The sequence below is a fragment of the Canis lupus genome, chromosome 12, assembly GCF_048164855.1.
Source record: "Canis lupus baileyi chromosome 12, mCanLup2.hap1, whole genome shotgun sequence".
NCBI lineage: Eukaryota > Metazoa > Chordata > Mammalia > Carnivora > Canidae > Canis > Canis lupus.
The window spans coordinates 22,471,181-22,615,359 of record NC_132849.1 but is presented as its reverse complement, the minus strand read 5'-3'; the positions used below and the strand labels follow the sequence as shown (position 1 = coordinate 22,615,359).

Below are 144,179 nucleotides of genomic sequence, written 5' to 3'. Positions count from 1 at the left end.
CTTCCTCTCCCTTTACCCATCCCCCAGGCTTGCTCTCTTTCTCTGTCTCTCAAATAAGTAAATGAAATCTTTAAAAAAATTTTAAAAGGTCAAAATTAATACAAAACTTCCATGATAACAATATCAATTTTTAAATAGAGCCAAAATCAGTCTTACAGACTTTACCTTTTTCCTCAGGCTCTAATATGGCTCAGCACAGCACAGTGACTGATTTTAAGTATTTTTTAAAGTTTCTTTAGAATATTATTTATCATAGTTACTGATTAAGAAGTGCCCTTCAATTTTGCCTCCGTGGCAAATGTTTCTGCCTTTTCACAATCTGAGCCCTGCCCGGAATCTTCCTTAGCTCCTTATAATTTGTCCTCACCACAGGCCCTGGTTTAGGTGGGGAATAATGTGGGTAATTACCAGATGGTCAGAAAGCTTATACTGAAAGGATTCATAAATATTAGCTGATCTGATTGTTACATTTGACAAAGAAGAAACTGAGGTCCCAAGAGGCAATTTGATTTGAATTGTAGTCACAAGGGAAATTTGAAAATAGGAAACAACTCTCCCAATAACCCAATACTACAGAGCTATTCATACACATACACACACACAATATTAATCTATAAAATGAGGTCACACACAATCAACCTCTTCAGTTCCACCTAAAATCACAGCTATGGATACTGAGAGCAAAATAATTGTATCCTTTATGTATTCCTCTAATATGTATTGAGCTCCTTCACATACTAGGTATTATTCTTAGTAGAAGCATATAGCAATGAATATGAAAGACAAGGCCCCTTTTCTCTTCAACTCTCCATCACAGTTGGGCAAGGCTGGTAATAAATAGAACAAATAAACAAACAATATAATGCAGATATTACAGAGAGCTAGTAACAAAGTAAAGCAGGATCATAATAAATATGTTCCTCATTGTGAAGGGCTATATTAGACAGTATGGACAGAATATATTTCTTTGAGAAAATGACAATTGAGGAGAGAGATGAATTTTGAGAGAGGCAATCAAGATCTGGATGAAGGACGTTCCAGGCAAAGGAAAGAGCAAATAAAAAACTTGGAGAAAAATGGTGTTTGGCTTCAATAAGGAGAAGCATTAGTACATAAATTCTGGCATTGTGTACTTCCCTTCTGCTTTTAGTTAACAATATATTGTAATAAGAAGCTGCAAACACTTTTTCAGGGTTATTTAAATAATTTATGCTAATGTTTTTAGAACCATATATTTACTCTCAGTTTAGAAATTGCAAGTAACAAAAAAAGTGATAATTAGTCACATATGGCTATTAAAATTTAAATCAATAAAGTAAAATAAAGTAAGAAATCCAGTCTCTCAGTGGCACTAACTCCATTCAAATGCTCAATTAGCCATATATACCATATATATATATATATATATATATACATATATATATATATAAACAATCGTATGAATCTCATTTATTTTAAACAGTATTTCTCACCTTTCTCAAATTGAAGACTGCAAAAAACTAAAAGCAGTGCTTTATTGAGCTGTCATTTACCCGGAGCAGTGCTGCTGCGTCCCCACACTGTGACCCTTGCACCCATGAAACCATGAAACCGCAGCTCACACCGTCTATCCCACCTCGTTTGACAAAACAGTCCTGAAAGCTTAATCAAATAAAGCTACTGTACACAGCATTTACATTAGAAAAAAAACAGCTGGATGTAGGAAAGCCAGGTGTGTTGTTCCCTTTAAGTGAAGTTGGCTCCACAGTTGGGGCATCTTCACTTCCTCAAGGCAAAACAGCACATGAACCCAAATGGGAACAAGATGATGGCCAAGAAGATGCCCAGGAAGGTGAAGGAGTCCTCCAGAACCCCGACTTTGCAGACTGGTCAGCCTCCAAAGACATATATAAATGACATATGAATGTGTGTGTGTGTGTGTATATATATATATATACACACACATATGAAACATACTATTATTACAGATGCATTGTAAAATTTGTTTGAAATGCTCTATTCATTATAGCATAATGGTAAAAGATGAGTTTCTGTAATCAGCTTTGAATTATAGCTTAAAATCTTTGCCAGTAACCATACAGAAGTCGTCTAAAAATATATATATTTTAGAAGGAATCCAATCCTATGTATGCATTCATGTATTAACAATATTGACTGACTACCTATTATATGACAGAAGACAGGAACTATTATAAGCAATAAACTTTAATAATGAACCCCAGAGGAGGCAAAAATCCTTCCACTCACAGAGCTTATATTTTAGTGATGGATAAATAGTGAGTTCATTATTGATAAATGGTGGAGAGGAAAAATAATGTAGAAAAGGGGAATTGTCATTTTTGGGGATGTTGTGAGGAGTTGAAATAATAATAATAATAATAATAATAATAATTGTGAGAAGTTGAAATAATAAAGGAAGTCTGATAACATGGGATTGGGGGAAAGATGTGAAAGAAGTAAAAGGAAGGTGATATCTCTCATCAAGAGTAGGAATGGAGCCCCCAAAATAAGAGCTGGCCAAGCTTGGCTGAGAAATAGGAGATCAGCACAACCACAGCAGAGTTAAGAGGAGAATTAGTGGAGTAGATGCTAAAGGTCAGGAATTTAACAGGCCAGACAATTTAAGAATTTGTAGACCAAAAAAAAAAAAATTGTAGACCAGGGTAAGAAATTTGTATTCTGCATATGAAAAAAAGTTTAACTTTTTTCTTTTGCAAGATACCAAAAAAGAAGGAACAAACTGTTATTACAAATGCATTATAAAAATTGTTTGAAATGCTCTATTCACTATAGCATAAAGGTAAAAGATGAGTTTCTGAAATTGGTAGCTTTAAATTGTAGCTTAAAATCTCTGCCAATAACCATACAGAATTGGTCAGGTGACTTCCCCTCTTTAAGACAGGAAGCAGCTGACATGTTGGAATTCAGTCAGTGTACTGGATATGGTACTTAGGACTTAGAATCATGTCATTTAATCATGACAATAGTCCCATCAGGTAGTACTTTGCTTATTCTAATCTCACAGATAGAAAAAAGGAATCAGAGTGTGGTAAGTGATTTACCAGTCCATATAGTTAATATTGCCAACCTCATATATTTGATGTGAGACTTAGAGTAATTCATGTAAAGCACTTAGCAATAATATGTTGCATAATAATAATTATTATTCCATTATAACTATCTATGCAGCAGACCTGTCTCTGAAGCAGAAACTGAAATATAAATACTCTCAAAGAAAAATCATAGCAGATGGAAGCCTGACATTTACTTCAGGTGAGATTTTTTTTTAAATGGGCAAATAAAAGCACTGTTCGAACAGTCATTTCATAGAAAGATGTTTTGCTAGGTTTCTCATTAACTAATACAACATTCTATATTGTCAGAACTATAGAAATACCAGTCAAGTGTCAGCTCAAGAGTTGCATTAACCATCCCCTCCTCCAGACTAAGGAAGAGTAAAACCAATGGGAAAATAAAATGATATCTATACCTTCTTATCTACACCTAATGCCACAAGCATTTGACTTTGTTTGAATTTTGAAAAAAAAAAAATGGATTCACTACCTTAGGGCTAATGAGAGGAGCCTTTCTCATAGAGGACCATGATACAGCACCACATTTAATTTCCATTAGTGTAAAAGAAATACATTCTTATTTTTTGTAGCTCTATACTCAGCATAAGGTGTGAGATGTAAAAAGTGATTAATAGTTGCTCTCTCCTCTCAATTCAATTCATCGGCACTCTGTACCACATGAAACAATAGGGAAACATGTGTACCAGAGTAAGACATCTTGATGTGTTAAATAAGACTTGTCCCATTTCTTTTGCAGAGGTGTAGATAAAATCACAGTGACAGGATAAGTGAATGAAACAACACATAACAGTATAAGATGGAATATGTCAAATGGAAGCTGAGAGAAACTAACAATAGCTGCTCAAGGACAGTAAGTGACTCTCACACCTCATCACTGTGACATTCACACATATGGCACAGCAGGAACAGCAACACCAGACCCAATACTCTATAGCAGCCTAGGCTGAACGGGATTTTTGATGCCTCTGCTGTAACCTCAATTATTCTCCTTCTTGTGCTATTAAAGAATGAGTTTTGGAATGAAAGTGACTGGGACTGACATGATTACAGGTAGCATGAGTGTGGATTAAGGTGAGAAAGTGAGGTACCCAGGCTATGGAATTTAGGGAAGCACTCATTCCCTAAATGTGCATGACCCTGAGAGTGAGCATCTCCTGCAATTTTGCACCCTAGAAGCGCAGCTTGCCTCTCATGGTCCAGAACATGTGTTCTGGCTTGCTCGGGACAGTCTGGGTAATTTACGGTGTATTTTTCAGGCTTAGTTAGTGTTAGTGCTTCTTTTCACTTAGGAGGCTTGAATGATTTGGATTGATAAACTGTACGTTCATCACCGTTATCAGGATACTTTTAAATCTGGATTAAAGTAAATAACTGGAAAACGTTAAATCATGCATTTTCCTTTTATAAACTTCTGTACAAATTCAGAACTGATTGAAATACATCCTCCATGCCTTGAAATATCAGAGCTGAAAACTGCTCTAGGCATGTAACAGAAGTGAAAGCCTCTCTCTAGGTTAATATAGACCTGAAAACCTTTACGGAAAATATGAGCCCTAAAATTATATATGATATAAAATTATATATGATAAAAATGTGTATATGCTTTCAGGTTGGAAAAATAACTTATAAATAAAGGGTGCCTGGATGGCTCAGTTGGTAAGTGTCCAATTCTTGATATAATTTCAGGTCATGATCTCAGGGCCCTGATCTAGAACCCCCACATGAAGCTCTATGCTCAGCGGGGACTCTACTCCCAATTCTCTCTCTCCTTCTCCCTCTGCCCATCCCCACCTCCACTAGTGCATGTCTGTGCACACTCTTTCTAAAATAAAAGAATACTTTCTTGCATAGGAATCCACTTATGCATGGGGTTTTGTAGGACAAACATTTTATATTCCTATCCTTTCTTTATCCATTTCATAGGATATGTCCATGGGATAATAATCATTTAAGAAATTTGTTACTCAGATTTGGCCTATGGTTTTGCATATACCTGACAATAAACTAAATAAGGACATATTTATGTCAAAATTTTAACAAGGACCCTGCGTGACAGGAAATTTTATAATTGGCATCTAACTCACCCATTTGGTCACAGGATCTTCTTTTGGGAAAGCCTTTAAGTGATTTATGCATAAACAATTAAATCAATAAGTGTTAGTGTCAATGGTAGTAAAACAAAACAAAACAAAACAAAACAAAACTTACTTCTGAGATTTCCCGTGCATGGATCAATTATTCAGACACATGGAAAGACGAGTTTGTTCTGGTAACCTTATACTTCTGAAATTAAGGTGAAGAATGGCAGTGCAAACTGATCTTCCATAGCCCCAGGGGCCCTTGTTTTCTTCCATAAATTATAGAGCCTTGATTAATGATTTTATCAATCTCCTGGGTGTGGTCCATTGGCTAGCACTGTTATTAGTTGGTACAAGCAGCCAATACTAGTAGTTTTCCTCAGATTAGATGAAACAAAGCCAAGTACAGTCCCCATAGCTGGTGCCTGGCAGCAGATTGAGGGCAAGTGTTGGTTGATCTCTATGACATGTTAGGCCCTATGCACTGACTCGACATCCAATTCTGGCTTCATGGACCCTCATGGCAATATCTAAACAGGGTCCTTGGGATCCCTGGGTGGCGCAGCGGTTTAGCGCCTGCCTTTGGCCCAGGGCGCAATCCTGGAGACCCGGGATCGAATCCCACATCGGGCTCCCGGTGCATGGAGCCTGCTTCTCCCTCTGCCTGTGTCTCTGCCTCTCTCTCTCTCTCTCTCTCTCTCTCTGTGACTATCATAAATAAATAAAAATTAAAAAAATAATAATAATAAACAGTGTCCTTGCTATATACCTCTATCCCCTACACACACTTATCACTAGAGATCTATCAGCTTTGCCTTTTCTTATCTTAGCACCTAAAAGGAAGCATCTAGATTGGTTGGCAAAATAACAGGTGTGACTGTGTGAAGAGGAAAGAGAGAGGAGGAATTTGTTATATAAATTCACATGTATGTTGTCATTGCAGCTATCTGGGGACAATGAAAAGAAGGCATACACGAAGATGTTATTGTTTTTGAAGACAATAATTGGAGATTATACAGAGGAATGTGTTTCTCTTATGCATATGATTTATATGGGATTTGAGATATACTGTATTTGACATGCAACTGAGACATCTATTTTACCTAATGAGTACTGCTCACTGCCAGCCACAGTGCCAGAAATAATCCAATTAACATCTCTAACAGGGAATTTTAAACAAGACAGGAAGCTAAAGCAGCAAGGAGGAACAGAGGAATGTATAGTACAGAGGTTTGGGTTTGTGGAGTCGGTTCAGAATTATGACTTTGGCATTTATTTCCTGTATGACTATGTTCAGGTCATTTAATCCCTTTGAACATTTATTCTACCATCTGTAAAAGAAGGAGAAAAGTATCTCAATGAAGTTCTTGATTAAATGGGATCCTGTCTATACAGGGCTTAGCATAGTGTGTTGAATATATTTCAATTAACTTTAGCTATTATTATTATCGAGAAATGAAGAGGGAGAGATGTAAGACCCAGATGAAGAGTGCCATACTTCTGCAGATCACTGTGTGTGATTAGTCATCTTGTCTATCTCAGAGTAGTGCCAGTTTTGGATAAGAAGTGGACAGGGTTCCACATTACTTGGGAATACTATATTATCCTGCCACTTGCTTTGCAGTGAATAAACCTACTAAAATCATTCTGAAATGATTTCTGACTGTCAAGCCACTAGGGAATGGACTATATCCAGAATCAGGCCCAGAAATCAAATTACTGTCTCTGCACTATTTTTACCACTCCACATTTAAAATATTTATCTAAAGGGGCAATTTGCAGCAATTATCGGTAAGCAACTTATAGTTACAAGGCACCAGGTCCCTGGCCATCTCTAAGGAATATAAATAAAAGATTTACCTAATTCCACTTGTGCCTGTATCTTAGATATGTGGGATATTTTACTGAAGAAAGTGAAGTAAGATCCACATGCACAATCCTTAGGCTTAAATCTTGGAGGAAATTCTGGATATTGTACATCTTCCCCATACATTGCATGTTTCCCTAGACTCCAAGAGTAAAGAGATATTTTTTAGTCTGAAGGATATGTGCACTAGGAAAATATTTGCTGTATGTGAATTTCAGACACTTGAACAACCCCATCTTTCCCAGTTGCCCCCAGTGCTACAACTATTATGAAGTGAGACACAATTCTTTGAAGGCTAAAATCTTTAATCAACATTTAAGCATTCCTTTATATGCTGCATTTTATGTGTAGTTATCATAAAACTTTGTACTTTTTACTCCTCCTTCATCCAACTTTAAAAAAGAAGGAGTGTTGATTGGTTTGCTTGGTTATTTATTATCATACTGTATCACTGTCAGTGAAATTGACCATGAAAGTGTGCATTAAATGGTTGATTATAAAATAAAGCATTCTTGGCATGTAGAACAATGACAAAATAACACTGAGTTGAGCTTATTTTAATTAAAATCGCCCCTCTCTGGCTGATGAACTGTTCTGAACACTAGTGAGAAAGTAATAAAAACTATCAAAAGTCTGAGTAACGCGCCAAAGGTGTCCAATTTAATTATTTCCACTCATTTGGCCACCTATATACAAGATCTTGAAGTTTAAGTGTTGCCTTCGCAGGCATAGAGTAGATTTTGTAACTATTTTGGAAAAATTTCTAAATATGGGAAACCTCAGTTTGGTGCCAATCACTAACCAGCACTGCTAGATAATTTAAGTTCTTCCCTTCCCATGAGCCCAAGTAATAGAATTCAAAGTAGAGGCAGGCATATAGGTAAGAATATTTGTATCAAAGATGGAGTATATTCCTATATAGTTTTGATGGAAGCTATTTGTGTCCTGTCTTGATCCACATTACTAGCTAAGTCTGTGCACCTATCCCAGCTGTCCTGAGTGTGAGATGTTAACTCAAAATTGTCTCTTGTCTGAAAAATTGCCTCTGCACAAATGCCACCAAGACTAGTCCCACCACCACTAGAATGTTGGCAGACCTCAGCCCACAAGAACATACAAAAGACCATATCTCTACTTTCAAGACTAACTTTATGGAGGAAACACACACACACACACACAATGAAAGCACACAAGGAAATTCTTGGAGATGATGGATGTATTTAATACTTTGGTTGTGGTGATGATATCAAGGGTGTATGTACAGGTCCAAACTTATCAAGATGTTCACATTAGGTTATTTTGTTATTTTTGTATATCAGTTATATATCAATAAAGCTATTTAAAAAAAAAAAAAGAAGCTCTAACTTTTTTAAAAAACTTAAAGGAACAACTCCATGGTGCATTTGGGTTTCACAGTTTGCTCAAATACCCTATTCCTATTTACCATTTTAGCCCTGCCCTATCCTGCTTCCCTTAACACCCTTTTTCCTCAGAGCACTAACCACAATACATCACTTGGAAATTACTTAAGTCTTAGGCTCTGCTTCTAAAAATTCTCACCTAAATCATAGTAGGCCTGGTAATTTAATGAGAGACTGAATCACTCGGGTCATACTATACTACCTTGTTATAGAAGTTCTTCCTGTGAGGGGAAAAAAATCTCCTTTATTATTAAACTACGGAAAAAATGTCTGCATATGTGCATTTGTATGTGTGTGTGCATATGTGTGTATGTATAAGAATACACATTTAAGTAAAAAATAGGATATAAAGTTAAAAATTATAGAAATATCTCACTTGCTACTGGAGCATATGTATAAATTTAAAAAGCTATCATAACTAAGAACAGTTATATCCAAGTCTGATAGTATGGGTTATCATTCTCTCCTCCACTTTCTAAATTTGTTTTTATTATATTTCTACTCAGCATTAAAATATATAAAACAAGGATAAAATAAATTAATAAAAGAAATATAATAGAGGTGATTCCCCTTGTTTTCATAACTAAATGAAGTACCCCTACAATAGAGGGTGATGATATATGTTGACATGGTTTCTGTTATAAGCAGGAAATAGCCCTTTGTAATGCAGAAGAAAAGAAACAATAGAGGTGTGGAATAAATTTGGTTTGGGGGGTGTTGACTGATTCTTTATTGATCAGATCTTACTTTTTTTTTTTTCTTTTTAAATGGGGAGCGGGGGTGGGAAAAGATAGAGGGAGAGAGAAAATTTTAAGCAGGCTCCATGCCCAGTGCCAAGCCTGATGCAAGGCTCAATCTCAGAACCTTGAGATCATGACCTGGATTGAAATCAAGAGTCAGATGCTTATCTGACAGAACCACCCAGGCACCCCAAATAGAACATATTTTTTTTTTTTTGCAAAATTAAATCTTGTTTAACAGAGAAATCCCTAGTGTATCTTATCTAAATGCACACTCAGTTTTTAGATTCAATTAATAAGATAGAGTGAACTTCCACTTCAGACTGACTGTATGCATGCATAAAACTTATGTATGCATGCATACATAATTCCTCTATGCTGTGAGACCATCACCTCCATCATCAACTTCCTAAGTTACTGTTCCATCTGGGGAATGAAAGGCTTAACATCCAGGCCCATGAAGAATTTTCTTCTCACCACAGGATGCTGTTTACCTGCTCCCTAGCAATATCATTTGCCCAAATCTAGGATTTGATACTGGAAGTATGCGTTGGCAATAAGGCTGTTCTACATTGTAACATCTATTTTAAGGACATAAATGGACTGTTTTGTACTAATAGTAATCTAAGTTATTAGGCTTTCAAAACTGCACATGGACTTTATGAAGCCCCATATCATCTACATTGATATCACAGACACACTAAAATCATCTCCTATGGTAATATGAAAAAGAGAGTGTACAAACTGTTGAATGAAAAAAAATTTAAATAAGAGATGCACTTGCTACTGATTTAAAAAGTACTTCTATAATTTAACTGAAACATTTTTAAATATTAAAAAAATAAAGGATAAAGAATCTCTCTGCATTTTGCTTTTGTTTTTTTTTTTTTAAGATTTTATTTATTTATTCATGATAGTCACAGAGAGAGAGAGAGAGGCAGAGACACAGGCAGAGGGAGAAGCAGGCTCCATGCACCGGGAGCCCGATGTGGGATTCGATCCCGCGTCTCCAGGATCGCGCCCTGGGCCAAAGGCAGGCGCCAAACCGCTGCGCCACCCAGGGATCCCCTGCATTTTGTATCATTTAATAAGATCAGAGTAGAAGACCTGAGGTCTCACCTTTTTAGTTATAATAATGCTGATACTCCAATTCTCATCGATGCTATGATGATAAAGTATGTTGAATTTATTTTTTAATGATAAAATTTTGGTAGCTTCTATTATTCCTAGAATAACTGTTGAAAACACTTCATAACACTCCCCGTTCCCAGATACACACACATATACATGCACTTATGTCTGAAAGTTGCCACCAAGATGAATCACTTGGGTCCCACCAACAACCTATGAGTAGCAATCACCAAAGAACATTGACTATATTCTTCCTATCCAGCTCATCTTCGGCCACCATTAATTCTACTTGGTCAAGTCTCAATGTTGTCACTAACAGTCATGAGAATTTATTTCTTAGGGCGTGTCAGAGAATTGCTGGATTTTGTTCACTCAGAGAGAATGACCTTCAGCCATAGTATCTATCATCTCATCCCAGAATCTGCTGTAATAAAGATTCATTTGAATTGTCTCTCATAAAAACTGATGTTGTGAGTTTCTGTAAGCCTTCTGAGCAGAAGAATCCATCCTCATTCTAAGAATCCAAAGCAGGAATAAACACCAAAACAGAAACCCCATCCATTGGAAAATTCCAGCAGGAGAAGGAGGGATGATATTTTTACTGGGAACTTGTCCTATCACAATTTAATCAATTCAAGAAAATATAAGTCATAGATCTTACCATCTTGGGGTATTTTAGTTATTCTACTAATTTAAACTGTGCCTTGTGAGATGTCACAGCATTTATATTTTTTTTTCAATTTTCACCTACCTCCTCCTTAAGATAGCTTAAATTGGCATTCAGTCTATGACTGCCTCTCAATACTGTCCCTGGCAAAATTACAAAATTGATAAAAGTTGGCTTTGCTATTCTCAGCCTCATATTTGCTACCTTCCATTCATCCTTGCTCTATCTGGTTCCTACAAAAAACTGATCTCATTTGTTGATATTTAAATTAATTAAATGATATCTAGAATAAATAATTTTAAAAATGTTGTGGGTGATTCATATACTGGCATTTTGGTAGGCTCAGGAGTAGAAAAATTATATTACCTCTTTTTCAAGGAGCTTATGGTTGTCTGAGGAAAGTGGACAAAAAAATAAGTAAATACCCAAACAACCTAATATTCATCACTATGTTCACTATGCTCAGTATAGGAAAAGGGTACTATGGATGCAAAGTGGAAAGACATGAAAATGCAGAAAAGCTTTCTATAAATAGGAGGGTTTGGAAGAGTAAATAGAAATTTTCAAAGAAACAAGAGATAGAAGTTGATTGTAGTACAGACAACACTACGATCAAAAAGGTATTTCTGTAAAATATCACCAGCCAGGTATGGCTGTCCATGCATTGGGAGGCGGGGGCGGGGGGGTGGTTGAATTTTAGATTCTGCAAGTGAGCAGAATTTTAGACAGGAGAAGTAAGTAAAGTTTTATGTGCTAACCTAAGAGGTTTGATTTTTTTTAAAGTTACTGAGAATCACAGAAAACTTTAAAAGAGTATACCAACATGATCAGATTTGACAGGATGAGAATTTATCTAAAAACTAAAGCAATAGCTTAATACAGTTTAACACCTCCTGGCAATATACCCATTTAACCAAAGATAGGCAATGTCCTTGATGACATAATCAAAGGTGTAATTTTGTTGAGCACATTTTCATATTAGATCTGCAGGATTCAATTTATTAATCTTTGCACAATAATGTTTTCAACTAAGAAAGAGGAGGTGAATAGTTTTCTAATAAGACTTCAAAATACCCAGTCAACTTTTCAACTACTTCATAGTGTTTCTACCCTTGAGATTTATCCCCAGGAGATTAAGTTGCCTTTCAGCTACTGAAATAAAGTAGAGAGGTGTCAGAGTCCACTCTCAGAGGAGAAGGGTGTTGTCAAGATGCTATCTAGGTTGAGGCACTGTAGAATGAGCACACAGAATAATATTAAAACTCCAGAAAGACACACGACACACTTTATTCTCATCCTCTAGGCTACTCAGAAATTCTGTTTTGGTCTAAAATCGTGTTTGGAAACACATTTCACCAATTTTAATAAATTCAGTGGTCCAGAGTTTCAAGGTTGTTTGCATTAACACTACCTATAGGCTTTCTCTGATAATCCTCATAAATCCCTGCCAACCTACTCTTTTCTAAACAACCCCCCCTCTTTTTCCATGTATTACTCTGACCATAATCTTTCAATGAGTTCATAGTGAAGTGTGGTCTGAAAATCTGACTTCCATACTCCGACTATATCTTATATTTGCAGTACCCTATCCTATGATTATTTGTAAAATACTAGGTTAAATTCCAATGGGCCTTCAAATTACATTTTTAAGAATGAGCCAGAAATCAGAAAATAGTATTCATGCATGTAAAAACTGTAAAATTCTGAAAGAATAGAAAATTGCTCAGGCTTGCAATTTTCTTCATCATTTGGTTATTTTCTCACAATGAGTACCCTTGGAATTCTTGTAAGAAGGAGCTAGTATAGTTAAAGTCTTGTCCTTGTAAGACTGATTTAAGGATAGCCTGGAGTTAAGTATGGTGTGGGGTGGCTGAAACTCTAACAGAAACATACTGTCTTTTTAGCATGAGAAAGATAGAGCCTAGGGAACCCACAGCTGCTAAACGGTGAGGGGAATTCCAGAAAAGAGAGCCCTGGATTCTATGTGAAATCTCTGCCTAGGCCACTTGCTCATTCCTAAACTATGCCTAAATGGAATTATTGTGCTCATACGCACTGGACATCCCAAAGAACCAAACTGAAATAAGTGGCCACTTACCTCCAATAAGGGAGAGTTTGTGGTTTTAAGCTGAGTTAACTGTCTGCTAACAAAACCAAAGCCTTTATTTAAAGAAATGTAAGGGTATCCAGAGACCATACAGCATATTACTCACATGTTCACTCATTCTAGAATGCAATCCAAAGATAATCAACGTAATAGAAACAGGGAAATATTACACCTTCTCATAAAGAAAAAGGAAATAATCCTAAAATGATCTAGATGTTGGAATTGTCAGTCCTAAATTTTAAAGCAATGAGGTAAAGAAATTAGAATAACAAGGCAGAAAATCTCAGCAGATAGATTATATATACAATACATACATGTATTATTAGATATTAGGTAAGATTATATATTGACTATGTACATATATATATGTGTGTATGTATATATGCAGAGTATAAATGCACTCTATCTATATATATAAATACATATAATATATATTTATATATACATATATATATATCAGAGTGGAAATGTGAGAATGATAAAACTTAAAATTAAATAAATTCTCAAAATTACCTTTATAACAAAATAAACACGATAGGGGGAAACTAGAAAATGAATAGTTTTATGTTTCTGCATGGTTCAGGCATTTGGGGAAACTTTTGGGAGGTGCATGAATAGACAAGATTTAGGACTTCAGGGATGATTCAAATACTAACAGAGTATCCAAAAATTAAGAGTTTACACTTCAAAGGGGAATGAGAACAGGAGCCATGGAGATATTTCAAAGGCTGTAAACTAGAGTGGCTCATTTTATCATCCACACCCACCAGATATTTATTTACATTCCAAAAAGGTAAGAAACCAGGATTCTTCCCCTTCTCTTCCATAGGAAAAATGGGGAGATTAAGCTTCTTTCTCTCAGAGGTGAAAAGGGCAGTATGCATATATTCCTAGATTCACATTTCCTCTCCATGTATGGATGCTGTCCATCTGGCCTTCATCATATCACCTCAGAGGGGAGAGATTGAGCAAGGGGAAGCAATCTCGTTATTGCTGCATTGCTATAAGCAACTGATAGCACAAGACAGAATGATAGAGAATTTAGAGAACTAATACTCAACCTGTATCTGCCCTAGAAACCTCATCTCTACTTTCAGGATAGTACAAATATTTATAGATATTAAAAGCTTATTCTGAACATGAAGAAAGATAAATACAAATTATCCAAAGTGGATACAAAAAGAAAAAGAGATTTAAAAAATAAGAGAGCATGAAGAATATGTGGGAAAATATTAAGGAATTCCAGAAAGAAAGATGGGGAGAAAGACAGAGCGACACACAGCAGAGAGAGACAGATAGATGAAAACAGAGTGAAAAAAATTTGAAGAAATAATGACCAAAAATTTTCCAAATTTCCTGAAACACATACATTCACTAGTTAATCCAGCTCAGCAAACCCCAAGAGGATAAATATGAATAAACCATGCCTTAGTACTGTAAAGTCAAACAATTTAGAAGCAAAGAGAGAGAGAGAATATTGTGACTGTGGCCAAAGAAAAATAACATATCAAAAATGAGGGACTATTACATTAGAAATAATTGAACCCAGAAGATGATAAGATAACATCTTTCAAGCTATGAGAAAAAGTAATGAAATCAGAATTCTATATTTGGTGAAAACATGCTTCAAGAATTAAGGTAAAGATTTTCAGATAAAGGAAAACTAAAAGAATTCATCACCTTTGACCTGACACTATAAGAAATGTCAAAGGAAGTTCATCAGGCTCAAAACAAATTGATAGTGCAGAGAAACTTGTACTTTCAAGTAGAAATGTAGAGTACTGAAAGTGGTTTATAGATGGGTACATAAAAAATACTTTCCTTTTGATTAATTTATTTAAAATATGAACTATTATTAATAACAAAATATAGCATTATCCTGATAAATCTGTATTATGTATAGATGCAATGCATCTGATAATTTTAGTAAAAAGGATGGCCAATTTGGCAGATAAATAAATCTATACAGCTGTAGATTTCTACGTATTCTCTAAAGTGGCACAATATTAACCTTAAATACACTATAAAAAGTTAAAGTTGCAAGTCGTAATACTCAAAGTAAGCATTAAAAAATAAAGATAAATGGGTGCCTGGGTGGCTCAGTTGGTGAAGCATCTGCCTTTCGGCTCAGGTCACGATCCCTGGGTCCTGGGATCAAGTTCTACATCAGGCTTCTTGTTCAGTGAGGGGCCTACGTCTTCCTCTCCTTCTGGTGTTCCCCCCTGCTTGTGCTCTCTGGCTCTCTCTCTGTCAAATAAATAAATAAAATTTAAAAATAAAATAAAGTTTAAAAAATTAAAAATGGTAATGGGATTGAAAAATATGCAAATAAGCCAAAAGATGGTAAGAGAAAAAAGATATACAAAGTAAAGAAGGGAAAATAAAGCAAATTATAAAATCGTATACCTAATTCTAACTATATCAACAATTGTATTAAATATCAATGGACTAAATACTCCACTAAAAAGGTACAGATAATCAGAATGAATGAAAAAGCAAAACCTAAATGAGATGCTGTCTCCAAGAAATGTACTTTATATGTAAAGACACAGATGGAAATTGGCTAAAGTAAATTGATGGAAAATATATTTCATTCAAACAGTAAGTATAAAAGTCAAGAGAGGACATATTAATATTAGATAAAATATATTTCAAGACAGGATATCATTAGAGATAAACAGGGAAATTTCATAATAATAAAGTGGTATATTCATTAGAGAGACATAACAATCATAAATATGTATTTGCCTTGTAACATGGGTATAATATACATGAAGAAAAAATAGAATTAAAGAGCGACATAAACAATTAAAAAGTCACAGCAAGAGATTTTTACCATTCTCTCTACAAATGATAAAATTGGACCTAAAGTAATTGATAAACTAGAATACCACTATCAAATATCTTGGCCTAATTGATTTAGAAAGCAACTTGTAGTGAAGTTGCATTTCTTATGAACACAGCTCACTAAGACAGATTTCAGGTTCTGGGAATAAAAAAGTCTCATTAAGTTCAAAACAATCAAAATCATTGAATGTTACCAAACATAACAGAAATAAATTTGGAATCTATAAAAATAACACATTTAGGCAACCCAAAATATTTGGAAATTAAACAACATACTTCTAAATAATCCACAGATGAAAGAATATTTTTAATGGAAAATATTTTAACTAAAGAAAAACTCAAATACAACCTTTCAAAATTTGTGAAGTATAGCTAAAACAGTGGTTAAATAAAACATAGATTTTACTGCTTGCCAGAAAGGAAAATGGATTCAATTTCAATGAGCTGAGGTTCTATCTTGAGAAGCTGAAAAAAGAGAAGCATAGTTATTGCAAGGTAAGTAGAAGAATAATAAAGAACAGTAATTGAGGAAGTACAAAACAAGGAAGACAGAGGGAAAAAAGTCCAAAGGTTTTTTTTTTTTAATATATTGACACAATAAACTCCTCCCTAGAATAGCAAAGAAAAGAAGAGAGCACAAACATCATCAGTATCAAGAGTGAGACTACTATTGCCACTATGTATCTGAAAATGTCACTTTTCTGCATAGCTTCTCTTCAGAGAAGTGGCCCACTATCTCCCTTGGTGAATATTTTAAGGCTGATACTAACTCTATATACTAAGTTCTTTGTGCCCTTTAATTTGCTTTTCTTCATCTTCATGTCAAAGGTCAAATGGTATGTAAAGTCTATCAATACATATACTACTATGTCATGATCTATTTTGATTTTGAGTGAAGCAAAAATCAAAGCACTGTCTCCATTAAGTAGCTCTGAGATCCAATTACCGAACTGATTTTCTTCTAAGGAGGAATGCCGAGAATATGGTTTCTGACCAAACCAAGGAAACCAGAAGAGGTCCCATTGTGAAGGGTCCACTCCGTGTACAGAAAGAATCACACAGTGTTTCTTCATCACACTTTTGTGCAATTTTTATAAATTTGCCTCTTTCTAAGATGCATAGTATAAGTCAGAATTTCTGGACAATATGGCTGGATATTCACATAGTTAAAAAAACATTTCAAATAATTTTGTTGTGTATCCCTAGCAATTAAAGGCTCAAAAAGTAAAAATTAAGAGGATCACGGTAAAAATCTATAGAAGAAAAAATCAAAGAGCTCAGAATTAATTGTTACTTTCTAAGGACAAACTTGCAACTGCAACTCCCTGTTCACAACCAGGACACTAGCTGTCCATAAAACGTTACAGCTATAGTTTACTCTCACATGGATTAAATATGAATATTTCTGAGGAATTTAACAGTATTAAAATAATAAAAATTATTAGATATTAATCTTATTTGGTGATGTTTAAAAGGCATGTATGTAGCTCCTGCATATATTTATCAGATTCTTGTTCATGAAGCCATTTCATGCTTTGTCCTCGATGCAAGCTGTACTGTCAAAAGAGAATTATTGACTTTTACAAGATATCTCTTCCTAATATCATATCAGATTCACAGTTTTCTGTTCAAATGAATGCTTTGAAGGGCATGGTCTAAAGATTTTACACATTTGTGTCTTTCATAGCCATTGCCATATTATACATGTGGTAAGTCTCAGATATGATAAATAGATTTCATTATGTATTTGAGCATGTATTATTGATATCAACTAACTAAAACCCTCTGTTATGTAGGAATCTGAGGTATATTCTAGCTACTGTGGAATTATATCTGCTCTGGCAAGAGATGATAGGCTGCTCACATTTAGAAAAGTTACATATTTTCCAATATCAGAAAATATTTTTATGTACATGAGAAATTAGCAACTTAGAATTTTATTTTGTGGCTTAAAAATATTACAGTTAACATTCAATGACATATTTGTTATTCTCTTGCATTTTCAGGAGAAATAGTTTTCTGCCCTTTGCCACCAAATGGATGTCAATTAATGCAAGGCAAAGCCATAAAATCTAGCAGAAAATTATGCAAATCCAATAGCACTTATGGTTAGTTATATTTAAAAAGTACTTTTCCAATTTCTGATGGATGTTGGCTATTTTTTAAAGATATTATTTACCTATTTGTGAGAGAGAGCAAGAGAGCCAACAAGTACAGTGGGTTTGGAAGGGTGGGGAAGAGCAGAGTGAGAGGGATAAGCAGACTACATGCTAAGTATAGTATTAGAGCCTGGAATCATGACCTGAGCCAAAATCAAGACTTGGACACTTACCCAAATGAGCCACCCAGGTGCCCCTCGATGTTGGCTATTTTCTACCATTTGTCATCTGTTCTCATTTTTGCTTAATCGTAATAATTTACTATTCCTCTGGGAATTTATACCTTCCTCATTATGATTGCATGCCATGTCTAACCCATTCCTTGGGAAGGGTGGAAGTTAACTTCAGGTAATAGCCACTTGATTGTGACCTACCCATGGGTGTAGTCTTTTGAAAAGACAAACCTCTCTGCTATTCAGAAAGGATTCCTGGAAAAAAGAAAGTATGTAACTCCCAGAAGTTGCTGGCAAACAACTCTCAAGGTGATGTAGTCAGCTTTCTGATAAAGCAAACACCATGCAAGTCAGAGAAATGAACCAGAAGAAAGAGGGAGGGAAGGAGACAGACAGAGGGGTGGGTAAAGAAGGAAGGAAAAGATGTGGGGAGGAGAGAGAGAGAGAAAAATGATAGTATTTTGAATGTAGGCTCAACTGCATCAAACGATTCCTACAACTGGATATTTTCAGTTACAAAAGCCAACATTATCATCTGAACCAGTTTGAAAAACTTTTCTATTATTTATACACAAAATCTGTCAGTTACACACCTTAACTGTACAAATAGGTTTTTTGTTTTGTTTTGTTTTGATTTTGTAAATTTTTTTAGTAGTTGCAGGAAAAAGGTAGAAGCACTTTTCAGTAGCAGTCTACAGACAGTGAATGTTTTAAAACCACTAGTGTACACTACAGTCTATACTCACCTGAGCTAGCACCAAATAAGACTTCAATTCTCTCATGCCCAGAGTTATGGTCCGAAAGCCTGGGCATCAAGCAGGCTCATTAATTTTTATGGCTTTTTCCTTTTACCCTAGTTTCACATAACCACTGGCTTAGGTGATTGCTTTTGGGCACAGAGAACTGATTTGCAATCCATGATCCCATCAGGGAAAGAGAAAGTTCACTCCCTGGTTAGTTAAGTTTTTGGAGAACAAGGCAGGTGTTTTTACTAAGTCATGAGATGGTCTGAGTAGGATATTCTAGCCCCCACCTAAGCCGAGCTGACAGGATAAAATATACATTTTTAGTTCAGTTAGTGCGTTCCTATACAGGGATCTAAATGCCCCATACATGCTTGCTATAAAGCTTTTTTAGTACCAGAGAAGGCTTTTAATTAGACAAACCATAACCTCTTTCCATCTATTAATTTTTCCCTTAGGTTTGCCTTTAAAAAAAATGTATGGATAATTAAACCCTGAGAAGAAATAGCATTGCTTTCTAAAGTCTTGTTTTAAGAAAAATATTGACTTCTCCCTTCCACTGTTAAGAAAATATAAACATATAAGTGTAGGGTGATGAATACTAACAAATAAGTTCATTGGTTTGGATTCCAACCTGAGGGACTGGGGTTAGGGAGTGCTATTCTGATAGCACATGGTAGAAAAACCATGACTTAGGAATCAATGCAGAAGCCCTGTGGTTACTGTATGGTAAGAGAGTATGCTTTGGAATGAAGTATTTCTATATCAATGGGGGTTGTTATTAGTGTTATTATCAATCTGTTTACTTAATATCTATTCTTATATCATTGCTTCTCTTTCATTGTAATTTGTTTTACTTTTCATTAGATGTATTCTAAATGGAATCATAGAATCAAATATTTGAGATTTTATTTAGGTCACACTTAAATTCTTAGCTCTTCAGAATGTGAAAATGTGGGAAAAGTTTCAGGATCTCATTAGCACGAGAATAGTGATCAAAAAGAGAAGACTCATATGCCTTCAATTATTTTCTCTGATTCATTTTATCTGACCTTTGACAGTGATAAGCAGGGCCATGGACAGCATCATGAGCCTATGTCTTCATGTTTTAAATCTCAGTAGAAGAAACAAAGAATTGAACTGGAAAATGGACAAGTTAGCAAAAAGTGGCAAATATACACACATATAACATAGTTAAATAAGATTAACCTCTATACTTTCCTCAAATATAAGGCTATTTTCTTATAGTACTATTTATGCAGTTCAAATATCAGATTTAAATGATTTGGGAACAACTCTATGTAAAAAGTTATGAAGAATGGTAATGATCTAATACATCAAGCTTTGTTCACATCTCTTTATTAATATTAGAATAAAAACTAAAGTGAAAATAAAAAGTAAAAGGCTAGGAGTAATTGTTTAGAGAGATGATGAAGGTTTTGATGTATCTGACTTTCTAGGTTAGGATCAAACTATAATAACTGACTTTAAAATTTAATTTATGATAAGAAAACCAACTTGTTTTAAGGGTTTATGCTTTTTTGTGAACTTTTAATTCAAGAAAATTTTAATTTGTATCTAAATCTTAGTTTTTAAAGTGTGTAAGTTGATGGTATCTTAGATACTCCTGAAAAAGCAATTTTATATATATATATATATGATTTTAAAAAAAAAAAAATTTGTGCATCAGTACTTTACAAGATATATCAGCCCAGGAAGTGAAAATACTTCCTGGAGATACACCGATGATAAAAAACGACCTGTCAGAACCATTTTGTAGGTTAGACAGGCAAAGAACCCCAAGCACTGGCAATTCAAAACGTATGTAATAATCAATATTTAAGGAGGAAATAGAGATACATGATATGTTGCTCATTTCTACTCCTTGGGGAACACATGGAAGAGAAGCTGGAGTATGAACAAAGGGAAAAAAAAAAGGAAAAAAAAAACAATGACTCTGCAGGAAAATATTTTTAAAAGTTCAAGATGATAAAAATAATTTTATATAATGTTCTGCACCTAAAAATTAAAATATATAAAAACACTAACGTCAAATAATTTAAATTAACCAATCGTTTCAATGAACAAATATTATTCAGATAAATACTTTCAGTTCTTTTAAGAACTGAATAATTTGATAAAAGAAACTGCAGAAAGTAAAAGGATTAAAACCTTTGGAGATTTATGTATCTTGATGTTCAACAGCCGTTATCATTTTGTATAATGTCTTTTTTTTTTTTTTTTTTACATTGGAAAGGAAAAGGCTTAGAAACAGATAAGAGAAAAGTAATGGTGATGGATGTCATCTCTGTGTACTTCTCAGTAGAAAAACATAACCTCACTGTTCTTTACACCATTTATCCCTTTCTATTATTTTCCTTCACCACTCTGCTCATACACAGTTCCAGAGAGGAAAGACAATGCCATTTTCCCTCAAAGTAATTGCTCTTGTCCCCCTACTCAATCCCTTACTCCAAGACACAAAAGAAACTATCAGTAGTGGCAGTCCTCAACCTCTAAAAGCTGTAAAAACTGACATTTAAATGGCCTTTGACATTTTACTACTTTATTAGTCTGCCTTAATCAGTATGTTCCTGACTGAATGGTATACTAGGAGCATTCCAGCAGAAAAAGGCTGGAAATAGCCAGAGCCAGATAGGATTAGGAATGGGAAAAACTAATTTTGCAGCCCAAAGTTTAGTGCCAACTGTCAGGAGCCTTAGTAATTGAGCCTGCTCCTGCTCAGAGTAGTTACTTCAGGGTTATGATTGAAGCACTCATAAATACTTTCTATGTGTAAAATGCATTTTCAAGTTCATTTCCTCCCCTATTGGTGTTTAATCGACTCTTTATTTTCTACCTGAAAAAGTATATTAACTTACATGTAAATTAATGAGAAAAGATCTTAAATATATACTAAATTCACCAAAAAAAAAGTGTTCTTTATTATTCAATGTTCATTACTAATGATTTAAACTGCTGTGGCTATTTTTATAAAAAAGAGATTTATAGTATCATGGACTGAATTATGTTCTCAGCCATTTACTCCTACATCATAAATGGATTATGCAGTCTCACTGCTGTCAATGCAGTAGTTTCACATTCTTTGATGCTGAGTTCATCTGTGTCTTCCTTTAGACAATGGGATGTTATCAGATATAACACAAGCATTGATGAGAATTATGCTTGTGTGATTAAGGTTGGTTCCTTACCTCTCTGCCACTTCCATGAGAAAAACATGTCTCAGCTATCCAGCCATGCCTGGAAGTATGTGCTTCACCCTGAGAAAAGCTGCTAAGCTAAGCCCCACTCAAATCAGCAGACCCCCACAACTGACCCATAAACATATGAAAAATAAATGCTGTCATTGAATGCCACTGAGAAGTTTTGATTGGTTGTTATGCAGCATTATTTCAGCGCTAGCTGGTTGAAAGCCATAGGGTGTTAGATACTGACATGATTATTTGAGGGCCAAATAAAATTAACTCCAGACCAAACCTCTAGAAATGACTACAAAAACAATTAGCTGGCCCATATGGAAGCTTTCCTTTCTGATACAATTGCTGAGTTGCTATAGGAACCACTGATTCATATATCACTTGAATTGTCCTAAATAACATGTGTGGGAGCAGTTGGCTAATACAATACCTATTCATGATGGGGAAAAAGCAATAATATACTAGCAAGCCTTACTTTATTTCACTCAAAGACTAAAAACAATAAAGTAAGCAAATACATGAATACCCTGCCATTTGGACATGTCAGAAGACACCTGGGACTGTTGAAACTTGCCACCAATCCATATAAAAATATAGAAATAGATCCCTAGATATAAAAAGAATATCCAAATGCCACATGAGTATTAATTAGTCTTTTTCTCACTCATCCTTTTCTATCCCACCCCCCACCCAGGACTTTTTATCAAGCAACAGAGCAGAAAAACAAAAACAAAAAGGAGAATAGGGGTAACTGCGTGGCTCAGTCAGTTAAGTGTCTGTCTCTTGATTTTTGCTCAGGTCATGATTTCAGGGTTATGAGATCCAGCCCCACTTAGGATTCCACACTGGGCATGGATCCTGCTTAAGTTTCTATCTTTCTCATGGGGTGCCTGAAAGGTTTAGTTGGCTAAATGTCTGGTTCTTAATTTTGGTCAAGGTCATGATCTCAAAATCCTGAGATTGAGCCCAGCCACAGGCTTAGTTCTGAGCATGGAGCCTGCTTAAGATTCTCCCTCTCCCTCTGCCCTTCCTTCCACTTGCCTACATGTTTGTGCTCTTCGCACCCCCCCCCTCCTGCCCCGCTTCCCCCTCCCTATCACCCTCTCTTAAAAATAAAACAAAACAGCAATGGAGAAAAGATGCAGCTTTTATATTCAGGAAAGAGTAAGGAATTACATCTCAAAGTTTCAAATAGATATCAACAACTGCTTTCTTTGGTTTTACCCATTTAACATAATTTAGCCATATCAGTAGCCCTCAAACTATAATAGAGACTAAGCCTGTATGCTGGATTCAGGTCTGCTAATTTCTAGATGGGTAAACAGTGATCAATACTCCTGACTCCATCCAATATAGTTTCATGGGAGATTGAAGAATCACCACAGTCCCATGTATTTTATTGCCACAGTCCTGTAGAGACATCATTATTACAAAATATAAATACATTTAAGTCATTCGCAGTTTGGTTTAAGTTAAGTTTCCAATGCTCTTAGAAACATACTATGGTAACCCATAACCTCAGTCTAATTATAAGAAAAAATATTAGAAAAATCCCATTAATCTGATGTGTACTAGTATCTGTAAGTGTCTGTAAGTATCTGTAAATCTCAAAAATTTAAATATCATCAAAACCGAGTAAAACCTAAGAAATTGTCATAGCCAAGTGGAGCCTAAGGTGACAGTAAATCAAGAAAATGTGGTATTCTGAATGGGATCCTGGAATAGAAAAAAATATTTTATATAGCAAAAACTAAAGAAATCTAAATAAAGGATGGAATTTAGTTAGTAATGATGTATAATATTGATTCATTAATTTTGACAAATATTCCATACTTGTGCAAAATGTGAATAGAAAAAACTTGTTGTGCTATATGTAACTCTTTTATCTTCACAGTTTTTTTCATAAATTTAAAAATATCCTAAAATGTAAAAGTTTATTAGAAAAATAAGATAACAAAAAAAGTTCTGTCAGAACGTCAAGCAATAAAATACAAATGCCTTTCATTACAAAGGAAGTTTCCTACTTAAAAATGTTACATGCATTACAAACTTCCATTTTGAAGAAAGAGCTTGGGAGTCACATGATCCAAGTATAATATTCAGAATCTCAAGTAAGCTCACCTATGACAGGGAAAAAAATTGAAAGTATTCTTTTTCCTTTGGGCTGAAACTACATATTTAAGGATAAATTTTAGTAATAGAGTAGTTTTAAAGAACTACTGTCACCCTTATTCTTATGGGTGAGAGGGGAAAAAAAATCCAAAAAATCCTATAAAGTTTCTATATGAAGACCAACAGATGAAAAACTAGAAGAGCTCTGATAACAAATGTTGTGAAAATAAATTACATCTTAAGTAAGTATTTTTTGCTACTGGATTCCTACACCTTTAATCTTTTTCCTGAGATATGACATTGCTTGCAGGTAGAAAGAAATTAAAAGAAAATATTTAAATGTGCCTTTTAAGAGTTCCAAATACAAAAAATTTCTTTCTTTGTAATGGGAAATGAAAGAAAGAAAACATGAATGGTCAGGTTGTAGATTTTTTTTTTTTTTTTTTGCTTATTTTGACATTCTTGAAAAATGCACAATTATTAGAATTAAGATCTTGCTTTTTAAAGTATGGCCTAAGGACAGACAAAGAGCTTGCTAGAAATGTGAAATCTCACACCTCATCCCAGAACTACTGAACATATTATTCATTTTAACAAAACTCCCAAGTGATTTGCCTGCTCATTAAAATTTGCAAAACATTGAACTAATCTACTTAATAAGCACTTCATGGCAACTACCTAACACACACACACACACACACACACACACACACACAAGCATATACACAAACATTTTTTATCCCTTCATTTTATTTTACAAAGCAGAAATTGATGAATTCTCATATTCCTATCTTCAAAAAGCTACAAGATTAATGAAGTCAGGACTAGAAAAAAAGAGATGGAATGGCATCATTTCTGCCACTAATCTGTGAGGCATTGGGATGCTGATTCTGTATTCTAAGCCTCATTTACTTCATCTCTAAATTGGGGAAAGTACCATCAACCCTAACTGCTTCACAGGAGTTTGTATGAGAATAATAACTGGTAATTCATGTGTCTATTTTGCAGTTCATAAAGTACTATAACCATATAAATTTTGCCAGGATGATTACCGTTAACATCATTTGATGAAGAGAAAGGTCACAGTTGTAAATACTTCTAAGACTACAAGGCCAACAATAGACAGTCTATGTTCATTTGTTGCTATGGTAATACACATCAGGTAGATGAATTTGATATAGAATTTCCATCAGAAGATTTCCTCTTGCCTAGGATATTTTCTTTTCATAATGTACATCTCATCGTGGAATTCAATAAAGTTTTTAATTATCAATATAGCAAAAATTTTCAGGGAAAAAAAGGTTAATAAAAACACTATTCGAGCTCCAGTTAAATATTGCCTTTACTAAATTTTACATAAACACCAATATGATTAATTTTTATCATTAATTTATGATTAATACAGGAACACTTTTAATTCATACTGTTTCACTGTTAGTGCTACATATGTATATATTACCTTTCAATCCTCACTTTGTGAATTCAAAGTTAATTTTACTCAAGTGACATATTCTAAAAAAAGAAATTTGATCCCCTCTCTTACAACTTTTTCTATCAACATAATCCCTTTACTCTCTTATAAATAGATATACTCTCCCATAGAGATATAAACAGCTATTCAAGTCCTTTATACATGAAACATTTAGGTTGTTTCCCATTTCTACATGTTAGAAACACTGAATAAATATACATATATAACATAACCAATGTCTTATAGATTAGGTTAAAATTCTTAAGGCAGAATTACTTGTCAAAGTTATCCTTTTTTATTTATTTATTTATTTATTTATTTATTTATTTATTTATATGCATTTCTCAATTGCACTTTTCCCTGAAAGCTTGCACCAGAAGATGGCAATGGTCATTACTTTCATTCCCACACTGGCAATTGCCTTTAAAAATTGACCAAGTTCAGGGATCCCTGGGTGGTTCAGCAGTTTAGAGTCTGCCTTTGGCCCAGGGTGCGATCCTGGGGTCCCGGGATCGACTCCCGCATCGGGCTCCCGGCATGGAGCCTGCTTCTCCCTCCTCCTGTGTCTCTGCCTCTCTCTCTCTGTCTCTCTCTGTCTCTCTCTCTCTCTCTCTCTCTCATGAATAAATAAATCTTTTAAAAAAATTGACCAAGTTCTCATTCATTTGAGGAATATAAAAATTAGTGAAAGGGAATAAAGGGAAAGGAGAGAAAATGATTGAAAATATCAGTGAGGGTGACAAAACATAAGAGACACCTAACTCTGGGAAACAAGCAAGGGGCAAGGGGTAGTGGAAAGGGAGGTGGACAGGGGGTTGGGGTGACTGGGTGATGGGCACTGAAGGGGCCACTTGGCAGGATGAGCACTGGGTGTTATGCTATATGTTGGCAAATTGAACTCCAATGAAACAAAATTTTTAAAAATGGAAAAAAAAATACATAAATCCTGACCAAAAAAAAAAAAAATTGACCAAGTTAGTGGCGCCTGGGTGGCTCAGTCAGTTAAGAGGCTCCCTTAGGCTCAGGTCATGATCTCAGGGTTCTGGGATTGAGCCCTGCATCTGGCTCCCTGCTTGCAGGGAGCCCTCTGCTGCTACCCCAACCCCTATTCTGATTGTCTATCTCACATACATAAATAAAAATAAAATCTTTTAAAAATTTTGACCAAGTTAAATAGGCAAAAATAGAATCAACTTTTTTAAAGATTTATTTGAGAGAGAGAGAGAGAGAGAGAGAGAGAACACAATACAAATGGGGGGAGGGGTATAAGGCTAGGGAGAGACTCTCAAGTAGACTCCTTACTGAGATTGGAGCTCAACACAGGGCTTGATCTCACGACCTATAAGATCATGACCTGAGCCAAAACCCAGTCAGAAGTTTTACTGAATGAGCCACTCAGGGTTCCCTAGAATCAATTAAAAAAAAAAAAAATGTGTAGTTTAAGTTACTGGCATTTGAACTTAAATCACTGAAATTAAAATTACTGGCATAAATAAAATTTTATTTTATCAGTAATTTTTGGTCTTCTGCCTTCTTCTTTCCGTTTTCCTTTCCTTACTTTCTACGCCATTTCAAAAATAAGTAAATAAACAAAATTATCTCTTAATATTGTTTCTACACTGACATGCCTTTGTGCTGAAGTTTACCATAAAAGAACACAAAAATAAACCTCCTTTTTATTAAAGATAATTGGCTGTCAAATGTATGACAAATATGTTTTTAATTATTTTCTTTTAATTACCTTATTTTGATATAAGATACTCATATCATCATGTTGTACTAATTCCATCCTTTATTTTCATTTGTTATTTTCTACCAGTTTATAGGGGCATTCTAATATTATACTGCCTCTTATATTAAAACTTAATTTTTAATTCCTTAATTCACTTCAAATTAATGTTATTCCATGTTCTGATACAAAAATTTAAATTTTGGTAGATGTAAATAAATAACTCTTTGCCTCCACACTATGTGTCATATTTAGTCTTTTACCTGCTGTTTCTAAATGTTACTGTTCTACTGCTCACTATAATGGTTACTAGATTTCAATTCTATTTTAATCTGTTCCAGTAATGTGTTTATTCCTGTACCAGCAACACAATATTTTTATAAATACCACAGCTCTAAAACATTTTACTATCTGATACAGCATATCTCTTCACAAGTCTTCTCTTTTAAATCTTCACAGGTGTGTAGTTTTTTTCCTAAAAATTAACTCAGTACACTATGTGTATGTCCCCATGAATATTTTTATTGGCATGTTATTGAAATATTACATTATATGAGAATCAGATATCAATGCAATTCATAGATATATCATTTTTAAATGATATACCTTTTTAAAAAAAATCTGTTCTTTTCAGTCCATCTAGAACAAATTTCTCCTTGAGAATATTCTATTACCATCAGTAATCTCAATATCTGTGTGTAGTTTTTATTTTAAAAAATATATTTAGGCATCCCTGGGTCGCTCAGCTTTTTAGCCCCTGCCTTCGGCCCAGGGTGTGATCCTAGAGTCCTGAGATTGAACTCCACATAGGGCTCCCTGCATGGAGCCTGCTTCTCCCTCTGCCTGTGCCTCTGCCTCTCTCTGTCTCTCATGAATAAATTAAAAAAATATTTAAATATATAAATATTTTTATATATTTATATATTATATAAAATATATAAATCTAAAATATAAATACAATATATTTATGAGAGAGAATGAGAGAAAAAGCATGAATGGGGAGAGGAAGAAGCAGACACTTCACTGAGCAGGGAGAGCCCAACCCAGGGCTCAATCCCAGGGCCCTGAGATCATGACCTAAGCAAAGTTTCCTTGGTTAAGCAACCAACTGAGCCACACAAGTGCCTATGTGTAAAGCTGTTCTTAAAAAGGAACTTGAACCCACAGCCTACCCTATTCTGAGTTCAATTATATAGCATTTGTAATTGGCACATTTAGAAACTCCCATTATTTAAGACTGTTCTAAAAATAAGTCCCTTTCTATAAAAAGAAAAAAAAAGGGGGTCCCATATGTTAAAGCTCTCCACTGGGCATGCAGGTTGCCCATCTGTCTTCATTTATTCTATACCACTTTAGCTTATACCTAAATGAAATCTTCTCTACAATGAATAAAAATCCCATCTATAAAAAATCTTGTGAATAGTGGTTTAATTTTTGTAACACTAGTTCATGTAAATTGTTTTATTTAAATATTTTTTTAATTTTTATTTATTTATGATAGTCACAGAGAGAGAGAGAGAGAGAGAGGCAGAGACACAGGCAGAGGGAGAAGCAGGCTCCATGCACCGGGTGCCCGACGTGGGATTCGATCCCGGGTCTCCAGGATCGCGCCCTGGGCCAAAGGCAGGCGCCAAACCACTGCGCCACGCAGGGATCCCCGGATTCAGATGAGAAACTTGACGGGAAATTTGAGACACAGCAAGGTACAATTAATGATGTAAGTTGTGCTCCCAAGAAAGAGCAGAGGTGGGATTAGATACAGGGGATGCAGAACATTGTTGCCATTCAACCACACACAAAAAAGGTTCTCATCTAACACAAGGCAAAGTATATTTTTAAAGTACTATATGCTTTATGCATGCCCATAATTAATCATATGAAGAACTGTCATATATAAATATTAGCCACTGTTAGAAACATATTTTTAAGTAGTTGTTTTTAGTTACTTATGTCTTGCTCAGATTACATTTAAATATTTATTCGGAGCTGCATATACATTAGGTGGCCTCACTGACAGAAAAGTTCCAGTCAACCTAAAAATAAACTCCTTCCATAAACACTTGCTCAACACTTTCAAGACCAAAGTTAATTTGAAAAAGAAAAGATTTCTTGGCTTTTACAATTGGATTTGGAGAAGGAGTATTTAAAAAAAAAAAATTGGACTGAAGTCTTACAACAACTAAGAAGTTAAAATAAATAAAAGTTTTTTCTAAAATGCTTAGTCCACACCTAGATAGACATACAAAAATAAAATTTGGAACATCTACTTCAAGGCAATCAATATTCAAATACTCTATTTGGCAGCTGAAAAAGCACCACATAGTTACATAGCAGTGGAGGTAAGATTTGAGCACAAAATCCATTTTGTACTCTTAGCTATGCTTTCCTTTATAGACAAGAGTATAACACACAAAAAAGCCAGAAAAATATATAGGAAAAACATATATATACAGATGAACTTGAAAACAACTGCAAAATGAAACAACAGGAGTATATGACTTGCATTTTGTATCTAGTTATTGATAAAGGTTTCATGGAGGCAATAAGGATTAATAAAGATTGTCACATTCCTGAATTCTTTTTTCTTAAAAGAATTTATTTATTTATTCATGAGAGACACACAGAGAGGGGTAGAGACATAGGCAGAGGGAGAACCAGGCTCCCTGCAGGGAGCCCGATGTGGGACTCAATCCTGTGACCTTGGGATCACGACCTGAGCCAAAGGTAGACACTCAACCACTGAGTCACCCAGGTGCCCTCATTCCTGAATTCTTAAATTCAAACTTTCTAGGCTCTGACCATAACCAATAACCTCTCAGTTTTTGTCCCACTGCAACTATTCTCTGACTACATCAGAGTTTTACTTAGTTCATGCTTGGATTTTTCTTAATTTTGTCCTTTAGAACATGTCATTCATGCTATTCACAAGTGCATGCACCATCCTTCTATCAGTATCTGGGGCCATGTAAGGAACCTTCTTAAAATATTCATTTTAAATAAATACTAAAAATGTTTTGTATTTATTACATTAAAACATAAATTCTCTTGGAATAGAATCATCATTTTTCCAACTTTGATTTTCTTATGCAGCTATATGCATGGTATTTCAATAACTGCCTTAATCATAAGATGGCTCCCATTTTTCAACTGTTCTGTGTATATTCTAGTTTGTCATTGTTATTAGTAGCATATAACACACAAGACTGTGCCAGTGCACACTATATAAATATTATATCTACTAAATTGAAATTGAATAAGCCATTGAATATATATTATCAATGCATATGCATAGTATTTTTTTCTTTGAACTTAGTGTGTATACCAGAAGACTTTAATTTCTGTTCCTAATGCATCTTTCCTACTTCTCTAATAAACATTCTCATTTTAAATAGTAAGATTTCAATTCAACAAAAAGTGAGATAGATACAAATATTTCATAGTCACATATCAGAATGAATAATGTAACATTGTGAGTTTTTCTTCAATTTCTACAGACTAAGTAAATGGAGCTTAAGAAAGGCAATACAGACTTCTGGAGAAAATGAGGAAAGATATGACACAATTCATTCTATCATATTTAATATTTTTTTCTAAAAATATGTTCCCATCTCAAAAGTAACTTAGAGAATTGAAATAGGAATGCAGTCCTACAACTTCTGCATTTAAATGAACCAGGATCATTTATAGATGGGAGAAATCATCTAACGTATTTAAATTAAAAAATGGTATTTTGCTGCCCTCACACAAGTCTTTTTTTTTTTTTTAAGATTTTATTCATTTATTCATGAGAGACACACACAGAGAGAGAGGCAGAGACATAGGCAAGGGAGAAGCAGGCTCCCTATGGGGAGCCCAATGCAGGACTCATTCCAAGAACCCCGAGATCATGCCCTGAGCTGAAAGGAGATGCTCAACCACTGAACCACCTAGGCGTCCCATCTCACACATTCTTGATTCAAAATTTTTTGAGTGAGAATACAGGGAAGAGTATGTAATATAGCTTTTTGGGCTCCCTTCCAGATGCAATGGATGTTTACTTCAATTAAATTAAAGGTATGTATATAAGTCTCATTTTCATCTCCATGTTCCCTCTTGCTTGCTTCCCCCCCCCCCCTTGCTTGCTTCTAATTTTTATTTATTTATGATAGTCACACACACAGAAAGAGAGGGGCAGAGACACAGACAGAGGAAGAAGCAGGCTCCATGCACCGGGAGCCCAATGTGGGATTCGATCCCGAGTCTCCAGGATCGCGCCCTGGGCCAAAGGCAGGCGCCAAACCGCTGCGCCACCCAGGGATCGCCCCTTGCTTGCTTCTAAAACTTTGGACTGCATATATTCTATTTTTACAAACTCTGTAAGTCTGGCAGTTCCTGATATTCCACTTTAGGGGCTCAGTGCAAAGAAGGATAATGCTGCTCTTCCAGAGTCCGTTTTAGGGAAATGGAGGAAGAAGGGAAAGAATGGGGTAAGAAGGCTTTGGAACAATTACATTATTTGAGGTTCACCAGATTAATAATCTGACAGGAATTCAGTGCAAACAAATGCCCGGTTTGGAGTCAAGGGAGTATGTTCATTTGGGTACTTCTTAATCATCCTTACTGTTAGTGTTGTTATTACTCACTTTCCTATTTTATTAAAGAATAATTATCAAAAAAATCACGAGACTTACATACTAATAAAACAAATATGTTGAATGTTAAAGGTTTTAGGTAACATAGTATTAAAGAAAATAATCTGTAAGGTGTTACAGTTAAAAAAAAACAGTCCTAACATAGTCACATTTTTAGATCAGAAATATTGAAATGAATGCATGTAAAGAAGCATTCATTGTAGTATGTAAGAGATGAATCACTAAATTCTACACTGGAAGCTAATATTATACTGTATGTTGACTAACTAGAATTCAAGTAAAAGCTTAGAGGAAAAAAAAGGAGTAAAACCGGATTCTTCTATGTTAGAAAAGGGAATTCAATAGACCTCCACTAGAAATTACTCATTTGCATTTCTATAAAAAAATTTAATTTCCGTCAGTTATCTGTAACTTGAAAATTAGTAAAATAGCTCAAAAGCAATGAAATGCTAGTATTAAATAACCTAGCAAAGGATGATTAGCAGCTCACAGTTTTCCATTGGTGGCATCTGGTAATTTCTTTGCTTATTTCCTTGCAATTTCTTTTATCCCTCAGGATGAAACTTTAACCATTTTGTGATCTCCACAATTTTCAAAAGAACCCAAGCCAACCACTATCCCAAGCAGTTTATAACTTTCCCTTCTTTCCTGTAATACCAAAATCCCTGACTGTGTGATCTATACTTATTGCCAACATGAGCTCACACCAAATTTAACTCTTTAAAGCATTAACTCAATAGGATAAGCAGAAATAACTTGTTTCTAAAAAGAGGTTATTCTGGGCACCTGGGTGGCTAAGCGGCTGAACATCTGCCTGGGGTTCAGGCTGTGACCCCAGGGTCCTCGGATCAAGTTCACATCGGAGCAGGGAGCCTGCTTCTCCCTCTGCTTCTCTCTCTCTCTCTCTCTCTCTCTCTCTCCCCCCTCTCTCTCATGAATAAGTAAATACAATCTTTAAAAAAATACAAATAAATAAAAATAAGCTATTCTGATAAAATAAACAACATAAAATTTACTATGTTAACCATATTTAAGTATACATTTGAGCGGTATTAAATACATTCATGATGTTGTGCAATCACCACAATCCATCTCCTGAATTCTTTTTATCTGTAAAACTGAAACTATACCCTTTAAACACTACGCTCCATTTCACCCCTCCTCTTAGCTCCTGGTAAATACAATTCCATTTTCTGTTTATATGATTTTGACCATGCTAAGTACCACATTTAAGTGGAATCATATTGTATCTATCTTTTTGTGATTGGCTTATTTCACTTATTCTAATATACTTAAGGTTTATCTATGTTGTAGCATATGTCAAAATTTCCTTCCTTTCAAAGGCTGAATAATAATCCACAGTATATATATATACACCACATTTTACCTAATCATCCATAAATGGACACTTGGGGTGTTACCATTTTTTCTTTTTTTTAAGATGTATTTATTTATTTGAGAGAGAAAGAAAGTAAATGAGAGCAGAGAGAGAGGCAGAGGGAGAGGGAGAGAATCTCAAGCAGACTCCCCGCTGAGCATGGAGCACCATATGGGGCTCAATTTTAAGACCCTGAGATCATGACCTGAACCAAAACTCGCTCACCCAGGCACCCAAGATTGTTTCTATGTTTTAGTTATTATGATGAATGCTGTTATGAACATGGTTGTACAAATACCTTCAGTTTTTTCTGGATTATAACTCCTGGATCATATGGTAATTTTATTTTTAGTTTTTTTTTCAGGAACTGCTATACTGTTTTTCACAGTGGCTATACCAATTTACATTCCCACCAAGAGTTCACAAATGGTCCATATCCTTAACAATATTCGTGAAATAACCTGTTTCTTCAACTTGTGTTTTTTTCCCCCCTGCTCTGAGCTTTCTGTTGACCTCTGTTTAGTTCTACTATATTTGAAGTGCTTGCTACTGGTTTCTTGATATCATATATCCTCAGCCCTATTATTGATGTTATTCATATTTGCCTCTATTGTCCCTGATCTCTAAATGTCAATATCCTTCAAGTGCCTAGCTTCAATTATATTAAATTATTTTTTTCTTGGGGTGCCTGAGTGGCTCAATTGGTTAAGGATCCAACTCTTGGTTTGGCTCAGCTCATGACCTCAAGGGTCATAGAACAAGCCGTGCACTGGGCTCTGTGGTTAGTGGAGGGTCTGCTTAAAGATTCTCTCCCTCTGATCCTTCCTCCTACTTCTGCATGCTCCCTCTCTCTTATATAAATAAATCTTTAAAAAAATATTTTTTTTCTTAATTTACCTTGTGGTATAATTGAACCAAATGCTATGTCTTTAAATTTAATCATTACTATTAGCTCCTACATATTTGTACAGATCCCTCTATGTGATATATCACCTTGAATTTTATAGAATATCTTTGAAATAACATACACTATAAAATTCAAGAATATCATATAAGTACTCATGCTAGAGTTCCATCTTGAATTTACCGTCATTCAACTCCATGCAAAAGTACAGTGAATTAACTGATTTTAGAGAAGCAATCACTACGGGATATTGCTAGTATTCCATTTACAGATGTGTTTACACTTTATAATCATGCAAGTAGTTTACACAATACAGAATCTGGATAACTACAGCAGAGCTTTCATTCCAAAGTGATTTTAATTAATTTAATGTAAGCTCTAGAGTATCAAGAGCAATTCTATATATAATACAGATATCCTGTAAATAAGTAAAGTAATGTCAACTAATGGTACTAAACCCTGTAAAACAAAAATCAGGATTCTAGAAAGAATCTGGACTTCCATTACCTCTGGATTACAGCCAGTAATGGATCCAAACAGGTTATAAAGTACAGAGCCAATACTGAAGCCCAAATAAATAGACTTACCTGAGAAAGAGAGAATGAACACCTGAACTCTCTATATAGATCCTATGAATGGTTTTATTGAGGGAATACTAAATCATTTCTGCTCTAAGAGAAAGTCAGATACATAATTATGTCATGGGGAATTTATCCTTTTGAGTCCAAACAGGAGAAGGAAACCACAGAATAATTTGAATAAAAGGAATTTAATATAAAGAAGCTTTAACTACAACGAGATGTTAGAATAATAAAGGAATGGCTAGCAAAAAGTAAAGGGAACTTTAAAAAATACAAGAATATCAGATATAAGGTTCAACTACTACCCTTAGGGCTGGCATACAGATCTTGTTGGAGAAAGCCTATACATAGCCTACAAAATGGCAGAGAAGTCTCTGAATGCTACACCAGTGAAACTTGCTAGAAATCCTCTCCTTAGGATGTTGAGAAAGTTCAATAGGTAAAGCCTAACTAAAAGTGTTATACTACAAGTGTGCCCACTTTTGGCAGAAGCCACTGGCCACTGGGTACTGCTGACTATCCATGCATAGCCGAAGTTGGGTGCTGACGAAGCTGTGAGCAGTTCAGGGACTTGGTGAGGGAACAACAAAACAAGGAAATGAGACCTTTTCCTCCTGTAATGTCAACCCATCTACATCTACTAACAAAGCTTAGTATCATGCCATCTGGCAAAGGATAAATATTTAAAATTATCCATTTTTCTACAGCAAAAAAAAAAAAAAAAAGATGTATGATTTAGGAGCACAGAGACAAAAAAGTAGAAGACTGATATATAATTTGTGTTAATAAACTTACTGTTCACCACTGAAATAACATGATTTCTTGTTACATTTATTAGGTTTTTCTTAACTGCAATAAATTTGCCTAAAACTTAAGATTTTTTATATTTGCTTACATTTATTTATATATTTATATTAAGTATCTCTGTCTTAATTAAACCACTAAAATATGAAAGAATATCTGTGTTACCTTACTCCATAGTTAACAAAGTGTTTCATTGAACTTCATGCTTATTTCAGTTCTTAATGAATTTTTCTAATGAAATTAAAAATTTGTTAGCAAGTACTTTGGACAAAAGAGAGAAATATTCACAAAGACATATAAAATGATCATAGATGTATATAGGAAAACGAAAATGGAAAAACTGAGAAATGAAGATTTTCTATTTATGAATGCATCCATCAATTTTTCCAGTCTCTTATCTCTCCCAAACAAACCTAAACTGTAAAAGAAACAAAACAAAACAAAACAAATTGTAAATGCCTCTTATGATTAGAAAGTAGTAATTTTTGGATACATTTATAATCCACTAAAATGAACCTCAGGAATATGACTGCTAAAGCTTTAAATTTTCTCTCCATTGAAGTTGGATTTAAACATTGTACTTCAGTTGGACAAGGGCAATTGGTTCGCTTGTGTGTCTAAGGGTATTTGTACAATATTATATCATAGTTCTTTTCTCCCTAGAATTAGCAAGAATACACATAATATAAGGAAGAGCTCCAGTCAAGGAAAAGGCTAATAGCAATGCCTAATGGTCCAACCAGTAAGACAAATGAGAGACTGCTAACTTTAGCAGTCTTAAAGTAGATTATAAACAAGGCACAGAGAATAGTAGAAAATAATGTAGGAATGGGTTTTATAGTGAAGATGACTTCCCAATGTCTACTTGAAATGAAAGCTATGTTTCTGTTTTGTTTACATCACTTCCACACCCATTTTTCTCCTTTATTTGGCATGTGTCTTCTTTTCCTAACCATATACTTGCAGGAAGATAACTGCTATAGATGAGCCTGTTTCTTTGAGGTTACTCTCACCTTCCCTGTCTTGATGTTTCCGTCTTCTGCATTTGTACTCATTGTGTTATGACTAATGCTCCACCACTTCCTTAGAATTTCTCATTCCAAGGCCACACTTTGTGCCTCTTCAATTTTCCTTGATTTCTTATCAAAATACTCAAATCAATTTGATATGCTCTCTTCCCATGGATTTATAACACTATAACAAGCTACTATAGTAGCTTGTTTTTTCTACTTTTCTAGGTCCATTATGAGCTAATAAAAACCTCCAAATACCTTGAAGGTAAATATTCCCTATTCAGAGTTCTATCCTTAATCCTCTAGTTTTGCTCTATATTCTGCAATTCTGGGGGACTTTATCTACTCCTGGTTATATCATGTTTTTTGGGCTGGTGACTCTCACATTAATATATTCAATGCAGATCTCTTCCCTAACCTCTGGACAGATACATCCATTTGATTGCTCATGCATTCCTCCTGGGGGGCATTATTGCATAATAGAGAAAGGGAGACAAAATAGATAAGATTTCTAGTAAGATTAGCTAAGTATGTCATTTTGTCCCATGCTACAGGAAATTCTTAAACAGGAAAGTTGCATAAGTCTTAACAAGGGGCTGAACAGAAAATGAAAAATCTGAATAATATCACCATTCTGTGGGATGCAATAATATTTGAATCAGATCTTAAAACAAGAGATCACCGGGTCAAATACACAGTTCCCTATAGGCTTTAGTAGAAACTAAATTCCATAAGGAAACCTGAGCCTCAGGATTACTTTTTCACTGTAGCTGGTTTCCCGAGTTTATATCACATTTCATTATTCCCCACTGGTCTAACATGTCATATGTGCCCCCAAAAGTATTTTTCTTACCCTCAGGCTTCTGTAGATAGAGATATTAAGCTAATTAATTAATCAATTAATTATTATACAATTTTATTACTTTACAACTTAAAGGAAATATAATGACTAAATATATCTTTACAACCATTAGTAAATTTCTCAATCAACTAGCAATTATAGGTATTATTTATTAACCAGTATTTGAGGCCTCATTTCCTCATACCCATTCTAGTAAGCAGGGTAACTAACTACTATTATAATGACAACAATCAATGTAGTTTGCAGATTTGCAAAAAGCCTTCTTAACCTATTAGTGCCTGCATATAATTTCGAAAGTAGTAGTCAATGTAAATTCAAATCTTAGTAAAAATACTGCATGTTTTTCAAAGATTTGCATAGGTTATATTCCTAGAAAAGAGACATAAACACAAATACAAAACAAATCAACCTCATATCACTATTGTTTTATTCATCCTATTTCTTTACAGTGCTTTGCTTAAGCTTCTATTTTTTTCACTAGTTTGTAAACTTTCTAAAGTCAATTTTTTGCCTTATTCATATCTTTATTTTCAAAGATTACATGATTCTTGCCATAAATTAATTAATCAATGCACAGAATAATCAAGCATTGAATGAATATGAAAAATGCACATAAAGTATTCTGAAAGATCAGTAAAAGAGAGAAGATTTTTAGAAAGGGGTCAAGGAAGGTATTAGAAAGGAGGTTGCTAATTCTTAACATGGGTTTTGAAGGAGAGATGGGATTTAAAAAGAAAATTTAAGTAGAGGTATTTCAGAGAGAACTTCTTGCATAATAAATGAGCTGAGAAATGGAAAAGCATTGTACACATGAAATACAAATTATGAACAAGGAGACACTCTGAGATGCTAGGATTTTTATGTATTGTCTGTGGGAAGAAAGTATGGCTAAAATCTTTCTTTTCGTGGAAGAGGTACTTCTGAATTTTAGAATATTAATTTTTTAAATCATAAATTCATTAGAAGAGGTAACATTACTTATAGTAAACTCTTTTGTAAAATGAATAATGTTATTAGTAGAATTCAACAAGATTATTGAGCAACTAGATACTGAAGCTGGGGATATAAAGATGAAAAAGTTGACATACTCAAAAATCATAGAACAAGAACCATAAAAATGTTGCCATCCTTTACAACCATAAAACAACCATAATAAAGTAGCAATAAGTATATATTCAATAATTACTTTGAATGTAAATGGACTTAATACTACTTCAAAAGATGGTGGGTGATGGCATGGATAAAAAAAGCAAGATTCATTTATAGACTGCCTACAAGAGACTCAATTTAGATCTACAGACACATGCAGATTGAAAATGAAAGCACAGAAAAGAATTTATTAAGCAAATAGAAGTGAAGAGAAACATAGCAGCAATATTAATATTGGACAAAGCAGATTTCAAAACAAAGACTGTAATAGGAAACAAAGAAGAACATTAAAGGAACAATCCAACAAATATTTAACAATTGTAAAAAATTATGCACTCAACATGGGAGCACCTAAATACATAAAGCACCTAATAATAAACATGAAGGAAGTGATCAATAGAAATACAATGACAAAAAAAAAAAAGAAATACAGTAACAGTAGGGGACTTTGACACCCCATTTATATCAATGGATGAACCATCCAAAAGAAAATCAACAAGGAAACAGTGGCTCTGAATGACACAATGAGCCAGGTAGATCTAAAAAGTATATTCAGAACATTTCAAACTTGAAGTAGCAGAATACACACTCTTACAAGTGCAGATGGAACATTCTCCAGAATAGATCCCTTATTAGGCCACAAAAAATGTTTCAACAAATTCAAAAAGATTAAGTCCTATCGTGCATCTTTTCTGACCACAACTTTATGAAACTGAAATCAACCACCAGAAAAAATCTGTAAAAAACATAACGACATGGGTTAAATAACATGCCACTAAACAAGGAATAGGTCAATCAAGATCAAAGAAGGAATCAATTACATGGAGACAAGTGAAAATGAAAACATTACACTCCAGAAATGTTGGGATGAATTAAAACCCAGTCTAAGAACGAAGTTTCTAGTAATACAGACCTACCTAACCTTACACCTAAAGAAAGTAGGGGGAAAAAAAAAAAGAACAAAACCCCAAACCAGTAAAAGGAAGGAAATAAGAAAGATTAAAGCAGAAATAAAATAGAAACCAAAAACAAGCAAACAAAAACCCGATATACTAAATTCTGATGTTGGAGTTAGAATTTTTATGATTTAGAATATAGAATATATATGTAAATATAACATATATATATGTATATATGTGTGTGTGTGTGTGTGTATATATATATGTATATATATATTCTTCAGTATTCCTCAGTGTTCTATGTTTCTAGTCCCATATTACTGAAAAGATATAAGGGCCACTAATAAGTTCATCAGCTCTATTATTAATCAAACTCAGTATATCCATCTTTAAGTGCATTCTATCTGGAGATATGTGATTTTTTTCTGATATAGTATATTCATAATGTGTGATGACAAAATCAAGCATATCCAAGACCAATGGAAAATCAAAGAACTTTGATATGACCCAAATTATTATGACACTAGCATTCCAGATAGGGGAAATAAAAAGCATGGAGGTCTTTTGTTTTTTGTTTGTTTGTTCATTTCTATGACAACCACATATAGAAATTTCCCATTTCTAAACAGAAGAAAAAGGGAACATGGATTTCATAAAATGAAGTTCAGCACTATTTAATTATAGTTAAGTTTACTTTCAAAAATATTCATTGCCTAAAGCTGTAAATATTTATATTTGTTTTTACCTGATTACATGAGAAACAAATCATCCTAGATGCCTTCCAATTCTTACAGAAATTCTAAGAGCAACTCTAATTTTATTTCTTTTACCTCCTCTGATGATAGGCCATTGTACATCCCAGTAAGATGTCAAAAACTTCAGTGCAGAACAGCCTCAATCAATTATGCTCATAAAAGTTCCAGGAGCTTGTGGGTTGGTAGCAATCAGATACATCCTGAACACAATGCATTGATTTATATTCTAATGCTCTAGGTATATATAAGTGTATGTGAGAGATGGAATAAATTTCTAATCAAAACCTTCTCTGCTTCTTATTATGAATCTATGCTTTCCATTCCCACCAATACTTTCTTCCCATACCTGTCATGATGATTTTTTTTCAGTCATGCAGTGACAATTTCAGTAATGCTATAACAAGTCTTGCTTATCATACTGTGTAGTACACCAATTTCCTACTGTAGGAATATCTCTAGAGCATTTGGCAGCTGTCAAGATTTTTGGTTCATTTGTTTGCTTAATTAGGCTCCAAAATTCTTTTGTGTTCATTTGTATTAGATGGGCCAGTGCAAACTTGGTTTGGCTAAGGACATATTATATAAGTACATATTACAGGTAGACACCCAAAGATCTGTCTAGCAACACACATGGATACACAAGTGTGGTCTGATATATTATTCTTGGGTTTCACTTTAAAAGCTCAGCACATATTACTGTGATGCTTCACTAAAGTCCCCTTTCTATGCTCATCCTATGCTCCAGAGCTTTTGTCGCCCCTATCTTTTTCACAAACTATCCCTTCCTTCTCTTCCTCCTATAGAACAATCTCTCTTCAGATTTCTCATGGTGAGTAGAATACAATCCTGATTTCACCTTTGTGAAATCTGTGTGGCCCTGCTCTCACCCCCAGTTGAATCAGACTCAATTCACAGCTGTAAATATCTATTTCAAAATCTCATTTTTAAAATGCTCCAGTGAAAATAGCCTGGACTTTTGTAAGTGAGGTTTAGTGATTATGCCTTTATAGTTGAAAGGCTTTTTTTATTTCACAAATGCCTAGCTCTGTACTAAGGTCTTTACTCTGTAGGGGAAACTGTGGAATAACATTTTAACTCACACTTCAGTTTTGGCCTCCAGAAGGAGGTTTCCATGTGCCTTGTTATTTAAGTTGGTAGCAGCTATCCTGTCTTCCAGTCAAGACAATTTTAGAAAGAGAAGTGTCAGACCATATCATAGTTCAAGTCTTAGACTAGCATTGATAATGTCCTGTTCTAGGATATCCCCAATAAGCTTTGTATGAAAACTATCAAGAGACTGATGTTTTCCAAAAGATTTCTTAGACCTATTCTAGATAGCAGTTTATAATCTGATTATCTCCTGAAAATCTCTGATCTTTATTCCATATCATGTTTAAGTTGCCAACACTGATTACATCCACTAAAAATTTTCAAATTCATAGCTATTCCTAAACCTAGGATGCCAGGAAATCTATGTTACTTAAACAAAAAGGAAACTTCATATGCAAAAACTGTGTGCCTCATTTAATTTGATGCCCGAAGTCAAGTGCCTTCACAATGCATATTGCACCTTGCAGAGCCAATGACCAAGGCATTTTACCATAATATAGATTCTGAGGTAGGTTGTTTTGATCAATGGGACATTAGTAAGTGCGATGAAAGCTGTAACTTAAAAAGAGCCTTTGTATTTAAGGCTTGCCCTCTTTTTCTGTACTTAAAAATGTGAAACCAAATACAAATGAGCCTGAGATACCCTGAGATACTACTTTGAGTAGAACTGAAACTCCCCAGTCAACAGCCTGCAAACTGCCAGACATATGAATGAGGCCATCTGTTTTGGTCAGTTCATGCTGCATTGAAAAACACCTCAAATCCAAATGACTTAAAACAACATATATTTTTCTCCAAAATATAGTATTTGGGTATGGCTTAGCAAAAATAGCTCAACTCTGCTTCACTTGTCAGCTGGAGCAGTTCAAAGCATGCAGGCTAAAATCACCTGAAGACTTATACTTTATAGGGATTGATGCTGACTGTAGATTGGGTGTGTCAGTTCCTTTCCATGGGAGATTTTTGGTGTAGTTTCTCTGTATGGGCCATTTTGGACATCCTTTCAGCACATTTGGTTGGTTAAGAACAGATATATCTAGAAACAAAGCTGTGATAAAAACTGTAAAGACTCCAAACATAGCCTCAGAAATCACGCACCTGGGATAGGACCACTCAGATTCAAGGGGATGAAATATGGACACCAGATTTCAATAAAATATCAATATCACATGATAAAAATAGCATAACAGATGGGCTATATGTTAGTGTGGCTGTTTTTGGAAAATACGATCTGCCAGATTATCCTACACTATCTAAACTCTGCTGACCTGCTAGCAAACTTTGACCTCATGAATAAGCCCTGGTGAGATCTATGTAAGAATCACTCAAGTTCCATCCCAAAATATTAAGAGATAGTAAATGAGGGGTGTTTTAAACCTCTATGTCTTGGGATGGTTTGCAATGTACCAAATAATGGTATAGTTTTGATATGCAAGGACAATTGCTCTATAACAACATAGGTGATACTGGTTTGGCACCAATCACGGGCAAAGATGGGAAAACAAAACAAAACAAAACAAAAACAAAAACAACGGACAGAGATAACTAGAAAAGCAGCAAAGAAACTTAATATGGCTGGAAAACTGGTGAGCAAACCTAAGAGAGACTGGAAAAGAGGAAGTTTCATTCAGGCCCTCCATAGAAACAATAACAGCTATCATCTTAATATATTGCTACGATTAGCATTGCTTTCATAACTTTAGCAACTCAAATATTACTTTTACTCTGACCTCAGGAACTATCTTTATGGAGCATATCTTCTAGGGATTTGAAGTTTCTATTTCCCAAAAGATAACCTTTAAGTTTTAGCTACTTTTGTATGGAAACACTACAATGCTCTCTCACCTCTGCAGCAGTGCATCTGTTTTGTAACATACTTCTATGGACTAACACTGCACTAGTTTCAAATCTAGGAAGCCATGGGTTAACTATTGCGCCCAAATCTCCAGAATTATCTCATGTAATGTATCCATTTGTATTCTAAAATCCACATAGTATTTTACCTTATCTAGGGTGCTCAGGAGATGAAAAATGAAGATTATTGGGTGAGGTTCCTCATAATTCCTTAAAATATGCAGCACTTATTAGAATTTGCTTGTATACATTTAGGTACATGGAACAAAAGTGCATTCAGAAGTAGTCTACAGGGGTACCTGGGTGCCTCATGTGATTAAGCATCTGCCTTCAGCTCATGTTATGATCCTAGTGTCTTGGGATTGAGTCCTGTATTGGGCTCCCTGCTCAGAGGGAAGTCTGCTTCTCCCTCTCTCTCTCTCTCTCTCTCTCTCTCTGCTGCTCCCCCCTACCCTGCTTGTGCTCACTTGTTGTCAAATAAAATAAATAAATAAATAAAATCTTTAAAAACAAAGTAGTCTAGAGAATGGCACAAAGGTCTGGTTCCCTCTGTGGATTAAATGATTTTGTTCCTCTATTTTAGCTCTAATTCTTTTTGTGCAGTGGTATCAAATTTCTTTTATGGATACCTATTCCTTCTTAGTTTAATATGCTTCTTGCATATTAACACCAGAAAAAAATGGGGGCCATCTTCCCTGCTAGTGTTAACAGAAAATGTAGAGGTATGAGATTCTGCTTGGATCTGTCTGAATCACATACCCATACTTATACCAACCACTATAGCCAAGAGAGTTAAATGCTTAGAAGGTATCATTGGTCACTTTCTATTTATGCCTGTAATAAGGACGGATTGGACTATCAGAACATTCAAACCTATGAATAAGGGAGATTCGGTCCCTCAAAGAAATACTGGACATATATGATCCAATGTCTACCATAGCTTCAAAATTTTTCTCCTCTTTGACATCCTAATTTGGTCTGTTAGCTAGGTTTGCCTTCCCTTTTCACTATTCTTGGACTGAAAATTCAATTAAGGCACTTCATGTTCCTGAGATATTGCAGCTTATATTGGCCTTCAGTGCCCCAAACACAGCTTAATAGGCTTTAAAGATGGTGTATCTTGATCTGGCCTTCATCTGTCTCTTTCTATAGAAGAGTTTGGGAAACTATGGTTCTACAATCCCAGAAGTAAGGGAAACAAAGAAGAGGCTGGTGAGATGGCTATGTTTAAGTAAACAGAAAATATGTTTATTGAGTTTCAATAGTTCAAATTCTTTTTAATAGTTCAAATTCTAATCTCTCTCACAAACTTCACTTTGAATATGTGTTTGAATTTTTGCACAAAATTGCCTTCATTACTCAGAATATATCCCCTCTGTTGGTACGCAAATTCTGCTTCCTAAGTTAACCCACACGAGTCTTAGTTACATACATGTTTGGGGAAAGACTGACAGGCTGAAACTTCCATTAAATAGATAACAAAAACTATGACAAAAAGTCTGTTGTCTTTTGAAGTGATTATTCATAATTTCAGAGTTTTAGACCAGTGTAGCTGAATAGGCTTAAAAAATATTTTCATAGGCTTTCCTTCTCAAGCAAAAATATTATTCTGAATCTCTGAAAACTAACTAGGACTTGGGAAGGATAAAGTTAGAAGAGGTAGTATGTGTCTGGTAAGGGAGAGTGATAATACTAGAGAAAGGGAGAGAAAATTTTAATTTATTTTATGAACCTCATATATGAAAGCAATTTCTTTAAGTGGACAAGATAAAGTTGGATGAAGAAAAATATTATATTGTTCAAACATATTAGCCAATTAATGTGCACTATTATTGATTATTCAGACACTAAAAGGGTCAGAGTAAGCCAGCTTCAAATATTAACATGGCTTAATTAAAATTGATCATTAATTCTTAAAGAAATATCAAGAGAGATGAGATGTACAAAGAGACTCCTTTTATGTGCTTTCCACTAAAACTTAAGAAAAAGAGATTCAAGGAGCAAAAAGTAGTTAAAAGGATAGTATCTGCTTTCCTCATCCTTTATGCTTGATTTCTTCCAGACACGATTTGGATTTTATCAGGCCTTTTCTTTAAATCCCTCCATCAATGTACCAACACTTTTTGATGAATACACCCTTGATTTTTCATTTGTATCACTGTTCCTGATAACACTAATAGACAATAATTGCTACATATCCCAAACACAAGTATAATATAAAATTCCCTCTTTTCCTTATGGCAAATTCTATTACTTGGAGAAAGCAGTATATATATATATATATATAAAGACAACACTAAAGCTTTGGAATCCATTGACTTCCATAGTGCTTTCAAAATAAAACCCAATCTCCCTACAGATATAAACTCATGGACTGTTTCAGGTACCTCTCCCATCCATCTCCAAGCCCTATATACTATGAGTTTCTGAAAACTAGAAAAGGAATATTCCAAACTGTTGTATTGAAAGAGCAAACATTTTGGAGGTATAAGTTGCCCAATATATTTTTGTAGGCTAACAAAAGGTTTGCTGATGAAAAACCAGATGTTTGTCCATCCATGCCCACACTAGATAATGAAGATAAGGTGCTAAAAATAAAGTGTTTTTCTATCTAGTTAAGTTGTATTTAGTATAACTGTATGCCAAAGTGCTTCCTTTCTACTACTATTTTCAAGTAAATAAAAACAGGCCTTCAGAAAAATTTTAAATCCAGGAAAGCTAGTGTGCACTGCCTCTAGTCTTCTCATTCACTGTCTTTTAGTAGACCAAATGCTTCTCTTTTTCTTTCTCATTAAGAATCCTATGGCTAACATAAGTTCATGCCTGCCCAATTTTATCCGTCAAAACTTATTTATTCAAATAAACACATACAGAATATCTTATGTTCCAAAGACAATTACTAGGCATAGTAATGGGATAAAGATCTGACCTAATAAAATCTACCACCTACTAGTAAAAATATACCATTATTAAGGTACAATATTGATTGGTTAAATTGGTTTCTGTTTTACATCCCATATTTTATTTGTGTGCATTCAAAAACAAATTATTTCCATCCCTACGATTGCTACTTTGTTTTTGCAGAAACAGATGGACTCAGATAGGGTTCTTAAAATACTTTTTTCTCTAAGAAAACACCAGATAAAATAAGTTTGAGAGGTCCTACTTAGGGGAAGCTCTGAAAAAAATTTTAAAGGCATACATCATTTTTATACTCCTTGCTTAATCTCACAAACTCTCATGTGGTATGGAATAAATACCAAGAAGACATTCTACAGAAGAATTTCTCAGCCTGGAGTGTCTTGAATATGTTTCTATTTACTTTTTTTTCTTTAGGACTCTAATACTGTTACAAATTCCACAAGATATACTTAAATGAACAACTTTGTAAGGAGTTAATATTAGTGTCTACAATCAATTCATCAGTCAGTGGACAAAAATAATTAAAATAAGACATTTTCTTGTTTAAAATATTTTTTTTGCCAGGAAGTTCCTGAGTATATACATATGAATTTTAAGCTTGTATTACTTTTTTCCTCTCACTGTTATGTGAGAAGTGATTTATTTGAACTAAAGACAGAAGCGTAGGAGAGTATTTGAGATTGGAATTAAAATTAGTTCCAATTTACAGTATACTTATGTCATTTGGATTAAAATAAAACAAAACTCTAATGCTTCACTTGAAATTTAGTGATTCTGATCAGTGTAGATAAACAATTCAAGTAATTTAGGAAGACCTGTGATGTTTGTTTATAAATTGAATTATTTTGCCTAAATTATCTGGCAAATTGGTTTTAACTTCATTATTTCAAAATGTGACCCATTTAAAATTTTCCCACTGATACTTAAGAAGAAGCCCACTTACTCTGTAATTGCAAGGTTTTCCAAAGTGAATGTAACACAAAATCACAGGTCAACATTTATGAGCCCTATACAGATGATTCTCAGCATATATATGTATATTATTTTACTTTCTTATGTATGTATTTATTTATTTAGCCCCCCCATTGAGTGTGGGGCCCGATGTGGAGCTTGAATTTATGGCCCTAAGATCAAGACCTGCCTGACCTGAGATCAGGAGTCAACCAGTATTTTGTGAATATTTATTTGGTAAGGGAACTCAAGAGCAGGGGTTGTGAATGATATGTTCACAGGGTTCCACTCAGAGAAAATTCTCAATTAATTATCCACACCCGATTACCCCTCAAGAATAGGAAAAATAATGCTATATAAGTCATTACTCTTTTGCAGAGAATTCCCAGTTCTAAGAGTCACTTCCTTACTGCAACCCCTGTCTTTTAGATTCAAGAATATAGAACTGTTGGAGTACTCAGGGTAGAAGTTGAATAAACATACAAGCCTTCTCTGAGTCCTAGATCCCTGAAAAGGGATTCATTATTCCATTTTTTTTTTCTTTCCTTCCACCTCTCTCTCACTCTTTCCCCTTTCTCTTTCTTTTGCTTCTTTCATAAAAGATCATGATTATTTACTCATAGCAAGCAATGTTCTAGACATTGGGTATACGGCAGTGAACAAAGCTTTGAGTCTTACATGGAGGAGAAACAAAAATATATATTAAAAATAATATGCATATAGAAGTGCCTGGGTGGTTCAGTCAATTGAGTGTCCAACTCTTGATCTCAACTCAGGTCTTGATCTCAAGGTAGTGAGTTCAAGTCCTGCACTGGGATCCACACTGGGAGCCTACTTAAAAAAATAAATAAATAAAAATAAAAAATAAAAATAAACTGTGTCAATGACTTCTATTACATGTTTCCCACTTGATACTAGTTGAGGCAATCTGTTCTATTTTGGAGAAAAAAATCATTGACAATATCTTTCTTTTAATGGGAAACAAGGAAAAAAGTTATCCTCATAACTTCTCTTGAGTTGGCTTACTAGAACAATACTACAAAAATAACACCTATAACTAATCCTGGCTTTGCTATTTGCAGTTTTCTACCTGATACTGATGATGTGGCAAATTGTAAGAAGTCATTAAAACTGCTTTTTGTTATAAAAAATATATATATAAGAAAATAAGTTGCCTCAATCAGTAAGGCAATCAAAATAAAGAAGTGAAGAGATCCAAAGAAGGTTTTTGTTGTTGTTGTTGTTGTTGTTGTTGTTGTTGCTTGTCTTTTTATGGTACAAAAAGGTGTTTTTAAAAAAAATATTTTTTTACTCATGAGAGACACAGAGAGAGACAGAGACTTAGGCAGAGGGAGAAGCAGGCTCCCTGCAGGGAGCCTGATGCAGGACTCAATCCCAGGACCCTGGGATCATGACCTGAGCCAAAGGCAGATGCTCAATCACTGAGCCACCCAGATGCCCCTCCAGTTCATCCTTACTTGACTTTGTTTCTCATGGTTCTCCTCACTTCCAATTTCCCAGTGATTATAAACACTTGACTGGCTAGAAAGTGCTGCACTGTGATATATTTTTAAGTTGGGGGAGTGGATGTTAGAGATAACAGAGGTCTCTAAAAGGGGTTCTGTATATTAAGGAAGATTTACATGATCCCGGAGGTCTGGCTATTGTCAAGATAAGGCTGCTTTTAGTCTCTAGCAAAGCATTAACATAAAGGCAGCTGTGAGTTCCTTAAGGAAGGTCACACTCCGCATGTCTCAGATATTTATCAGCAGGCTACAAGTTGTGAAGAAATTTAATTTTATCTACATTTCACTTGCTTTTCTTCTCCTCATCATTTCTCCCCTGAAGAATTTTAACTCTTAAATCTTAAGGCTGCTGAGGATGGAAGGGCTTATCTTCTGTAAATTCTTCCTGCTGAATATGGGCATAGAGATGTCAACATTGGTCAAATGTTGGGAAATTTGTATATAGGAGTTACAAAAGGCAGAGGCAGCAAAATCCAAGGTAGATAAGCTATATGAATCTCCTTGAATAGAAAGAATCATCTGTTGGCTTGAAGTTATGGCAGCAAAGGAGTCTACTAGGCACCAGATGAAGATGCCAGAAAAGACAAGGAAATAAGGTAATATTGTCATAAGAAAAAGAAGCCCAATAAAAAAATTCTAATAGTTGTTCAAAATCCTCCTCCAGTCCAGGAATTTAACCAATCACTAAAAGAGAGAGAAAAATTGTTTAAAGCACCAATTTGAGTATTCATATCTTTCAGTAATCCTATTTACATCTTTGAGATAATCTTAAATATATAAACAACATTCTGTTTTATTTTTTATTTTTATTTATTTATTTATTTTTTTCATTCTGTTTTAATAATGACATATATACCACCTTGTATAGCTGTTAAAACATCTAAGGCCACTTGATTTTATAGAATTATTTTACATATTTGAGTTATTTCAGTTTTTTTTTTTTAGATTTTTTATTATTTATTCATAATAGTCATAGAGAGAGGAGAGAGAGGCAGAGACACAGGCAGAGGGAGAAGCGGGCTCCATGCCGGGAGCCCGACGTGGGACTCGATTCTGGGACTCCGAGATCGCGCCCTGGGCCAAAAGCAGGCGCTAAACCACTGAGCCACACAGGGATCCCCGAGTTATTTCAGTTTTTAATAATGTAATGCTATTTTGAGAGTCATGTAAGGCTTTAATAATGTAGCAGATGATGTTAGCCATCATATAGACATTGTTTTGTTTAGCAAGCAAGCAGGTAATTGGTAAGAGGTAACTTTATGGAAATGAGAGAAAACTATAATATTTGGAACAAATTACAAACCAAGTATCTGAGTCACTAGTGCTGCCATGAGAATATTTTTAGATGTCAGGCCCGAAGCATCCTCAGATGGAGTGGGAACAGGCAGCCAGAATCAGATGGTCTACTTTGGTTTGTAATTCAAATGTCTCTGGTGATTCTTTTGAATGGCCCATAAAACAACAACACAAAGATTGTCTATGCATGAGTTTTGTGGCAATTTCTCTGAAGTTGACCTCAGGTTCTAGAGCATCAGTTTTCAGGGCTTTAGGAAACAGAGTAGTCTTAGTTTTTAATGTTTTTTAAGGTAAGAGAATGGAAGAATACTGGAAACTTTAGTTTGGAGAGCCATAGCCAGATATTTGAGGAAACCAGGAGAATTCAGGAGATAGTCTAGTTTATAATAAATAGTATTAAATTCTAATATCTACAAAGTATGTTAAACAAATCTCTCTATAATTACCCTTATTTTTATCAAAGATATCCAAATCAAAACTGATTTGCTTCTGGAGCGCCTGGGTAGCTCAGTCAGCTAAGCAACCAACACTTGATTTTGGCTTAAGTCATGATCTCAGGGTCCTGAGATCAAGCTCTGTGTCAGGCTTTGCTCTCAGTGTGGAATCGTTTGAGATTCTCTCCCTCTCCCTTCCACTCTGCCATTCCTCCCTCAAAGAAAGAAAGAAAGAAAGAAAGTTTTTTAAAAGACTGATTTGGGTCAATCCCAGTGGCTCAGCAGTTTAGCGCCACCTTCAGCCCAGGGCCTGATCCTGGAGACTCGGGATTGAGTCCCATGTCAGACTCCCTGCAAGGAGCTTTCTTCTCTCTCTGCCTGTGTCTCTCATGAATAATTAAAAAAAAAAAAAAAAAGACTGATTTGCTTATAAAACAAGGTGAGTTACAACAAACTTAGCTTAATTATTTACATAAACTCATCAAGAATAGTGACTGGCCAGATGGATCTTTTAAGATCTGCTTTGCTAGAACATTTTACAAGGAATCTCTAGATTGAAGTAGTCTTTTGAGCCCAGAAGCCAGGCCAAATACTTGTCATTAGACATGTCTGCAACAGCTGTATATTTGGACAAATGCCTCTTCTTGAGGCCCCCAAAATATCATGAGGTTCCTGCACCTGCCAGGAAGTGACATTCTTTATTCATTTGGTAAAGCTTTGGGAAAGTCTTTAAGCAAGGTATTGGTTAACCTTGCTTACCATTGCATAACATTTGCATAACATTTCTAAGAGGTTTTATTGGCTTCATAAAGTCAACCTTAGTTCCTTAAAGCTGTCTGGTCATATCTGAATGGATGGGTGCATGACTCTCAAATACGACATTCCAGTCAAAGCCTTGGTAAAATAACTATTGTTTCCAGGGGAGTCCTATTAGAATGAGAATAGATTCTTACTGAACTTATGTGAATAACTCTAATTGCCATGAAATAAAGAATATTCACTGAGAGTTTCTGAATTCTGGAGGTTCTAGTAGAGAGAAAAGTTAAATGCTTCACTCTGTTCACAAAGGAATATTGTATCATATTTCTGTATATCATGGATATCTTAAGAGAGTTTCCTTAATCTGGGAGAGTAAATATTAGAGAACAATGTTTTAAACAAGAGACACAAAAGCTGTAATCATCTTCCTCAATTCATTTAGTCCCATGTTACTAACTTTTGTTTAGTGTGAATGCAGTTTTTTCCATTAGTTCTGAAAATTCTTATCCATTTTAGTTTCATGATTTAAAGATATCAAAAACCTGTATTTGTCAAAAATCCCTTTCATGAATCTTCCTTGAAGATGAAACATGTCTTGCAAGAGAGTAAGAACAATAACTCTAAATGACAAAAGACTCAAAAATGGACATGGTTAAGAATCTAATATGAGAGTTCATTATAATATAGCTGACAAGGAAATACGGTTATTTCTGTTATGCATAACACTTTAATAGTTAGAATGTCAAGTGATTACCTTATACCAGAACATATTAAAAGGTTAGGAATTCAGATAATTTCTAAATCAGTCACAGTATTTATCCAAATAATGTAATCTAAGGCTTATCAATATGTGTTTGATAGAGCTTCCCAAGTAACTTAACATACCAAATAAACAAGCCTAATTAGTCAAAAAGACTTCATTTACAATTCAAATCTCAGGGGAGTTTGTTAAAACCCTAAGAAAGTTTTAAAGCTCATGCCTACATAGGATTGCAGACCATTAAAAAATTAGTATTTACATTTAACCAAGGTGGCAATAAGGGATTCTTCAGGAAGTTACTTGTTAGTAAAATTTAGCTCCTTTGGGGATCCCTGTGTAGCTCAACAGTTTGGTGCCTGCCTTCGAACCAGGGCGTGATCCTGGGGTCCTGGGATCAAGTCCCACATCAGGCTCCCTGCATGGAACCTGCTCTTCCTCTGCCTGTGTCTCTGCCTCTCTTTCTGTGTATGTCTCTCATAAATAAATAAAATCTTAAAAAAAGAAAATTAGCTCCTTTAATATTGACAAGTTTGAACTTTCTTAAGTAATCAAAGACCTGACAAAGAGAAAATATAAAAGTTTTCTTTGATTAAAAAACAAACAAAAACAAACAACAAAAAACTGGTTTTCAGAGCAAAGAAAGTAAAAAGTAAGAACATCAAAAACTTTGTTTATATTTTCTTATCAAGAGCAGACCGACAATCCAAGAAAACTTCGTCTTTTTAACAGGAAAGCAGAATTTCAATCTTACACCAGCATACTTCTAAAATCATACCTTTTATTTATTCAAACTACTTAATTTTTAACAATTATCCAGGCAAACTTTGAGACAGATAAAATTAGCTATCATTTTAAGTTATCTTTTTGCTGACAAATTACAATAAAGTTAACATGAGCTTATTTAACCTTCAGTAAACCTTGGTAGAATAGAAGTTTTATATTTAATAGTGGTAATTCTAAGGACATATTTATCTTAATTAAATTAACAGACCTAAATTAGTTTAAATACCAAAGATGTTGCACCTGAGTCTACTTAAAAGTGAATCAATTTGTTCCCCACTGTCAATTTTTTACCTGGGACACCTGTGGGGAAATCTGAAGTGGGTGGTTTAAGTCCAGGGAGGAGTGACCTGTTCCTTGATAAGAAAGGTAGGAAGAGCAGGAGCCAATGGCACTGCAGGCACAGGGGAGATATAAGGGCCATAATGTAAGCTGTGTCCAAGGCAGTGCAGAAACAGGAGGAGGAGGAGGCAGAGGCAGAAGAGATGAGGTGCTGGCAGCAAGGCTAGAAGCAGATAAAAGCCCAGAGGGCAGAGAAAGAAGACTCCTGGTATAAATCTAGTCAGCTCAGAAAGATGAGCAGATGTTTTTTGTTGTTGTTGTTGTTGTTATTCCACCAATAAAACATGAAAATAGGCAGTCCATGTAGGGCTGGAAAACTGGGAACTTCCCCAAAACAAAGGGAGGTAGACTAACCAGACAGTTGGCTCCAATTATCATAGCCATTAACCCAGAAATGAATGAGGGAGAAAAACTCCCCATACAACAAGAGCCAGGCCACATTCATCTAGTCTGCTAAAGACATATTTCAGATCTTTAGAAGAAGCAAACAAAGAAGAGATAAGTAACTCAGGAAAAAGAAGGAGGCATGTACAAGATCTTGGCAGAAGTAGTATTGAAGTTTAAGGACCGATTAATGGGCCATTTTTCCTTGTCTCCTAAGGAGTACTGAAGCCATGTGTTATTGCAGAAGAAGATGGTTTTTTTCTTCTTTATATCTTGCAATCCAAATTGGCTCTCATGGGTTAAGAGATCCCCCAAGAGGAAGTCCCTGGGAACTGAAGAAGAAAGTCCATTACCATAATTCCCCAGACTTCTCAGTGACATCCCACTCAGGATATGTCAAAAGTTCCTAGCATTCAAAGCAACCAGGGACAACTATGTCCCTTAAAAAGTCATTATGAACACCAACTTGTCCTATTAAAGGGATGCTGACATCCTTTTGCTTCTTTATTGTTTTTCCCCTGGATATAAGGGTGACAGTAGATGGACCAAAGAAGCCTGCCATGTTACCCTTGGAGATGCTAAGAATTTTTTGGCTTTTTAAAAATTTAAATCCAATTAATTAACATATAAGGTATTATTAATTTCAGAAGGAGAGGCCAGTGATTCATCAGTCTTATATAATACTCAGTGCTCATGACATCATGTGCCCTCTTTACTGTCCATCATCTGGTTCCCCTATCCTCTAACCCCTACCCATCAACAATCCTGTTTGTTTCCTATGATTAAGAGTCTCTTATGGTTTGTCTCCCTCTCTGATTTCATCTTATTTTATTTTTTCCTCTTTTCCCCTATAATCCTGTGTTTTATTTCTTAAAATCCACATATGAGTGAGATCATATGATAGTTGTCTTTTTCTGATTGATTTATTTCACTTAACATAATACCCCCTACTTCCAACCACATTGTTGCAAATGGCAAGAATTCATTTTTTTTGATGGTTGAGTAGTAGTCCATTGTATGTATATGTGCATATATACCAAAAGGAGATGCCCCAAAAAACACCTAATTCTTTTTTTTTAAGTTTTATTTATTTGAGAGAGAGAGAGAGAGAGAGAGAGAATGAGTGGGGGGAGGGGAAGAGAGAGAAAATCTCAAGTAGACTCTCCACTTAGTGTGGGCCCTGACATGGGGCTAGATCTCATGAGCCATGAGTTCATGAACTGAGCCGAAACCAAGAGTCAGACACTTAACCAACTGAGCCACCTGAGTGACCCCCAAACAACTAGTTTTGAAAGTCAACAGGGTTTGCATCCAAGAGAGCCACAAAACTACATCAAAGAAGCAGTTCTTAAAGCACTTGCAAATGAAACTAAGCCCTATTTTTTTAAAAAAGGATAAACAAAATAGATAAACTCTGATCTAGACTTAACCATGGAAAATGAGAGAGAACACAAAATTGTAGATGAAATATCAAACATTATAACTGATAACACAAAGACCCAAAGAATCATAAGGACTACTATGAACACTTATAGGTCAACAGAATGGACAATCTAGAAGAAATAAATTCCTAAAAATATACAACGCACCAAACCTCAAATGTGATGAAACAGAAAATATGAACAGGACAATTATTAGTAAGGAGATTAAATCATTAATCATAAACCTCACAACAAAGAAAAGTCTGGGACCAGATAGCTACAATGATGAATTTTACCAAACATTTAAAGAACCAACACTAATCCTTCTCAAACTCTTCAAAAATACATACATACATATATACATAGAAGGGAATATTTCCAAAATCATTTTATGATGTCAGCATTACTATGATATCAACTCCAGACAAGGACTCTATAAGAAAATTATAGACCAATATCCCTGATAAACACAGATGTAATATCTTCAACAAAATATTAGCAAATCAAAATAAATGACTGCATTAAAAGGATTATCCCATGATTAAGTGGGATTTATTCTAGGGATTCAAGGATGGTTCAACATCCAGAAATCAATCTAATATACCTCATTAAGAAATGAAGGGAAAAAATCATATGATTGTGTCAGTAAATGCAGAAGTATTTGAAAAAGTCAACATCTATTCATAATAAAAACTCTCAACAAAGTGAGTATAAGGAAATATATCTCAATTTAATAAAGAGTCTATATGAAGGACCCACAACTAACATCGTACTCTGAAATGAAAAGCTGATTTTTCCTCCAAGATCAGGAATTAGACCAAGATGCCCACTCTAGCTATTTTATTCACCTTTTATTCCTCATAGTAATGGTAGAGCTAGCCAGAGCAATTAGGAAGAAAAAGAAATAAAATTTATCTAAATCAGAAAGGAAGAAACAAAATTGTCTCTATTTGCAAATGACAAGGTATTATATATAGAAAATCCTAGACTTCACCAAAAAAAAAAAAAACCTGTCAGAATTTATAACAATTCCAGTAAAGTTGCAGATTACAAAATCAAAATTCAAAAATCAGTTGTATTTCTATATACCAACAATTTAGAAACAATCCCATTTATAATAGCATCAAAAAGAATACATTTCAATAATACATTTAACCAAAAAGGTGAAAGATCTGTGCAATGAAAACTTAAACCACTGATGAAAGAAATTGAAGAGGACACAAATAAATGGAAAGATACTCTATGTTATAGATTGGAAAAAATTAATATTGTTATAATGTTCATATTACCCAAAGTAATCTATATATTTAATGAAATTCCCATCAAAATTCTTAAGGAAATTTTCAGAGAAATAAACAAAACAACCCTAAAATTTTCATGGAACCACAAAAGGCCCTAAAGAGACAAAGTAATCATAAGAAAAAAAGAGCAAATCTAAAAGCAGACACATGCAGAAATAGAACAGAATTTGCAATCTGGAAATCAAGCCATGATTACTTGTCAATTACTTGTCACTCTTAGGTAAAAACTCTATCCCACTGAAGTTGATGTAGTCAATAAAGACTACTATCTCTTCGTAAACTTTGTGCTATCAGTCTCTCATTTAGTCAAGAGCCAGCATTCCTCGAATAATTTTGCACCTGGATAAATCCTTCCTTCTACCTCACATTTTGCCATTATCCTATGTGATCACCTATATGATTTCACCAGTTCTATAGATTACATATCTAGATCCATGGACTCTAAATGCACTTATAATACATTTAATTTGTCCACTAATAATTGTAGTCACACCTTAGATCTTGGTGTGCAAAATGTTTTACTGCTGAAATTCTAAATTTACGTGTCTAATTCTAACATCCTAAATTTCTATCCTGATTTCTTAATCTGGTGTTTCTACTACAAGTGGTAATGCTATCCTCAAGACTTGTAGTTCTCTGACTTTTCCATTTTCATTCTTTCATTCATTCATTCATTCATTCACTATTCATTCATCCAGTCATCCATCCATCTTCTATCAATCTATCCATCCTCTAAATATCCATCATCTATCCATTCATGCATCTAGATACTTTCTGTCTAGACTTCCTTTCTTCCATATCTAGCTAGAGGATGTAAACATATCTGTTGTTTACAAGTTACCTAGTCTTTGGTATTTTGTTATGGCAGTCCAGACTGATTAAGACAATTATTAGGGCAGCCTGGTTGGCTCAGTGGTTTAGTGCTTGCCTTCAGCCTGGGGCATGATCCTGGAAACCTGGGATTGAGTCCCACATCAGGCTCCCTGCATGGAGCCTGCTTCTCCCTCTGCCTGTGTCTCTGCCTCTCTCTCGCTCTCTGTGTCTCTCATGAATAAATATATAAAATCTTTTTTTTTTAAAGACAGAAAAAATAAATAAAAAAGACAGTTATTAAACTTCTTTCGCTGATAATCTGGCAAAAAAGATGATGAAAGAGGGATCCCTGGGTGGTGCAGCGGTTTGGCGCCTGCCTTTGGCCCAGGGCGCGATCCTGGAGACCCCGAATCGAATCCCACGTCGGGCTCCCAGTGCATGGAGCCTGCTTCTCCCTCTGCCTGTGTCTCTGCCTCTCTCTCTCTCTCTCTCTGTGACTATCATAAATAAATAAAATAAAAATTAAAAAAAAGATGATGAAAGAAAAACCTTGAAAATAAGGCAGAAAGAGCATGTAAGCAAAGTTAACATTAAATTATTAAAAGGCAGAAATTTTGTACTAAAGCAGTAATATTAGTTCTTACAATTTTTACTGAAAAGCAATGTGGATAGGATTAAACAGGTAGGATTTTGATTTTAATTGTTGAAGCTTATAATTTATTTCTTCAAAATTAATCCCATTCTTGTGGAGAGTCATTTTCCAATTGGATTATTAATTGGAATATATACTATGAATAAAATAGTCTTGATAGCTTTCAAAAGAATAATAAGGGGACACCTGGGTGGCTCAGCATCTGCCTTTAGTTCAGGGCGTGATCCCAGACTCCTGGGATCGAGTCCCAAATCAGGCTCCCTGCATGGAGCCTGCTTCTCCCTCTGCCTATGTCTCTGCTTCTCTCTGTGTGTCTCTCATGAATAAATAAATAAAAATCTTAAAAAAAAGGACAAGTAAGAAAAATATGTTTTTGTTGATGCATAATTTTGATTACCATCATTGTATTGCATTAAATAATGCAATACTAAAGCATGATATAACTTATTTATTCAACCTTTATTAGGCAAATATCAAATTAATGCTTGTGATGTGCTAAGCACTCTTCTATGTGCAATGGATCAAACAATAAGAAATACGGAGATCAAAGTCACTGATTTCATGGAAATCATAACTTAGTATTATGGAGAAAAAATAATTATTAATAGAAAATCAAAGCATTTCCATGTAGTTTTCAGTTCTATGGAAAAAGAACATGTTTTGATTAATTTTGGATTTGGATGCATAGATATGTATCATGTTATGATCTACATTGTTTATGTTTGAAATATATCACACATAATAATAATAATAATAATAATAGAATGGATAGGTTTTGATCTAAAACAAATATTACATAATACAATATGGCACTAGTATTTTTGCTATAATTGGTCCATATAGGTTGATGTAGTCTATGTCCTAATATAGATGTGGATCCAAAGTGAAAAACTATAATTGAAATACAGAAGCGCACCGGTGGTAATTATGTATGATTGAGGAAAGGCAATTATGTATGATAGAGGGAAGAAGAAAGAAGAGTTTGAACGAAAAAAGATGACCTCAGTCTGGGGCCTACTGAACTTGATAGGGCTTTGAATAATGTAATTGGATATGTTTACCTTAAATCTGGATGTAATGGTAAGGGCTAGGTCTTTTATAAAGGTGTATCTTCAAATCTGATTACTTCATGTTGTAACAACCACTTCCAATTCTTAGAAGCATTACGAATATGGTTTGGCAGGAAGGTTCTGCTCATGATAGTCATTGAATACTTGCTGAGACACAGTCCAGTAATATAGGATTCTATCATCTCAATAAGGGTCTTTAGGCAGAAAAAGAGAACACAGAGAAGTCTTCATTGGCTCTTAAGAATTTCCACCTGCAATTATGTGCATCACATTTCATACATCAAAGCAGAATACAAGCTCAGTTCTAATTTAAATTAGGCAGACAGTACAAATGTCTTTTTTGCCTGTAATGTCAAGGTAAGTGAAAACATTGGTGAGCGCTACCAATACCTACCACAAGAAAATTGTGAGATATTTGCATTTTAGAGGTAGCTTAAAGCATATTAACACATGAAATTGTTTATACAGTGATAAAAAATAAAAGGTACATATAGCATAAAAATAAATTTTAAAATATGTCAATATTTAGCAGCCATTATCTGGAAAAATAATCCACTCTTTATTAGGGTTGCTTAAATCTCTTTAGAAAATTCAGTAGATGGACAGTAATAAATAACTAAAAGCTAACTAGAAAAACAAAAATATGTGAAAGAAGAATCTTAACTAAAACAACCAGGAAATGTTAATTGAACATTTTGAGTGATTTTGTTTTCAACTTTTATTATATGTTTTTGTTTTTTGGTTTTTTTTGTAGATTTTATTTATTTATTTGAGAGAGAGTTTTCAGGAGAGTGCAGGAGGAGGGCAGAGAAAGAGAGAGGGACAGGCATGTTCCCTGCTCCACAGGGAGGCTGGATCCCAGGACTCAAGACTGTGAGATCAGGACCTGAGCCAAAGTCAGAGGCTTAACTGACTGAGCCACCTTGGCATCCTCATTATATGGTTTTTAAGTTATTATTTTGTTTAGTAAATTTTAGTATTGAAATAATAATAAAGACAAGCAAAAATTTGTATGGATCTAGCATGAAGATGTTTTTATTTTAATATTTGTAAAATTGCTTGCTATCAGTTAAAAACCCATAGGTATCATAAAAATACATAAAATAGTTTTTTTTTCCTTAATTCAAGTTGCTCTTATCTCCAAGCTTCAACAATTGTAACAATTTAGGATCAAATCTCTAGTCAGAACCATAGTCAAATCATCCATTATTTATTACAATTTTTTACTTCAAGCAAGTTGCATAACATACATAATCTTAATTGTTTAATTTGTAAAATGAAGATAAAATTTGACTTTAAGGTTTAAGTGATATGTTACTTGTACAAAACTAAACATACAGCAGATCAACAAATATGAAAGTAATTCCTTATATTCTCCCCTGCAACAATTTAGTGAACATGTAATTTATTTCCTTGACTGACCATCTTGTTAGTAATTTCATGAATTTTAATCTTGTCTATTCTAAACATTTGCTTTTCCAGAGAATATAGCTGTTGTTTTGGTTGTTGTATTATAAACTGCTAATACTTAAATTTGTGGTAATATAATCCAACACTTTTGTGAGCTGGATACAAAAGAAACTACTATGGTCTTTCAAAAAAATGAAAATGTTGACACCAAGTGCATATAATTTAACAAAGAATTGAAAAAGGAATTCGGTTTTCCACTGAAAGGAAACTGGGAATTACTTTACTATTTAGTTATTCCATGACCTTGATCATGTTGCATGCCCTTAATGATTATTACCTCATTTATAAATGTGAGGGGATGGGCTATATAACCTTGAAAGTTCATCTAGTTCTTTTATTCTTTGATTTCAATAGACCACTCTAATGTAATTCTCTGGGTTGTTATATTTTATCTGATTAAATCTAAATGTGTGAATTGCTTCTGTATTGTTTAAAAATGAGCTTTCTTATTAGCTTAAGCTGTACTGAAGCAGATCTCTATTGTGTATTTATTATTTCAAGACAGAGAAGTCATAGAAATAGCATATTCCATTTGTTTACAACATATTTGAATGAATAATGCAAAGAAAAAAGCTTGCTAATAGAGCAAACCATGTTCACATATCTCTTTCTTATACATACTAACAACAACATCACAATGTCACAAGCAGTGTCAGTACAAATATTACTTTCTTCCTGGGGGGGCTATGTCAGGTAATTTAGCATTAACAATGATCTTTGGTAATTATCTATTCATTCATTTCAGTTTATCTTATTAAAAAAATTCTCTAAATAACACAAGGAAATTTGGCTCTGTGAAAATTAATGCAACATATTTTGTAAGTTTTTATTTCCTGTGAAATCAATAAATACATAAATTTTATATGCAACACTCTCATTATTACAATTATAATTTTCTCACTTTAGTCTAATGTAGGAAAGTTGAGCAATGAGGTAATAATCCAAATAAACAATGATATTAGTGTCTTCAGTAGATATTATCTCTTCACATTTTTGAATGGGGTAATACTGATGACACATATGAGCCTCAAATCATTCTTCTCATGTTAATGCTAATATCTAGTCAAATTGCTTTACCAAAACATTGCATTGATCAACTGGAATTAATTATGCCAAAGCACTTTTTCAACTGTACACTGCTATTTAAGGTATTAAAGTGAGTTGAATATAATTTAAATAAGCCCTAATGTCAATTCAGTGGCTCCTAGTGATTGAAAGGACAGCTCAGAGGATAAAAAGCTATGGGGTCTAATGATGAAAAAATAGAAAGATTCATGGATACTCTGCACAATTTTAATAATTGGGGGCATTTAAGAGGAGGTATGTTATGGTCTTAAATTATTCAGTGAAGATCTCCCAGGAATCTCCAAAGGGACCTATGGCTTTTTAACAAAGTGTGTATTGGAAAAAGGAAATGATCAGATCTTTTGGGAACCAACAGACATGGATCTGAACTGACACTAATCCTAGGAGACTCAAAATGTCACTGTGATCCACCAGTCAGAAAAGAAGCTTATAGAGGTCAGGCGACTGCCTACTACTAATCTACTTTTAGCTCAGATCTGTGTCAAGACAGACCCAGAGGATTCCCAAACCCATCCTGTGGTTATTTCTCCAGTTCCATATTGCATAATTGGAATAAATATACTCAGCAGCTGGCAAAATCCCCACTTTGGTACGTTGAACTGTATACTAATAGGGTAGAAAAAGCCAAGTGGAAGCCACTCGGATTGCTCCTACATAAAGAAATAGTAAACCTAAAGCACTAGTGCATTCTTCAAGGGATTGCAAAAATTAATACCACCATCAAGAACTTGAAAGATTAAGAGGTTGTGATTCCTACCATGCATTCCATGCATGCATTCCATTCCCATGCATTTTGCCTATGTGGCCTATGTAGAAGATGGATCTTGGATAATGACGGTGAATTATCACAAGTTTAACCAGGTGGTGACTTCAAACACAGTTGTTGAACTAGATGTGGTTTTTGTGTCTGGGCAAATTGATACATATGTAACTATTGCTCTGGAAAATGACATCCCTCAGGATCTGTCAATAAGGACCACTAGAAGCAATATATGCTTTCAGTAGCTGACTAGGCCAGTGATACACCTTCATGGTGCTACCTTAGGGACATATCAACTCTCCAACCCTATGTCATAATTTAGTTAGAATTATGTTTGTTTCCCTTACAAAATACCTCACATTGGTCCATTATATCAATGATATTATGCAGATTGGACCAGATGAGCAAAAAATAGCAACTATTTTGATATATTTTAAAGACTTTTATATGTCAGAGGATGAGAAATAAATCTGGCAAAAATTCAGGGGCCTTCTACCTCAGAGAAATTTCTAGGGGTCCAGTGGTATGGAACAATTTTATGTACCAACTTGGCTGAACCACAGGACACCCAAACTCCACCAATTCAAATGTTAATATCATCCAAAACACCTTCACAGAAATATCCAGAATAGTCTTTCACAAAATATCTGGGTACTCTGTGGCTCAGCCAAGCCAACACATAAAACTGACAGGGTATCCAGATATTTGGAGTCTTTCCGTATTTCTCTATTTTATTTGGTAATCATTTACTAGATCACAAATAAAAGGGAAAGGGCTTGGATTTTCAGTAGCCATCTTCCCTCCTCTATGGGGCACTGAGCCATCATTAGAACAGATATGAGTAAGCAAGAATAAATGTCAAGACTAAGCAGAGTCAAGATACTGGAGTGCTCAGAAAGAAACTCTGTGGTATTGTGTGGGACCCTGGATCCATAATGCATATTACTGACATAATTTAAGCTGGTCCTTTTTTTTAAAGATTTTATTTATCTATTCATGAAAGACACAGAAAGAGAGAGGCAGAGACATAGGCAGAGGGAGAAGCAGGCTCCCTGCAGGGAGCCAGATGTGGGACTTGATCCAGGAACTCCAGGATCACACCCTGAGCCAATGGCAGAGGCCCAATGGCTGAGCCACCCAGGCATCCCTTAAGCTGGTCTTAAGGTAGTTTACTCATCCCTACTTTCAACAAATAAAATGCATCAAATAATATATAGCAACATATACTATATAACCATAAGGGATGGTTCTCAGTGTTGCTGGTACAGTAAAGAAAACCCTGGAGAAAATTCCTACCTATATGAAGCTCACATTCTAATAGGGGAGAGGAGACATAAAGATAAGATTGAGTTTCTGAGTTAGATGTCTAGTATTCAAAATACAAATCATATAAGTCAGAGAAAGACAAATATCTCATGATTTCACTCGTATGCAGAATTTAACAAAGCAAATGAGCAAAGGAAAGAGAGAGAGACACAAACCAAGAAACAGACTCTTAACTTTAGAGAAGAATCTGACAGTTACCAGAATTAATGTGGGGGGTGGGGATGAGTTAAATAGGTGATGGAGATTAAGGAGTGCACTGTGACGAGCACTGGGTGATGCATGAAAATGTTGAATCAGTGTATTGCACACCTGAAGCTAATATTACTGCATAGTAACTAATTGGAATTTAAATAAAAACTGAAAAAAAAAAAAGAAATCTTTGTGAACACCAGTCTGCATGCTTTATTTCAACTAAAGGATATAATGGCCAAGGGGTCATAGAGACAGATGATCAATGAGAGATTCTCTAAATATTTTAGAGAGAATGTTTATGGGAAGACCATAAGATGATTTTCATATCATGACAAGTAGATTTTATTTCAGCAATAATATATTACAGGGGGAAAAAAAGGTTTCTATAAATCAATTGATGGTGCAACTATACTATTTTACCAGAGACAAGATTTTTATTCAGAAAGCCTCATCTTCAGTTTGGATGGATTAGATATCATATATTTTAAATGTAATTATCTTAGCCTCTTAGCTCTTCACTGCAGTTCCTTTATTTATCTATGTGTGAATAAACAATGACAGTAAAGGAAATCATTAAATGATGAATCCCAGGTTAGGCCTTTTGTAAAGTGAAGACTCATAATACAATTTACTACTTCTTCATGTAGTCATTTTGTAAAAAAGGACTTTTAAAAATGGAATTTTTATATAAAAATAAAATCAGGAGGGCTGACATAAACTCTCAAGTAGTACTGACCTAAGACTTAATAATATAATAGTAAATACATAAATGCTAAATTATTTTCTTGAATTACAGCATGTGTCATTTTTTAAAAATTAAAAACTTCTTAATACTGAGGGGATGTTCTATATGGAGTCCAACCTCTGACTGTTAGAAGCACAATTAAGATAATTAATACTTGATCATGAGTTGAACTAATATTAAACAGAACACAGATTACTTTTTCTGAATGAATGAAAACCTCTTTATTCTAAGAATAAAAAACTTAGAGACCTTTTATCTCTGATAATGTTACCAAAGGTATTAGAAAAATACAGATAAATCTCTTTATTGTCATAGTCATGCATTACATTTTTGTATGCTTTCTTTCTTCATTTATTTTAAATAGGAGAAAATGCCTTTATTCTTCTGTTCCCAGAAACTACAACTGTAGGCAAAGACTGCAAAATGAATGCACTGATTTTGCTGGCAATTTAATTGGATTAGAAATGTCTGTGATGTTTAGAAGATTTTATATTTAATCATCAGGCTTACATAAGGGTAGGATCCATTCTGGGTGAAACTATGGAAGAGGTTAAAGACCTCTTCAGCACATATTGCTAGGTCCCATATAGTTCCCCAGAGCTCACAGACTTCTTTCCAGAAACTCAGCACTGTTTAGGCTGGGGATCTGAGGTCAGAGTTGTGTAAGGACACAGATGAAAGTACGGACATGCAGAATCAAGATTTTCTTATCCAGTGTGAGAGATTCTTCAATGCTCCTTGGTCTTCTGGTATGCCAGTCATAGAAGGCAACCCTATGACTGGCATAGGGTTGCCTATATTTGAAGCTAGATTCAATTCCCCGTGACTATCCATTCCCACTGGAAAGAATGTTTTTAGGCTTCACAAACTCACAACCTGCTCTGTCCTACTGCAACCAACTCCATGCCTTCCTCCCAAGATCTAACATGTTTTTCCCATATTTCCCCAGGGACTAAGTGATCTATATACACTAATCTATATTCAAAGGTCCTGTTCTGTACTCTAGACTCTACCTTACTAGACTAAGACACAAATGCAATTCAAGCTCATTTAAAAAGATAGGTAAATTGCTGTTTACTGATGACACTTTATTTGTTTCCTATCCTATAAGTATAAACATCCATTCACATAAGAGTGATTTCTTAAATATTTTCTTTAAAAGAGATTAGTTTATGTTCTTTTTTCTAAATAACTTGAAAGAACGCCAGCCCTTGCTTTCATTAAGGAAGTCATTAATTAATAATAAACCATTAGTATTATCTTGACAAATGTTAGTGAAAAAGTATGGGCCAATTTAAAAAGTCACTCTTTACAGATAAATTCCAAATTAGGAAGATTCACTCATCCCTTTTGTTGGGGATTAGGACAGGCCACCGTAAAATATGCCACAGTGGAAGATAGATTATTTTGAATTAAAGTTACTTCAGAAGCAGCCAGGACAGAAAGGACACTCTTACCCTCCTGTCTCCAGAAAGCAAGAAATAAATCTCCTATGTGAAATGTACCTTCCCTGCACCAGGAGGTAGAGAGATAGCCTTACTGTCAGAGTTGAGGATTTTGACTATACAAATAAGCCTTCTTACTTTTACTAATTTACTGTCTGGGCCCAACTTCTGTTCGAATTCTGTACTGATTGAAACTTCAAACATAAGTTTTCTTTGTTTTGTCAATTCTTCACTGATTTATGTTTCTCTGTCTAAAATGTATAAAAGCTACATGCCTTTGTCACTTATTTGTGTCTCAATTTTTAATATAGGGATTCCATGTACATACACATATTTAACTTCATTTTGTCCCTTGTTAATCTGTCCTGTGTCAATTATTGATCCAGTCAGAAGAGCTTCTGAATAGTATCAGGAGAAATTTTCTTCTCCCCAACACTTTCTATGAGCAACTTTTCATTTCCTCCTCTTTTTTTGGAAAATCTGTCTTAGCATCTGATAAAAAAAAAAAAAACCTAGAATACTGGCTCTGATACATTCTTATTCTGTCATCTTTTTATTGGTTCACAGCCTTTCCAATTTTTAGGACTCTTTACTTTCTCATGTTGTTTGTGTTTGCTTTTTTCCTTTTGTTTGATGAATTACACTTGCCAAATGAGGGGAAAAAATATTCTATGTTCAAATACAGTGTCTGGCTTTGTGTTTAACAGATATAAAGTCATAAATAAATGTTATATCTTTACCTTGCAAAGCTTTTTTTGTTTTTTAAATCAGCCCTTGAACTCCCTTACAGCAATTCTCTTTTCTCTCCCATTTCCTCTCATTTATTCTTTCAAATTATTATTATTTTATATCTTTATCATCACTCCCCATCCTACTATCAATATTCTTCCTTCTTTTCTTTTTTCCTCCATCACTCAGAGAAAGAGCTAACATTTGCCTCTGTAGTGAATTTTCTAGTACCAAGTAAATACTAAGGACATGCTGCCAAGAGTGACATACTTGCAATTTATTTGCCCTCCCTGCTTAAATGGGAGAAAGAACAGGTGAGATCTTTTTCAACAATTCATAAATAGAGATTGCTCTCCACTTTGAGTAAATTAAGTTAGTTGCTTTTGTAACAATAATTGAGGCAGTTATCAAGTCTGAAGGACCAAGAAAAATAGAAATGTTTATAGAAACTTTCAGGGGCACTAACTGACTTTCACAGGGCAGTAAAAGAAACTTTTCAACTCTGGAGAGAATTGAAGAAGCACAGAAGTCCACACGTATCTGGCTGCTTCATATCAGGAAGGCATGAATTGGATACTGTAAAGAAAGAAAAAGGTTTGAAATTACATGAAAATCAGACTATCAGGAAGGGAACTAAACTAAACTTAAGGGCAGAGAATAATGCTGTGCTTGAGAACAGATGAATCTCACTATTTGCAAAGTTTCATATTTCTCTAAGGGCAGGAATTGAGCTGGAAAAAGAAGTGGGGAGAGATTTCCTCTCTGCCTCAGGTATCAGGTTCAGGTTGAATATTTCAGGTGGTGCCTCTTCCCTGGGTGTGCAGTAATATGATTCACTGTATGATTAGGCCTTTCTTAAAGATGCTGTTGGTTTGAGGCTGTTGATTTTGCCTCAACCTATTCTCCTGATTGACTTCACATCATGTGCTCCCTTCAAATTTCATTCTGTCAATCACAAATTGTTGAGTTGGAGAATGATGGTAACACCTACAAAAGACTTGTATTACTATTAAAATGAGTGTCTTTATGGTAACAATCCTCTTGGGTTATCTTACCCATCAATTTATAAGATTATAGAAAAAAATAACTTTCAGTTTTTGTTTAATGAAAATCTGATACATACCTAATAAAGGAATTCAAAGGTTGTCGAATGGAAAGCAATGAAGACTGTGGTCTCCTCACTTCCATTTTCACCTCTCTCTGAAAATGGCCCCTATGTGACAACAGGCTAGTTTCTGAGGGTCTGTACATGGTTCATATATACATATTTCATAAAGACAGAGGGATATTTGCTACCTTTGGCTTAAATTTTTGGTCATTTTCTATAGATTATTTGTAAAATACTAGGATAAGGGCTTGGGCAGAGAGAATGCACAATATGGAAATGCGATTCTATCTTAACAGAATATGAGATTTGATTAGAGGCTGAGAAAAATTAAAGAAGAGAACAATAAAAAAAACTACTGCAAAAGAAGATTAAAATGCTTATGCCTGTAAAATTCTCTCAAGTTTGACCTCTCATGCATGTAGCAATAGAATGATGATAGTCAAATACATGTGATTCACTTGAGAGCACACAAGGTTTTAGATATTAATAAACACAAAAGCCAACATGAATCAATTACAATTCATTTATTTTTTACTCCTCTGTCCATCTAGCAAAACAGAAACAGTCAAAGAACTGGTCCAAGATAAAGAATCAGTATATTATTTTTAAAGAGGTAGACAAAGAGCAGACAGGAGGACAGGAATGAGTATCCATCAACTCTCTTTTTAAGTCACCCCAAATGAACACATTATCTGAGTAAAATTAGTGTGCTTCCCTGAACAGTTTCAAGAAAAAACATCCACAATACCTCTTCATCTGCTACTCAGATTGTCACTCTCTCTCTACATAAATATCTTGTTTTTTCAACAAAAGATCTTAAGTTCTACAATGAGTCAGGCCCTGCAATAAGGTACCAAGTAGGATTTTGAGGTAAAAGATTTAAGCTGGATACATAACAGTTTTTTCTGGGGTCCAGAATTATTGCCCTATCCTAATACTAATGGGAAACAATTTGTGTCATTTCTGAAGGAAAATGCAAATTTCTACCCGACTAGCAGCATTACCAAGAGAATAAAGAGGTACATATTCTATTCAATCTAGTAGCAGTTTATCAGAATAAAATATGAGAAAGATGGTAGAACAGGATAGAAAATATTTTTACTTTTTGTTTGAATGTGAGTCTTTGTACCCTTCCCCCATTGTTCCTCAGAGGTTAAAGGGAAGAAATAAAACTCTCATCACTCATATATTTCTGGTCAAGCAACCCTGAGGGCTACTTCCTGTTTTGCTGTGTGTGAATAATAGTCTGGTGCTTAGGGCAACTGACTTGTGTTTTATTTTATTGTAGTGCTGTAAAGCAATTTTGGTCTCCAACTGAACATTTCATTTCTTCTTTATTAAATTTCATGATTGTTCTTTCACCTCAGGTACTTAGAGTAGTAGCATTTATATTTTTAGAGAGCACATTTTCTTCAATGTAAGTGCTTATTATAAAGAACCTGGTGCTTTTCAGTACATGGATTCCAGGCAAGATATGCGGGATATGGTTACTTAGACCCCGGAAGGGCAGAGTATAGGCATTTACACAATAGAAAGGGGAGGAAGGTAAGCTGACATAATGCACGACAGATCAACGTGATGCCTAATCAATGTGGCAAAAGGGTCAAACCTTCTTGGTTGTGATGTGATTGACAAGAGATGTCATGTCTGTGAGCAGCCAGGGAATGGATATGAACTCTGCTGAGGTCAGAAGCAAAGGACACAAGTTACAAATGAGTAAAATAGATTTCAAGTCAAGTTCAAGTGTCACCTTTTCCATGAAATCTCTCTGACTACATCAGCCCTCACTCTTCTTCCTCTTCAATGAACTTATATATTGCTTCTTTTATTGCTGTACAATTTAATATTCAACCATATTTTTTGTTTTATTCATTCTTCTTTTTAATATTTTTGAATAGCTAATGCCATTGGTTTAGGTGATCATACCTCACTCCTTAACTATCCTACAAGGCTTTAAGGACAGTAGTTATTACGTAAGACATCAGGTGCTGTGGTAGAGTAATATTAATGTAGCCATACTAATAGTATAAAGTATCACTAATGTTTAAGAGACCTTGTAACCTGCATTTTCACAAGTGTTGCTGTTAAAATTTAAACCCGGATGTCTAAAATCCTGCATCTCATATTTATTTTATCATAGAGAAGCATTTGAATTTTACTCAAATAATCAGAATTCTAATCTGACCTCAATCTCCTTCTAGTTGTAAAACTGTGGATATTCACTTCCTTTTTCTGAGTCTCAATTTCATCATCCACAATATGAATATAATATCTCTCCTGAAAATTTCTCAATATGGTTTAAGTTTCAACAAAATCATAACACATAGGAAGAAATATCTGAATCAAAAACTATTATGCAAATTGAATACGGTGCTTCATATTTTCTTTTGTAACTCCCCAGTACCTAGTTGAGTGTTGATATATGAAAGCCATTCAACTATTTTTAAGTGCCATGATTTTAAAGATGATAATGAAATGAGGAAAATAAAATTCAGGAAGCAGGTCTATCAAATAATCAATTTTAGGTGGCCTTTTATGTTTTTCAATTTTAATTTCAGGTGTGTGTATATGTGTATGTACATGTAGGTTTATTGTTTTGAGCAAGGCTAGTGGGTGGAGAGAGAAGTTTGGTGTCTGGAAATAACCATGTTAGCAGAGAATATACAGAGAAAACCAATTAGTTCTGCAAAATTCAGTTGTTAATACATCAGGGAACAAAATTCAACTGAAGTTATTGATTTGGTATATTAAAGTGGTAATTGGGCCTCAGAAGATAATTACTAGAAACCAATATACTTTGTTTAAAAAAAAATCTGGAACATTGGCTGACCTCTATTTCCCATGTACCTTCTCTATCACCCAAGGCATAATAATTTAAATTCAATTTGTTGGAATTTGATGTTTATTTTGAAATTCTAATTATGAAAGGCTATTAAATTGGAAGCTCCCTATAAACCATGCCTTCCAGTATTCAGGTGCTTATGTAATCTTCTCCTACATTAACTCTGGGTTTGGCACATAGCTTGTTTTGATCAATGGAAAATTAGCATGGCAATGAAAGCAGAGGTTTGAAACCTATGTGCTCATTGGTGCTTGTCATCTTAGAACTTCTCTTAGAAACCAGCTACCATTCTGTAAAGAAGGTTAAACAAGAGTACTAAATAATGAGAGGTGGCACAAAAAGAGAAAGAGACCTTGAAGAATAAGAGGCCATCTTGGAAATTACATCCCAATTGAGCTCACGTTTGAATATAGTTGCTTGAATGACTTCAGCAAAGAAAAAATATGGAGCAGAAGAACCACCCACAGAATTATGATAATGAATAAGTCACTATTGCTTAAAGCCTTGAAGTTTTACTTACTTTGTTTTGATACTTAATAAAACACTCATAAAGGCTCAAGCATTATGGATCTAACACAAATTTCACCCCCGATATATTTCATTGGCTAGCTTCCCATCATATATATTAGTATAAAAGTAACCAAGGGCACCTGTGTGGCTCAGTGGTTGAGCATCTGCTTTTGGCTCAGGGTGTGATCCTGTAATCCCAGAATCAAGTCCCACACCAGGAGCCCTGCGGGGAGTCTGCTTCTCCCTCTGTCTTTGTTTCTGCTTCTCTCTGTGTGCCTCTCATGAATAAATAAAATCTTAAAAAAAACAAATAACCAGAAACTTGAATTTTTAAGTCTCTTGAGCTCACTGAACTTTACCACCTAAACTCAAAACTGCAGTTTAGAAAAATGGATGCTCCTTCTAAATATGCCCCATAAGGATATATGGAGAGGGAGGCAAAATTTGATTGTGCCTTGACTCCCATTTTCCTTCAACCTTTTGAGACCTATCACTCCAAAGTTTGCAAATAAACATGAGTTTTTTTGAGGAATTGGGCCAATAAAGAGTAGAATAACAACTCTGGAAAATCCTTGTGAAGTGTGAGTCCAAAGAAAAATCTCCAAAGGACTTTACCTTTCCATAGCATTCTCTCTCATGAAGGGTAACAATTTCCTAGCTTAATAATTAAAGTCCACTTTCCCCAAAACTTCAAAAATCTTCAAGTATCTCTGACTGACTTTCACATACATTTGGATAACATCCATTTCTATTCCAAGAAGGGCTCCTGCTCTCTGAATTTCTTTTCCTTTTCCTTTATTACCCTTGTTCAAATATTCTCACAGCTCAGTTATCTTTCTTAGATGGGCCTTTTGGTCTTTTTTGGGGGATGATCAATTTTGCCCATTATTCATAAGCTTCAAAGAACCATGTTGGGGACCCAGAGTACAAGAATGGAGAGGAAATTTGGAATGACAGGTCTCAAGGGCTCCTTTGAAATATTCTCATTACAGTAAGTTGCAGACAGATTTTTTTCTCATTGAATCTATTAAATCAAACTCTTTTTCCATTATTCTGGAGGCTGCTATGATCTAAATCTTACCAACATGGCACATATTACCTTACCTAATCCATAATCACTCCTGCACCTTTGGAATTAGTAAGCACAATTGTTCTTTACAATAGAATCAAATGACACTTCATAGACTCCTTTGTATATAAACTAAAGTGAGGGTCTGGATTGACCATTTTAGTGTAAGAAAAAAAAATTCTCTATGTCTCCTAGAAGATATGATAATAGCAAAAAAAGAGGAAGATAAGGGAAAAGATGAGTGGCTAACTTTTAAATTACAGAACTTATTTACTTTTTAGAGTAACTGAAAAATTAAAGTACTTGATTAAATAAAATAGATAATAATGGAGAAGTGAATTCTGTTTCAATTTTAATTTATTTTAAAATTATGTGGTTCAAGCCTCTCAGGAATGTAAAAAAAAAAAAATCTACCTTGAACGTTTTCTCTTCATATCTAATGAAATGTTTTTTAACTTAATGCATATATATTGAATGGAAAATTTGGCAAGTTTAAACTATGTAGATAACACATATAAATTCTATAATGCAGTCAAGTTACATGAGTATTTTCCTCTGACTTTTCCCATCCTAAAGACTGGAATTGTTAAGGGGACTTACATGGCAGAGTCACCAATTAAAAAACACATCATTAGCAAATATATTTATAGAGTAGATTTAGATGTACAGAGTGATGGCAAAGATAGTACAGAGTTCTCATACATGCCATACCCAATTTCTCCTATTTTTATTATCTTACATGCAATACTTGTCACAATTAATGAACAATTACTGATACCTTATTATTAACCAAGTCCACACTTTATTCAGCCTTACTTTATGCCTAATGTTCTTTTTCTATTTCAAAATCCCATCCAAGCTATCATATTATATTTAATCGTCACACTTCCTTAGGCTTCTCTAGACTATGACAGATTCTCAGACTTTCCTTGTTTTTTGATAGTTTTCAGAAATACTGATCTAATATTCTGTAGAATGTCAGTCAACAAAGATTTATCTGATGCTTTTCTTATGGTTAAACTCTTTTAGGAAAAAGGTCCACAGTGGTAAAGTATCATTTTTATCACATCATATCAAGGACACATATTATCAATATGATTCCTTACAACTGTTAATCTTAATCACCTGAATTTAAAACAATGTTTCTCAAGTTTCTACACTATAGAGATACTCTTTATTCCCTCTTGCCTGCATACTGTAGTCTTTGGGAGCAAGTCATTGTACCCAGCTCACAATTAAGGAGTGGGAGTTACGCTCTACCTCTTTGAAGGTGAAATACCTAAAAAAAAAACAAAACAAAAAAAAAAAATTACTTGAAATTCTGGAAAGATATTTGTTTATTCTCCCTCATTTATTATTGTTCAAGTATTTGTTTATGCCACAGTATGGATACATGTATATTTATTTTATAGTTTAGGTCATAATCCAGTGCAATTTAATTTTTTTTTCTTTTTTTGTTCAAATTGTCCCTGCCTTGGCCACTGAAGCTCTTTCAGTTATATTGATTTGACATACTCCCATCATTTTGTTGCTTTTGTTTTTTAGTATTCCTTACTTTTTTGTTACTATAAGATGCTCCTGGCTAATCTTGTATGTTTCTTTCCCAAGTCCTAGAATAAGTTATTTGCCCATGGAATTTGGTTTCCTTTATTGAAAACAGTATTAGAAATCAGTATCATGGCACTAGGTGTGTTCATTGCTCTAGAGTATCATTGCTTCTAGATCCTCTCAGCTGACAGAGCAAGAAGATATACGTGTATATACTAACTTACGTACTTACACATATCTATGTACATTTCTATGTAATCATCAGTTTATCTATTAAACTAAAAATGTCTCTTATTGTAATCTGTTACTATATAGATCATTCTATACTGCTTCCCTGGCTTATCTGTGCCTCCTAGAAAAGGACATCTTGGTTATTTACACCTCTGGCAATATGAATAAAGCCGCTACAAACATTCATGCACAGGTTTTTGTATGAGAATAACTTTTTTATTTATTTATTTTTTTTAATTTATTTTTTATTGGTGTTCAATTTACTAACATACAGAATAACCCCCAGTGCCCGTCACCCATTCACTCCCACCCCCCCGCCCTCCTCCCCTTCTACCACTCCTAGTTCGTTTCCCAGAGAGAATAACTTTTTAATTCAACTGGGTAAATACCTAGGAGTTTGAAAGGTAGATCATTTAATAAAACTACACTTAGCTTTATAAGCAACTGGCAAAGAAAATTCCAAAATGGCTGTACCATTTTGCTTTTTATTGACAATAAAGGAGAGTTCCTTTAGCTCCTCATTTATGCTGGCATTTGATGTTGTTAGTGTTTTGAATTTTAGCCTTTCTACAGGTATGTAGTAGCATCTCATTGTTGCTTTAATTTCCAATTTCCTAACAGCAAATGATGTTGTGCATCTTATGGTTATTTGCCATCTAAGTAATATCTTCTTTGGCAAGATATCCATTTAGCTACTTTGTCATTTTTAGCTAGACTGTTGATTTTTTTCATTGTTGAGTATAAGAGTTTTAAAGTTATGTATACTTTGGATGCATATTCTTTAGCAGATATATGGTTTTGCAAATCATTTTCTCTCACAATCTTTTCATTCTCATATTGATACCTCTCACGGAGTAGAACTTTTTAATTTTAATTACATTCATTTTTTTTCATGGATCATGCAAATGTGTTTTATAAAAATTTCACCACCAAATCCAAAGTCATGTTAATTTTCCCTTCTATGTTTTCTTCAAGATGTCTTATAGATATGCCTTATATGATTCCTATATTACATTTTGAGCTAATAATTGGATAAGATATATCTATGTTCATTTTTTGAATATGGAGTTCCAGTATTTCTGTAAAAATTGTGGACAAGACAATCCTTTCTCTCTTCACTTTGCTCTCTGGTCAAAGATTAGTTGACTATAATTTGGGTGAGTTAATTATTTCTAAGATCTCTGTTCTATTCTGTTGACCTATATATCTACTCTTATCAATATCCCACTGTCTTGACTACTATAGCTTTATAATAACTCTTAAAATTGGGTATTGTGACTGATCAAAGTTCTTCTTCAGTATTGTGTTGGCTACAAGAGGTCTTCTGATTTTCCATATAAATTTTAGGATCATTTTGTCAATTTTACAAATAGCTTGCTGGGCTTTTGATTGAGGTTGTATTGAATCTATAATCAAATTGAGAATAATCGTTATTTTAGCAATATTGACTCTTCCAGTTCGTGAACATGAACTAAGAACAACTATTTCTAGTTTATATTATTAACCTTTAAGTTACTTGGTAACTATGTTAAATTAGTATTGCTGATTACGTTTCTGGGGACATTGTTTAAATCACTTGACTTGTAAAGGACAATGTATCTCTTATTATTATAAAAGATACATTTCTAGACACATATTCATTATTAAATGTTTAGAAAACCATTTTTCTCTTACTTTGGGGGTTGCAGGACTTCTAATTTTGATATTCACTTAAGCTGTTTATTTATAATGCAACAGAAATTCTAAAACTACCTAAAATGCATTTATTCATATTCACTTTATTCATTAGGATTGGCTGTGTGGTGGAGTAAAGACTAAGGAATGTTTGAAGTATTAGTATTTAAGTATCCAAAACTTAATATTCAAAGATCTGTGAAAAATCATACATCATAGTCAAAACTATCAATAAAGTCAACTCAATTCAAAAGATATGTTGTGCTAAATTTTAAGCCTTTGGCAGTACTAATGTTGGATGTTCGATTGACTTGGGGCTTCAACCTATTGCTTTTGGAGTGTGTAGAAAAAGCTGAATCTGAATCAAACTCATCCTGATCAATGTAAATAAAATCTCTTCCTTTTTATTATATCTGGCATATCTGAACAGATTACTTCCCCCCCAAAACAATATCATTAAAACAACACCTTTGCATTTCTTACAGACAGCAATGATTCCTAACATTAATTAATTTATCCACCATACTACACATGATTATAGTGTCCTTAAAATACTAGAGTCTCTATGAATCGTTCACCCATATAAAATGTAGTTTATATCAAGAAAAGCTGATTAGAATGCTTACCAGTAGCAAAGACAATATTTTAAGTTCCAATAAAAATTAAGTTCAAGGTGGAGTGTAATATCATGATCTAGTATGTCACGACTGATGTTGCTCCTGTGTCTTGCTAAATTATTTTCCCTACTTGTGTTAGTTGAAATTTGATATTGAGTAATACAGAGATGTGTTCCCTATAAAATATGCTGGGAGAAGTGCATGAGGTTTGACAATAGGAGAAAGTGATGAAGACTTGAAGTGATGAAGATTCCTGCGTATGGTAGGAAACCTTGTGTATTCTTAGAATACTATAATCTTAGAGAAAGAATTAATGAAAGAGAGAGATTGAGATTCAAATACAGCTTTTTTTTTTTAACTTTTCTTTTTTAAATTCAAAACAAATATTCTACATATGTTAGAATTAGAATCAAGTATTTGCTTTAGAGCCTCAAAATAGTTCTCAAAGAACTGTATTATATCCACTAGAAAATATACTTTATTTACTCTTGTATTGAGTGCTTTTACTTAATATCCAGAGAAATATGTTTGATGAACTAGTTTTACCATTATAAATTGATATAGCTATTCTTCTAGATTGGTCAGAATATGATACATCCTATCTTGTTACGGGCTAGGATAACATAATTAAATTTAAGCTAATCATTTCTATAATTTGGGATGGATACAGGCAGAATTAAGTGGTTCCATATAAGACTGACTCAATTTTCCAAAGGATGAAAAAGGCAAAGTACTTGATTAAGGGAGGAGGTAGCGTTAAGATCTAAGAAGAAAAAGAAAAAAAGTTGTTTTGAGGAAAAATAATTAGAAATAAAAGTCAACACCACTAAGGATGAATGAAAAAAATGTTTCCTAGAGCTTAGATTACAGATATCGTTTTTGGTTTCAATTTCAAAATGCCTAATAAAGACTCTTAAATCTATATTTTGAAACAGACAAATTTACCCAAAGGCTAGTTAGGAATCAGGATCATGAGGCAGACTCTGTGGTCTCTTTAAATTGTTGCTCATTCCTAGGGTGTCTAGAGGCTCAGTAGGTTTGAGTCCAACTCTTGATTTCAGCTCAAGTAATGATCTCAGGATTCGGAAATCAAGTTCCACGTTGGGCTATACACCCAGCTTAAGATTCTCTCTCTCCTGCTCCTTTCTCTTGGTCTAAATAAATAAATAAACAAAACAAAACAAAACAAATGGTTGTTCATTCATTTATTTTACCAAGAGGAAAACAAAAAATAAAAAGAAAATAAGAAAAAAGAGGAAAAACAGGAAATTTTGTTTTTGTTTTGTTTTTGTTTTTGTTTTTTTTGTTTGGCTCCAAATCATCTGAAAGGTCTCTGAGTCTTAGAAAGAGATGAGAAGTTAAATAGGAAGTGGTCTGTTCAAAATGTCAATGTGGAAAATAATAAGTGAAGTTGCTCCATATTTGGATATTTGAATGACTCAAAGTTTTAATATGTCAGCTGTCTCTGGTCTGAAGCATGAAGGGATATCCAAGAGTTAGATATCTATTCTCAACCCCAGGTGACTTAACTAGGGTGATAATCCTATCATATTACTCTATATCCATGTGGTCTCTCCACCTGTTTTCTTTTACACTGGACTCTCTCTCTTTTTTAAAAAATTTTTTTGACTTATTATTACTGATATCTCCTACTCCTGAAAGAGTCTGTATCTTAGCCCCAATTTATACAACAAATACAATTTTCCTATAGAAAATAGCATTTTACAAAATGATACCCTTGAACAAAAGATAGTGATTATCAAGTGTTACTAGAGGAAATCACTACCAGCAACAAACTGATTTGATTTCCAAATCTTTCCACATCAAAGTTTAATAAAATGAACATACCAATGTTATTTTAATGAAAACTATTTTCATGTCAGAAATAAGACTGAAAAAATAAACAGTGGTATTTTCTTTAGTCAAATTGGTAAAGGAATATAAGAATATAGTTGAATAAATAAAATAGAACCTTGAGTGTTCATGAATGCAGTTGAAATGGAAAACAATTAAATTCAGAGTAGGATGAAAATGCAAATGAGGAGGAAGCTGGCCATGTAAGAGAAGTGTTTCAGGCAGCACAGGTAATATTGAAAAGAAAAATCGGCTTTTATGACTTGAATATTAGGAGAGGGAAGTACAGAGAAGGTTGTGGCTAGGGAATTCAAAATTATTCATTCATTCATAAATATTTACTATGTCTCCTTCAAGATGCTAGGGATATAGTGGCAAAGACAGCACCTGTATTCATTTCATTTAATTCTATCAGTATAAATAGCTAATAACCAGTAAACAAATAAATACAAAATGTGATAAGTGATAATATATTCTATAAAGATACATAAATACAGTCCTGGAGAGAGAGGGGTGTAGAAGACTCCAGTATTAGAAATGGAGGTCAGAGGGATCCCTGGGTGGCTCAGAGGTTTAGTACCTGCCTTTGGCCTGGGGCATGATCCTGGAGTCTCTGGATCGAATCCCACATCGGGCTCCTTGCATGGAGCCTGCTTCTCCCTCTGTCTGTGTCTCTGCCTCTCCCTCCCTCTCTCTCATGAGTAAATAAATAAAATCTTAAAAAAAAAAAAAAAAGAAATGGAGGTCAGAGAAGAGTTTTCTAATACAGTAAATAAATGGTGCAAGGTTGGAAGTGATGCAGAGATCTGAGGAGGGGGATTCTAGAACAAAGAAACATTAAATCTAAGATCTCAAAAACAGAGATGCTTGGTGTGCTTTAAAAAACACCACAAGGGATCCCTGGGTGGCGCAGCGGTTTGGCGCCTGCCTTTGGCCCAGGGCGCGATCCTGGAGACCCGGAATCGAATCCCATGTGGGCTCCCGGTGCATGGAGCCTGCTTCTCCCTCTGCCTGTGTCTCTGCCTCTCTCTCTCTCTCTCTCTCTCTCTCTGTGTGACTATCATGAATAAATAAATAAAATCTTAAACAAACAAACAAACAAACAAAAAAACCACAAAAGCCAAATGGCTGCAGAGAAGTGAGCAATGGGAAGGAGGCAGGATATGAGAAAAGGAGATAGCCAGCACCAAATTAAGGCACACATGGTAATAACAATGGATTTTTTTGAGATACATGAAAAAATTATAGCAATTTTACAAAATAAGTGATATGAGACCTAGCATACCATTAATAGTACTCCTCCGTACGGTGTAGAAAAACATTTACTGCTAAGTACAAGGGTGGAATCAGGGACATGTATCAGGTGCTAGATAACACTTATACTGAAATAATAGTGGTAGCATTAGGGAGACGGGCTGGAGTGTGGCTTTGTTTTGAAGGAAAAGTCAACAGAATTTACTTCATAGATTACCCGTTCATAGTTTGAATTGGCTAAGCAGAATAGTATGGGTGATGTTAGGCCATGAGCGATTTTAGGGCTGTTGCTCCTATGTAGCTTCATGGTGTTTGAATGAGAACTGCTACAATGACAAGGGCTATGTGACTAACTGAGGAGTATGCAATTAGGGATTTTAGGTCCATTAGACATAGGCAGATAGAGCTTGTCATGATTATGCCTCATAGGGATAATATTACAAATGGGTATGCAAGAAGCTGGTTAAGGGATTTAGTAGGGTTGCAATTCGTATTATACCATATCCCCCTAGTCTTAGAAGTACAGTGGCAAGTACTATGGAGCCAGCAATAGGGGCTTCTACATGTGCTTTTGGTAGTCATAGGTGGAGCCCATATAGGGGTATCTTTACTATGTATGCTATCATGCATGCTAATCATAAAAAGATATTAGATCAAGAATTTGATAGAGATTGGATTCAGTATTGAATTATGAGGAAATTTAGGGAGCCTATGGTGTTTTGGATGAAGAATAGTGCTACTAGAAGAGGTAGATACCCTATTAGTGTATAGAATAGAAAGTAAAGTCCTGCGCTTAGTCTTTCAGTTTGATTTCCTCATCAGGTAATGATAATAAGAGGTGGAATTAGTGTAGCTTCAAATAAGATATAAAAGAGAATTAGTTCTGTAGCAGTAAATGTTATGATCAGGAATAGTTGGAGTGTGATAAGTATTGAGATATATAGTTTTTTTCGAGTTAAAGTTTCTTTTGCTAGGGGAATTGGCTTGCTATTAACATGAGTGGTAAAAGTCATGTTGTGAGTGCTAGCAAGGGTGCTGATAGGGAGTCGGAGAAAAATAGCAATGAGAAATTAAGGCTATTGTCGTTAGGTCAATTTAGATAGAATAGGCTAATTAAACTGATTAGTAGGCTATATGCTGTTGTGTTGATCCAGCTATGCTAGGTTTTGATATGATAGGTATTGCGGTGGGGACAATAACTTTAGCATTGTAGAAGGTTTAGATTTTGTACATAATCGGTGCCAGAGGAATAGTTGATAAAGAGAGATGTCTAGAATATCTCCATGGCTTTCAACTTTGGCAATAAGAATGATGGAGTTACCATCAAGAGGGTTGGAGAAAACAGAGAAAAGGAAAAATATGAGTTGAGGAGTTGAGGAGAAGACCAGGATTTAAATTTTGACTTGTTGGCTTTGTTTTATTGACTCCTAGACTTTCACATGGAGATGTCAGATGGAAAAATAAATACACCTGCCATTTGAATACAGATGGCATTTAAAGTCATAGCTTTAAGTGAGCTCATCAAGAGAAATCATCCAAGGAATGAGTCCTATGTCTCTTCAAATGTATATATTTGGAAGATGAGGAAGATTCAGCAACAAATGTTCAATAAATTGGGGGAGAGAAAGTGGTCGGCAGAATGAGGGAAATAAGTGCTTTAAGAAATTGGAAGTAATCAGTTAGGTCAAATGTTGTAATAAGTTGAATAAAGTGAGGCTAAAAAATAGCATTAGTTTTAGCATCATGAGGTCATGAGTGTCAAAAAGATTAATAGCACTTTTATTAATGTCAGGAAAATAATATATGACTGTGATAAATTCAAGAGAAAAATGGGAGAAGGGGGGGGTGAAAACAGCAAATTTTCTATGAAGGGGAACCTCAAAAGGTAATTTCTCCAGAGAAGTTCACATAGATTGTATGAGTTTTTAGGATGGGAGACATACATAGAAGCAAAGCAGTGTTTCAATTTATTCTAACATGTAGAAAAGGGTCAGGTGACTAAGGGAAAGCTGTGACAATGGTAGACTGTTCATAAATGACATTTTTTAAAACCAGCCTTGAAAGTATTACTAAGAATGGTAAAAAATAAACTCAGAAGATATTTTTACACCCCAGTCAAAATGTTCTTATAGAGTAAATAAGAAGTGAGTTGGAAAGTAAATGGAAACAATTGTTTTAAAGAATAATTTTGCATTAGTTAACACAGTTGAAGGTGCACATCCACTGAGACCCACCAACACAACTTCAAAGTCTATGTGCTGAGTATGCCTCATACATTAAAGAAGAAAAGGTCCTAAAGATGCTCCAAATCCTCAGGTTGACAGAAAAATGAAAACCAACCCAAATGGCACTCATTAATGGCCTGGATAAAGACATATTATAGTATTACAGATGAAAGCAGGTAAAAAAAAATACATGTATTAACATAAATAAACATGTACATCTCTAAAATCTCAGTTTATAAAGATGCCAACTGCGGGAAGATATACACATAATAGTACTAACATAGGTGAATTACAAACAGACACAAAACAATATGCAATTGCATAACTATTTTACAGACACACACATGTTGAAAATACAACTGCTGGATGGAAAGGACACATAGGAAATTCAAAATGATGATTTCCAAGTAAGGAAAAATGAGTATGAGGCCAGAATATGACTGAAAAATTTCATAATATCTCCTACAATATGTTTTAATTTCTTAGAATGTAAGAGAGAGGAAAAAAGAAAAAAATATAAGGACAGGTTGAATAAGAGCCTGAGTTTTGCCATATAATGCTGGGAAGGAGACCTCACCTAAGTCTCTTTTGAGCTAATGAAGAGTTGCCCAAATTAGAGAGACTGGACCTGGAGAAGTCCCTCATCTATGGCATCAATTTCCTATTTCCCCTGGTTGTACACTATATGCTATGTGCACAAACACATTGATTTATTTATATTATTTTTAAATACTTTAATTTTGTCTGAATTTTAAAAAGTATTTTGCCTGAAAATGCCAAATATTCTAAAATAGAGAAGCTGCAAAAAAAAAAAAAAAAATGGTGTACAACTGGGGAATTTAACGTGATAAAGTTAGTTAAGTGATGATAACTTATTTTGTGCATTCAATGGAGAGAACCAATGCTAAACGCAGAGGGTTTTTCTTTTCTTTTTCATCTTCCCTGTAGGCCTATATAACCTCACATACTTTTCTGCATAAGACAAGCACACGATCCAGAGACTGTAGCCTCTTAATTAACTGCCATGGGAATGTTTAGGTGTAAAATTAGTCACCAGAGGGAGCCCATATTATTCCTCAAAAGCAATCACAAAAGACTGAGGACAAAATGAAAATATATTTAAAGATTGGGGCAGAGAAGTTCAAGGAGAGTACAGAGTGTTCTTTTACTGTTTCTTAAACTGCAGTTTCCTTCCAATTTCAAGCTTTGGAATAAACTAACTTTGATGATGCAAAGGGTTTTTTTTTTTATAAAGAAGACATAAGGAGAAACAATTTTTTTTTCCTCAGTGGCTATTTTATCCATTGACCTTCACATCTACTTAATGTGAAAACTTCTTTTGTATATTTTGGTTCAATTTACCCATGAATAAGAAATTCTATTAGGCTTCTGGGTAGGTTAACTATAATTCCTAAACAATGCAAGTGTCAATACTTTGCCTGATTCTTTTCAAAATGAAATCAATCACAGCCATGTATTTAACAAATGAAATTGTCTACACATTTTAATCTTTTAATCAAGTATGAAAGAAATCGGTTTGAAAAGCAGAAGCTCTTTACTCCAAAGTACTTTCTTTTGTGAAATTCTATAATTTTGGGATTATATGAAATGGATAAATGGAATCTATAAATGGTTGTCTATCAATCAATTCAAAGAATGAAACTCTTTTTTTAGAAAAACTCAGGACAAAATCTCAGGCACGCATTTTGGTACTGTACAATTGAATCATTTATATGCTTGACTGGACAAAGATGGATAAAATGTCACAAGCAATGTACTCTATGATCTCTACTGGCTTTGCTTACCCAGCTATAAAGCTTGAAGAACTAGAATGAGATTGTGGATTATTCAGAATTTTTTATTAACTTCTCATATTTCTATTACTAAGAACATGACTGAAACTCTACTGAAATTTGTATGTCTTTTCAGTTGGTAATAATGGTTCGAATTGACTGACCTGCCTTTACATGCTGAATTCTGTAAAAACTCTCTTAAGATATTTAGGCACAAGGAGTGGGAGACCTGCCACTACTGTGCAGACAACTCTAGAAACCTAATTGTTAATTTATTTTACTCTATTTCTATTGTCATCCAGCCATTTATTTAAAATGTAGATACTCACCTTATTTCACATGACTATCCTTACCATTCCTAGTTGGAATAAAATAGTGGTTTAGGTAGACTTCATATACCCTACCCCATTTCTGAACCTTTGCATGAAGTGTAGTGTAGCAGGTATTGGATGTGACCTGGAGTGAAAGATCTTGACTCTTGACTAGCTATAATATTTTCTACCTATGTGACCTTAGGGAATTTACTTAATCTCTATTTTCCCATTTTAAAATTGGGTCACTAACACTCCTAAAACAATCAATGTGATACATCATATCAGCAAGAGAAAAACCAAGAACCATATGAGCCTCTCATTAGATGCAGAGAAAGCATTTGACAAAATACAGCATCCATTCCTGATCAAAACTCTTCAGAGTGTAGGGATAGAAGGAACATTCCTCAACATCTTAAAAGCCATCTACGAAAAGCCCACAGCAAATATCATTCTCAATGGGGAAGCAATGGGAGCCTTTCCCCAAAGATCAGGAACAAGACAGGGATGTCCACTCTCACCACTGCTATTCAACATAGTACTAGAAGTCCTAGCCTCAGCAATCAGACAACAAACAGACATTAAAGGCATTCAAATTGGCAAAGAAGAAGTCAAACTCTCCCTCTTCGCCGATGACATGATACTCTACATAGAAAACCCAAAAGACTCCACCCCAAGATTGCTAGAACTCATACAGCAATTTGGCAGCATGGCAGGATACAAAATTAATGTCCAGAAATCAGTGGCATTTCTATACACTAACAATGAGACTGAAGAAAGAGAAATTAAAGAGTCAATCCCATTTACAATTGCACCCAAAAGCAGAAGATACCTAGGAATAAACCTAACCAAAGAGGTAAAGGATCTATACCCTAAAACCTACAGAACACTTCTGAAAGAATGTGAGGAAGACACAAAGAGATGGAAAAATATTCCATGCTCATTGATTGGCAGAATTAATATTGTGAAAATGTCAATGTTACCCAGGGCAATTTACACGTTTAATGCAATCCCTATCAAAATACCATGGATTTTCTTCAGAGAGTTAGAACAAATTATTTTAAGATTTGTGTGGAGTCAGAAAAGACCCCGAATAGCCAGGGGAATTTTAAAAAGAAAACCATATCTGGGGGCATCACAATGCCAGATTTCAGGTTGTACTACAAAGCTGTGGTCATCAGGATAGTGTGGTACTGGCATAAAAACAGACACATAGATCAATGGAACAGAATAGAGAACCCAGAAGTGGACCCTCAACTTTATGGTCAACTAATATTCAGTAAAGGAGGAAACACTATCCATTGGAAGAAAGACAGTCTCTTCAATAAATGGTGCTGGGAAAATTGGACATCCACATGCAGAAGAATGAAACTAGACCACTCTCTTTCACCATACACAAAGATGAACTCAAAATGGATGAAAGATCTAAATGTGAGACAAGATTCCATCAAAATCCTAGAGGGAACACAGGCAACACCCTTTTTGAACTCAGCCACAGTAACTTCTAGCAAGATACATCCATGAAGGCAAAAGAATCAAAAGCAAGAATGAACTATTGGGACTTCATCAAAATAAGAAGCTTTTGCACAGCAAAGGATACAGTCAACAAAACTCAAAGACAACCTACAGAATGGGAGAAGATATTTGCAAATGACCTATCAGATAAAGGGCTAGTTTCCAAGATCTATAAAGAACTTATTAAACTCAACATCAAAGAAACAAACAATCCAATCATGAAATGGGCAAAAGACAGGAACAGAAATCTCACAGAGGAAGACATAGACATGGCCAACATGCTCATCAGAAAATGCTCTGCATCACTGGCTATCAGGGAAATACAAATCAAAACCACAATGAGATACCACCTTACTCCAGTGAGAATGGGGAAAATTAACAAGGCAGGAAACCACAAATGTTGGAGAGGATGTGGAGAAAAGGGAACCCTCTTGCACTGTTGGTGGGAATGTGAACTGGTGCAGCCACTCTGGAAAACTGTGTGGAGGTTCCTCAAAGAGTTAAAAATAGACCTGCCCTATGACCCAGCAATTGCAATGGTGGGGATTTACCCCAAAGATACAGATGCAATGAAACGCCGGGACACCTGCGCCCCAATGTTTATAGCAGCAATGTCCACAATAGCCAAACTGTGGAAGGAGCCTCGGTGTCCATCGAAAGTTGAATGGATAAAGAAGGTGTAGTTTATGTATACAATGGAATATTCCTCAGCCATTAGAAATGACAAATACCCACCATTTGCTTCGGCGTGGATGGAACTGGAGGGTATTATGCTGAGTGAAGTAAGTCAGTCGGAGAAGGACAAACATTATATGTTCTCATTCATTTGGGGAATATAAATAATAGTGAAAGGGAATATAAGGGAAGGGAGAAGAAATGTGTGGAAATATCAGAAAGGGAGACAGAACATGAAGACTCCTAACTCTGGGAAACGAACTAGGGGTGGTGGAAGGGGAGGAGGGCAGGGGGTGGGGGTGAATGGGTGACGGGCACTGAGGGGGGCACTTGACGGGATGAGCACTGGGTGTTATTCTGTATGCTGATAAATTGAACACCAATAAAAAATAAATTTATTAAAAAATAAATAAATAAAAATAAAATTGGGTCACTAATACTTCTTACCTCATACAGTTATTGGGAACATTAAATGAAATATTCCTTGGTGAAGAATATTGACAAGGACATGGTAAATTCTTAATGATGATTTGCTGCCTCTCATCTTTTTATTATTGTTGTTGGTGGTGGTATTATACTCAAAAAACAGCCCAGTTATGACCATCTCCTAATCTACACATTTCACTTTCCACCAATTGAACTGAGCTTGCTTTGATTTTGACTTATACTTTTTTTTTTTGGCTTAACACTAACACTTTCATGTATTACTGAACTGTCCTTCCAATAGGTCAAATGTCCTGTTACAATTGGAATCTTTTCCCTTGTAATTTTCAATAGTCTCTTAATTTTAATTTCCTCTACAAATATTTTTGTGCACACACAGAGGTATATACACATATATCCACTGTTGTCAAAACATAAAATGAAGAATGTACCCAAGGACACTTCTGTAGCTTCTCAATCTTGGTCTGCTAAACAAGAATCTGATCTATAGACTGTGGTTGTAGAGGAGGTAGGGAAGTGGTGAAGGTGGCAAGGAACTAGAACAAGGAGGAGATTGAGAGATCAGGAAAGATCTAGAAACAATTTAGAGCCATGACATTTTTGCTGTGTCTAGTAGAAAGTGCTGTAGATTGACAAAACTAGTCCATAATAAAAATTGAAAATGACAACAAAAATCACAATGATAGGTTTTGGAATTAAATTTGTAGCAATGCAGTAAATATAATGTAAATATAAATAACAAAATTATATACTTCTGCTGAAATTCTACCCAAAGTATTTTTCCCAAGATTGTAGTTTTCCTATAGGACCATAAATGTCAATCTACAGTATATATTTGCAAGCTTATAAGCATTAATTACTAGTGATTCATTGAGAAAACCATTGATATTTTCTGTTTAATTTTTATGGTATGGTAAATTTTTTTTCATATAAACTTTTCTAAAGAGTGACAGTAATAATAATATACACTGGTTTTTCACTTCCACTGTAATGACAGCTCAAAAAAATACCACTCAAGTGAAACTGTAAAGTATTCTTAATCAATGGCAAAAATATGATTGTTCTGTGACCTCCAAAAATGTTTGCCAGAACATAAAAACTTGTCAGTTATAAACATAAAGTGAAATTTTAAAAAGTAGTAAAACTAATAATTATTTTATATATTATAATTTAAAACATACAAGATGAAAAAATATGTTTAATTCTTTGCAAAAAAGTATTAGGAGTAGTTTAAAAAGTGATTACCTTCTTACTGTGTGACATCTGATATGAAATGAGTATCATTTCTATGTCTTGGTAAATTATTCTTCTCCTTTCTAAATTTGGATCAGCTTCCAACATTTTATCATGTTTTCTTTCAATGTGATGAAATGTATCCAAGAGTTCTTTTAATGTGAAGTGTTTTTTCTTTGTTTGCCAATGTCACTTCTTCTGGGATATCTTCAGTTCTTCTGTCACAATTACTTCCTTTATATTGGTAAGGTCTTGTTCTCGTTCACGACATTCCTCTGACCCCATATCTAAAGTCTCTCCAATGGCAGCTTTGTCAACATTCCCATCGTTGGCTATTTCTTCTATAATTGCATTTGTTTGATTTGAATTTCACTTACAGTGTTATTGCTCTTCACTTCTTTGTTGCACTTTCTTTTTTTGTTGGCCTAGATCATCTTTGATTACCCATTTTTTTGTAAAAGGGCACAGAGGTTTATAACTGGGAGACAAGGACACAACCCAACTATATGCTTTGCTGTCTGTGCATGAAGTAACAAACGTATAGTGCCCGGTAACCAAGAGACTTTGGAAGAAGAGACATGGTCTTTGACTATGATGCTTACATGTTTTTTTATTTGTTTGTTTTTTTGTTTGTTTTTTATGTAGTGATTTGCTGTTTCAAGAGCTAGCAGAATACTTTGCACTTTATGCATTTATTTGCAATTAACAAATTTGGTAACGTATATTATTATTTACCTGAAATCTGAACTGTGATGTTGGGGGACTAGTTTTATCTAACTAAACCAGGATAACTAAGATTTGCATTCATTTCAAACAAGAACTGTCTGTATGTACACCAGGACTTATCTTGTTAGCCATTTCCTTGCCACACCTGTTGGCCCAGGCAGTCTCCTTGTGCATATCTCAATGATCATAAGATATCCATAGCCTTTCTCTAGTACAGATGAGTAATTTTCACCTATCCTCAAGACTTTCACAGTATCTGAAGAGAGGTATGAAAAATACCAACAAACATAGTTAGTAAATCATCTATCAGTTGATAGTTGCCATGATAGAGAAATGGATATTTAAATGAGGAAAAAATAAAAATAAATGGCCAAAATATGATAAATTTTTAGATATTTTTTGCCTATTTTTACAATGAGAAAATTGTTTACGGGTAAATTCTAAAATTTAAAACCAATTGGAATTTGGTTGTGTTTATCAATTCAGGATAATGTAACTGGAACTTTGGGGAGAAAATTTTTCCTTTGCATTATGATTCAGACAAGAGTTATTCAAGGAAGCCTTTGATGCTGTCTCCCATGTCAAAACCTGTTAGAACTGTCTCATTGTAATCTATCTGCTTTTGAATAGACACAGAAGGATGATCTCTGCATTTCTGAAACCCTTTATGTATAAGCAAATCATTGCTAGGAGAGCTAAATTCCTCCTTTAAGGAAAAACTCCTGCATCTCCCTTCAGCCTCTAATTGGAAGCCAATTAGTTTCTTCACAGTTTTCATTGCTGGTGCTAGGAAGAATGGTATCTTATCTTCACCTTCTATTTTTGAGGTGGTAAATGTACTTATCCAGTCTCTGCTGGTTCTGCATTTAGCATGGCCTCACCATCTTCTGTGACTCTTCTTTGCATTCTAACTTGGCCTGACTTTGTATAAATTTTTCATACTGCCTATGATAAAAAAAAAAAAAATTACTTCTTCCTTAGTATATTATGTGGATGCATTTCCCTCTGCCATGTGTTAAGAATTTTCCTAATGTGATAAACACAGAAATTAAGTAAAATGCTTTTTACTCCCAGAGGGCTGTATTTAATACCTCACATTTAATTTCAGATAGTATCTGAAGTATTTTAAGAGACACTATTACCCAATAAAAAAAATCATCAAAAATAGTTCCATCATGCTAGTTAAAGTTGGCTTCAGGAACACAAATGATAGTACCAAAAGAAATGTTATATTTTATATAGTCAGATTTTTGAGGATTTAATATACCATTCAGTCCAAATTGTCCTACTGGCTCATATTAAATTTCCAACTGAAATTCTTTTATTTGCTGAGAAAAAAAATGAAAACACAAACTAATACACTGGAAAGAAGTACTATCATATATCTGTGGAAGTAAGAATATAAGTTTGAGCTAATAGCTCTTACTTACGTGGGATGCTAAGTAATATTAAATTTTATTCTATGAAATGTGCTAATATTTAGAGAAACCTGTTTTATTTTTACCTAAGACTGCTAAAAAAAAAAAACCCTTAGATATAATAATGAATAAACTTGGACTCTAATTTCAATAACATTATACTCTTCTAAAAAATGTACATGTGAACAAATATTCAAGCACAAAATTAAGAAGAAGTGGTCAGGGGGAAGTTAACTTTTCTTCTAGTCACAAGAAGTGGGCTGATGCAAATGAGGAGTCTATCAGAAATGATGGCTGTGCAAAGTTTGGAATGGATAAAGGATGTCACCAGAAAGATACGGCAGAGTGGAGGTCAGTGGGAGGAGAGGGAGAGAAGCATTCCAGGCCACAGCAGCCCTGAACAAGACAGAGTGTGTAAAGCAGAACTGTGCCTTACTACACCCCAACTAGTGGTCCTGATTGAGCATCACAGAGATGCTGGGCAGAAGAGGAGACTGCAAAGGCAGTCCGTGGAGGCAGATTTGGTATTCTATGCCTAAGAAGGGATGCAACAATTCAAAGAATAAAGCATAATAATTTAGAGTATAATTACATTTTATTTTTTTTAAGATTTTATTTATTTATTCATAGGCACAGAGAGAGAGGGGCAGAGATACAGACAGAGGGAAAAGCAGGCTCCATGCAGGGAGCCCGATGTGGGACTCGATTCCGGGTCTCCAGTATCACACCCCAGGCTGCCGGCGGTGCCGAACCGCTGCGCCACCGAGGCTGCCCTATAATTACATTTTAGAGGTTATTTCAATTCCCTACTCCAGGGCAAGGAATTCTATTTAGCATAATTGGCAGAAGGAAAAATGTTCCTTCCCTTCTCCCTCCCCTCTCCCTTCCTTTTTATTTTCAAATTGTTTTATTTGTGTGTGTGTGTGTGTGTGTGTGTGTGTATGTGTGTGGTTTTATTGCTTCATATAACAAAAGAAATACTGTAAGAAAAGTAAGCAAATCAAATGAAATATTTTATGTATGTTTCTATGTTTATGCACATAAGACGCATTCACCAACTTTTTACCACTTTCATATATGCAGTTTTAAACAAAATGGGTTCATGATTGTGGATTTATTTTTCTGTTAGCAAAACATCACACTTTCCAAATTATTTTAATTAATTAATTAACTTAATTATTTTTAAAGATTTTATTTAATTATTCATGAGAGACATAGAGAGAGAGAGAGGCAGAGACACAGGCAGAGGGAGAAGCAGGCTCCACGCAGGGAGCCCGACGTGGGACTTGATCCCGGATCTCCAGGATCACGCCCTCGGCTGAAGGCGGCGCTAAACCGCTGAGCCATCGGGGCTGCCCTATTTAAATAATTTAAAAATGGGGATCCCTGGGTGGCTCAGCGGTTTGGTGCCTGCCTTTGGCCCAGGGCCCGATCTCGGAGTCCCTGGATCGAGTCCCGCGTGGGGCTCCTGGCATGGAGCCTGCTTCTCCCTCCTCCTGTGTCTCTGCCTCTCTCTCTCTATGTCTATCACAAATAAGTAAATAAATAAATAAATCCTTAAAAAAATAAATAAAAAATAAATAATTTAAAAACCTAATTTATAAGTATATTTTCTACAAAATAATGTTATACGAAAGTGTAAAAAAACATGAAGTAAGAGCAAAATTTACTACCATATTACTCATCAGCCAGTTCTACTCTTCAATGGCTTATAACAAGTTTTACATATCATCCAGTGATTTCAATTACAAATGCATATTCATAGATACAATTGTACATTCTTTTGCTTGAAAAAATCGGTGCATATTATATACAGTATGAGTTTACATTCCTAAAAATACTAGACATTGGTCATATGTGTAAATATAAATCTTTTTCTTTCTTTTCAATTACCAATTACTGCATTGTGTGGATAGATTGTTATATATAATTATTATCTTTAGTATTTAGGTGTTTCTTATTTCGTTACTGCTGAAATGCTGCAAGTAATAGCCTTATAAATGCAATTTTGCCTGCTTTTATGTAAATATCTTAATGATACTTTATAGAAATGGAATTGCCAGATTAAAGTGTTTGGGCATTTTAGATTGTGATGGACATTATCAATTAACTCTCCATATACATCTCCAATTTACACTTGTGCCAGTGGCATATGAGAATGGCTATTTCTCCACACTTATTTATATAAGAGATTATCAAACATTTCATCTTAGCAAATGTTATAGCTGGATAAATGTGGAATCCTAGTCTATAAATTTGCCTCACTATAATTATCAGACCATCTTTCACATATTAGTCAGTCATTTTTTTCTGTGAAATACATACTCAACTCTATTGTTTCCATTAGGTTACTTATGTTTTCATTATTATTTTCAAATGGCTTTGCACATAATAAACATTCTTTTTTATATCTCATATAAGTTATGTTTATCTTTATATCTCTTTTTATATCTCTCCTTAATTTTAATTGAATTATTTACTTTCTGAAATTTATAAATGATTTTAATTTTTGATAAATGCAATCTACAAATCTTCCACTTTATAGAATTTGCCTTTAGTATCATGCTTAGAATATCTTTAATGGTTAGGGTTCAACAGTGAATGTTTCACAAGCATTTTCCCTCTCCTCAAAAAAGTGAATGGATACAAGATGTATAGGATGGGAAATTTCAGCAAATGACAATTTCAATATTTTTTGGAAAATCGAAATCAGATAAATTAGGATAACTGGCTTAGCAGGGTAGAGGAAGCTAGATACTAAAATTCTTAGAGGTAAAGAAGACATGAAAATTTGAGGACAGGATGGATTAGATATCTCAGATCTGATATACATGGTCCCAAAGAGGAATATTCCCCTAGTCTTAATAACCAAAATACACACACGAGGAAAGAAAGTTTATTTTCAAGGAAATCTGAACTGAAATGCTCTGAACTCAGGAGCTTCAAGCACAGCAAAATTTAAAAAAAGGTGAGCCTAAAAGCTATAAAAAACGTGTGGTGGGTATGGAAGAGTCAGCTGAGAGCCCAGGCTTCTTTCCCATACATTGCTTTAGAATTCAGGCAAATATGCCACCTCACAGACAGGACACTAGGAGAGTCTTTTTTTGGACTTTTTTGGACTTTTGGACTTTTATTCTATTTTTTTGGAAAACTGAACTCCATCAGAAAAATGCCTTATAAAACAAATACTTAGGTTCCTGAATGAAAGGCTATTTTTAAACATGAGCTGTCCACATATTGTCCACAATCAAAATCTGTTTAAACATTTTTCTCTTCCAAGATTTTCAAGACAAAATATCATACGTAGGGGGAGAAATCATAGTTACATTATGGGAAGGGGATTATGATATATAAAAGAAGATATAAAATAAGACTCTTCTATAAAAGAAAACAGATATGTATTTGATAAAAATAAGAAATAGCAACATATTCCTTCCTACTATTATAAATATGTAGATATAAAACAGAAGAAACAACTATGTGCAGTGGTCTGCTAATTTTTTAGATCTCATTTTTAAATGCATATGTCATTTATTTGATACTGTACTATATAAATAGTGTATATATTCTTCAAGCAATTAACATATTTTTCTTTTTCCTCTTTTTTTTCATGTATATCTTTAATCAATTTAAATTTCTTTTTGGGTAAGAAAAAGAAAATAAAGATTTAACTTGGTTCTTTTGGTTCCCAAGAATAAATTGATTCCATAAACTCTATTGAAAGTATCACATTCTTTTCCTAACAATTTAAAATTCTGCCTTCCTTAAATAGTGAATTTTTACACGTACATTTTTTTGTAGACTCTGATTTCTGTTCCACTGATCTTCTTCAATATTTCTGTGCTAAGATCTCATTGTTTGAATCACTGTAGGAACGTATTGTTTTTTGATATATCCTGCTCTTTGTTGGGCGGCTGTAGTAATCAGAAAATCCTCACAAAAAACAAAATGAACATCAAGGGCCCTTGCCCTGGTTTGGAAGGATAATAGTTCAGGAAGATGACTTGGTCACTACTTGAACATGTGATGAATCTAGCAGCCCAAATCAAAAGACAAAAATAATTTAAATTGACCATGCTTGATTTTTCATTCAGAAAAAAAAAAAAAAGAGGCCATTAGAAGAGTGCTACCCCATGAACATAATCACATTTACTCACCTCCTCAACTGCATGTACATCTTCTCATCCTGAATTATGGGTAAACTATTCATAAAACTTTCTAAAAGCACCTTCTCCATTTGTTCATGACACTCCCCACTCACCTAATGAGGATATTGCTCTAATTTTGCCCATTTCCTTTCTACTGATACCCATCAGTATGCAAAATGTATAATTTCCTCAACCCAAATAAATATTAAGTTAAACTTATGAATAAACAAACTAAAACTCTGACTCTGCATCCCTTTCTATTTACTGTCTCATCTCTCCTTCACAGCAAAATGGTTTGGCCTTCATGATTGTCTACTCTCACTGACTCTAGATGTTAGATTCCTATTCTCTATTCAACTCTCCTCAGTAATATTGCTTCAACCACTCCACTAAAATATACCTCACTGAGATCACTAGTGACAGCTATGTTTCTGTGTCTATTCTTTAACTTTCAGTCTTCATCTGGCTTGACCAATCAGCACCGATTGCTCCCATTTTCCTGAAATGCTACTTTCAAGTATTGTCTTAAAGACACCAGACTCTCCTGATTTACCTTGTCCCTCATTTGTAACTTACTTTTCCTTATCCCCCAATGTCTATATTCTGGCATGCTCAGGGCTCAGCCTTTGGACCTCTTCTCTATACTCACTCCTGGGTGACTTCATCTAGTTCCATTGATTTAAGTGGCATATATTCTCTAAAGCTTCCCAAATTGTATCCCCTTTCTAGACTTCTTTCTTAAATTCATGAATTAAATTATCTACCGCCAACTTAATATTCCTACTTTTAACAGGCTTTTCCAATTTAACACCATTTTATGTCCCTGTCTTATTATGAATCTCTTGACTCTCTCAAGTATGTTTCTCCTTTGTCTATCCCTGGAAAGGCAATTCCAATTTTCTCATTGTTTAAAACAAAAATCTTGCAGTTTTCCTTTACTCCTCTCTTTATCTTAAAGGTTTCATCCATTTTTTTTGGTAAATCTCATTGGTTGTTAGTAACATATCCAAAATCCTACCATTTTTCATACATCTAATGCTTTCTTCCTCTTCCAAGTAATCATAATCTCTCACTTACAGAACTGAGGTAGTCTTCTAAATGGTTTCTTTGTTTTTATCTTCTGTCTACCCTCTATATAGAAGTCTGTGGGAATGAATTGTGGCTATTATTTTATAAGATACAAAATAATACACATATAATAAAAACATTAAGCTGTATACCTTTAATATATACAATTTTATTTATCAATGATATTTCAATAAAGCTGGAAAAAATCTTGGGTCAAGCTACTTCTGTATTAAAATGCTTTCAGTGACGTCTAATATCAGTCAAAATAAAAGTAAATTTCTTACAATCATGTCATGGCCTCCTATTACCTTCTCTCCTGGATGGTTCACCCTTTTCCTCACTCACTCACTAGTCACACTAGCCTCCTTGCTATTCCTTACACAAGTCAAACCCCTCCCAACATCAGGACCATTAGACATACTATTTGTTTTGCCTGAAAATATCTTTCTCCTGACTTCCAGTTCTTCTCTTCATTACTATATCAAATATCTAATTAAATGCTATTTATCAAGCATGTCGTTCCTGATTATTCTATTTCAAAGAACAATCACTCTCAATTTCTTATTTATAGAGGAAAAAACAGAAACAACTTGGATATATACAAAGTAAAAAAATGTAAATCCTCACAAAACATATCCAGACTCATTCTATAAGAGATGGCCATTTTGATGTGTGAAGTCTTCCAAGCGTTTTATGAATAATGTCTTCAGCAAAATATTCCTTCCTAAAGATTCCATCTATTTCTTTTTGTTCTCCTATCTGAGAGAATCATTTAAAATGCACTGTCTCTTCTATATAACTGTCCTTCAGGTATTTGTGAAAAATTATTTTTGTCCCTACTTTATCTTTTCTTCTCTAAAATAAATACCCCATTTGACTGCTTTCTATTTCTATAAGCTTAGACATAAAATACGTTGTCATATTTGACTTTTTCCTCCATCACTTCTAAATAGAAACAGTATTTTCAGCTATTCATCTTTAAATTCATTTAGCAGTCTAGTAAACCTTTGTCTGAGTCTGCATACTAAAACCAAGTTGGAACGGTCTCATAATATCCAAATTACCTTGAATTTAAATTTACTATTTATCATAATTTGCTACCCTTTTTAACTATTAGTATAGTCTTCTTGCAAGAAAAGATTAGAACAAAGTTGGAATTTATTCATTCTGCCTTCTTATTCTATTTATGCTACACCGTTGCATCCTTTTTCCTTCTTTTAATTTTTTACAAACAACTGGCCTATCCTTTCCACCTTCTCCTTATTAATCAAACATAAATATAAATAAATAAATAAATAAATAAATAAATAAATAAATAAATAACAAATAAGACCGAAACTTCTGTGAATTACATTTCAATATTTTATGAACTTCAGTTCATTCTGGCTCTGGTCTTATTCTAGGCTATCTATACTTTCTTCCATGTATAAAATAAATTTCAGTAATTTTCATTGCCACAATGTTTGAATGTGTCCTTTAACCAATTTTTCTATTTTTCTTGGGATAATATGCTATTACATAGTGTTTTAATAATTTTAATATCCCTCTGAGTCAATCATCCATTTAAGAAGCTCATTCACTGTTGTAGTACAAAAATCACGACTTTTAATTTGGAACTGAGTTCAATTCTCAGCTCCATGAATATAAATTTGGGGCACACCCATTAATCTCTATGAGTCTTAGATTCTTTCTCTGCAAAATGAGGAAAATTACTTATATCCTACAGATTTTATTTATTATTTCCATTTGCGCTATTATTTTAAAAATCTCTTATACAAATTAGATGTTCAATAAATGGATGCTGATGACGATAATCATGAGATTAAGTCTTTATGATTTTAAATTTTTCTCTATATATAATAAAGTATATGTGAACTGTGCCTTAATTACCCATGTTTATTTTTATTTTTGTGTAATTTTGTACTTTGCTACTAAGACCTTCATTGTGTCTACCTCAATGAGTTTGCCCAACTAAGACAGAATACCATAGATTGGGTGGCATAAACAAGAGAAATGGATTTCTGACAGTTCTAGAGGCTGGAATGTCCAAGATCAAAGTGCCATCAAGTGTCTTGTAGAAATATGCTTCCTGGTTTGCAATTGGTTATCTTCTCTTGTATTCTCACATGCCAGAAAGCAGATAACAATCATCTCTCTCATGTCTAATAAAGGCACAGATTCCATTCATATGGGTTTCATCTTTGTGACCTAATTACCTCCCAAAGGTCCAACCTCCAAATACTAACATATTGGCATTTGAGCTTCAACATATGAATATGTGGGAGAGCAGACAAAAAAAAAAAAAAAAAAAAATTCAGTCTTTAGCACTGGCATAATAATTGTCTCTAATCATTCCTGGTTTCTGTTCCCACTAACATGAAATAGATCCAGATTAGCAATCTCCCTATTCTTTCATTCTGAGAATGTTGTTTGCATTAGCAAACAGCATTAATTGAGATGCTCTAATAAAGGGGATTTCCAGTAGATTTGTGGAAGGTTAGAGTTTCCTCGTCATTCCAAGTCTTGTCTCTATGTGGATATTGTATTCTACTTTAGAAAAACATGCTTTGGTTGTCAGCTTCTTTTAAAATACCTATTTCTATAGAGACTGCCCTTGCTTGATGAAATCATATGCAAAATAAGGTATTTCATTTGAAGAAATGAACTGTGGCTCTTCTCATGAGTCCTTCATTCTGGTTATGACATCCATGTGAAAGAAGAAAAAAAATTCTATCACTGTACAGAGATCAAAAGTGGAAAACTTCAAACAAAAAAAGGTAAAAATACTACTTACATCCTGTATTCTTCAGCTTTCTTCCTGGAACTTCAGAGTTGACTTGGAATTCCTGGTTCTTTCAATTCCATAATTTGTCTACTTCAGTAGCAGTAGAAGTAGTTTTTATTTTTATCAAAGCATGTATTTAACTTGCATATGCTGGTCAACAAAGAGGTGAGGTAGGAGGTAAGCCATATGACCCATTAAATGTGGATCTAGGAATTATATTTCTCCCACATACTAGCCTCCACTAACAGCTGCTTGAAACTTCCCTATTGGATTTTTATGTCATGACCATTAGCCACTTGCTAAAAATGTAGCTTTTTTTAGAATAGTTAGTACTTGAGTGCTGCCTACCATTATAAATCATTTTGGTAGGAAATAATAAGAAAAATTATCAAAATATTCAAACTTTGCATTTTTCTCTGCCATTTACTGTCTGTACAATGTTAGTAATCTTGCTTTCTCAATTAATTTTATTTTGTCATTTTTTAAATTTTGTCACTTTTAAAATGATATATTAACATAAACTTCAGATTTCTCATAGGAATCAGCTGAAATGATTTTATGAAAATATTTTATAAACTACAAGTTGAAATACAACTACTTTTTGATTGAAAAATAAAACATAGCATGATATTTTGGAAAGATTATGGACTTTGCATTTAAACAGACTTGTCCTAAATGTCAGGTTCTGCCTTGCGCTATGTAACCATGTCCATAACTCTTCCTCTACGAACATCAGTTTTCTTACCTGGAAAGGGGATGAAACATCCATATGTAAGGAACTATTATTATAATAATTACCTTTAAAAGTATATTTAAATTATCTAATGTAATGCTGGTCACTCATGATATTAATTCTTTATTTGTTTTCTCTCTAATATGGCAAAAGTCTTTAGAGACCAAATTTTGATGAGGAAAGTAAGAAGACAAAAGCTGAATCTGAATACCTGAGAAATAAAGATTTCCAGGGTGGGGTGAGGTCACACTGAATAATAATAGATAAAACATATGGGTTTACTACATGCCTGACACTTTTCTAATCCCCTCTGTATATATTAACTCACTCCATCCTCATGACGATCCTAGGAGGTAGGACCTATTACCATGTCTAGTTTAAATATGAGGAAAATGAGGTACAGAGAGGTTAAGTAACTTCTCAAAATTACACAGCTAGGAAGTGGTGGAGCCGACATTTAAACACATGTAGAATGGCTTCTATGCCCATGCTCGGAGCTGCTAAACTAAATATCACTGTCAAAAATAACCAGACCTCAGACTTTTACTCATCTTAATTGATAATCTTCTCAGAAACTAGTACATCAACAGAAAAATAGACAAAATTGGAATAGTGGCTATTCTGCACCCCTAAAATTGTACTGCATTGATCTTTCTATGCCATAAAGAAATCACTGTGCCTAAGATTTGTTTTTCTGTTCCCAGCTCAGCAGTTTCGTTTTCAATCCTCTCATTTTGGCAGGTAGACAAGGTCACAAAATACACAATTGCCTGAATTTTTTAAAGCTAGCCTCCTGATCACAGAGTCAGTGACATTTGCAGCTTTTTAATTATACACACATGCCCCTTTCATCTTGTATAATGCTGAGCAATAAAATCAAATGCACATTCTTTCCTGTGGGTGGCTATTTGGAACGTAAAGCATTTGTATTATGTGTTAATCAGCACATCTATATTTTGGTGGAGTATATATGGACATGAGATGCAAGCATCCACTTACTCCATTATAATGAATTTATAGTCCTGAGGAACTCACAATAGGGTTAGAAAATGTTGGCTATTGTTCTCTTTTAGGAAAATATATTGCCTAAGGATGTAGAAGTGCTGACTATTGAGGAACCAAACTGGATTTAAGGAAAGCAAATAGCATGGCATAAAGTTACATTAAAATAACTTTTAAAAATTTGATCAGGAGACATGAAAGCCAAGAAACAGGGAAGATGAGGGCACCATTACTTGCAAATGAGTGCTTCTTGGCAAGATTCAGAGATAAGTTGCTTCTGTGAGAGAAACGAATTAAACAGAAATTCTGTTTTCACTTGATGCTTAGACCCACAACAAGCAATGGAATTTAAGGAGAAGGTTAGCATGTCTGATATCATAATCTAAGTAACAGTCACTGTGTTGTTTGGCTCCATGTGTCTTACTTCCTTGTATCATTCACTGACATCTGCTCAAAGAGGCTCTACTTTCAGAAATCATTTCCAAATAAATAAAAAAAAATAGTCCTTTACCAGAAGGCATGAGTTTCTGAGATTTTAAAGTTTATTTCATAAATCTCAAATTTACCTAGATTCCAAGCTATTTTAATCGCAGTTTCTTTCAGAGAAATATATATGTATATTATATAAATTATATATTATATTTAATTAGCTGAATGAGAAAGTGTATGTAAAGTACTTCGCAAAAAACTCAGTTCACAGTATACACTCCAAAAACAACAGGTATTATTTTTAATTTAAATTAGCTTTATCTTCAAGCTAATTGTTCACCTGTTAGTTTTGTTTTTGTTTATATTTTGCTTGAACTCAATTTTTTCAAAGGTAGGATATTCATTAATTATTTAACAGTATTTGTGAAACTGTCCCAAACTCTGTTATAAAAGATAGAAATGTGGCTTAGTAATACTGCCCTTCCCAAAAAACAAGATGCTTCAAATCTAGTTTGAGAATATAAGCTTAGAATAAATGATAAAAGAGATTATAGATCAATGCAATGTAGAGTAAGTTTTAAGTGATGAGCAAATAAATTCTCTAGATATGGAGAGGCGGGAAACTGAGAGAGTTTATTATGATCAACTAGAGCTTTATAATAAGGAATTTATCATTAGCTGGACCTCAAAAGAGAGTGGGCATTTGCATCATATAAAAAGAGCATTATTTTATAATCGATACAGCCATTAGGCATATTTAAAAATGAAGACAAGGCCTTTCAAGGGATTTTAAAAGTTACAAATGGTGTGAATACACAAGACATCATTTTGACTATTCTCCATCAGAGACTTTTTTAACTAGTGAAAACAATATTTCAAAATGATGATAGTTGTTACATCATCTTTAATACAGACTAGTACTTATGACCTTGATTGTCTTGGTATGAGGAATTAGTTTGCCATTGGAGAATGATATAATAGAATGAGGTTTTTGAGAGGATGACAGGAGCAGTTATGTGTGGTAGATGTGATATGACAAATAACAGTACTAAGGAGATGTAGTTAAAAGTTAAAAGTCAGATTCAGAATGGAACACTTCAAATATTAGCTAAAGAGAATCTGAACTTATGTGGTGGTTGGGTAGATTTCTCTGCATATGTGTTTGTGTGAAATACTGCCAATTTTATCAGGCTATAAATGTATTTTGGGTTATAGATTACAAGATTTGAACAAAATAATCTCTATAGTTCCTATAAACTTTTGAATGTCAATGCACATATCTATTAAAAGGCAAATTATTCAGTAGTGTTACATAGGAAATGTTTCAAATAGCACCTGATCTCATTTAAATAAATGGTTGGAAGGTTTTTTTTTTTTGCCCATTGTTATTTTAATGAAGAATACATAGCAGGGCATTTAAAAATCAAAAGTACAGTTTTTTTTTTTTTTTAAGGTTTGGGACACTAAGTATTATATTACAAATTCCATTTTTTAAAAATGTGAGTATTCTTTCCTTAAAGCCACTGGTTACATTTAACTGTGATACACTGTTGAACATTAATTTGATGTATACTTATTTTCTCATTATGTGATGTTTTCATTCCTCTGATAGAACTAAGGAGGAAATCACTGTTGATGCTTCAGTATTCTTGTTTCTCCAGGGAGTAGATAGAAAATACTCATGCATGGAAAGACTATAGTTAAAATGGGACAGTATTATTGAGGCACAATAAAAAAACAAGATGGAGGAAAAAAGAATGCAATAACAAAGACTAAAATGACAAGAGCAATAGAAATAATAATACTGTGTGAATTTCATTCATCTTATATGTTAAGATAAAACATAACTTTAAGGCTTCAAGACATAAAATATTAGACAGAAAAATGTTATAGTTTGGTCATTTGGTCTACAGGACATGTCAGAACCATTAAAAAGGTTAACATGTTCAATACATTTGCTTCGCAGTATTTAAATAAATGGGAACATAATAAAAACCATGATATTATTAACAGTAAAGACATCTATTTGAAACTCCCAATACAATCTTTAAAATGTGTTCAAATTAAATTTAAAACTATAAGCTCCAAAGTTCAACAATATAATCATTTACACTTTTGTAAAAAAAAAAAAAATCAGTGGTTGCCATATATCTGGATCAGTGCATAAGTAATTCAGTTTCATGAATCGGAAAAAATCAAGGAGAGAAACTTGAGATCTGAGGTCATTCGGGAGAAAGAAAGGGTTGCTGTCATTAACTATGATGAAACAGGTCTTCTCAATTTAACAAGTGAAGCCAATGATACTCAAATTTTGTGATTCATTCAGAGCTGCTCTGAGAGATTTTCAAAGAGGAAGCAGTATGGTTATATCATATAAGTAGAAAAAAATAGAGAGTGATTCAATTATCTAAGATGTATAACAAACTATTCCAACCTTTACTAACTTAAAGCAAAACCATTTTAGTACTTCTCATAAAGCAAAACCATTTTAGTACTTCTCATAAAGCAAAACCATTTTAGTACTTCTCATAGTCCTTTAATGTGGATTGGACTCAGCTGGATGGTTCTTCTGTTTCTTATGCTATATTCTAGGGATAGAATGTCCCAGGTGTTCCTCCTCACTCATATGTTTAGTGCTTCCCCTGAGGGAACGCAAATAGCTAAGAGTTGGCTGAGCATCTATAACGTGGGCACATTGAGCTCTCTTAATGAATGGTAGTTTCAGGGTAAGATGATTTCCTATATGACAACTGGTTTTTAATGAAGAGTATCACAAAGTGCAAAAGCTGAAACTTGAAAGTCTTTTTAGAGCTTAGTATTAGATATTAAAAAGAGTAACTTCAACCATTATAAGAAACTTGATTATAAGAAACTAAAGGGCCAGCCCACACTCAAGGAGATGAGAAATAGATTCCACCTACTGATAGGAACAGTGGCAATGTATATGTGGCCACTCTACCACAGGAACTCAGACTCTTTTTAAGGGATGATTTGTGTGATTAACATCCATTATTAGCAAAACCTCTTCGTCTAAGATATACCTGCATTTGCACCTGACCAGAAGGTGAAATGAAGAGAATAGACTACATCATCAACCTTAGGGGGCACATGCTGAAAATTGCCCTCACCACTTCTGCTTTCATTTTTTTCAGGTGAACCCACTTGCATGACCAGATCTAGCTCTAAGGGAAGCTGGAAAATGTAGCCTTTAGGCAGACATGTGCTCATCTATCACATCTCAGGCTCTTTTTTTTATTGAAGAAAGGGAGAAGACGCTGTGAGACAACTAGAAGTCTCTGGTGCAAAACTTAGTGTTTAAATTGCCTATTTTCCTAGCATTCACAGGTAGAGGTTCTCACTACTATATTCCTGTCTGCCTTGAAGGATATTCTCCAGAAATTACAACATGGAATGCTGCCAGATGGCTGTAGGAAAGAAGACCATTTTACTGGGGGGATATTTCCTTTTAATGGCATTTCCTGTGAGAACCTGCTTTTTTTAGCCCTAGTTCTTGGATTGCAGGCTTCCTTTCCTCCTCTCGTAGGAGCTGTAGGCATTTTCCTAATGATGCAGCATCCTTGGATATATATAAATCCAGCCAACTGGTTCTCTGAATACAAACTTCATGAACTACCAGAAAAAAACTACACCACTGGGTGTCTCTTCACAGCTTAACCACCATCCTAATAAATCTCAACAATGTTTGTTTCTTATTCAATACTGACCATCCCTCTTCCTCACACAGAAATGACTGGTTATAGGCATTTTATTTAGAGAGAACACGATGGTATCTGTCTGAATAAGAACAAAGTAATTTCCCTCAGAGCACTTGCCAAATGCATTAGGAATACACACTCCATCACTGTCCGATACACTCTTCAGTGTTCATTCCCTAAACTCATCCAGATAGCATTATGTGTCTAAAGAAGGCAAAATAGTCCTAAATTCAGGTTGTTGGGTTTTCTTTTTCCAATAATATAAAATAAAGATTAAAAGGGGAAGGCAAACCAGAAATTACTAAGTCTTATAAAGTGATTTAAAATATTCAACATTTTCTTTAGCTACATTTTACTTCTAAAATATCTTCAATGTGCCCTGCTTTCTGCTAATATTTCACATAATTTTGACCAACTTACCTTCTTAATCTTACTTCCCAAAGTTCTCTCACACTATTGGACCTACATGGGCCACTTGCTTGAGTGACTCCTTACCATCCAAACAAGTATTTTCTGCTTGCTTGGCTTTGCTTTTGAGTGCCTGGCTGGGCCTCTTTTTTTTTTTTTTTTTTTTTTCCTCACTTAGGTAGTTTGGACTATGTTAACTTGGTATAGTTATCTAGAATCATATTCTTTGCAAAGGTTCCAGGTTTAAGTTTCCAAAAGAAGAATTTGTAAGACATTTCAGGGATGGCATTCAGGCAACAGCCATTATTCTGATGGTCAGCGGGTCAGATGCTATGACAGGCAGATAGATGCAAAGGTGCCAGTGGATTCCTGTTCCCACTGTCCTCTGCTCTGTGTCCAGACCTTCTTTCCAAATGGTGACCCTGTTAACCAACTGCAGCTCTAAGCCCTCCAGGAGAAGCCTGGAAGCAGACCCATCACAGGGAAGGTAACACACAGAAACAAAATTTTCTATAGATACCCCACAAACTTTATCTTTGCCATACCTTTAGCCTCTGGACATATCTGGCTTCTCAGATTGACTGCTTGGAGAAAAATCCCAACTCTCTCCTAGACTTTTACTTCCTTCACTTTTCCAAAGTTATGTAATATCTAATTCCTATTTTATATCCCTCGGTCAAAACTGATAGAATATCTGCTTCCTTTATCAAACTCTAACAGTTCAAGTCCCCAAAGTAGAAGAGAACCGTATCAGGAATTGTACTGATGACCTTCAAATGACAATAATAAACTCTTTATTTGTTTAAGCCACTGTCATTTAATGTCTTCTATTATTTACAGATAACCAAATCATAATTAATATACAGGCTTTCTCTGTACTCATCCCAAATAGCAGAATTGTCCTGAGTGCCAAAATTATCCCTATCTTATCCTAGTTAATACAATGAAGATCAGATCCAATTTCACAGAAATAACTACAAACTCCACATGCAAGAACAATATAAGTATCTATTTTTTTCTTTCTGCTGTATCCCCAACAACAACCAAAAGACATGTGGTCAAAGAAAAATAAATATTTATTGAATAATGAAATAAATCCCTTTTTAATATAGAGTGCCTTATGGATAAAACATGGGTAATTTGGGAAACCATAGTAAATATTTTATACCCCAAGGGTAACATTTAGCTGCTGAAAAGGTAATTCATCCTATGAATCACTTAAGCATTAAAGTGCTAATTTTCAATTGCACTTTCATCGCCTAGGGATTAAGAATTAATTCAGATAATAAGTCCCATTGAAATTCCAAATTGGAAGTCATATTCCTTAAAGCCATGGTTTCTACTCTAAAGTCTATAGTCTCCTAGGGAGGGGTCATAAATTGCAAAAAGTTCATGAATCTATGCATGCATTAGACATTAGCAGAATATTAAAGTGTATATCTAGCACATATTTGAACTGTTATTTTTAAAATGCAAATGAATTCTGTATTTTGATTAATCAGTTTCACATGCATTTAAGAGTTACTAAAATCATACTGCCATTTTTTCCTGTATTCTCTCTTAATCAGTAGATAGTAAAATCAGACCATATCATTTGTCTCTTCAAATAAAAATCATTAAAAATCTTTACAAAAATGATGTCATGCAACTTAGTCATCCTCCCTCAAAAATTCTCAGTGAAATATAAAAAGCAATATAGAAATAGAGGATTCTGTAATAGCATTAGAAAAGAGGAAAGAGCACCAGCTACTCAACCAAAAACTGTAAACAAAAATAAAAATATAGTGTAGATGAGATCGAATTAAGAGGACAGAAGTGCATAATTGATTTATGGGCACAATGAATGTTTTAGAAAAAAAAAATACCCCACAGATTAACAACTGAGTGAATCATGCTTTAGAGATTCCCCAGGATTTCCTACACTGCCAAAGTAGAGGTAATGAAATTCCATTTAGTGGCAATATGCAAATTTCAATCATTAAGAAATCGAATGTTGAAATCTTCCTTCAATACAACAGAGAAAGAAATATGGGCCTTCTAATGTGATACAATGTGAAATATATAGGATCAGCTGACAAGTATTTTCACCAAATGTTAAACTTTAATCTGTTTTAAACTTTGGATCCAGCTTGAGGTTTAAACTAAGTATAACAAATACCTTAATATCAAGAAACATTAGAAAAAATTCATAAAGTGAATTCTGCAGGACAATGGGCTCTGGCTGCATATTTCAACAAATCAATTGTATTTTTTTAAGTGGGTATAGTTAGGTCAGTCTACATTAAAAAACACTTCAGTGATATAACAACAATCAAATACAGCAAATAGACCTTGTTTGGATCCTCATTAAAACACAAAACAAAATGGAAACCCAAACACTTTGTTAGACATTATTCTGGTATTCTGGTATTGTAGCTATATAGCGAAATGTCCTTAATTTTTAGAGATGAATCACTAATGGCAATATCTAAATGTGGAAGGCCGAATAATGACCATTGTCCCAAAGATGTCCACATCCTAATGTTACATTACATAAAGGGGAGTTGAGGTTGCAGTTAAAAATAAGGCTGCTTATTAGGCAACCTTAAAATAAGGATATTATCCTATATTATTTGAATGGGTATAACACACTTACAAGGGTATTTTTAAAAGATTTATTTATTTATTCATGATAGACACGGGGGCGGGGGGCACAGAGACACAGGCAGAGGGAAAAGCATGCTCTATGCTGGGAGCCCAATGTGGGACTCGATCCCGGGACTCCAGGATGGCGCCCTGGGCCAAAGGCAGGGGCCAAACCACCGAGCCACCCAGGGATCCCCTACAAGGGTATTTTAAACATAAAAGAGGGAGGTAGGACATTCATTGTCAATAATGTAGTGTGACAAAGACTCAACCAGCCATGGCCAACTTGAAGATGGAAGGAGAACCATAAGTTAGGGAACATAGGGCCTATAGAGACTGGAAAAGGCAAGAAAATTAAACCAAACATTAACTGTAAGAGATCCATTTTATACTTCTCTGTATTTTTAGGTATGTTTGACAATGTTATAATGAAATTTTTAAGGTATCCTTATACCAGATATATTTTTAAAATGAGAAAACCAAATAATGTTAAGTGTTGGTGAAATGTGGCAATATAAAAGTCTTCATTCATTTCTTACGTGAGGTAGTCCAGAGCAATCTGGAGACAGGAAAGTATATGATGTGCCTCAAATTCACTGTGGATGTATAGCCACAAAGGAAAACTCACATAGTTCCATCAAAGGACAGACATGACTAAGGCAATTAAAGCCTTATGTATGATTTGGGGAAGTTTGAAGTATCCTGGTTGTACATAATTAGGAGAGTGAAGAGTAAAACAGTATGGATATACATTATGTTGGGTTAAGCAGCAGGTAGAAGCAGCAAAAGAAAATGAGATAAATAGTGCAATGCTATTTACATAAAATAAAAATATGCAACCAAAACCAATACACTTTTTAAAGAAATCATGATATATCTAGAAGCATAGACAAAATGACACAAAAGTGAGGGAAAACTCACTAGAGATGCACAGAAAAACAACAAAAAAGATGATCAAATATTAACTTTAAAATGGGTAGACTTCAAGTTCACAAACAGAAATGGTAAAAACTGTCAAGGCCACTTTTAGACAACAGGCTTGAACAGTGGAAACTTGATCAAGGCCAAAGGGGCCCCATTGGCCATCTGGCTGAATACAGACAGGCTCATTAGGCACTCCTGAAAATACCCATCAGTCTCAACTGACCAATGTGCTACTTACAACCAGGCACAGCTACCAAAAAAGGGAAACTTCCATACATTCCTCCTCACCTTTCTGCTTTAAATACAACCCCTACCCACTGCCTCCTTGCAGATAGCCTCTCCTTTGCAGTCCTGACCACTGCTCCCTTGTGCGTGTATTCAATAAACTTTTATCTGCACTTTGTTCTGCACTGGGTGAATCATTTTACCACCCACACCACCAGTTTCCACCCCATCATTGCCTCACATTTGCAGGCCATTGGACAGATACCACATTTAGACACCACAATAACCTCCCATGTGTAAATAGTGGTAGAATAAATCATTTTGATGTGGAGAACAAAGGCAAAAGAAATGAAGAAAAAAAATTAAATTTCCTTTGCAGCCCGTTGACAAGTACTTAAGATAGGCAGCATAATCTTTCTCAAGGAACGCACCTATTTTAATGTTAATACTCTGATAGACTCAAAAGGCAACTTTAGCTTGAAATTAGCCCAACCTTAAGGATTCTGTATCTTCTTTAAGATATAAAAATCCTTCTGGAAACTTCCTTTATTTCTACCCTCCCAAGAGATATATGTTAGTAATCATTGTCCAAATATATGGCCCACTGATATACATTTGACGGGTCTGATGACTAACAGTTTACTAGACAGTAGTAAATGACCTTATCATGATAGCAGCTAGCTCTTCAAGGTCCTGGAAACCTTGCTTCCAAATTCCTTAGCAACTTATGCTGTCCCTAACCTGCTCCCAACTTAAAAGTATATAATCAGTCACTCCTCACAATCCCAGCGTGGCTCTTTCTGCCTAACAGTCCTGTCCCCATGCTTTAATAAAACCACCTTTTTGCACCAAAGATGGCTCAAGAATTCTTTCTTGGCCATTTGCTTCCAGACCCCAACATTTCACACCAACTATTAACAGTCATACAGTTTAGCCTTCTAAATCTTCTTCCTAAATCCAATATCTTGCCCACCCTTTCTACACCATCCCCCACACCAAAGAAAATAGATATAATTAGGTGGGGGAAAAATAGGATCATGTTCCTTGTTTAAAATTCCTCTCTTGCTCTGAGGAAACAATTCAGAATCCTTAGTCTGTCCTCAGAGTGTCCCTCCTATCACCCTTTTCCTCTTTCTTTTTCCTCCAACCCTATTTACCTCTTTCTACTTGTTTTTCTTGCTCCTTCTCCACTCAAGGCCTTCACACTTTTGCTTTTCTCCTGTCTGTAATTTTCACTCTCTAATCCTCAACACTCACACTTCCTAGAGAATCATACATTAAATACCATCTGAAACAGAAGCACAGGAGAAAAAGTTCTGGCTTTCCACATAAAGTAAAATTTTCTTATTAAATATCTATAGTATCTTATGTTTCTCCCTAGTAGCTAGAAAAATTGAATGAACGATACATTAATAATGTATATTATTAATGTATATAATGTAATGTAATAATGTATAATAATATACACTGTATTATTAAGAATGGCTTTTATTATACTTTGTTTTGATGTCCATAAAATATTTCCCATCACGAGGGCTTCATGAGAGTAGGGACTCTTTTATCTGGTAGAGATTAAGTGTTTTTAAAATTTATGTTGAGTGGAGTTTTCAAATGCTTTATGTATTTAAACCTGTATTACTAAAATGTTTACTCAGAAGCATTAAAACAATACGCTCTAAGTTTGAGAGATAAATTAAGCAAAAATTAAGTAAGGATAAAAGGCATTTGGTAATCATAAAGCGTATAATTAATATATAAAGCATATAATTAATATATAAATCCAACACTGTACATTATTGAAAATGTATATTCTTTTCAAATTCTTGAGTTGTTTTCAAAAAAGAATCATATATTACTTTCACAGGGTTATAAATTATATACCCTAGATTTTCTGAATTCAGAACAAAATGTGTCAGATTAATAACAAAAGAATAAAGAAGCCAAAACAATATATATATTGAAAGATAAAAGCTCTTCTAAATATCTCTTGGGTCAAAGAAGAAGTGATTATGGTAATTTTAGTCTATTTAGAAAATTACAACTATGAGTTCCGAGCAAGACAGAAGAGAGAAAGATCACAATGACACACTTCACCAATTGAAATGAACAAAATTGAATAAAAATAAGTACAACTTTGAAGGGAGGTATTCCCTAATTTGAAACAGAAAAAAATTAAAAACTCCAATTTATCATCTGAATCCAATAAAGGTCATAAAAAATTGTCATACAGCAGATATCTATAAACTCTTTCTGGAAAAGATTCACTCAAAATTGTAAGACCATATGGTCTTTATTGTAGCAATTCAACTCTGCAATGTAGTACAAAAGCAGTTATAGTAAGTCAACAAATGTGTGGCACTTTGTTACAATAAAATTTTATTTATGAACTCTAATATTTGAATTTTATAAAAGTTACGTACCACGAAACATTATTCTCATTTTTGCTTTTATTCAACCACTTAAAAATGTAAACATGTAAAAACCATGGTTTTCCAACTATATGCAAAAGGTAGGGGGAAAATTAAGTTATGAACTATATAGTTTGTCAATCCACATCAGAACTTTCCTTCTGTCAAATATAAATAGTTAAGGTAAAAGCTGGGGCCTGGAAGCCATGGGAAAACCAGGAAATAAACTACAATTATATGCCACAAAATAGTCGAACTTAAACATCCTGTACTTTATCTTTTACCACTTAAGGAAATATAATTGACATGTAGCATTGTATAAGGCTGTGTTCCCTCAAGGCTGTGAGTGGTTGTTGCCAACTTTACTGTTGGGGAGTACTACAGGCGTGGCTCTTCCGTCATGCATGCTCAGATGCATCTCAGGTTGTGCTCTCCTATAAACTGTTGCCACTTCCTGGTCTCCATGTTCACACAGCATGACAGGCTCTGTTCTGAAGTTGGGGGAGGGGGCATAGGCTGGGTTTAGCAATCAGATAGGTTGGTGGGTGTGCTCTGTGGTTGTGCAAGGTTACTGGCCAGGTTCTCAGGTTGGGAGGGGCGTCTACATATATCCTGCAGCCTACTCCATGACTGGAGCAGAATCAGTAGCTGAGATTCCTACTTGTGCAAGTCCACACACTGTGTTCAGCAATCAGTCACGGCAGTGCGTGTGCTCTGCTGCCAGGTGGGGTTGTAGGCTGAGCCACAGGGCTGAGCAGAGCTTTAGGGTGGATCAAGGTGAGGATCACTGTTTAGGCTTTCTAGTTATGCTCCACAATTGAGATGGTCTGCTGGTTCGGCTCCTGCCTAAGTGAGGCCATAGAAGGTGTTTTGAAGCTACCTGGATTCTTTGGCCAGCCTTCCTGAATGGGCAGGAGTAAAAGCTATGATCAGCCTGAAAATTTGCTTCCTTGTCGAGGTAGGGTAGTGGAATGAGCTCCAGCTGTTATTGCCCATTGACTCTGGATCCAAATCAGGCGTAACTGCCAAATGATCTCCCTGGCCAGATGAGGCCACTACACTTGCTCTAGATACAGGCAGAGCTGATGATCTCCACTCAGGTGACACAGTGAGCAGTCATGCTGCCTACCAATATCTGTGCATTGGTTGCTGTAAGCCCTGCCCCCTCTCCATCTCTATCTGAATCCCCAGTTTTTCAGCCCTACTGGCGATTCCCCCAGTGATTCCCATAAGGCAAGACCTGAGTAGGCCACCAGGAAGCTTCCTACAACACTGGGGGAGCTATATGTTCACCCTGGGCTCTTTTGTCACTGGAGACACCATAGGCCTGGGGCTCTCAGTGCAGCTCTATGTCAGCCTGGTAGAGAAGCAATGAGGTTTCATGTTCCTCTATCCTTCTAATGTGGTCCTTCTTGGTCTCTGTGGTCTGTGGGGGTGCTTCAGCTACACCTCCAAGTTTTGAGATTTTCACAATGGTGCTTTGTCTATGAATAGTTTCTAGGTGATCATGTGAGAGGGCCAAAAGTCAGGAACTACCTTTGTCACCATTTTGATAATGTCACTAGCAACTGATATTCCTGCACTTTATACAAATATAATCTTTATTTAATTTTTTTAAAGATTTTATTTATCTATTCATGAGAGACACAGAGAGAGAGAGAGAGAGAGAGAGAGAGAGAGAGGCAGAGACACAGGCAGAGGGAGAAGCAGGCTCCATGCAGGGAGCCTGATGTGGGACTCCATCCTGGGACTCCAGGATCATGCCCTGGGCTGAAGATAGACGCTTAACCACTGAGCCACCCAGGCGTCCCTACAAATATACTCTTTAACCAAACACAGCACAAACACAATCTTCTTTATTATTTTGTTGTTTTCTCCTTTTTTTGTTTGTTTTCTCTTTTTGATAGATCAAATTTTTTAAGTGGAAAGAATAAATTCTGAATGGGTTAGAAGAAAAATATTATATACTCTATTTCACTGATTTTAAGATGCTTAATGGTCTCAGAAATACCATATATAAACGCTATTTTTATCTCATTATCCATTGTGTCTTAAAATCATTGTCAGCCATTCGGGAGTTGTGAAGTAGTTGTCAGTGCCCGTATATACATAGACTTGGTCATTCCTATTTTATTTTTCAGTGCAGTCATTTGATGTGCTTTATTGTTAATGCATAGTGTTGAGTTTAATTGCCATTTAAAATGGCATCATGAAGATTACACTATGAATCATTCTTAAGATGAAAATGAAATATCTCTGATTATGCAGGAGAGTTCAGAAACAATCATTTGATATAGTAGAGCAAATCTTTGTTGTCAGAAGAATGAGCAATTCCACATTTTGTTGTAAAGAAACTATCAAGTACTATGCAAAAACTAAGAAAATATAATACCCATAAGCAGATGAAACAGAATTAAATTTTATTTCTGAGATATATGAAAAGAATAACCTATCATACAACAAACAGTGCAGTTAAATGTAGGCAGAATTGCAAAATCCCCTAAAACAGATTGAAGAAATTTCAAAGCAACAGAAGGCTTATGTAAAATATTTTTGAGGCACTGAGCTATGGTTAAATTAACAAAATTTTTCTTCATTCCTAATCATGCATGAACAAATAATGGGTCTTATAATCATAGAACAATCAAATTTCATCATAAAGGCAACTTTGAAGTGGCTAGCTAATGCCAACTTAGGGAAAATAAAACTTGCAGCATAAACATGAATGTATAGATTATCATCCTTTTCCCTTCTGCTAGATATTACTTAAAAACAACAATTTTGGAAAAATTTCCCTGTTGTCAGCTCTAGAAATCCTTACTTCATCCATATTTATACAAACCAGTTAATGTTTCTCTAGTATTATATCTTATGATTTCAATTCAGAAAAAAATCAACCCAATAGAGGATATATATAATACAGATACAAAAACTAGAAGATCCAGTATTGAATTCCATAACAGTTCATAGTCTTTTTTCTTTCCTCATTTTTATTTTTGAATAAATTTGTGAATTCTTTATTTTTTTAAGTTAAATATTATTTTACCTACTTTTTAAAAACCCTGATCTTGGGATCCCTGGGTGGCGCAGCGGTTTGGCGCCTGCCTTTGGCCCAGGGCGTGATCCTGGAGACCCGGGATCGAATCCCATATCAGGCTCCCGATGCATGGAGCCTGCTTCTCCCTCTGCCTGTGTCTCTGCCTCTCTCTCTCTCTCTCTGACTATCATAAGTAAATAAATAAAAATTAAAAAAAAGAAAAAAAAAAAAAACCTTTAAAAAAAAAAAAAAACCCTGATCTTTTGAAAGGTAGCAATTGTTCATATTTATTATATTTATTTCATTTTTCTCCTCCCTCATTTTTTGTTTTGCCTTTATTCTATCCTTACCTTACTCTTCCCATTAATATTTTCAAGCATAATAACATCAAGAATGTCTTCACCCAAGTTTATGAAGGAAATATTTGTTGAAGTTCAGACCATTAGGCAAGAACTAGACCTCTCCATGGGGTCACATTAATTTACTCTCTCGTTCACTTTGGTAAGAACTAGTCAACAACCTATCTAAGTGTCTTATCATGCATTCCACTGTCTGCTATTATTATAGTAAGTTTTCAGATGTACACATATTCCTAAGTGTATGAGCTAGTATTAAAAAAGTGTCATATAAATTATGTACATAAAAATTATTACCAAAAAAAAATTATTACCAAATCAAGATACCCTAGAGAATAACAGAATAGATATATTAAAATAAAATTTAAAATTGCCTCACAAAGACATGGAAAATGGATAAGACCATGAAAATGTAAGGTAGGAAGAGGAGACCATAGAGAAACTGGAAAATGTTGAGCATTAATATATACGGATATACTGTATTCATTTGTAAAGGAATATTTTATTAGCTGTACTTAAAGAACTTACAAACAGTAATGGTTTTGTAATTAAAGGAATACAATGCTGACTACCTGATCATAAGAACAAAAGAATGTTAAAATGAGGAATGAGATGAGCAACAGAGACTTGCTTTCCTGTGCAATGGAGATTATCACTACTCTGTCAAATTGTCGTAGATGTGAGGGAATACATGGAGAGTTGAGGGCTGGGTAAGCTCAATCTAGTGAATGGAATTACAAGATTCTAACATAATAAGTATTGTAATACAATAAAGTTATTCTAATCGTTGACATGATATCAGCTTTATTACCTTAACTAGTCTTGGTCAAGTCACTTTGTCCCCATGGGCTTTAGTGTATCTAATTGTAAAATAACAGAAGTTGCCCAGAAAAAACTAAATTATTATTCTTATTTATCATGCTTGTGAGTCTTCATTATGAATACAGTCTAGGAAAGGCTGGATATTGCTTCAAAGACTTTCCTTATTCAATTTGTGTATTGAATTGAATCGTTGGATTTCCCCATGGTTCTATTTATAATTACCAAGAAATGAAGGAGTCTTGATAAGACACTGAGATCTTCAGGAAGTCAAATTAGGAGAGGCTCAAATAAAAACAAAAATAGGCTTCTTGGATGGAATTATAAAGTGAGGTGGTAAAAATGTATTCAGTCATGGAGTTTGAAAAAATAGACTTATCATTTAAAAAATAAATTAAATTGTATTTCTCATTTTTTATAACAATGTAAAATAAAGTTAAAAGGTATTACAAGTACTTTACATAAACATTTTTAAATTATAGGGCTGGTACAGATTTTTAAAATATGTCATCACAGCTAAACGCATCAAGGAAAATATAAAATCTGCATGTGTCCAAAATAGAAACCAAATCAAAAGACAAATAAAAAAACAAAGAATATACATTTTAACTATATGAAAATGTTGCTCTAAAAATATATGAAATGCTTCTACACATCAGAGAATGGTTTCTGAACATAATTTGGAAAATATTAACTGCAGCCATAAAATCTTCAATAATCACATGAAAATAATATAACTTTTGACAACAAGTTGTAGATGATCAATTTAATAATATAAAAGGTCAAAACATCCAGATTCAATGAAATTATGGGAAAATAAGCTCATTACTAGTCTGTTGTCGACAAAAAAAAATCAATCTATTGTTTGTAATTATCACAGCTTCTATCTCTTTTTCATTAAGCTAGTGTACAGAACTCCTAGACTATGCCATACTATGTTCCTACCTCTCTCAAGAAACAAAACTTCTCTCTCACCTTTATTAAACAACAAACATTTTATAATGTTTATAATGTTTTACATAAGTTATGAAGGTCTTGGCCTATAAATCAGAACATTTGCCCTATAGATTTAATATTACCTTAGATTCAAGCTTACTTAATAAATTAAAAGCAACAGAACTTGAAATGGCAAAAGATGAGAGAATAAACATTTGGATGGGGTAAAAGAATGGAGAGAAATACATTATAGGAATCTTTAGATAAAAGATAATAAAGAAAATAATACATACATAGGAAAAAAGACATGGCCTTACGGTTTTGTTCTGCCTCTTTAATAGAGCATAACACCCTTAAATTTGCAATGCTCATGTATATATTTATATAAATACACACACACACACACACACACACACACATATGTATTCTCTTGCAATAGGGAATAATACCTGGTCCACCTAACACATTACAGTTGCAAAAACTGAATTCCCAATGTGATACTAAATAAAAAAAAAATGTTGAAGATGTTTTGTAACCACAAAGCATTGCACAAATGTGACCAATTAATATCTTAGTATTATTTACATTAAAGAAGTTCATATTTATCTACTTCAGCAGGCATTTCTAAAGATACATTGATTTCTAGCTGTATTATAAAGACCATAAATAATGGTATTAAGTCTTCCCCTTAAGAAATTTTCACCCTATTTCAGAAGTCAATATATGCCATATTTAAGTGGATAATATTCAAAAAAATGATTCACAGTAAAACTTTAAGTCTAAGATGCATTGATTGATTTGAAAAATAAAATTCAATTAGATATCTGTAACTGTATGTTCCATAGCAAACTCAAACTGTATGCTAAATTCATCACCTTCACAAGAATCCTTATCCCTGGACACAAAAACAAAAAAAAAAAATGAAATATCTGATTCCTTATTATGATCTCTCTTGTTCTATGTTAATCACATAGTGCTTTTATAAGGGGAGTAAGAGACATCAGTTACCTCAAATGGATCATGCGCAGAACAGGAAGAGGGACCTCACCTAAAACTGCATCTGCCAGCTTTGATTTTGGACTTCTTGGCCACCCAAACTTTAAGAAATAAAGTCTTTTGTTTAAGCCACGCTATCCATGGTATTTTATTATAGCGGCTGGGCTAAAACAATTGCCATCCAGTTTCCCTGAATTGTTTTCCCATTTTAATCTGTCTTCTACAGGATTGCTAGGACAATGTGTTAAATCATAAATATCATCTTTCATAGTTTTCTGCTTAAAACAGTTCAGCAATTCCCCACTGCTTTTAGAACAAACTCAAACCCCCCAAACTGACACATAAGACTCTTCCTGAACTGACTCCAGCAGACACCTTTGCAGCCTCATTTCTGGCTGGTTGGTCCAGTTTTCTGCTGCAGCCATTCAGAACCACACAAGATCACACAGTCACTCCTCTGAGGCCCTGCCTTTTCTTCTCTCCCTTTGGTAAAGTATCCTTCTCTATTTTTGCCTTTCATGGCCCCAAGTCTATTCTTTGATACTGAAGAACTCAAATTCATCAGCATTAATCTCCTCTAATCTCACTAGATATTTTTAAAAATATATTCAACAAGTCAGTATGAGTTTATTGTATCCACTCTCTCTGCTAGGCCCCTGGGTAGGCATGAGTGATACAAGGCAAAATAAAGCAGGCATAGATTTTTGTTTTCCTGGAGCTTAAAATGACCCTCCACTTTATTCTGATAGCAACAGAATTTCTCCATTTTCACACTTCTTGGAAGTTTATCTCTTATACTAGCATAGTAGTCATAATGTTTTATTCACTTGCTTGTCCACAGCATATAAGTGGCATCTGGTACCTAATAAAAGGCTCAATGAAGCTTCTACTGAATGAATAAGTTTTATCATTCTGTGGATTAAATTACTAAGAAAATCTGTATGAAATATATTGAATTTGAGTTGTGCTAAAGTAGTTAATTTGGATTATTAGAAGAAAGGAAGACATTGGGATCTCTGGGTGGCTCAGTGGTTTAGCACCTGCCTTTGGCCAGGGCATGATCCTGGAGTCCCGGGATGGAGTCCCACATCAGGCTCCCTGCATGGAGCCTGCTTCTCCCTCTGCCTGTGTCTCTGCCTCTCTCTCTCTCTCTCTCTCTCTCTCTCTCATGAATAAATAAATAAAATTTAAAAAAAAGAAAGGAAGACATTGCAGAATGGGGACACATGATATTTAAGGTTTGTATGGCATTAAAGAGTAAATTAACCTCTCTGAATCTCAATTCTATCAACTGTAAAAGTAGGGTAATAATATCTACCTTATAGGTTCTTTACAAATATTAACTTGTAAAAGCTAAAGTAGACGGTTTAGCATTATACTAGGTACATAATGAATAAAAAATAAATAAAATCACCATTATTGTTATATAAGGTTTATCCATTCTCTAAAAGATTTTAAAAATCACAAAAGATTTAGCATTAAAGAGTAAATTAACCTCTCTGAATCTCAATTCTATCAACTCTAAAAGTAGGGTAATAATATCTACCTTATAGGTTCTTTACAAATATTAACTTGTAAAAGCTGAAGTAGACGGTTTAGCATTATACTAGGTACATAATGAATAAAAAATAAATAAAAATCACCATTATTGTTATATAAGGTTTATCCATTCTCTAAAAGATTTTAAAAGGGATAGCTGAAGTTTTCAAATTATTTCTGTGCAAAATGTTATTGCAACTGATATAGGTAATAACTGCTACTGTTTTATCTCAAACCACACAAAAGTAATATAAAATTTCACTAAATAACAATTTTGTAACTGCATGTAAATGTGTTCAGTTGATATTTATATCCATCTTTAATTACTGTTTATAAGTTATACAGTTAGCAAATCTTAAAATTAAGCTCATTGAACAAAGCTTAAGTGCAAGCCCATGATACTGAAAGTTAAGTAATTTCTAATAAATTATTAACTGTAAAAACTTAAAAGACTCTTGAAGATTTACAGTGATTTTTGAAGAGAAATATCATAGTTAAGAAACAGGAAAAATTAGGCTAAAATCAGACTGCTATACCAAAAAATTAGGCTACTGTACAGCAGACACACATTACTCTAAGTCCTTTGTCACATAAACTTTAAAAGTAAGCTATAATCTAAAGAAGATAGATAAATTCCCAGTAAGTATGTGAAAAGATGCTCAAAAATATAAGCTATTAGGGAAATCTAAGTCAAAACCATAGTGAGATAATACTGTACACATACAGAATGGCTATATTCAGATTGTGGTGAAAGTGTAGAAAAATTGGAACTTTTGTATACTGCTAGTAGAATGTAAAATGGTGCAGCTGTATTGGAAAACAGTTTGCCAGTTCCTCAAAGAATTAAAGTTACCATATAAACCAGCACTTCTATTTTTTTGTTATGATGCTCAAGAGAACTGAAACTATACTTTCACATACATACAAAAACCTTATCAACATATGTTCATAATAGCATTATTCGTAACAGTAAAAAAGCAGATACAACCCAAATATCATCAACTGAAGGATAGATAAAAAGACTAACATGATATATTCATATAATGGAATATTATTTACCTGTAAAGTGGAATGAAGTACTGATACCTGCTACATAACATGGAACAACTTAAAAAATGCCAATGAAAGAAGATAGTCACAAAAGGCCTTATAGCATGATTCCATTTAAGTGAAATGTCCAGAATATGCAAGTCTATAGATACTAAAAATAGATTAAATAAATGGTTGCCTTGGGTTGGAGTGTTGGGAGAAAATAGAGAATGATTGCTAATGGGTGGGATGTTTCTTTTAGTGATAATCAAAATGTTCTACAAGACTGATTGTGTTCATGGTTGCAGATGCCTCATATTCCCAAACATTAGTACAGATCCATGGCCATTCTTTCTCAGCCCATGATTCTCCCTTTTGTCCTCATTTCCAAACAAACACAAATCCTAAAAGATCTGTGGTTGCCCAAAGCCCTATAAACATTAGGAGAGTATAAAGTTCAAAGCCAACTAAATCTGGGTTTAAATTCAAGCACTGCTCTTACTAGCTGAGTAAACATCTGCTCTTCAAAGTTTAGTTTCTCTCATCTTTGACAATGAAGATGATGTCAAAAGGCTTTTGTGAATATTAAATAAGATATATCTATATCTATATCTATATCTATCTATATCTATATCTATATATAGATATATATAGTGTCCATAACATGCCCCAGAAATGCTTTTTCCTCTTCTCTGTTTCAGTTACTTCATTTCCTCAACTGTAGCATTTACTTTATTAATACTTTGATCTGTCCTCAAGCGCTCAGCCAGTTCCCCTTGGTAAACTAGCCAAACTTTGACAAATGCAGGACACTCATGCTGTGCTTATCACTCTGGTGATAAGCTGACCTCTAATAATTCTGGTTCAAATTATGTGTGGAGGAATTTTTCCTACACTACCAACCAATTCTCTGACACTAGCTGGCTGTCCAATAATTCAACTCAATTCTGTCACTACCTACCCAGAGACAGCATCAGATTCCACAGGGTAATGCTTAGTTCCACAAAACTTGTCCATCTCAGATGCCAATTGCATGTCCAGGTTATCAATAATTGGCTATAGACTGGAATTTCCAACAGCTTGGATAATTTTCTAGAGCCACTCACAGAATTGAAAGAAATATTTCATTTACTGGATTACTAATTTATTATAAAAGGTTATAACTCAGAAACAGCCAGGTGGAAGTGATACATAGGATAAGGTATGGGGGAAAGTCCTCAGAGCTTCCTTACTCTCCCTATGCACACCACTCTCCCTTGTATCTCCATGTGTTCATCAACCTGGAAGCTTAACAAATCTTGTCCTTTTGAGTTTTTATTAAGGCTTCATTCCATAGGTATGATTGATTAAATCATTGGCCATTGGTGATTGAACTCAACCTTTAGCCCCTCACCCTATCCCAGAGGTCAGGGTGAAATGAAAGTTCCAACCCTTTAATCATCATTCCTGGCAACCAGTCTCCATCCTTAGGTGGATTCCAAAGACATCTCATTAACAAAGGACACTTTTATGGCTATCATCAATTTAGGAAATCCCAAAGGTTTTAGGAGTTCTGTGCCAGAATTGGGACAAAGATCAAATATACATTTCTCATTGTAAACCATAATATCATGACTTCACTAGTCAATTTCATACCACTTTCCGCTGAGTATAAATAGAACCTTAGAACATGGGCTAAGTTGGCAAAAGAATTAAAGCATATTAGCAACCTTTTATTAGATTCTCATGGGAAAGGCTTGAATTTACACTAAAGGCAACAAAGATATGCTAGTTATATTAACAGTTACTTCTAGATTCAAAGCACATTATTTTATAATGCACGTCTGATATTGTTTATTTTATTTTTATTTTATTTTCATCAGTTAGGGACTCAAAATCTTACAACAAATAAAAAAACACATAAGAAATGAGATAATACACACGTATATGTATTTATGTGCTTATACACATGTATAAAGACATACTAATCGTGTGGCAAATATAATTTTGTGCTAAGATGACAAGAGAGAATAATTAATAATCCATTTTAATTTCTAGATAAATTAAGTGTGAAAGGCTAATGTGAACTTTAATCAAATTGGAAGGTCTCACAAAATATAAGACTTGAGTTAGGCCTTGTATGATTGTAATATTTGGATATAGTTTTTAAAAGATGTATATTCTAAATTGTGATACTTACATGAACAGTGGATAATTCTAATTAGGGTAAAGGAGGAGCCATGGAGGAATAAGACCCTGAGGAAATGATAGAATCACCAAAGTCCTGGGTACATCCACAGATATATTTGCAGTACAAACCAAAAATACTGCAGATAAGTTATGATTTATCTCCTTTTAAATGGTGAATATAAAATCCTGTTTATATGATTTATGGAGTCTGAGGAATGCACATTTCCTCTTGGAGCATTAACAAATGAATGAGCACTCTGGTCAAGAGAATCATTAATTTAGGAAGAAGATACACTTGATCTTGCACTTAATCAAGAAACACATTTCCCTAGATTAAAAAAGGAAGAAGAAGAAGAAGAATCCAAGAGAATTAGGAATGCAAGGTTGTCTCCCATGCAGAAAGGTCAGAGCAAACCGAAGGCACTTTATAAAAGTGGCAAGCTTGGCAGAGCCATATGCCATGCCTATTGTTCCCATAGTAGAGCTCTGAATGGCCTGGGGGAAGACAGAAGAGAGGAGGCTCTTACCAGTTACTCTCTCACTTTAAAGCCTGCAAAGATAACATATTTAAAGTAGACGTTGGTTTCAAACATTTTTATGCATATAAGGCATAATCTCTGCCTCGTGGTGCTATAAATATCTTGTGGCTAAACAGTTCTTTGTTGTAAGGGTCTGTTCATGTTTATTGTAGGATGTTTAGTAGCATCCTTGGCCTCTGCTCACTAAATATCAATTGTTTCCTTGCTCCAGTCATGAAACATCTTCGAATATTGACAGATTTCTGCTGAGAGCAGGGGGGCAATATCATTCAACAAAGACTTATTCCCATCCTCCCCACCTCAGAAACATTACATATACAGCAGGAAAAAAAGTAGAGGAGACCTTAGGTCACTGCCATATGCATACTCCTTTCACCACCTAAACGCCTTCTTAAGGAAGGTTTAGTCTCTGTCTCCTAGCCTTTCCATGAGCCTATTATGATTCAGCTCAGATCCCAATTCCTCCTGAAGCCTTTCCTGATGATACTAGTTTCAATTAGGTATCTCTGCTCTTTTTCTCACTTATACTTTGACCAAGCATAGAATTTACTATCATGCATTGCAATTTTTTGTTAACTTGCTTGTCTCCTTTTCTAGACAATGAGTTCCTTAAGGTTAAAGAATCTTTCTCATCCGTATATTAATTTATAAAGCCTTATATAAAAGTATTGTGAACAGGCTTACTAAAAAGAATTACTGAGTGAAGGAATGAATATAAGATTTATCTATCTCCGATGTGATACATAACTTAAAGAAATCAGAAGATGAAATACAGACACGAAATAATTATAGAACCAAAGTTAACTACTGATATTCAGAAGGAAAAGGAAGTAAAGACTTGTGGTGAGAGAAATTTGATAAAACTTGGACAGACTTGCCCAGTGAGGAGGACACAGAAAATATAATTACTACCTCTGTGTTTCTCTTTTGGTAAGTGGATGACTTTGCATAAATCTAAGCTCTGGATAAACTGGGAAGCTAGGACCTATACAAAGTTAGCAGGTTGGCAAAGCCCAAGAAATTTCTGGTTGGAATGAGCCACCACAAATTTCTAGTACCATCTTTTCTTTATATAAAATTCATTTTTCCATCTCCTTATCAAATTATCATTTAGGTAGCTTTTCTAGAACAATACCTCTGGTTGTGAGAATTAGTTATGTCTATTTTATGTTGCATATGATGATCATTCAAATACCTGAAGATACTTTACTTGTGCCAAATCTTCTCTTTTCTGTGTTAAACATTTCCACTACCTTCCACTAGTCTTCCTGTGACCTAGTTTCTGGACTCATCAGGTTACATTCAAATGAGGAAAAGACTGAGAATAAATTGTGGTTTCAGATTCAGTTATTAGTTGTAGGGACTAGTAGGTGTCAACTGGGCTTTCTAATTTTCTCCTTTATCATCCGTAAAGTTGGTATAATTTAATCTTTCTTAAAGGAAAATTTGAAATAATGCAGAGTCTTTCATAATGGCTCACATATAGCAAATGCTTCCTAAATGTCAGTTTCCATGCTGCTTCTCTATTCTGTTCCTCTTTCTCTTGTACTTTCATTTGATTGGTTATGGCCAGTTACCTATGAATAACACCCTTGAGAGAACTCCCACCCACTCATTTGTCATGCTGCCTCCCTTTTACAACTGCCTTTACCATTCCCACACTAAGATAATCAGAGAAATTTCTTTAAGAACTATTACTACTCCTACTAAGAATTAATTAATAATAGAGATCCTAAAGTATTTCTTCCAAGCTTGTCTTTAAAAAAAAAATAGTCCATGTTTAGGAAATTTTGGTCCTCATCTCTACTTCAAAGCATGCTTATTTTACTATGCCTTGCTATCAGGAAACTCATTCAAATTGTTGCATACATAGGCCCACACCTGGGGGTATAAAAACGATTGCATATAATTAGGTGGGCAAGAGGGGAGAAAACATCATCATAAGGATCAAACTCCAGATTCAACAATATGAAACGATACAATGGGAATCGTTGGGAAAAAAAGGAAAAAAGTGGTAAAAAAAAAAAATCAGAACATCAGGCAACTGGACTATGATACAATGAGTATAAAATTATAATTATTTCTAGATCCAAACTACTGGAGAACAGGGATTCAAAATGTACTTACCAGCTATATTCTCGTTGCTTTAAGGCATTCAAATGGTAAAAAATCCACAGACAGAAATGGAGTTAAGATACCGCAATATGTATAGTAGGAACATGAACAATATTTATGGAGAACTATGTAAATAGCTATAATATAATGGCTATATAGAATTTTTGGTCCAGATGAGTAAGCCATATGGGAAAACATGTAAAAGGTCACATTTAGTTTCCTTAGAATTCATTTTGCTTGCTGAACAAGTAGTAAACAAGTATACATGCAAAAAGATAAATGTTCTTCTCAACCTCCTGTTTTGTTGTTTTTCTTAACCATAAAAATATGTGAAATCTTAATTAGCTATCTACTGCTACATAAATGATTAGCCCAAAATATAGTGCCTTAAGACAATAAACATTTATTGTATTACAGTTTCTCAGGATCAGGGATTTGAGAGTGGGTTTAAATGAGAATTTCTGGCTCGGGGTCTCTCATAAGGTTTCGGAAAAATTGCTGGGCTTGACTGAGGATTACAAATCTACTTCCCAGAGGGTTTACTCACCTGGCTGCTGGCTGGGTGGGGAGGGGGTGGAGGGGTGTCTCCATCCCTTGTTATATATGTCTCTCGTCAGGGCTGCCTTAGTGTTTTCAAGGCATGGAAGCTGGCTTTCCCTGCACGAGTGATCTGAAAGAGAATAATCAAGACAGATATCACAGCACCTCTTTATATTCTCCTCTTGGGTGTCAGTTATATCTTATTCTATTCATTCGAAATGAGTCAGTAAAAGTCCAGCCCACACTCAAGGGGAGGAGGAAACATCCTTATGTTATAGTACAATAGAAAGCAAGTACAAACAAATAGACCAAGAGAGAGATAAAGAGGGAGAGCAAGAAAGGAAAAGAAAGAAGCAGAAGAAAGAGATTGAAACAATTTGATGGTAGTAGTAAGGTCTGGGGTTAGTTCACTGTGCACGTGGTGTGGAGGGAATCACATTCACATGCTGGGACTAGGGCTGGAGGCAGAAGATCTAGACAAATACCAAATTTCTGGTACTCCCTTTGGTAAAATCCCGGGCAATACTTCTAAGTCTTTCTTTTTTTTCCCCGTAAAATCCTCAGCTTCCTCATCTGTAAACAAGGTGGAATACAGTGATGTTTTTCCAGCCTTAACATTCTCAGAGTGGAGGTGTAAGAAGGCAGAGGAAGTATTTAGGATGTATACACTTAGATCACAATAGCATGTTTCTTCAAAGACATTCATTATCTCGACTTAGCCTGTGTGTTTGAACAATCTGTTGCTACAGAACAAAATATATCCAAAATGTAATGTTTAAAATATTTTAAGTACTATTCTTTTTTATGGTTCTACTGGTTTCTGTGTTCAACTGAGATCTGTTATACGACTGGAGCTGAAAGTTTGCTGCATAGCACATATAACAAAGAAGCCCCATAGCTGATGCTCATAGTCATTGACTAGAACTTAGGAGCAGCCGGCAACAGAGCACCTATGTAGAGCCTCTCCATGTGGCTTGGGAGTTTCTCACAGCAATACCCCTGGTTTTCAAAAGGCAGGAAACAAGTTTTCAGGCTAGTTAAGGGCCATGGGTACAAATGCTACAGCATCACCTTTCCCTTATTCTACTGGTCAAAGCACTTAGATTTCTAGGGAACAGAGTTAGAAACTTGACTTCTCAGTGATGGGGGAGGTCATGTTACAGAAGTAATGGGGGAGGGAAAATGTTTCTGTAAACTTCTTTGAAAAATGAAGTGTGCCACAGTGTGATTCTGTGACAGATACAAGAATATTTAATGTACAGCCTCTGATAATATTTGCATATATGAAAAATTCTGAGTCAGTTGTTAACATTAATGATATCTGTAATTAATCATTGATTGCTGCTGGTATATGGCCACAAGAGCTGCCCTAACAGGGTATCCTCATCTCCCAGGCTGCAAATTTAGCAGTTAAAAAGTGGACAACACAATTAGGCTAACAATGTGGTCCATTAAGAAAGTGTTTGGAGTTCATAACACCTTTTACTTTAGAAATATTTATGAGTGTATATATATAAATATATATATGTGTGTGTGTGTGTCTGGAAACATACACATTTACTTTCTAAATACTTAATTGTCACATACAGATTAGCAAAGTGACTGAGTAAATAAATTAACTTTCATTTTCTTGAAATTTGTATTTTAACCAAAGCAAAATTGTCAATCCATAGACAGTATCAACAGGATGTTACACTGAATTTATAGATAACATTAATTAGACACCTGGTTTCCATAACATCCCCCTTATATCTTGGCTATCTAAAGAGTAATATTTATAGATTTTTATTCAGTATGACAACTTACAACCAAATTTACCATTTTACTGTAATTTTGTTTAGTACTTATTCTGTATTACCAGTTTTATAATGTTTTAAGAAATATGATGGTCTTGTCAAAAGTCAGGTTTTAGCTTCTCGGAGAAAAGAGCTAAATTTATAAGACCGTGAAAAGTGAGAGTTCTCTAATTAGATAAGGAGTTAACATTAGGACAGTAAAAAATACTGTTTTTGCAAATGTATTCTTCCTTTTTTTATATTTTATTTTTGCTTCATGTTTTGAAATGGAATATTTAAAATCACATTTGGCTAGGACTATAATGCAGACGGATCAGTTCTTGAAATGATATGGAGGATTCCATTTCTGGCAGGAGCTAACTAAGGTTGGTCTGCCCAAAACCTCCAGTGAGAGCAAACAGAAAAATCAGACAAAAACTAAAACACATATTTAAAAGCATTGGAGAGATAATATGAACTATGGTGTCAACACGAGGAAGAGGGATGCCAACTTCTGCCTTTCACCTGTGGACAACTGCTAACACTGAACATGGTGGCTGACAGAGCATTCACTAGATTTGTGGGGGTGATGTACAGAAATTGGAGTTCAGAGCCTACTATGGCATGTAAGAAAAAACCCAAAGATCCAGAAAATGGAATTGCAAACACAAAAAAACACACATGATTATTATGTTCTAGGAAATAAAAGATAAATAATTTCACTAGACAATGGTGATATTTACCAGAAAATGGGATAACTGTAGGAAAGAATCATATAGGAATCCCTGGGTGGCTCAGGGTTCTGGGATCAAGTCCTGCATTAAGGTCCCTGCAGGGAGCCTGCTTCTCCCTCTGCCTATGTCTCTGCCTCTCTCTCTATGTCTCTCATGAATAAATATATAAAATCTTAAGAAAAAGAATCACATAGAATGTATAGAATTTAACAACATAATCACAAATAAGGACTCAAACAATAACTAAAACTATGAAAGTGGAAAATGTGCCAGAAGAAAACACCCTGTCTACTAGTACTCTGTGTTTCATTCCACTTGTATCTTGTCAGATCCTCTCCTTCATTCATCCCTGATCATGGTGGATTTTATGTGTCAACTTGAGTGGGCCATAGGGTGCCCAGATATTCAAACACTATTCTTGTTGTGTTAATGAGGGTGTTTCTGAATGAAATTAATATTTGAATTAGTAGATGTGAATTGGTGTACACACACACACACACACACACCACACACAAACACACATCTCTTTTCTGCATCATTGCATTTTTTTTTATACTCAGCCATTCTGACTGGCACATAAACATGCTCCAGAATTTCTGCCCTTAACCTCAGTTTCCCCTTCTGTTTACTACTCACTTGTTAATCCTTGGATGCACTTTTTCATTCCCTCTTTTCTTTGTGTGACAGTGAGATGTTGAGTGGGTGAGATGGGAGAAAAAAAGGTAGAGATGGCCCAATAACCAAATCTTGCCTGAAGAGTCCAGATGAAGACAAAATATATCACCTATTAAATTCCTAAAATTCCAAAACTACAGGAAAAGTTCCATTTACTGTCTTTAGCCTATAAATTTGATAAGTTGACTAGAGGCAAAAATGCATTATCTAAACTTGACATTATAGATATTTATTTTTAGGGGCAAAGGATATTTAGTTTGCCTTGATTTATTTTTAAGGAAATATTCTTTGTCCAAAAAGACAAAGCACCAATATTTCAAGCCAATATTTTTCTAGTATTGTTTTAAAACTGCTAGGGTCATAGGACCTTGAGCTAGCATGGCAGCCAGACCAAAAAATATATATGTCAGCTCATGCTCTAAGCCAATAATACAGCCAAGAACAGAGAATGTGTAAACACAATGACATCTGAATTCAAACAAGGTGAAAATTTTATTCCCAGATGACATGTTTCATCTTAATGTAGAGATATCACTGAAATTTGTGTTCAGAAAATGACACTTCTCAAAGCACCACACTAGGGGGGAGTCAATAAAGTAGTTTGATCAGTAATTAACTGTCAGTTACTCTAAGCAAGTTTTGTACAATTTTTTCCCTAGAGAATGGTAATAGTTTTCCCAAATGTTTTGTTGCTTTTTCTTGGGTAGCTGATGATGCTATTTTTGACTTTTTTTTTTTTTTTTTTTTTTTTTACTAATATTACCTATTATCTCTCATTTCTGCTTAGGAGGTTTTCTCTATAATCTTGTTTTTGTTTTTGTCTGCTTGTTTTGTAGAAGTGATCATAAAATTAAGGCAAGTAAGGGGATATAATGATTATTTTTGTAGTAACTGAACAGCTTGACTTACCCTGGATCCTCATTTTTATTTTTAAATGAATTTTAGGGACAGAACTAGTTTACATCCTAACCATACTTTTTTTGATGTAAGGATCTTTGGTGACTTACTCCTCCTTTTCCTGTTTCTTTTATCTATAAAATGAGCATAGCCTAATTATAGACATGGGCTTATACTATGTAATGATATAATTTTATATAATCTAATATCCCAAAATATATTGAACTAAGTATAAACCTAATAAAACATAGCTATAATGAAATTTTAAGTATCTCTGTGCATTTAATAATTTTGTTCCCAATATTTTTTTAATTTTAAAATTGTGGTAAAATACAAATAAAATCTACCATCTTAGCCATTTTTAAACATATACTTCGGTGGCATCAAGTATATTCATATTATTGTACAACCATTACCACCATCCATCTGCAGAACTCATCTATAGCCACTAAACGATTATTTCTCATCACTCCTTCCCTCAAGCCCTTGGCAACCACCATTTTCCTCTCTGTCACTATGCATTTGACTACTTTAGAAACCTCATATAAATTATAAATGGAATAATACCATATTCTTCTTTTTGCTATGTTGACTAAGAATGATACCCTCAGGTTTGATCCATTTTAAAGTACATTTCAGAATGTACCATCACCTCTTTTATGCTGAATAATATTCCATTGTATGTATATACCAAGTTTTGTTCATCCATTCATTGATGGACACTTGGGGCGCTTCTATCTTTTGGCTCTTATAAATAATTACAATTAGCAGTGAAAGACGCAACAGTGACTACCCACCTGTGTTTGCACCTCTGTGTCTCCAATCAGAATTGGCAATTAGTGATTAGAGCACAGATCCCTGATCTTTGAAGGACAGTATCCTTACTGCCTGCCTTGCAAGTTGCTCCAGGAACACATACACAGCTACCTGCCACAGGGCTAGGTTTGGAGGATAGTAGCTGAAATTGACCAAAATGAACTATGGCTTACCACCATGCCTTCCCCTAGAAGTCTCAAGCTTTGAACATGCTCCAGAGTTTCAAAGTAATCTCATCAGATAGATTCTACCAATAAAACTGTTGTCTAGGTGGGAAGACAGATTCCTGGTGCCTCCTACTGTGCCATCTCCTCAGAATCCTCTGTTCAATAAGTATTTTGAGAAACAAATGCATTTGACAAAAATAAACAAAGCAATTTACACTTTGTGTTTCTTCACATTTCTCTACTTAGTGCATTCATTCATGGATTGAATGCCTGCCATTTGACAGGCCTCTAAGGGTCCAAGATAATTAAATTTTGTAGTCTCCTAGCTTCTAAAACTTTGAAGTCTAATAGGAGAGACAGGTATAAGCAAGCAGCTGCAGCACCATGTATATATGGCTTTAACTGAACAATGCACAAGGGTCAGGGTTGTCTGCCTTCTGCCTGGGTGAGAGTGAGAGGTTGGGAGGCTGGGAAGTGAATACTTCATTTCATCGATGGCTATCTCCTTCTTGTGAATAATTGGCAAAACTTGGGTACCTCTTCTATTCCCTCTCCACCACAGCTGTTTTGCCACCACCAAAGTTCTCTAAAACATGCAAACCTGTCTCAAATGTGGGGAATTGGGTAAACTTAGTTTTTACCCACAACTGTCCTTTAAACTCTCATTTCCTAAGAGTTCACTGATTTCATAAAGATGAGCATCTTCACTTTAATCCCAATTTCCCTTTTTCTCATGCATATATTCATCAATTTATTGATTCATTGGGTAAATTGTTTTGAGAACCTAAGACTGTGTTCCAGTGAAAATGATAAGTATTTTGCTACTACTGCCTGAAAGAAGAGCCACAATCAAGGCACTTTACAAGCAGTCTCTGTCTTGTATAACTTGTATCCTAGTGAACAATATAGACATTAAATAAAAAAACCCAAGGGGGATGAGATACTCTGCTTTCTCTCTGTCTCTTTCTCTTTCTCTTACACACACACACACACACACACACACACACACTCATAGAATATTTTTTCAATATTTTTCATAGGGTTTCTGTTCTAATGGACTCACAAAATGAGAAAATTATAACTATCTTTAGTAGTTCCATTTAATGCAGCTTATTTTATGCCACGAGCTCACATAAATAGATATTTATTTCTTGTTCTCTTTGTCTAATCTCTAGATCTAGTCTGAGATGGCTACTTTTAGACTAAGGCCCTTTGCAGCTCAATTTGTTGTGTTCTTTAATCTTCCACAGGATATGGACATGCAATCAGTTCCAAGCCCTAATGGCTCCTATTGTTGTTACCCTTTCATACCAGAGTAATTCAGGCCTTCCATGGAAGCAGCTTTGGAAAGCAGTTGATATCTCTGTCTGACAGTGTGCCACATCTGTTCTGCCTTTGTCCACTCACCAGGGACAGAAGCAAAACGTCGTGGGACATCATGTACTGCATTATTTAGCAATGAGTGAGAGGACACCTCTAGAGAAGAATGTAATTTTAAACTGGAAAAAAATGATTAAGAATCATGGGCATGAAAGAAACAGTAGCAAGCAGATGTTGTAAAACACCGGTAAGGAGGAAAGAAAGGCGACAGCTGAGAGTGAATTGATTTTCCTCCTAAGTTTTGCATCCTTACTCAATCATGCCAGATGGAGAAGCAATCACTAAGACATAAGGTCCTGTTGGTCTCACTGCCCTTCCCACAAGAGAACTGGTTGAAAATACTTTCCAAAAGCAGCAGAATGATAAAAGCAAATGCACTGTTTCATTTACTAATCAAGATTCAATTTATCTCACTCATTTGAGACAGCAAGCTGTGGTGAAAAAGAACAGTCTTTGAGTTAGGGAGAGAGCAGCTTTGAATCCTAATTCTTTTACTTACTACCTGTATGACCTTGAGTGAGTTTCTTTTCCATTCTGAGCCTTAGTATTATTACTTATAAAAGATTAAGCATTATGCTTATCACTTTATTTTATTGTCTTGTTTAATCCTTCCAAAAAACCCCTGAGGTACATATTATTAGCTGGTTTCTACAAGACCAAAAAAAAAAAAAAAAAAAAAAAACAAAGCAAATTTAAGAAGTTTATAAAGGTTGACAATCCAATATGGAAGTTAGTTGCATGGGTGATAGGGTAGGAGTGCCTGGGTTCAAATCCCAGATTCATCATATAAGTTTGGACATCTTTTCTTTTTTTTTTTTTTTCACATCTTTGTGCTATAGTTTCTTCACAGATAAATGTGGGTATTGAGAAAAGCTGTATCATATAATAGCTATGGAATTAGATAGCATGTGTTTTTGTATCATTTCTGAAACATACCTGTTCAATACATAATAATCAACACTATGTGTAGTATATTATGTATATATCAATATATTAGTATTAGTATTACCACTGTTGCCATTTTAGGCTAGATTACTCATCGTCTAAGTCACACATCTAAATTTAAACCCAGGTTTGTCTGACTACAAAGCCTTCACTCTATTCATCAATAATAGTGAGTGCTTTGTGAGAGTTAACTGCTATAGCACAAGGAAATCTCAACACAAATTAGGTGTCAAATACTTTCTAATTCCTCCTAGACCCTCCTCTTTTCTTTCCAGCTGTCAAGAGAATAAAACCTTGCATTTGACAAGGGCTATGCCTCTCACTTTTAATTTTGCATACAAATGTCTCCAATTTCCACTATATTCCTCAGATTTTTTTTTTCAAACTATCTCACGTACTCCTTATCCTTGTTGTGCCCTGTAAATATTGATGATATTCAGGGTTACATACTCAGCCAAGTTTTCTCCTTCTGTTCTCTTATAACCAATTATATGTCACTTTCCTTGATCAATAAAAGACAAATGCAGGCCTATTAAGAAGAGACTGTATTTGAAAGAACTATTGCAAAGAGTTGGCAAAAGAGACTGTTCTAGGGGCAGCAGTATGGCCACAGTATGCAAGTTTCACAAGGGTTAGGCCTAAGGATGTTTCTTCCACTGGAAAAGACAAACAAGGCTGAAAAGAACCAGGTATGGGAAAGTGAGATGAATAGGAATGGCATAATTAAACAGTAGATTAGAGAATGGTTTGTCTTGAGATCCTCCTATTTTCAGGAGAGGCTGTTAAAGGCAGGTTGTAGCCTGACCCAGGGGCCTGGAGGAAGGAAAAAAATCTTACCTGAAGTTTGATTAACAGGTATCTTGTTCTGACTGATCGGAAGGGACAAGCAGGTTTAATCATCTATCAGGCAAAGGATGGGAATTTAGAGGATCTATGGCTGGTCTTCTCTTGGGTAAACAAGGGGGGGTGGTCTATGACTTTCCCCTTAATCATTTGGGGGAAAGGTGGTTCTTTTCAGTAAGCCATTTTATGAAACACAAACAAGTGGGGAGATTTTATAACATTTTCAGTTTTTTCAAGATCACAGAGCCTTGGTAAAGTTAAACCATGTCAGTTCCCAAATACTACATCTAAATGTTCCTCAGTAGGGCAGTTAGATATTATCACCCTGAAATAACACAAGCATTGCAAATCAACATTTCTGGAACTAAATTAATCTTTCCTGCTAAAATTGAAATTCCTTTTGGCTTTGATTTTCTTGATGGCACCACCAAAAGTGACAGTCACTACAGACAAAAGTCTGGAGATAGAAAGAAAGGAAAAGGGAAAGTGTTTTTGGCTAATCCAACTTCCTCTTTGTGTCATATTTAACAGGTATAAAATATACACAAACAGAAGATGGCAACAAACATGTAATTTTTTAAATCAAAAAGATATATGTGGAAACAGGTAAATGATTAGAATATCATAACAGCACTAAGTTTGTTAATGAACAGAATTATACAGGTGTAAATGGTGAGCTGAATATTTTGATATTTTTTATAAAATCATATTGTTTTCCTTTTATTAAAGATAGAATATATTTCCTTATATAAAGTATTTGAAGAAAAAAATATATACACATATAGATATGTAACAAAATGGTCTCATATTATACATGTGTTTTTGTAACAGTCATTCTTCCACAGAAGAATATATAATGCTGGGCACCTGGATGGCACAGTTGGTTAAATGTCCAGCTCTTGGTTTCAGCTCATGTCATGACCTCAAGGTAGTGAGATAGAGCCCTGCATTAGGCTCTGCATTCAGCACAGAGTCAGCTTGAGATTCTCTCTCCCTTTCCCTCTGCCCCTCACACTAATGCTCTCTCTCTAAAATAAATAAATCTAAAAAAAAAAAAAGAAGAGTATACAGTGCCTATTTCCGGTACTTCAATACATTATTCCATGGCATCATTTTTGGATTCTATGCCTTGTGGTAATATAGCCATTTAGTCAATCAATATTCTCTATCATTAGATGCTCATATATTTCCAATTGTTTTATAAATATTTGTATAAACACAAATTTTCTTCCAGGAATAAACGTCTAGAAATGGTGAAGGAAAAGGAATAAGCCTTTTTCAAGCACTCAACAGAGTCAAATTATCTTACAAGAAGCGTGTAAAGCTACCATCTTGCACATCCCAGGAAGAAAATGAAATTGCCAATTTCCTACACATATCAATAATACTATATTTATAAATATAAAATCCATTTTATGGTTAATTTGTATTTATTTGACTACTAGTATGTTTGAACTTTTTCTCATGTGTTTTGGCCTGATCCAAATCATGAATTGAAGGCACACTAAAAAATGGAAACATATATAAATACTTTCCTTCTAAAACCCAATTTTAAGTCCTAATTCTAGCAAAATAGCTATATTTTATAACTTAAAGTAGAAACTCACTAAAATGTTTATTGAAATAATATCTACCATGTCAATTACAGATGTTACATGTTAATTACATTATTAATTAAATCTACAAAACAAATCTATAAAGATTCCCATTTTATTTTTTTAATAAATAAATAAATATATTTATTTTTTATTGGTGTTCAATTTACCAACATACAGAATAACACCCAGTGCTCATCCCGTCAAGTGCCCCCCTCAGTGCCCGTCACCCATTCACTCCCATCCCCCGCCCTCCTCCCCTTCCACCACCCCTAGTTCGTTTCCCAGAGTTAGGAGTCTTTATGTTCTGTCTCCCTTTCTGATATTTCCCACACATTTCTTCTCCCTTCCCTTCTATTCCTTTTCACTATTATTTATATTCCCCAAATGAATGAGAACATATAATGTTTGTCCTTCTCCAATTGACTTACTTCACTCAGCAAAATACCCTCCAGTTTCAACCACGTTGAAGCAAATGGTGGGTATTTGTCGTTTCTAATGGCTGAGTAATATTCCATTGTATACATAGACCACATCTTCTTTATCCATTCATCTTTTGATGGACACCGAGGAGATTCCCATTTTATAGAGAAGAAAATTCAGGGTTGAGAAATGCCAAATCATTTCTACCAACTTTGTGTGTATGCACATGTGTGTAAACTAAATGATGGGGCTAGGATTTTCAACTTTGAATTGTCAAATTTCTTACTGTATCTATCTTCAAATGGTGGAATTTGATTTCATACCTACTTGAAAAATCTGAATGTCCTCTGATATTTCTTAAATATTTCTTATAAAGGACATACTTCAGACTAGTCAATTTTCAATGCAGTAATGGCTGGGGCGGGACGAGTAAGACTTGGGGAGGAGTAATGATCAGAGGTAAGGGTGCCAAATATATTCCCAAGTCTGTTTTAGTGACATTGGCACCAAGGGGAAGAAGGTTTTTGTAGGTTTAAGATGCTCAGATCTAAACAACAAACCAATAACTGAATCACTTGATCACTTCACTTTGGATATTGTAATTTACAATTCAAATGACAATACTCTTCAGTTTTCATAAAACATTTATGGAATGATTTACATAAACATTTGGTTTTCTGTCATGATGGTTGGCTGCCCTTTGTGTTGGCACCACCTTGGGGCTGCTATTTTAAATTGGTTAAGTGTCCTGACTTTTCCATCCTGATCATACTATTTTTGAAACATTCATCAAAAACATTGAATCAGATTTCCTAAGAAATAATCTCCATTACAATCATCAATGATCTATATTTTACTTTGGACAAATTTAAAGAGTGCCATACAAGCCTTTGTGATTAGCTAGTTATAAACTGAAGGCAGTACAATGTACCAATGGTAGTGGTACCATTGTACTACCATTACTGAATAGTTCCTACAACTATTCATGGTCCAAAAGTAGTAACTTTTCTGATGAAATAGACTTACAAAATTAAGGAAATATCTGGGTGTGAAAGCAGCTGCTCTTATTGAAGTGCTTGTGTTTCCTTTCTGGACAAACAACTGTAGGCTGTGAGCAAGAAGAGACATAAATTGCTGGTACTTCCATCTTCATGCTATGAAATCAGAGAGATGTTCTCTTTACTCCTGAAAGAGGAAAAATCCATTCTCTGTCATCCTGTGTAAGTAAGTAAGAATAGGAAGGAAGGAAGGAAGGAAGGAAGGAAGGAAGGAAGGAAGGAAGGAAGGAAGGAAGGATTCATTTAAAGGAGGGAAGCAAGAAAGGATGAAAGGAAGGACAGGAGGATGGATGGAAGAAAAGAAAGAAGAGAGAATAAAAGGCCTTTAATCTGTATATTTGACACTCAAGCTAATTTGTCTCTGGCACACTGACTTAGGCAAGAGTCACCTTCTATGCTGTAGTAGAAGGAAGGATTGCTAATCATCATATGTCCTTTGAAACATAAATCAGGAAGCCCCTGAGATATCCCAAATCATTACCTGACTACATGCGTAGCTGTAATTAATGACTGTTTGTAAAAGACTCTGAAGATGAAAAGCACCTTAATTGGAGTAACTCTCAATCATGCAGAAGCAGAAAATCTAAAGTAAATGGAAATAAATATTAGGACATGGATGGATTATTTTAAACTAGAACAACAAGACTAAATGTGATTTTTTTCTCTTAGAATTTCAGTTAATGTTTCAAAGCTAAAAAAATATGTTGTGTATCCTAAATAGATCTACATTCATATCTCATGGTACATAAGAAAAGCTACAACTAGTAGTTTGACTATCATCTCCTCTGACACACCTCCAGTTGAAGTAAGAAAAGGAAAACTATTTTGAAAGGAATTTATAGGAGTAAATACTTCTTTGGCTTTTTGCCTCTCTCAACAAAAGATGTAAGGAAAGATATACTTTATCATTCTCAAATCAAACAGAATGAATACTGTTAAAAGAATAACTCAGAGACTAGGGGTTGCTTGTAAAAATAGAGAAAGGGACATCTAACTCACTGTCTGGAGAAGAAAAAAAAAAAAAAAAAAAGAACCAGGGCAGCCTGGGTCTTGGCGGTTTAGTGCCGCCTTCAGCTCAGGGCCTGATCCTGGAGACTCAGGATCGAGTCCCACGTCAGGCTCCCTCCCTGCATGGAGCCTGCTTCTCCCTCTGCCTGTGTCTCTGCCTCTCTCTCTGTCTCTCTCATGAATAAGTAAATAAAATCTTAAAAAAGAAAAAAAAAAAAAGAACCAATTCTCTGTGGTCACAAGGATTGGATTAAATGATGGGAAGTTGGCAAATATAAACACACGCACACACACACACACACACACACAGGGATGTAGGGGATTTTGTGACAACAGAAATCTTTGCCTTTTCCCTGCTGAGCTCTGAAACCAGAGTCTGACTACAGCAGACAGCAATGGCAGGAACAGGGGAGAGAGCAAAAATTACTAGACAAGCTGTGTTTTTAGTCATTTATCAGGCCATATATCCCTGAATTTGAGTGATACTAGTACATGTTTTTCATATAATTTACTAAGACACTATATTAACTTTATTTTTATTTTAGAGAATACATTTTTTTAATTAACATTTAAGGATACAACCATATTCTTTCATGATCTTTAGTATTATACCTAATTAGTAATATAAGCCTCATCTTACTACATATGTCTGAGAAATTAGTTCCCAAAATTAGTATTTATTCTATTTCTCCCTTTATAGGCCATGTGCCCTCATTTTTTGTTAGTTTGCCAAGCCTGAACATAACAATCTCAACATGTATCATATAATGTGGTTGGTCTTCAACATTAGGTTCAAAATCTTGATAGTCATTTATAACTCCAGATTAAGTCCTAAGTTCCTCTCTTTATTACCTAGACTCTAGTTATTTTCTAGGGCTCTGTTGGTCTGTTTTCTGAGTTCTGGATACCAGTCTCTGATTGAGTCCTCCCATAAGCCTGAGCAATTTCACTCTATATTCCTGTATTTAATGTATCAAATGTTATTTCTTTTAACTTTTTTTTGTGTGTGAATGTATAGTATATTTGACAAGCTCGAAGCAAGGTCTCATTCAAATGCACTTGTATGAGCCTTCTAAAATTGCAAAGTAGCCATATTTCTTGCTACTAAGGTACTATTTCAGATTTTTCTTATTTTGACTACTTTCACACATCTAATTATGACATGCAGGAGTATTTCTGGTGTGCAGAGGGCTTAGTGAGAAAGGCCTAAGAATGTTGGAAATCCAATGAAGCTGAAATGATGATGTCTCCAGCTGTGAATAGGACAGAAAAGGCAGGGCAGGAATAATTTCAACCTTGGAGCTCTAGGCTCAGTGGCAGTAACAAATCTGTGCCCGTTCCAGAAGCAAAGGAGAGAAAGTGGCTAGGTGGCAACCAAATCACATTTCACCTGAACCATCAGATTGAAGAATGTCCTATGTAGTGTCTGACGGATACAAAATAGACAAGGATATGAGGGTTCCTTTATGCCAAAAAGAAAAAGAATGCAACTTGAAAATCACCCCAACTCACCTCTACCTACCTTTCCTAGGTTCTGTTTACATCGCTCCTGTTATTATAATACAAGATATTATTTTTACAGTAATCATCTTACTTGACATTGATAACAGTGATACTCCACAGCAGTGGAACTGGATAAGTGTTTGTAATTTCAGGTTTGCTGATACTGGAAGAGACCTTTGTGTTTTGAAAGAAGTATGGACTTCTGTGAAGTCCTACTTGCAGATTTTTAGTTCTCTCTTCATGCCTGTCCTGGGCTAGCCCTTTAATCAAACAACCTTTACTAGAAGGAAATGTATTCACCAGAACATGTACTTTCACATTCCAAAATGTAATGGTCTAAGACTTCATGCTGTCGTTAGCTAATGGCATTTTAAATGACAATAGTAGGATTCCCTCCCTTTCTCTTTTATCCCCTTTTCACCCCCTAGAAAAACTCTTGAGGGAGAAAGAATGCCAAATATATTCACTCTATGAAAGCTTCAGATATTTTCACAAAAAATATACTTTCAATTATTTTGAATATTACTTTGACTAAACTTGTCCTTGAATATTTCTAATAAAGAACCTATTACCCAAATATCCACTTTCAGTAATTCCCTAACCCAGGGGCACGTGGGTGGGTCAGCAGTTGAGTGTCTGCCTTTGGCTCGGGGTGTGTTCCAGGGGTTCTGAGATTAAATCTTACATCGAGTCCCACTTTGAGTTCCACATTGGACTCCCTTCATGGAGCCTGCCTCTCCCTCTGCCTCTGTCTCTGCCTCTGTGTGTGTGTGTCTTAAAAAAATAAAAAATCCCTAACTTAGGCCTTATGGGATTAAACAGAAAAGAGCCAAGGTCATTTAGAGAAATAAATGTTCTTTTGTTGGCTAGGAAGACCTACAAATGTGTTACATGTATGAGAGGAATCTAAGAGAAAGGAGAGGTATCAGTAGGAACCATGTATGTGAGATGTGAGTATGCACACATGTGGGGGGATGTGAATACATGCATGTGTGTACAAACATGTGGAAGGAAGAGGTGAACATGCAGATGTGTGTGTGGATGTGCATGTGTGTTTACCTGAGGAGGAAGGGAATTTTAAGAAAATAAACATAGGGATCCCTGGGTGGCGCAGTGGTTTAGAGCCTGCCTTTGGCCCAGGGCGCGATCCTGGAGACCCGGGATCGAATCCCACATCGGGCTCCTGGTGCATGGAGCCTGCTTCTCCCTCTGCCTATGTCTCTGCCTCTCTCTCTCTCTCTCTCTCTGTAACTATCATAAATAAATAAAAATTTAAAAAAAAAGAAAATAAACATAAATTAGGCATTGAATAATAAAAATCTCATTGTTATTACATTCTGTGGTAGAATTTGGGAGTTACACAATCTTCGTGAAGTCACAGATTTGGGGTCTCAATTTTTTTTCTTTAAAACAGGTGGTTTCTTTAAAACAAATACTTTACTTTTCCCATAGTAAAAGTAAACTTGGTATGATTATATATGTGAGAGTGCTTTGCAAAGTGTAAAACATGTTAAGAATGTTTTGTTATTATCATTATTTCTATCATCCTAAAGTATATACCCATCTCCTCTCATATGCAAATCAAATGTAATAAAGCAAAGCATCTGGAAAGCACTAACATTGGAATCCTGATGAACTTGTCTTGCCTTCCTTAACCTCTCCTTCACTTCCCATCAGACACCTTCCTAGCTCACTATAGAGACAAAAACAAAACCAAAACCAAAAAACTTAATGTCAGTTTTTCCAAGTTCTGGTTTAGAACTGAATGTATTATCTCTATAATTTATGTATTGTAAATATCTCCACAATTATGCAAAAATCTCAGCAGATAAGCAGGGGCCCCAGCCTCAACCCCATCCTAACTCAGGGTCTGTTACGCTGCCTGAATTTGAATCCTGTCCGCATCAGTTATTTACCGTTGTACAAATTACTTAAAATTCTCTTGCTTAATTTTTGCCATTTGTTTTTGAGGAATAATAATTACTTTCTAGGATTTTTGAAAGGATTAAAATTTTAATACATGTAACTATAAAGAAAAGCATAAGGTAAATAGTTGATTCTTAGTAATATTTAGATTTATTATTACTAAAATAATAAGATCATGAAACTATAGAGAGTTCCATAAATACTATGGATGAGAAAGATAATTCCATAGTGATATTTAAAATTTGTTCTCAAAAGGTAAATATGAAATTATGCAAAAAAAAAAAAACAGAGAAGAAAGATATTTTGGATGAAAACAAGAACCCTGCAAAAATAATAAGATATAATTAAATAACATGTATGCATAAAGTTCCTGGTTAGAATGACGCAAATAGGTTGCGGGGCATATATTGAACAGAAGCACAAATTAAAATTAAGGTGATATATTAGCTCTGATAACACATGAAAATTAAGAGCCAGATATCTATCATACTATCTGAAGTACAAACGTCTCAATGGGGGATGCTCATTTCAAAGAGTGGCTCAGTGGTTGAGCATTTGCCTTTGGCTCAGGGCATGATCCCAATATCCTGCAATCAAGTCCCACATCGGGTTTCCCACGGGGAGCCTGCTTCTCCCTCTGCCTAGTGTCTGCCTCTCTGTGTGTATCTCTCATAAATAAATGAATAAAATTATTAAAAATAATTTAAAAAATCAAACATCTCAATGGTAAAAACTGTGTTTCTTATCATTGTTAACTCTTCCTGGCCTCTCTACCTTATGACCACTATTCTCAGAATAGGAATATCAATGATTTTAAGTCAAAAATCCTTAAATAATTAAAGCTAAACAGCAGAATTAAGATCCTGGCTGTTGGCTTGTGCCTTCCAGCACACATGTATCTAATGTGTCTTAGTAGTGGCATAAGCACCTGGATCTTCTGTATGTCAATTTCTTTGGTTGTACCTTTTCAAGATGGCTGCAGACATTCCAAGCTGGTTCAATGTCTAAATATTTATATATATACAGTTTTGCTCATCTTTCTTTTTTTCCTCTCCTGAGTGTTTAGCTTTACAAATTACAGGCATGCTAAATCTTTAAGAAATTGATGGGGAAATTAGGAGGGCAGACAGAACTTAATATGGTGTCAAGCATGAGAGAGCCCAAGGAAAACAGGATGAGTTGATTATTAAAATAAATAAAATACCCCAACGAGTGTTTATGGGGGTAGGCAGAAGAGTGTTTAATGAGCTCCAGAAAAATAATCTGAAACAGAGGAAGAAGCAAAGCAAATCTCTAAGCATGGCATTATATACCAAAGGATTAGCAAAGACACCTAACTTCACTTTCCTTAGGAACAGTCTCAGTTATTTAACATGTCAGAGAGATTTTAATGACACACTACTGCAGTTTTAATTAATTTTTTCATCCATATGCAAGCACTCAATTAAAAGCTTACCTCCTCCCCATATGTTCTAAGATTTGCTACTTACATTTCAATTTGATGCATTGTTGCAGTGGTAGAATGTTGGGAGTGTTTTTATTTACAAATGAGGTCAAGATAATACAGTATTTTTTAGAATTTTGACTTGTTTAACAGAATGGGAAAGGACACAATACCTACTGGGTCACTGGTTCTCAATCAGAAATGATTTTGTCTCTCTTTCTGCAGGGATATTTCACAATGTATAGGGACATTTATGATGTCACAACCAGGACGATGCTACTGGCATCTAGTGGGTAGAAGGCAAGTATGCTGCTAAATATCCTACAATGCACAGTTCAGCCTCCCACAATAAAGAGTTCTTTGAAACAAAATATTAGCAGTGCTGAGACTGAGAAGTCTTGTATTAGGTAAAATACATGTGGTGCTTCACTATATGAAGCATTTGCTTGTACTGAATAAACCAGATTTTTTTTCTGACTGCATACAGTGGTCACTACTTTCTTGGAATCTTTGTTTCAGTGGAAACTGAGTGATCTACTCATCTTGAATACAACATCACAGTAGGGCAAGGCAGGGAGGGGGTGGGCAAAATAGAAGTAAGGCTTAGGACTCTGTTTTCACCTGTGTAGAATGATCTGTATTAGAACTTGGGGAAGAGGAAAAAGAATGCATTTTCTTGTGAGTTGATAAAGAATTGAACATTTTGAAAATGATCATAAAAAAGACAGGAATTCAGGTTGAAAATGGCCAAGGATGCTTGCTATTATAGCCAAAAGGTTTAAGGAAGAATTGGAATTTTGGCTTAGTTGATTTTCAGCAGCAGTATTTTTTTTTTAATTAAATGCTTAGAGGACATTAGTCTACTAGAAATAGAATAGGCACTGTAGGGAGTTTCGGGTGAAGAGTCAGCAAGGAAGGCTCATATCTCTTGTCTAGACACTACTGCCTTTGTTTTCTGCATGCCTACCAATAAAAAAATAGATGCTAACAGCAGGTATGAAAACTTTCTATGAAGGAAGAAAAGATTTAGCAAAATAAACATATCTACTTGAAAAAAATCCTGAAAATATTAGATCTAGCATTTTTTTTCTGATATATGAAGACATATATTTAGGTAAATACATAGAAAATAACATTTGTCTCAGACATTATTCTACAAAGACTCATAGAAAAAAAAGCCTATGACCCCAAAATTAGATGATCAGAAAAATGTTCTAAGAATGAACCATATTTGTTGAAGAATAAAATAGTTTTGTGGGATGATCAGTGCTAATGTTTGACATTTATTTTTGGTTTTCCCTTATGAATACCTGTTAAGATCACACTTTCTGGCAACGTAAGACTCATGGCCACTAAGTTTTGAGCAAAAGTAGCATGTATCACTTCTGGGACTTTTGCCAGTGCCATTGGTAACATTGCAGATAGCAAGTGGTCTATCACCCTGAGTCCCAGAGTGAAGACAGTGAACTCATTCTGAAAGCTAGAACAATGTTCTCATGTTATGATGAGCCAAGTCATTTGGTAAAACTATTGTTCATGCTTACTTAGAGGTCTGCTAAGATACTGTGCTTGACAGAATGATAGTGCCTAAAAGTGTCCACATTATAATCCGCAGAATCCTCAAATATATTACCTTACATGGGAAAAGGGATTTTGCAGATATGATCAAGTTAAGTTTCATGAGATGGACAGATTATCTGGGTCATCCCAATGCAACTACAATGGTCCTTATAGGAAGAAGACAGGAAGCTCAGAGGAGATTCGATGAGGGGTACAAAAGTTAGAGCAATGCTCTTTGAAAAGGGAGGTAAATGCTACAAGCCAAGGAATGCACATAGCCTCTAGAAACTAGAAAATGTGGGCAGCCCAGGTGGTTCAGCGGTCTAGCGCTGCCTTCAGCCCAAGGCATGATCCTGGAGACTTGGGATCAAGTCCCATATCGGGCTCCCTGCATGGAGCCTGCTTCTCCCTCTGCCTATGTCTCTGCCTCTCTCTCTCTCTCTGTGTCTCTCATAAATAAATAAAATCTTAAAAAAGAAAGAAACAAACTAGAAAATGCAAGGAAACAGATTCTCTCCTAGTACTTCCAGGGCAAGAGAACTCTGAGTTTAGCTTCATAAAGCCAATTCTGGATTTCTGACCCCCAGAAACTTAAGATGATAATTTGTTGACAAATGGTAGCTATACTTATGAACCATCTATGAACCAAATAGCTGTCCCTAACTGAATACCAAATCCAATTAACACCCTAATCCTGGACTTCCAGCCACTAGAACTGTTAAGAAATAAATTTCTGTTGTTTACAAACTACCCTGCCTGTGGTATTTTGTTATAGAAGCCCAAATGAATTAACATAGCATATACTGAGAAAAATTCAAGCTGTTGAGTAGACAAGATAAGTTCCTTTGTGTGAAGGAATTTTCTGATTTTGATTATTAAAGATGGGTGATTTTTTATCATTGAGTGTCAGGTATGGTTGTAAGGCCATAATGGTGCTTTTAGTGTGGGATCATCCTTTTCAGTAAAAGTTTTGGGGACAGAGATCATCTTTATTGGAAATCTTTACCTGATAGATTTTAATGGAGATTATTATTTTTTCTACATATGGGAATGTGTGGCTATAGTCAGAGTCCAGTGTTGTTTGGAACTGAAATGCTTCTCAAAAGGGACCTCTCTTATTTTACTTGACCAAATCTTATTTACTATTCAATGCCAGATTAAAATTAACCTCCTCA

At 34.7% G+C, this 144,179-nt stretch overlaps 1 long non-coding RNA gene across 2 annotated transcripts; it reads right to left on the bottom strand.

The window, feature by feature from the left end:
• Window positions 1–66,990: 66,990 nt before the first annotated feature.
• LOC140600667 (uncharacterized) lies at window positions 66,991–141,629 on the bottom strand. 2 transcript variants are annotated; one of them, XR_012003840.1, is made up of 5 exons: window positions 141,491–141,629; window positions 136,045–136,146; window positions 135,532–135,690; window positions 124,263–124,385; window positions 66,991–67,238 (listed from the first exon to the last, which is right to left on the bottom strand). It is a non-coding gene; the product is annotated as an uncharacterized lncRNA (long non-coding RNA). The 2 variants fall into 2 exon arrangements; XR_012003841.1 differs by lacking the exon at window positions 135,532–135,690.
• Between the last annotated feature and the right edge of the window lie 2,550 nt (window positions 141,630–144,179).